Source organism: Bufo bufo, chromosome 1 (genome assembly GCF_905171765.1).
Source record: "Bufo bufo chromosome 1, aBufBuf1.1, whole genome shotgun sequence".
In the NCBI taxonomy this organism is placed as follows: Eukaryota; Metazoa; Chordata; class Amphibia; order Anura; family Bufonidae; genus Bufo; species Bufo bufo.
Window position 1 is genome coordinate 620007096 of NC_053389.1, and position 144179 is coordinate 620151274.

General features: G+C 44.9%; 3 protein-coding genes across 4 annotated transcripts in view; 1 reads left to right on the forward strand and 2 right to left on the reverse strand.

Annotated features, from left to right (window-relative positions):
* Positions 1 to 14758: 14758 nt before the first annotated feature.
* On the forward strand, positions 14759 to 31600 carry PPIB (peptidylprolyl isomerase B). Its single transcript, XM_040413772.1, has 5 exons — positions 14759 to 14957; positions 23789 to 23902; positions 25919 to 26012; positions 29202 to 29386; positions 31179 to 31600. The coding sequence occupies exons 1-5, from the start codon at positions 14823 to 14825 to the stop codon at positions 31299 to 31301; spliced, it is 651 nt and encodes a 216-aa protein (XP_040269706.1). The 5' UTR covers positions 14759 to 14822; the 3' UTR covers positions 31302 to 31600.
* Positions 31601 to 36938: 5338 nt separating this feature from the next.
* On the reverse strand, positions 36939 to 87438 carry SNX22 (sorting nexin 22). Of its 2 annotated transcripts, none has more exons than XM_040413774.1 (7): positions 87222 to 87438; positions 71437 to 71520; positions 68945 to 69049; positions 53038 to 53132; positions 42375 to 42407; positions 39188 to 39255; positions 36939 to 37477 (listed from the first exon to the last, which is right to left on the reverse strand). In XM_040413774.1, the coding sequence occupies exons 1-7, from the start codon at positions 87282 to 87284 to the stop codon at positions 37365 to 37367; spliced, it is 561 nt and encodes a 186-aa protein (XP_040269708.1). In that variant the 5' UTR covers positions 87285 to 87438; the 3' UTR covers positions 36939 to 37364. The 2 variants fall into 2 exon arrangements, with proteins under 2 accessions (XP_040269708.1, XP_040269707.1); XM_040413773.1 differs by having other exon boundaries at positions 42375 to 42410.
* Positions 87439 to 124403: 36965 nt separating this feature from the next.
* The window catches only part of SNX1 (sorting nexin 1), an 80157-nt gene continuing 60381 nt past the window's right edge, over positions 124404 to 144179 (reverse strand). Inside the window, 3 exon segments of the mRNA XM_040413775.1 lie at positions 124404 to 124903; positions 128029 to 128100; positions 128899 to 128979. Of these exon segments, the coding sequence (XP_040269709.1) occupies positions 124853 to 124903; positions 128029 to 128100; positions 128899 to 128979 (204 nt within the window). The 3' untranslated portion in view covers positions 124404 to 124852.

The window sequence follows — 144179 nt, forward strand, 5'->3', positions numbered from 1 at the left end:
TTAGGCGTTGGGTCTTTGGGGTGAACCAGTTGTTGCCTCAGTGTGTTGCTGGGTTTAAAGCAGATAGGGATGTGATGTTTATTAAAAATCCTTTTGAGTTTTTCAGACACCCCAGCTACATATGGGATAACCATATTCTTGCATCTGTCATGCTTCTCGCCCTCATTGGTAGACTTGGTGCTCTTTCTTCTCCTTCCTTCTGTTTTGACAAAGGCCCAAACTGGATACCCACAAGTTTTAAGTGCCCCTCTGAGGTGTTTGAATTCCTTCACCTTGGCCTCTGTGCTGGTGGGGATTTTATTCTGCCCGGTGGTGTAGAGTCTGGATGACTCCCAGTTTGTGGTCTAGAGGATGGTGGCTCTATTGTCTGCCACATACAATGCTGTCTTGACACCTTTTTCTGGGAGGTCATTATCACCTACTGACTCCAATTAGGATAATGGATTCAACACCTTTGACCCCATGTTGGGTATAATTACCAGATGTTGATTCAGTTACATATTTATTCCCAGAGAATTCTTGTACAGTCAGTCAGAATTGAGAAAGCTTGTTGGAAGAACGAGTGAAACGTTTTCAAGAAATCTACAGTAAGTCCAGTTGCCTTGATTTATTCTTTACAGATATACCATGACCTGGATAAATGAGAACCTTCACAGACATACAGTAAGAGTCCCAATTTTATTTAAAAAATCCATTGTATCCCTCGTGTAAGACGGCAAAGATAGAATGAACGGTCCCAATACCCGATCAATGTATATCCCGGAATTCTGAATAAATGAATCGACCCCTGATACAATAGGGCCACCTTTAAGGGGGGTAGTGCCTTTATGGATCTTTGGTAACCCATAGAATGTCGCAATTTGTGGTGTAGCAGGAAGAATAAAATTATATTCTGTCTCATTGATTACTTTTTTCTCTACTTTTAAGAATCTGTTTCAATTCAGTTAGGTAGATGGTAGTCGGGTCAACCTGATTAATATGGTAACCCTCCTGGTCTCAGAGGATATCTAAACACATCCTTTGGTATTTCTCATGATTCATCACCACCAGATTGCCACCCTTGTCTGATGGTTTGATTATAATCAACTCATCTCTCTCCAGAGCCTTGAGAGCTTCTGCATTCGAATACTCCCCCAACTCTGCCTAACTACTTTCCCCTATGTTGTATACCATATTTATGTTCTTCGTCACTGACTGGGATATGTATTTGTATGCATATGACCTGATTGATGGGTCTTTTTAGAGGATCATAATAAATATCGACATTTTAGGGTCTTTTTTTTATTTTGTTTAGTGTCGTTTAAATAATAGAACCCATGTTTATCTGGTTATAGAATCACTTTGGTTGTTCTTTATAAACTAATATAAAACATGGCTAGTTTTCTTACTGGCACTGTGTTGACGGAAGCCTTAATTAACGAAGCAAAAGACATCTTTTCTGAGAAAGAGATCCCTAATTTGACCACCTCTGTTACTTGTAAGCTTGCTTTTAAAGATCTTTACACTGGTTATAAGGAAAACATCAAGTCGTGGTGGTAAGTCAAGTCCTTGGAGAGCTATTTGGAATATAAAATAGTGCCAAAAGGCTTGCGGATTCCCATAGTCTCTGCTCCACGTATCTGCTCCCCACCTTTAAAACAACAGTGGGAGGAGGAGCTAACACGTAGCTCATTAAATTTGAGAATTCTCTTGAAAAAGAAAAACACCTCTTTGAGAAGACATCTCTAAAACTCAAGGAACTCATTGAGATTGCCCTAAAATTTAAAACCAACTGTGACGAATACTGTACCCCTCATGCCCCGACTGACTCCGGACGTCAACTACGTCAAGCTCACGAGATATGGTATGGTCACTGGTTACCAAGGCGTGACGTTACACCCTCCTAAAGGAGCGGGTAAGGTCAGTCTTGGTACAGTTTTCACAGACTCCTCCTGTCCACACGGGCACAGAAAGGCAACATGCTGAGAGAGCCTTTTCAGCGCCCCAGTTCTCAGCCCGGGAAGACTGCCACCAATTTCTTGTTTGATATAGGGCCAGTCCACTAACGGGATTATATAGGGTAAGAAACCAACCCGCGGTAGCGTATATCTAGGCCGAAACACAGATGTGGGGATTTGTGATCGAGATACAAGACAGCACAAGATTAAGTTATATATTTAATCGCCTTAAGGGCTCACTAGAAATAACACTATACACACAAGGAATATATACCGTGGTCTGAGATTACAAATACAGGTGGTATGGTACAAACAGGGTTAAGCAGAACAAAAGTCAGTTTACCATATGGATGAGTCATTTTGGGTTGTGATGAGTTCTTAGCTGTATTCACATGGAGGGCAGTGATGTCAGCAGGTTGCAGGTCCCTCTAAACACATGGCACGATGTGACTCTCCTTCAGAGAAAAGATACGCCCGCTTGCTGGCACAAGCCTTTTAAACTGTAGCCGGCCCCTCCTCTTCCTGCCTCTGGAAAGGGTCCCCCCCCCTCCCTGCTGATCCTGGCAGCTCAATGACCCACAGAACCCTTTAGGGTTCATAGCTCCAGAACAGAAGGTCACAGGGAGATAGTTCTGGGACCAACAGACCTGCCTAGGTTCCTGCTACAAGTAGAGTCCAAGCATGGTACCGTTATTTAGTTTCTGTGGGGAGATATGTATATCTCCCTTCCCTGGCATCCCACCACCAAACCATGACCACGGGCCTGTTCATCGTGGCCACAGGGACACAAATATGTATCCGGTTTATGCATGTAATGCACCGGAAATTCCAACCTGTCTGATAATCTAAGTGAAGTGGTGAATGGCTTAGACCTCATGCTGAGAGATTCTTCCTGTCACTTCAGCTTGGTTCCTGGCTGACTGTATGGAAGTGGGAAAAGTTGTAAACACTGGTGGACTGCTAGAGGTCCTCTGCCATCTGCTGGCTTTGAAGCAGGGCCCCCATGTGGAGCTCACTACCTCTGCTACCTTTCAGCTGATGGCTGGTGTGGGGACATGGCTGACGGTAAATATTAATCCATATTCCTCACACCGACTCAGAATTTAACAAGCACGAATCAGCGTTGCAGATGTCGGTTGAGAGATCCCAGAATCTCATTAAGGAACGCAAGCATAGACAGTTTGTGATGGACCTTGGTGAATTTAGGGAAAATAAAGCAAATCTGTTTGAAAGAAGAGGTGGGGCTCCATCTGTATCGGAAGTCTCATGGTCTGACACAGATTTTTCTGACTCAGACACTGAACAGGCATCAAACAAGGGTGGTTACAATAAGGGAGAAGATGGTGAAGATGGGGCAGAGAGACGGGAAATCCAAAGGGAGGAAGCCATCAGGGCACCTCCTCATCCTCCTCCTCATCTACTCCCTTGGGCAACATCAATCCACCGACCTCCCCTTTTTTAGTACAGAACCAGATACCATATTATTTGCGAGATTGGAACAGGGGCAGTGACAATAGAGCACCAGTGACGACTTACAAGTCACAAATATTTCTTCACGGGTCTTCAATGAAACTGAAATACAAGTATTGTGGTGGGTCTCTCCTTTTGTACCCACCACGGAATTCAGATTATTTATGTGGGTAAAAGATTTAAATCTCTTCTGTAGAAAACTTAAGTGGCACACATTTTTTAGAAATACCAACAGACAATCTTGTGATAAATTGGGGATCAATGAGTGTGACTTCCCAGATCTACAGGTACAGTCAGGTCCATAAATATTGGAACATCGACACAATTCTAAGATTTTGGGCTCTATACACCACCACGATGGATTTAAAAATGATGTGCTTTAACTGCAGACTGTCAGCTTTAATTTGAGGGTATTTACATCCAAATCATGTGAATGGTTTAGGAATTACAACAGTTTGCATATGTGTCTCCCACTTGTTAAGGGACCAAAAGTAATGGGACAGAGTAATAATCATAAATCAAACTTTCACTTTTTAATACTTGGTTGCAAATCCTTTTCAGTCAATTACAGCCTGAAGTCTGGAACGCATAGACATCACCAGACGCTGGGTTTCATCCCTGGTGATGCTCTGCCAGGCCTCTACTGCAACGGTCTTCAGATCCTGCTTGTTCTTGGGGCATTTTACCTTCAATTTTGTCTTCAGCAAGTGAAATGCATGCTCAATCGGATTCAGGTCAGGTGATTAAATTGGCCATTGCATAACATTCCATTTCTTTCCCTTAAAAAACTCTTTGGTTGCTTTTGCCCAAAACACTTCAGAATTCATCCTGCTGAGAATACAAGAGAACCAGTTCCATTGGCAGCCATACATGCCCACGCCATGACACTACCACCACCATGCTTCACTGATGAGGTGGTATGCTTAGGATTATGAGCAGTTCCTTTCCTTCTCCATACTCTTCTATTCCCATCACTCTGGTACAAGTTGATCTTGGTCTCATCTGTCCATAGGATGTTGTTCCAGAATTCTGAAGGCCTTTTTAGATGTCGTTTGGCAAACTCTAATCTGGCCTTCTGAGGCTCACCAATGGTTTACATCTTGTGGTGAACCCTCTGTTTTCACTCTGGAAAAGTCTTCTCTTGATTGTTGACTTTGACAAACATACACCTACCTCCTGGAGAGTGTTCTTGATCTGGCCAACTGTTGTGAAGGGTGTTCTCTTCACCAGGGAAATAATTCTTTGGTCATCCACCACAGTTGTTTTCCGTAGTCTTCCGGGTCTTTTGGTGTTGCTGAGCTCACAGGTGGGTTCCTTATTTTTAGGAATGTTCCAAACTGTTGTTTTGGCCACGCCTAATGTTTTTGCTATCTCTCTGATGGGTTTGTTTTGTTTTTTTAGCCTAATGATGGCTTGCTTCACTGATAGTGACAGCTCTTTGGATCTCATCTTGAGAGTTGACAGCAACAGATTCCAAATGCAAATAGCAGACTTGAAATGAACTCTGGACCTTTTATCTGCTCATTGTAATTGGGATAATGAGGGAATAACACACACCTTGGTCATGGAATAGCTGAAAAGCCAATTGTCCCATTACTTTTGGTCCCTTAACAAGTGGGAGGCACATATGCAAACTGTTGTAATTTCTACACCGTTCACCTGATTTGGATGTAAATACCCTCAAATTAAAGCTGACAGTCTGCAGTTAAAGCACATCTTGTTCGTTTCATTTCAAATCCATTGTGGTAGTGTATAGAGCCAAAAATGTTAGAATTGTGTTGATGTCCCAATATTTATGGACCTGACTGTATTTATGGATCTTTGGGAAGAGGGCACACTGATTTGTGTCTCAAAAGCACCAAAATGCCACCTGTTTTCAACTATGAATATATTGACATATTCTTGCAATTGGTTACCTCTGATCTGGAGAACCTTGAGATCAGACGTCCCTTCCAGTATAATTTATCTAGGGAGGAGGCAGAAGCTCTGGAGAGAGATGAGTCAATTATAATCAAACCATCGGACAAGGGTAGCAATCTGGTGGTGATGAATCATGAGAAATACCAAAGGATGTGTTTAGATATCCTCTGAGACCAGGAGGGTTATCGTATTCATCAGGTTGACCCGACTACCATCTACCTAACTGAATTGAAACAGATTCTTAAAAGTGGAGTAGAGAAAAAAGTAATCAATGAGACAGAATATAATTTTATTCTTCCTGCTACACCACAAATTGCGACATTCTATGGGTTACCAAAGATCCATAAAGGCACTACCCCCCTTAAAGGTTGCCCTATTGTATCAGGGGTCGATTCATTGATTCAGAATTCCGGGATATACATTGATCGGGTATTGAGACCGTTCATTCTATCTTTGCCGTATCGAGGGATACAATGGATTTTTTAAATAAAATTGGGACTCTTACTGTAGATCCCAGTTGTATACTTGCGAGTATTGACGTAGAGTCACTCTACAGCCCCAGTCACTAAAGACCTTTATTTTTGAAGCGGCATGACGTTGGGTGCCGCGCTCCTCCTCTGGCTGCCCTCTCCTCTCTCCCCCACCTCGCTCCCGGATGTGTGTTTCCGCAGGAACGCCGATACTAGACCGGACTGGCCCTGGCTAATCGAGCCCAGATGGGATCGATGGGATCGTGACTGACCTAGTGCAACCTCCTGATGTGACTTGCCTGATGGGATTTGCCACCGGCCACTTCGACTTGCCGCGACCTGCCTGCCTGCCGTCTGTTGTCCGTCCTGGGCGATTTTCTGCTGCTGCTGGATGCGGTTTGTTGCCTGCCGTTTTGCTCTCCCGCCGGCTGCCTGCTGCTGACATGTGGTGCCTGCCTTTGATCCGCTGCCTACCCGCGGCCCGCTCAATGGTATTTGCTCTGTCCCTTGTTCGCTGCCGGCTGTGACCCGCCTCATCGTTGCCTCTGATCGGTGCTGTCCCTGTGTTCTGCCTGCATGTGGTCTGCTGCCTGTGAGGTATTGGGGGCGCTGGAGCTGGTGAGCCTGCTGGGTTTCTGAGTCGCGGTGTCCGTGGGTGGAGTGGAGAGCCTGGGTTTGGTGTCTGGCGGGTGAATTCGGTGCTGCCTCTCATTTATTAACACACTAACATCCTTTGGGAGACGGCAGTGGTTTGGTGCTGTTTGCGGGGGGGGGGGGGGGCGGTGTGAGGTCGGGGGGTACTATACTTTCCGGAATTCTGTGGCCCTTGTTGGATTCCTGTCGGACCCCTACCAGCTGTATGCCTCGTTGTGGTCATTGGAGTTGGGTCCTGAGGACTTAAGAACTTAAGGAACTTAAGGAACGGTACCCCCCCCCTCTTCTTTACAGATGAAGCAGCAAGGCCCAGGATGACCCTTTTCTATGGATAGATGTTAGGTCTCCCTCTATCTACTTATTTGGATGGTCCGTCTTGGATGGATTGCCCCTGTGAAAATTGCAGTCGTCAGGGGGGAACTTATTTGGGCGCTCTATAGCGGGATGACGGAAAAGAGATAGTTATTTAGTGCTCCTGCTACACCTTCATGTATATGATCCCTATAGAATGATTATTAGCTATATTATGTTTGTTAGTGGCTATGTACTTATTTCTGCCCTAGGTGATGACTGTTATACAATTACCTGTAACCGCTTATAACTTTATAATTAGGGGATGTAACTATCTTTCTAGTCTGTAACTATTTTGCGGGTAGGGGTGTGTATCTTCCTGGTATCCGCTCTTTTGTGGGGATATATATTTCTGTAAATTACTTTCTCCTGCCTATGACTATTTGATACTATCAATAACCGGCATTTTGTGGGGCTGAGTTTGGTCTAGAGTTGGGGCGGTGAACTGTCTGTATAACTGTAGTTTATTTATTTAGATTAAAATGCCGCCAAAATTTCGTAAATCGGGAGGAGTGACCTCCCCAAAAGGAGGATCAGGGGGGAGTCCACAGGCCCGGTTAGATAAATTTCTGAAGTCACCACCACTTAAAACCAGAGGAGGTGTACATAGATCTGCTTCTCAGATTGAGACAGGATTAGAGAATACGGATCAGTTAGAACGGGGTTTTACCAAAGGGCAGTTCCTCCCAGATTGAAGGTTTTGATAGCATTAATAAAAAAACTCCAGGATATACTGGGAGTAGTAAACGCTACTAACACTTCGGTGGCAGAGTTGACTTCTTCACTTGCAGTAGTCCAAGGTGATGTTACCATAATAAGAGATGAAATGTCGAAGTTGAGACTAAGGGTGAAGGAATTGGAGTCTGCAGTCAACTCTGTCACCTTAGAGACTGGTCTATTAAAGAACAGACTAAAAGAGGTAGATGAAGACCGCGCTTGGTTAAGGGAAAAAGTGGCAGAGTTGGAGGATAGGTCTCGTAGATATAACCTGCGGTTAGTAGGGTTTCCAGAAAGGGCAGAACAAGATAACCAGCCGAATTTCATTCAGAAGTGGTTGGTAGAAAGTCTGGGACCAGACTATGATGTATCTACCTTCTGTGTGGAAAGAGCCCATAGAATCCCCTTTAAAAAACCTCCTCCAGGGGCCCCTCCCAGGGCAATCCTGGCAAAATTTGTTTGCTCAAAGGATCGGGATTGGGTCCTTAGACGCAAAAGAGAAGTAGAAATATAAATTTAACGGTAATCTGATATCAATTTTTCCCGATTTCTCGCGAGAGACCCAAAATAAAAGAAGATCTTTTTTTGATGTGAAAAAAAGATTGATTGCAGCTAAGATTACCTATTCAATGTTATATCCCGCTAAATTGAGAGTGGTATACAATGATTCTGTGCGGTTTTTCTCCACACAGTCGGAAGTGGTGCAATGGTTGGATTTAAAGGGCCTATGAAAAATACGGAAGGTGGGTGAGGAGGGAAGTTAATGAGGGGAGGTGGCAGGGGGGAGGTTTGGTGGTAGGAGAGAGGTTGATGGGTATTGTGAAATGCCCTGTCAACCATGTAGGGGTTTGTTTTGGGGGTGGGTTTAAGGGAGGGATTGGCTGCCGTCGGTCGCTGTTCAGATATGCGTGCCTCTCCGTTAAGGAAGGGGGGTTAGAAACTCTGTTTATTCATAGGATATGCCGTGTAACATTCTTTTTTGGAATGTGAGAGGGCTGGGAGACAGGGTGAAGAGGACGGTGGTATTTGATCTCGTGGTCCGCCATCTGCCAGCGATTGTGGTACTATTAGAGACCCATTCTACATTAGATAGGGTTTATATACTGAAAAGGAGATGGGCCTCTCTTGAGTACCACGCTTGCTACTCGTCTTATGCAAGAGGGGTTAGCGTATATATTCATCATGGGATGGAGTATCAGCCGCTAGATAACCTGATAGATAAAGAAGGTAGATTTGTATTTCTCCACGGGTATTGGAAAGGGCAGGAGGTCATATTGGCTTTTATTTATATTCCCCCACCATTTAATGCAACGGTATTTTCACAGTTAGTCCAATTTATATCCACAAAAAATCAATGTGCGCTATTAGTGGCAGGTGACTTTAATGCGGTACCGGATCCTGAGCTGGATCGGTTCTCGTCGTTCTCCGGGCGCGGCCGCGCGGGATCCCCCTTGACTGCTGTATGCCAGGAGCTGGCGCTGGTAGATATCTGGCGGCACCTCTATGGCAATAAAAAAATCTTTTCATGTTTTAGCCAGTCATTCGGGTCTATGTCCCGTATAGATCTGGCATTTGCAAGTCGGGATCTGTGCGGTCGCGTCCTGAGAATGAGGTATGAACCTCATGGAATCTCGGATCACTCCCCAGTTCTTGTTATATTTTCGGAGGCCCCGAATACAGGTAGAATCTTTAAACTGAACCCGCACTGGTTGGATGTGATAGGGGAGCAAGCTAGAATAGAGCAGGATATTCAGGAATTTTGGGACTTTAATGTAGGATCGGCACATATTCACTATGTGTGGGATGCTTTGAAAGCCCATATAAGGGGCTTATACTTTAGTAAAATTAACAGGTTTAGAACGGAAGTACGGCGCAGGGAACAACAATTGATAGACTTAATAAGGAGTTTACGCACCGCATTAATTGACTCTTATACGGAGCAATCCATTAATCAGTTAAAAGAGGCCAACTTACAGCTTAAGACGCTCCTATATAAAAAAGCACAACATAAGCTCCTATTTCAAGGCCAGAATCGTTTTTGCGAATCTGGTAAAACGGGCAGGTTCTTGGCTCGTCTGGTGGCCAACCAGAGAGAGTCTACCAGTATAAGAGAAATTAGGAACTTACAGGGTGTTGGGGTGAGCTCTGCAGTGGAAATAAGGGAGGAGTTTGCGAGATATTACTCCGCCCTTTATAAATCTGAGTCTACGCTTAGTCGTATCGATATGGATCAATATCTTCAAAGATTAGAGCTCCCCCAGTTATGTTCTCAAGATAGAGAGCTTTTGGACTCCCCCATTCTTTTAGAGGAACTTCAGGCGACCCTATCCTCTTTAAAATATGAATCAGCCCCTGGCTCAGATGGATTGCCGCTTGATTTATATAGGTATCATGCTAAAGTACTTTTGCCGATCCTGCTTTCAGTCCTGAATGAGTCCCGTGCATGCTACTCTTTACCTCCATCATTTAGAGAGGCAGTGATTATCTTGGTCTTAAAAAGGAGAAGGATCCGAGTGATATGGGGTCATATAGACCCATATCACTTTTAAATACGGACTACAAGATTTTCGCTAAAAATTTTGGCCAATCGTCTAAAGAAGGTTATAGCGAGTTTGGTACACCCCAATCAGACGGGCTTTATCCCGGGACGGCAAATACAGATGAGTCTATATAGGGTTTATCTGAATTTGTCTGTTGGGGGCAGTATAGACCACTCCATTCTGTCTTTAGACATTGTGGGCTACAATGTCCCATTTTGGCCTTGGGAATGCGTTCCTGGAAATGACTCAAATGTTATATGCACAGCCAGTTGCATCTATTAGTGTCAATGGTATTAGCTCTTCCCCTGTCATGATGCGGAGAGGGATGAGACAGGGCTGTCCCCTGTCTCCTCTCCTCTTCGCTCTTTTTATTGAACCATTGGCTTCCAGGATTCGCTTAGATAACTGTATAGATGGTTTTGGGGTGGCGGGAGTGAGCGATAAAATAAGCTTATATGCCGATGACGTGATTCTGTTCCTGGATCAGGGATGGAAAATTCTTTCGCATGTCATAGAGGTAATAGAAGAATATGGCAAACTATCAGGTTATAGAATTAATTGGTCAAAGTCATCGCTCCTCCCGCTGAACCGCAAAGCCTTAGATGAGGGAGGCGAGTTCGTGTTTTGGCCCCTAGGATACCTTAGATTATCTGGGGGTTAAGATAGGGGTCCCTATAAAATAGGTTTTATGATCTTAATCTGGCCCCGGTTCTGAATAAAGTCAGAGACAAAAATCAGCGCTTGGCGGAAATTGATATTGGCACAAACGGACCGAATAGCTTTGATTAAAATGATTATCCTACCGATAGTTTGGTTTCCGTTGTGTGCCTCCCCCATCTGGATCGATGATATCTTTTTTCATAGGTTGGAGACTATGATTAACGATCTAATTTGGGGAAGGAAGAGGGTGCGTATAAAGCAGAGGTATCTATGGTTGTCGGAGGCAGATGGTGGGCTGTCATTACCTTTTTTTCAAGGTTATATCTATGTGCACAGATTCAGCGCTGTTGTTATTCAAAAGAGAGTTTACTTTCACGATATTTGACAAAAGTTTTTGATAAACCAGTTGATAATATTTTTGCATGTTGGAGACTGGGTTTATGGGAATGAGGAGGTCCTTGTTGGTCCCGTGCTCACTGCAGAGGGTTTGGAACAGACTGAAGAAGATCCTTAAATCTTCCGGACCGTTTGTTTTTACCCCTCTGTGGGGGAACAGGGAGCTGGAGGAGTTCTTCAAAATTACAGATTTTGGTTATTGGTCACGTAATGGTATTAATAGGGTGTCTGACCTTTTCTATATGGGTCGCTTTAAATCACTTTTGGAATTTGGTTTTACCGATAGCTCACCATTAGATTTATTTATGTATTCACGTTTGAAACATATATTTGAAACCTCTAGGAATAGGGGTCTCATTTTTCTACGAGAGAATTTATTTTTTGATTTTTGTGATGCCCAGAAGTACGAAAAGGTGAAGTTATCTAGACTCTATGCGAAACTCCGAATGGCACTGGCACTGTAACGCCTTTCAAAGTACAGATAAGTGGAGCAAGAGCTGAAATTGCCCCCCACTACAGTGGTCTACCATTTATAGGAACGTGAGGAAGGCGACAGTTTCCAGTGCGCATAGGCTAATTCAATTTAAGATACTCCATAGACTGTATTATACGCCGAAAACACAGGGAAATTTTCCCCAAAATAAAGATCGTGATTGCTGCTGCTCTAAATGTGGATATGTTAATGCCAACTATGTCCATGTGCTTTGGAGCTGCAGCAAAATAAGAAGTTATTGGATGAGGTCTTCACTACCCTGCAAAAGGAGAGTTCAATGAACTACAACCCGGGAATTTTGATAGTGATCTTTGGAGATTATGGGGTCAGAAGTGGAAGTCCCGCCCAGGTTAGACGGATTTGGATGCAGGGATTGATGGTTGCTAAGGCTATATTGATAAAGTATTGGGGCTCTGTCTCCCGCCCTCAGCAAGGGAGTGGAGTTCTACCTCCAAAAAAATTAGGGTATATGAGGACATTGAAAGGAAACGGAGAGTTGCACGCAGAGCTGTATAGCTATAATAAATACTGATACTATTCCATATAATAATGAATGGAGTGGACGGCAGCCAATGGGGGGGGGGGGGGGGGTTGATATAGCTATTATTATATATTATCTTGTGGGTGTCCTTAAGATGCTGGTAGAGTTTTTCTTGTAAGGATGTCTATGATTGTCATGCTGGGCACACCGTTGAGATTGATATTGTTTTATGTATTAATATTTTGATTTGGAAAATAAAATATATATTTATAAAAAAAAAAGAAAAGAGTCACTCTACAGCACAATTCCGCATGAGAAGGGATTGGCCGCGGTGACATATTATCTGAGCATCACGGGCACACACTGTAGGGCACATTAACCATTTAATTCTGACATTATTGGAATTCATCCCTACGCATAACTTCTTATTTAATTCACGGTTCTTCCACCAGCTCAGGGGGACAGCAATGGGGAGCCTTTGTGCCCCCACTTATGCCAACCTCTTCCTGCACTGGTGGGAGGACAATATTGTGTTTCCAGACCACTACACCTGGTGGAACGAGAAGATCCTGTTCTGGACACGTTATATGGATGATATTTTCGTGATTTGGAAGGGCAGTAGGGATGAATTTATCAAATTATTTAATACTCTGAATGCCAATGAAATTGGTTTGAAGCTCACTCAGGAGATCCCGGAGGAACACTTTACCTTCCTTGATATAAGAATACACAAACAAGGCGAGAGATTAACGACCACTATCTACAGAAAGTCGACGGTCACAAATTCTATTTTACATTGAAATAGTCATCATCCTCCGGCATTGAAAAGGGGGATACCAAGGGGCCAGTATTTACGCGTTCGAAAGTGGGAAAAATCTCTATACACCTAGCCTCCCCTTAGTGGCTCGTGCATGAAAATGGGCATCTGCAGGAATTACAGCGGGTCTTCGGCTGCTTTCCACCTTTGCATTGTAAAGGCTCAGAGACGGCAACAATTGACGTGCTGCAGATTGAAACCCCGTGCACAAGGCAGTTTACACTGCAGATCTTCCCCAGTGTGTGGATGACATTTCTGAAACCTCATCTACTATAAGGGTACAGCTACACAGGATCACAGAGTAGCGGTGATCTCATACAAGTGAATGGGATCGCCGCAACAGTCACAAGAAATCCTCTGCGGAAACCCTGTGGCTGAAGCCTGGACGCTGCAGATCTGCTGCATATTTCACTAGTCCATTTATGTGCACATTTCATGTAGATGAGGTTTTTTTTATATAAATGCTGTAGATCTGCATGCAATTCTGCTGCAGACAATCTGCAGCTGTTAGGCCATGTTCACATGGAGGATTTTGACACTTTCAATTCCACCATATCAGAGACCGTGATGGTTTCTGCAGCAGTTTTTCCACTTTGAATGCTGCGGACCTGCTCTTGGTTTAGCCCTACTGAATGGAGCTAAATCGCAAGCAGATTCCCGTCGTGAATTCCCATGGTGTCCGTGCGGTAACCGTGTTATGTTTATTCTTGGCAGTGATGGTCAGTTCACAGTGTTCACCAGCGAACACATGCGGGCTGCCATCTTTAGTAAGGTAGACTCACCCGTCCGGCGATGCACCGGTAAGCCCTTACCTGTGCCGGGAGCTGGTCTGAAATCAAGTGCAGTCACCGGGAGCCGGCAGTTCTGAGAACAGCCGCTGGGGGCCTTCATCGGGCTGTTCTCGGAACTGCCTGCTCCCGGTGACTGCATTTGATTTCAGGTTTTACCTGTGCATCGCCGGACGGGTGAGTCTACCTTACTAAAGATGGCAGCCCGCATGTGTTCGCTGGCGAACACTGCGAACTGACCATCACTTATTCTTGGTACGATTTGGAAAATCACGTACAGAATTCTAGGCAACATGAATGTTTATGTAGAAGCCCATTGAAAACAATGGCAGGTGGTTTCAATGCAGATACCCGTATAGTTTTCACTGTGGAATCTGATATGAAATCCATGGCAAAAATTTGCTGTGTGAACATCGCCTTCCATTACATGTGGCCATACCCTAACTGTAGTTTACACCAGAAGCTTTGTAAATTACAGCTCAAATCTGCTCCAGCAATTTATAGCTGAAAAAACTATGATTTTCGGGCACTTCATGGTTTTGCCGGAATGTACAGAATACTAAATGCAAAGCACAGTCAGCTCTGCTGTATCAGTACAGAAACCGCGTGACGGACTCCACGACACGCCCTGCATCCTCCAGCACAGCAGCCATTACTATAGGGCGAGCTGTCTGGCATGGCCGCTTCTGATTGGCTGCTTTGGCACCAAATGATAGACTCGTAACGTGGCACATAACTCCGATATCTCAAAGGGGTGGCGGGAATGTGGTACAGTCCAAGTTTAATTCTCTCAGAAATGCTAGTGATGGATTTACCGGAACCTTAGGAAAAAGTGAATGTTAAAAAAACAAGAACGAATTCTGTCTATAATGAAGCCATTCGTTATAATGCCTCAGCCGTTAATCTGAACTCAACTAAACCTATCATTTGTGTATCGAATGACCCGCTAATCCTATTACTGAGTGGTAGAAAGCGTCACTGTCATAATTCCAGGCTTGCTAGCGCTCATTCATAGGCTGAGTTGCCACCCCTCTACTTGGCGCTCTGTGGAATGTTCCTGTCCCGGTGACGTCACGTCGCCCGGACGCCTTTTCTCCCCTTGCTCTCTGAGGCCTGTGCTCTTCTTTGATGCTTCGGCTGCTGGAGAGAAACATGAAGCTGCTCTTTGCTGCTGCCCTCATTGCGGGTTCGGTCATCTTCCTGCTCTTCCCCGGAGCCTCCGAGGCTGACGAGAAGAAGAAGGGTCCCAAGGTCACCGTAAAGGTAATGGGCGAGGACGGTGTAGACCGTACGTGTGCCTGAGCCCCGGACGTGGCAGCCCCGGGGCTGCAGAATGCTATAGAAGGGTGAGCTCCCTCCCATCTCTCCTCTCATGTGAATAGCGCTATTCATTAACATTAGCAGCGGATTCCAGTACATATAAAGAAGCCAAAGCCCACGTGAGGTTAGTGCTTGGGCAATTATCCGGAATGCACCAAACGTTCCCGATAGTTGCCTGATTTTGATTGTGGGTGAGAGCTGCACTTCCATGCAGCAATCATCTTGTTTGTATGGGGACGAACGATTGCTATTGTGTTTGCTCATTGTTTGTGGGCTGCAGATCCCTGTTCACACACAACCATCTGCTGCCCAGACATTCTTATTGTGTCACATCAAGGATGCTTCCGCTTAAAGGGAACCTGTCACCTCAAAAATGCATCTACACCCGCCAGCAGTACCTTGTAGTAGCCCGCAGCCTGTTAATAATCATATGCTTCATCCTGTTGTCCGATGCTGCGCAAGTTTAAAAAAACGCAGTTTTATTCTCCATCAGCGCTATAGTGCTGGGCAGCTTGGAGTCAAGAGGGCAGCGGCCTCCTCGCTTCAAGTCAAGGTAACCACGCCCCCCCTTGCCTGAGAGTGACAGCCTGCAGTGCGGCCACGATTCCCCAAGTCTCGCGCATTGCGCCGCTAACAGCCGCAGCAGATGGGATAGTGCATTACTACAGAGCGCACCGCGCATGCGCGAGACTTGGGGAATCGTGGCCGCACTGCAGGCTGTCACTCTCAGGCAAGAGGGGGCGGTTAGGGGCGTGGTTGCCTTGACTTGAAGCGAGGAGGCTGCTGCCCCCTTGACTCCATGCTGGCCGGCACTATAGCGCTGATGGAGAATAAAACGTTTTTTTCAAACTTGCTCTGATGCTCTCCTTTGCCCTGCGCAGGGCACGGGCTCTTTTGTTTACAATAACACACTGCCGGGCAGAAGCTTCCGCCCGGCAGTGTGTTCGGTGACGTCACCGGCTCTGATGGGCAGGCTTTAGCGCTGCCCTAGCCGTCTTACTGGGCTTCCTGGCAGCCCCATGGAGAGCCCCGATACATCACCGGATCTCCAAAAAATGCCTTTGCCCTGCACGATTTAGCGCAGGGCAAAGGAGAGCATCAGGGCAGGAACTGCTCCGATGCTCCTGTCAGGGGGGCTGCCTGGGTGAAAATGGAGGGATGTCCTGGTTCAGCTCTGAACACAGACAACCCCTTTAGTTGACGAGCGATTGTGTGTTCATTGGGTGAGTAGTGGCATCCTTTAGGCCTATTGCACACGACCGTATGGCTTTTTCAGTGTTTTGCGATCCGTTTTTCACGGATCCGTTGTTCCGTTTTTTGTTTCCGTTGTGTTTCCGTTTCTGTTCCGTTTTTCCGTATGGCATATACAGTATACAGTAATTACATAGATAAAATTGGGCTGGGCATAACATTTTCAATAGATGGTTCAGCAAAAAACGGAACGGAAACGGAAGACATACGGATGCATTTCCGTTTGTGTTCCGTTTTTTTGCGGACCCATTGACTTAAATGGAGCCACGGACTGTGATTTGCGGGCAATAATAGGACATGTTCTATGTTAAAAACGGAACGGAAAAAACGGAAACAGAATGCATACGGAGTACATTCCGTTTTTTTTGCGGACCATTGAAATGAATGGTTTCCGTATACGGACCGCAAAAAACCGGCCAGTAAACGGGAAAAAAAAAACGTTCCGTGTGCAATAGGCCTTACACGGGGCAATTATTGGGAACTGATAACCTGCATGTGTAAAAAGCCATGAGATGACAGATGAGCTTTCTGCCCAATCATAAAGTACAGGGGCTGTTTTCACGTGGTCACTGATCTTTATGACGGCAATTGGGAATTCCTTAAAGGGTATTCCAGTTTCAGCAAAAAAGTTCTACATTTTTCTAATATACTTTGTTTGATTCCTCAAGTTTTCAAGATCTCTGCTTGCTGTGATTTAATAGATGCCTCTATTGTTTTCTAATGTGCATCAGAATCTGTCCTGACTTACTGCAATAGCTCTGTCTAAGGCTACTTTCACACTTGCGTTCGGAGGTTCCACTTGTGAGTTCCGTTTGAGGCTCTCACAAGCGGCCCCGAACGCATCCATCAGCCCCAATGCATTCTGAGTGGTTGCGATCCGCTCAGAATGCCTGTCTGGCTCTGCTTGGCCTCCATTCCGCTCAGCAGGCGGACACCCGAACGCAGCTTGCAGCGTTCGGGGTGTCTGCCTGGCTTGTGTGGAGCCAGACGGATCCGTCCAGACGTACAATGTAAGTCAATGGGACGGATCCGTTTGAAGGTTGACACAATATGGTGCAATTTCAAACTGATCCGTCCCCCATTGACTTTCAATGCAAAGTCTGGACGATCTGTCTAAGGCCTCATGCACACGACAGTATTTTTTCACTGTCCGCTAAACGGGGTTCCGTTGGTCCGTGATCCGTGACCGCTTTTTTCGTCCGTGGGTCTTCCTTGATTTTTGGAGGATCCACGGACATGGAAAAAAAACGGATCCGTCCCCCATTGACTTTCAATGTAAAGTCAGGAGTCCCTATTATACCATCGGATCGGCGTTTTCTCCGATCCAATGGTATATTTTAACTTGAAGCGTCCCCATCACCATTGGAACGCCTCTATGTTAGAATATACTGTCGGATATGAGTTAGAATATACTGTCGGATCTGAGTTTCACGATCTAACTCATATCCGACAGTAATTCTAACCACAGAGGCGTTCCCATGGTGATGGGGACGCTTCAAGTTAGAATATACTATGCACATGACTGCCCCCTGCTGCCTGGCAGCACCTGATCTCTTACAGGGGGCGGTGATCCGCACAATTAACCCCTCAGGTGCCACACCTGAGGGGGGTTAATTGTGCGTATCATAGTCCCCTGTAAGAGATCATAAGCTGCAGGCAGCAGGGGGCAGACCCCCTCCCTCCTCTATTGTATTAATTTCATTGGTGGCCAGTGTGCGGCCCCCCCCCCCCTCCCCCATTGTATTATTTTCATTGGTGGCCAGTGTGCGGCCCCTCCCTCCCTCTATTGTAGTATTTTCATTGGTGGCACAGTGTGCGGCCTTCTCCCCCCCCCCCCCCCCACGATCATTGGTGGCAGCGGAGAGTTCCGATCGGAGTCCCAGTTTAATCGCTGTGGCTCCGATCGGTAACTATGGCAACCAGGACGCTACTGCAGTCCTGGTTGCCATGGTTACTTAGCAATATTAGAAGCATCATACTTACCTGCTGCGCTGTCTGTGACCGGCCGGGAGCTCCTCCTACTGGTAAGTGACAGGTCTGTGCGGCGCATTGCTTATGGTCTGTCACTTACCATAGGAGGAGCTCCCGGCCGTCACAGACAGCGCAGCAGGTTAAGTATGAGGCTTCTAAAAATGCTAAGTAACCATGGCAAACCAGGACTGCAGTAGCGTGCTGGTTGCCATGGTTACCGATCGGAGCCCCAGCGATTAAACTGGGACTCCGATCAGAAATCTCCGCTGCCACCAATGATCGGGGGGGGGGGGGGATAGGCGGAGAGGGGAGGCGCACACTGTGCCACCAATGAAAATAATACAATAGAGGGGGTCGGGGGGGGCTGCACACTGTGCAACCAATGAAAATAATACAATAGAGGAGGGAGGGGGGGCCGCACACTGTGCCCACCAATGAAAATAATACAAGGGAGGGAGGGGGGGCCGCACTGGCCACCAATGAAATTAAAACTGGGGAGGGAGGGGGTGTGCCCCCCTGCTGCCTGGCAGCCCCTGATCTCTTATAGGGGGCTATGATATGCACAATTGACCCCTTAGGTGCAGCACCTGAGGGGTTAATGTGCGGATCGCAGCCCCCTGTAAGAGATCGGGTGCTGCCAGGCAGCAGGGGCAGTCATGTACACAGTTCGTGGTATATTTACTAGAAGCGTCCCCATCACTATGGGACGCCTCTGTGTTAGAATATACTGTCGGATATGAGTTTTCACGAAGTGAAAACTCTGCTCTGAAAAAGCTTTATGCAGACGGATCTTCGGATCCGTCTGTATGAAAGTAACCTACGGCCACGGATCACGGACGCGGATGCCAATCTTGTGTGCATCAGTGTTCTTTCACGACCATTGACTGAATGGGTCCGTGAACCGTTGTCCGTCAAAATAATAGGACGGGTCATATTTTTTTGACGGCCAAGAAACACGGATCACGGATGCGGCTGCAAAACGGTGCATTTTCCGATTTTTTTTTTTTTTTCCACGGACCCATTGAAAGTCAATGGGTCCGCGAAAAAAAGCCGAAAGCGGCACAACGGCCACGGATGCACACAACGGTCGTGTGCATGAGGCCTAACTTTCACACTTAGATTTTTTTGTGAAATATAATGCAGACGGATCCGTTCTGAACGGATCCCAACGTTTGCATTATAGGAGCGGATCCGTCTGTGCAGACACCAGACGGATCCGATCCGAACGCAAGTGTAAAAGTAGCCTAATAATGAGCTATGTCCATCATGTGACCAGGACCAATTTAACCACCTGTTAGTGACCAGCCTGTTTCGGGACTTCGTGACCAAACCGGGTTTTTTTTTTTTTTTTTACTTTTAACTTTTTAGGGTACTTTCACACTTGCGTTGTTTGATTCCGGCAGGCAGTTCCGTTGCCTGAACTGCCTGCCTGATCAGCAAACTGTATGCAAACGCATGTAATTTTTTCTGACTGATCAGGCATTTTTTCAGACTGATCAGGATCCTGAAAAATGCCTGATCAGTCAGAAAAACGCATTTCCTGGGTCATCAGGCAAAACGGATCCGGTAAATTTTTCCCTCATTTTTAAAGGTCTGCGCCGGAGATAAAACCGTAGCATGCTACGGTTTTCTCTTTTGCCTGATCAGTCAAAATGACTGAACTGACGGACATCCTGATGCATCCTGAACGGATTACTCTCCATTCAGATGCATGGGGATATGCCTGATCAGTTCTTTTTCCGGTATAGAGCCCCTGTGACGGAACTCGTGCCGGAAAAGAAAAACGCTAGTGTGAAAGTACCCTTATAAAAACTATCTATCTAAATTTATTTTATTTATTTTTTGTTTCTGTCAATGAAGACTTGATTTTTGCAGGAAAAGTAGTAGTTTTTAGTGGCCCTGTTTTAGCATACAGATGATTTACCGATTAAGGAAACGGTAGATTTCTAGTGAATGACGGTAAGCAGAGATCTTAAAAACCCGGAGATAGTATACTGTAAAAAATCTATAACTTTTCGCTGTTTAAAGATTTATTTGCTGAAACAGGAGTAGCTCTTTAACTTGAGTAACTGGAGTTTTCCATTTTACTTCTACCGGAGTCCTGTATACCAGGGTTCAGCATCCTCTGGCACGCCAGCTGTTGTGAAACGGACTCTCAGCGTGCACAGTGGCTCAGCTGTTCTTAGAACTCCCATCAAAGCGATGGCGCATGCTAGGAGTTGTAGTTTGAGTGTCAGAGCTTGCATACCCTAGTCTGTACTGAGAGAGGTTTACTACTACAACTTCAGATTAGTGGCTAAGGACAGTTTTCAATTTTGTTGGCTGTGCAAGAAAAATCTTGGCGTTGTGAAACTAGCCTTAGCGCTCCAACTGCGCTACAGTTCTGGCTTTATGTTCCGGCACAGGAATAGATACCAGATCCGGACATATGCCAGACATTGCATGCGCTCCAGGATCCCGTTGACCAGAATGAAGTCCGTCGAATGCCCCAATGTGAATACCCGACCTCCTTTATTTTTGTCCGAATCTGCAGCGGAGGCTACTGCTGCAGATGGTCACTTAGCCTACGGATGAATTCACACGTGGCAAATATGTTGCAGATGTTTCTGTTCCAGTAACCCGATTGTGTTTGCAGAAATCCATGTGCTTGCGCCAAACGGCTTCATTCAGGTGAATGGATGTTCGCAGCACAGCCTTCCTTTGAGAACCGTGAAAGGCGGATGATGTGGCGGCCACACTGCAGCTTCAGAAGCCATGCAAGATTCTTACTGAAAAAGCCGCTGAGCGATCATACCACAAAAGAAGTTTGTAAGGCTACTTTCACACTTGCAGCAGTGTGATCCGGCGGGCAGTTCTGTCGTCGGAACTGCCCGCCGGATCCGCCGATTTGGATGTGACTGAAAGCATTTGTGATGCGGCTCTGTCTTACAAATGCATTGCAAGAACGGATCCGTCTCTCCGCTTGTCATGCGGACAGACGGATCCGTCTTGTATTTTTTTTTTTCACATTTTTAACGGTCTGCGCAGGCCGGAAGGACGGATCCGGCATTCTGGTATTTTGAATGCCGGATCCGGCACTAATACATTCCTATGGGGAAAAATGCCGGATCCAGCATTCAGGCAAGTCTTACGTTTTTTTTCGCGAGATAAAACCGGAGCATGCTACGGTTTTATCTTTTGCCTGATCAGTCAAAATGACTGAACTGAAGACAACCTGATGCATCCTGAACGGATTACTCTCCATTCAGAATGCATGGGGATATGCCTAATCAGTTCTTTTCCGGTATAGAGCCCCTGTGACGGAACTCTATGCTGGAAAAGAAAAACACTAGTGTGAAGGTACCCTAAGGGCAGAGGATTCCAACAGGCAGTTCCGTCAATCTGGACGCAAACTGATGGCATTTGTCAGACGGATCCGGATCCGTCTGACAAATGCATTGAAATACCGGATCCGTCTCTCCGGTGTCATCTGGAAAAACGGATCCAGTATTAATTTTTTAATTTTTTAGCATTTTTAAAGGTCTGCACATTATACACTTCAATGTCAATTAATGCCGGATCCGACGTTCCGGCAAGTGTTCAGTATTTTTGACTGGAGAGAAAACTGCAGCATTTTTTTAGGAGCCCATTGATTTACTTTTAGTTACATTGGAGAGCCTCTGCCGTTCCGTGCAGCTTCTTTCTCAGCTCATTGGGCAGTGCATCCTTGGCATATCAGAAAACTCATCCTAGTTTATCCAGGATCACAAAAATGGGTCCATAGCTCACTGAAATGGATGGGGATGAGCTGCAATACACTACCTATAGACAACCCGTACAAGCCCTTTAATGACATGTAGTATTTTCTCCTTTAAGAGTTTTCCGAGATTTAAAGAGGACCTTTCATCAGCATCAAGTATGTAAACTGAATATACATACATGTAGAGCGGCGCCCAGGGATCCCCCTGCACTTACTATTATCCCCAGGCGCCGCTCCGTTCTCCGGTTACAGGCTCCGGTAAAGTCATAGTTAGGCTCCACCCATTTGAGCCTGCCGCGGTCTCCTTCTCCTATGCTGTAGCGCTGGCCAATCGCAGCGCTCAGCTCTTAGCCATGCTATGAGTCTGTATAGTCTGTCAGCCTCTCTGCCAGAAAACTCCTGTGGACCTGAAACTTTCTGTATGTTCACATATGCAGTAAAATTCAGCTTTTCTGTTCTGGCATAGGATAAGAAAAACGTAATCGCCAGATCAGGCATATGCAGGACCCCTCTGATGCCTGGCGGATCTCACTGACTATAATGGGTCTGTTGGGTTTCTGGTATGGATTTTTTTTTTTTTCTTTTTTTCTTCTCCTGGCTTCTATGAAAGAGGCTTCTGACATAACCTCACAGATGTGAACTCAGCCTGGGTAACTGCAATAAGTGAGCAATACCATATACCAGGGATGCTCAATACAATGCGACAGCACTCTGCAAACCAAATAAAGTACAAAAAAAGTATTCTAATGCTATGCTTATTAGGGTACTTTCAAACTTGCAGCAGAGTGATCCGGCAAGCAGTTCCGTCGCCGGAACTGCCGGCCGGATCCGGCAAAAGGTATGACCACTGAATGCAGTTTAAGACTGATCAGAATCCTGATCAGTCTTAAAAATGCATTGCAAGAACGGATCAGTTTGTCATACGGACAAACGGATCCGTTTTGATAAAAAAATAATAATAATTCAGACCGGAAGGACAGATCCGGCATTCCAGTATTTTGAAAGCCAGATCCGGCACTAATACATTAAATGCCGTATCCGGCATTCAGGCAAGTCTTCCAATTTTTATTTTTATTTTTTTGGGCCGGAGATAAAACCGTAGCATGCTGCGGTTTTATCTTTTGCCTGATCCGTAAAAAAGACTGAACTGAAGACATCCTGATGCATCCTGAACGGATTACTCTCCATTCAGAATGCATTAGGATAAAACTGATCCGTTCTTTTCCGGTATAGAGCCCCTAGGACGGAACTCTGTGCCGGAAAAGAAAAACGCTAGTGTGAAAGTACCCTTATGTTAATTAGAGATTCTTGGCAAATACATTTTGTACAAAATTATTTGGGCCCGCCTGCCACACGTCAAGGCGATCTCTGTAAGATGGTAACCTAACACTAAATACTAGGGATGTGAATGGATCCTTAGGGGAAATAAGTGCCTCCCTGAAAAGAGCACCATGTTCCATTGTGATATTATCTGAACCTTATTTGTATCCTGTTTATTTCTTTCCCCTTATCAATGCATATTATAATGTAGAAAGGTTAAGCCGAGCAGTGTGAGCATTAACACGTCCCTTTCAAATCCTAAAGGTTATGGTTGTATCAGGAGTCATGGATTAAGATAAGATGGGAGTGACCTCTGTTCATTATTCACTATATTATGATTCTAACCATTGGATAAGTTCATCTTCTCCGCCCGCTGTTCACGTGTAAGCGCCCAGTGTGCTAAATACTAGGCTGGGCCTTTATTTCCCACCTCCAGGGGATAATCTTGTAGGACTTCTGATGCTGACCTGTTTTCCTGACCTTCTCTCTAAAGGTTTTCTTTGATGTTAACATCGGAGATGATGAAGTTGGACGTATAGTGATTGGACTTTTCGGCAAAACTGTTCCCAAGACAGTGGATAACTTTGTTGCACTTGCAACTGGAGAGGTGAGTTGTGAAGCGTATCACCCCAGCTTCTAGAGCTGGATATAGAGACGTGGGATCTACGGTAACTGACTCTTTATTCATAAATGTGCTTTTCTTCAAATAAGTGTACAGTTCTAAGGGTCCAGTCACACATTCGTAGTGTATTGCGGATCCGGCACCCCCCATAGAACTGCCTATTCTTGTCCGCAATTGCGAATGAATGGGTCCATGGACGTGTGAATGGACCCTAAGACTATATGTAATGCGGGTGTCATTGGCTGCCAGTCTAAATGTTTTTCCTCTTGCAGTCGAGGTTCTAGGGCGTAAGATATTTTAACTAAAGTTAAGTGATAATGCTACACCATGATCTCTTCTCATTCTGAATGGAGAGAAATCCGTTCAGGATGCATCATGATGTCTTCAGTTCCGGAACGTTTTTTGGCCGGAGAAAATACCGCAGCATGCTGTGCTTTTTGCTCCGGCCAAAAATCCTAAACACTTGCCGCAAGGCCGGATCCGGAATTAATGCCCATTGAAAGGCATTGATCCGGCCTTAAGCTAAACGTCGTTTCGGCGCATTGCCGGATCCGACGTTTAGCTTTTTCTGAATGGTTACCATGGCTGCCAAGATGCTAAAGTCCTGGCAGCCATGGTAAAGTGTAGTGGGGAGCGGGGGAGCAGCATACTTACCGTCCGTGCGGCTCCCCGGGAGCATGGATGACGTGATCACATGGACATATGTATACTGCTCCCCCGCTCCCCACTACTATGGCAACCAGGACTTTAGTAGCGTCCTGGCTGCCATAGTAACACTGTATGCATTTTGAAGACGGATCCGTCTTCAAATGCTTTCAGTTCACTTGCGTTTTTCCGGATCCGGCGTGTAATTCCGGCAAATGGAGTACACGCCGGATCCGGACAACGCAAGTGTGAAAGGGCCCTAAGTGAGATAAACCATTATATTTCAGTATCTAAGTATTAAGCTGGCCATGATATTAAATGTGCATCAACTAACCTGCCAGTCATCTTATTTGTACGTTCAGCGGGGCCCGGAAGAACAAGAGTGGACATGTTGGATTACACTCTGCCTTCAAGAGGTAGTCTGAACACCACCATACACATTACATGGTCACTTAGTCCTGCTGAAATCAGTGACTTCTACTAACACAACCATTGTGTAAGGCCATCCTAAGAGGACAACAACTCTGATAACTGTACTGACATGTAACAAGCTGTGCGCCTGTGTCCTCATCACACCACCAGGATAGAATCTTATCAATTGGAAAAAAAAATCATGACTGCAAGCAGAGATCTTGAAAGTGGTGTGGAATTAAAACGGAGTTATTGGAAAACTGTAACTTTAAGTAGATACTTCATTATTTTCTGAATCCGATAATGAGATTGTGCTCATTTTCGTTCACCTTCTGTTTTAAGGCCCTTATACACAGCCGACTATCGACCGTTTGTTTGCCCCCAGATCATTGCCCCGTGTAAAGATGCCCAGCGATCACCTGACCAATAAGCAAACGTTATAAAACTCATTAGCAGCAGCACCTATCGAGATGGTCAATGCTTGTCTGATTATCATGAGGTGTTTCCACGAACTCATTCTCGCAGTCATTCGTTCAAACCCCTCCTCATAGAATGACATTGTCAGCAGCACCTGTCTACACGACTGCGAGAATGAGTGTTCATGGAAACGCCTCACGATAATCGGCGCTCGTTCATGCAATTCATCTAAATCGCTGGAGTTAAAGAGGTATTCCAGATATGTGAAGTTATCCCCTATCCATATGATGCTCAGTGGTGGCTGAGAACGGAGACTCCATACCCCCGTGAAGCCCACCAACATGAACAGAGCAGCTGGTCGGCAATGTGCCCAGGCATTCCATTGCTTTTTATGGAAGTTCTGGAGATTGCTAAATACGGTGGATAGGATGCGGGATAACGTCACAAAACTGAAGCTTAAAAATTAGTTTGGCGTTGCATCTTAAAACAAAATGGCATACAATCTGACGGGCTCCTTTATTCTTTCAGAAAGGGTTTGGTTATAAGGACAGCAAGTTCCACCGTGTGATCAAAGACTTCATGATTCAGGGAGGCGATTTCACAAGTGGAGATGGTACCGGAGGTCAGTAAATGAAATTTAAAAAAATGCTACAATTTTTGTTTTTCATTATATTTTTCTAAAAGGAGTGTAATGTGAGTTCGTTTATAAGAAAGCCATAAAGCATTGGTTTAACCCCTTCCCGACACATATAACGTAATAGTACATAGTGGTGGCAAGTGACTTGCTGTATTTTGACGTACTATTACGTCACAGTGATCGGCCGGGCACCGGATCGGTGCGCGCCCGATTACTGCAGGGGCTCGGCAGTCCTTGATAGCCGGGCCCCTGCTGTATCCGCCGGCAACGCTGTAAAAGCTGATGCCGGCGGATTAACCCCTTCTATGCCGCGGTCAGTGCTGATTGTGGCATAGAAGGGTTTTGTGGCGGGTAAGGGAGCCCATCGGTTCCCCGCGCTGCTGTGGCGGCAACCTGATGGGTGACAAGGCAGCACGATGCCATGCACGGGCAGCCTCAGGCTGGGTCTCCTAGGTAACCTGTTAGTGTAATACATTTACAGGCAATGCATTACAATACAGATGTGTTGTAGTGCATTGCAGAGGAGATCAGACCCTCAATAGTCCCAGAGTGGGACAGAAATAAAGTTTAAAAAAAAAAAAGGGAAAAAGTGTTTTTAATTTAAAACCCCTTTCCGCTGATTTTATAGTAAAAAATAGAAAAAACACACGTTAGGTATCGCCGCATCCGTAACGACCGGCTCTATAAATATCACGTGATCCACCTCATCCGATAAACACCATAAAAAAAAAAAAATTGTCACCTTACATCAGAAAAAGTGCAACACCAAGCGATCAAAAAGTCGTATGTTCCACAAAATGGTACCAATAAAACCGTCACCTGATCCTGCAAAAAAAATGAGCCCCTACATAAGAAAATCGCTCAAAAAAAATAAAAAAGCTATGGCTCTCAGTCTATGGAGACACTAAAACATTTTTTGGTTTAAAAAATGCTATTATTGTGTAAAACTTAAATAAGATAAAGTATACATATTAGGTATTGCCACGTACGTAACGTTCTGCTCTATAAAAATGTCACATGACCCTAACCCCTTAGGTGAATGCTGTAAAAATAAATAAATAACAACTGTGCCAAAACAACCAATTTTTGTGGTCACCTTGCCCCATAAAGTGTAATAATGAATGATCAAAAAAAATCATATGTACCCAAAAATAGTACCAATAAAAACATCAACTCTTCCTGCAAAAAAACGAGCCCCTGCACAAAACGATTGGCAGAAAAATATGGCGTTCAGAAAATGTTGACACAAAAACATAATTTTATTTTCAAAACTGCTTTATTATGTAAAACTGAAAAAGTAAACATATTTGATATCATTGTGTCCGTAACAACCTGCTCTATAAAAATAGAACATGATATGAATGTTGTAAAAAAATAAAATAAAAACTGTGCCAAAGCAGCCAAATTTTGGTTACTTTGCATCACAAAAACTTAATATAGAGCAATTAAAAATCATATGTACCCCAAAATAGTACCAATAAAACTGGCACCTTATCCCCTAGTTTCCAAAATTGGGTCACTTTTTGGGAGTTTCTACTGTAAGAGTGCATCAGGGGGGCTTCAAATGAGACATGGCATCTAAAAACCAGTCTAGCAAAAGCTGCCTTCCAAAAACCATATGGTGCTCCTTTTCTTCTAGGGCCTGCGGTGGGCCCTTACATCCGTTTACGACCACATGTGGGGTGTTTCTGTAAACTGCAGAATCAGGTTAATAAATATTGAGTTTTGTTTGGCTGTTAACACTCGATGTGTTAAAGAAAAAAATGGATTAAAATGGAAAATCTGCCAAAAAAGTGAAATTTCATCTCCATTTTACTTTAATTCTTGTGGAACACCTAAATGGTTAACAAAGATTGTAAAATCGGTTTTGAGTAACTTGAGGGGTCTAGTTTCTTCAAAGGGGGGTTTCCACTATGTAAGCCCCACAAAGTGACTTCAGACCTGAACTGGTCCTTTAAAAAGTGGGGTTTGGAAATTTTCTTAAAAATTTTAAGAATTACTTCTAAAATTCTAAGCCTTCTAACGTCCTAAAAATAAAATGACATTTACAAAATGATGCCAACATAAAGTAGACATGGGGAATGTTAAGTAATAAATATTTTATGAGGTATCACTTTCTGTTTTAAAAGCAGAGAAATAAAAATTTAGAAAATTGCCAATTTATTAAAAAATTAGTAAAATTTTTTTTTTTTTTTTTTTTTCATAAATAAAAGTGAAATATATTGACTCAAACTTATGACTGTCATGAAGTACAATGTCTGACGAGAAAAAAAATGGCTTGTATAAATAAGTGTTTCAAAGCTATTACCCCATAAAGTGACATGTCCGATTTGGAAAAAATGGCCTGGGCAGAAGGGCGAAAACTGTCCCTTCCACAAATATTAAAAATGTTTTTTTTAAATTGACAGGCAGGATTACTTTGTTTTAACTGCGTTTGTTAAATCTCGTGATATAAAAAAAAAAAAAAACATGAGACACAAAGCCACTGGTAAAAGGAGGAGTCCTCCCTACTGGATCTTTTACTGCCTTTTCTTAAACTTCCATTTTGTTGTTCCAAAATAACACGGCATGAAGCCACCTTTCAAGAAATCTGCTTAGTGAACATAACCTTTATCCCTTTAATTTTTTACCTACTATTTTTTACGTATTATTTTTTACCTTGTATCCTTTTATTGTTCTATCCACATTATATATTTTTTACATTATTTCTATGTGGTACTACATAAAGACAATTTTTATGGACTGTATACTAATGGACACAGCTTCTACTCATTGCACCTACTGAAAGGGGGCAACCATCACTAGACAATCACAGCATTGTCACACCCCCACCCCGCACAATTTTTTACTGTGCACCCCCACTGCCGCACATTGCAAATCAACATTTTTTCCTTGAGTACCCCATTTTTTAGAACCTCTAGAATTTTAGAATATCTACTTCTCAAACCCATCATTCTAAAAATAAATATATATTTTTTACCATCACCTGTGTATATTGCTTCTTTAGCACCTTGATAGATGTAGAGTGCCGGTTCTCCATTATATACCTTTATTGTTATAAACTACCCTCCTGATTGGGTGAATCAGTCCAGAACCAGAGCACCTATACATTGCAGTGATCAGGTGAGCCACCAATAACCTATCTTTATAACCTTTATCCCGTCTCTAAACTAGGAAAGAGCATTTATGGAGATAGATTCCCCGATGAAAACTTTAAGCTGAAGCACTACGGTCCATACTGGGTGAGCATGGCCAATGCCGGAAAGGACACAAATGGTTCCCAGTTTTTCATCACAACTGTTAAGACTACTTGGCTGGATGGAAGACATGTGGTATTTGGTAAAATCCTGGAAGGAGAGGTAAGATTTTGGTGCAGTAACTCATGTGCAATATTCATACATATACTGTTATATTAGAAGCCATACTCATTCAGAATTCAGTTACTCTAAATTACATTTTTCAATGGTTGTAGTCATCAGTTTAGCTCCCCCACCCTCATTTATGAGCTGAGGAACATAAATTGCTAATTAACTTTTGTATGTTTCTTCAAAATACTCTAGTTTTCCCCTACCCCTTGTGGGGATTCACTCTGGTAGGCAGGTTAGCGGACGCAGTATAGAGGCAACAACAAAGTCTTTTTTAATTAAACAGTGTTTATTCACACATTAAGTAAATGACAAAACAAAAAGTCTGCTTTAAGGAAAACAGTCACCTTGTGAGTCTGGTGTTCGTTCACACCATGCGGCAAAGAAGTAGTGCTTGGACAAAGCCGAATCCACCTGCTTTCACACCAACAAGGTAGCAGGCCTTAATCCTGGCCCAAACTCCCAGGTCCCAACACAGAGACTTGAATGGAAAATCCCAGCAGTCGTTGCTGGGATTTTCCATTCAACTACACGTGGAACCGGTCCTATCCCGCGCAGCGTGCATTTCAGCGTGTGCTGGTCGACTCATCCCCAACACAGAGACTGACAGAGCTCCACTGTCAGAGAGGAGTAATCCACTCACAGCTGACACTGCTGGCTGTTTTTTTTATAGGCCAGTCATTAAATTGTCTGGACTTGTAAAAATGCATGAAATTCATGGCTTTTCTCTAGGATATGCCCCCATTGTCTGATAGGTGCGGACCTACGAGAACGGAGCGGGGAAACTAATGGAGGGTGCACTGCGCATGCGCAGCCACCCTCCAATTAATTTCAATGGGGCCGCCAAAAATAGCCGAGCACTGGCTCGGCTATTTCCATCTGCCCCATAGAAATGAATGGGAGCAGGGGCCACGCGTGTGCGGTGCGCTCCCATTCACTTGTATGGGAGTAGCGCTTGGTGGTGGACGGACCCTGGGAAACCCGGGGTCCTCAAGCCACAGCTCTCCCCGCTCCATTCTCCTTGTAGGTGCGGGTATGCCCCCATTGTATGTGATGGGAATATCCCTTTTAAAGGAGTTCTCTGGTCTTTAATGAACATCCTTATATGTGCTGACCTATGGAGGAAAGATCTGCTCAGTACTTACCCTTCCAATTCTGCTTCGCTTGTGACCACTGGAACTGGATGCGGGCTCTTCCACTCGGGTCCTGATGGGATGTGTTCCTGAGTTTTCTAGTTCAGGTGTACACAGTATGCAGCTGAATTGAAAGACTAAGGAACACATCTGGCTGGGACCTGAATGGAAGAGCCCACATCCAGTCCCATGGAACTGGCACTGCTATGGAGGGGTAAGTACTGAGCAGACTATCTTAACCTCTATAGGACAGCACACAGGAGGCTTTTCATCAAAGCCCAGAGAACTCCTTTGAATTGATTGTCCCATTCAGACTACCTTTCCATATACTTTTCTGTTAGAGAAGCTCTGCAGCCACTCATCATGACCCATTTATGATTCCCAGTAATATCAGGCAAGCTGCAGGAGAAATGGAACACACAGGATTTCAGCTACCTACCTGTGGCAATTACCCGATCACCGTTGGATGCTCATTTAGAGAAGCGGTAGTCTAGAGGGGACAACGCCTTTGAGCATCTAGTCTCGACACTTTACCAAAGTAGTTGAAAAAGAGTGTTTCGTGCTGTGGGGGATGTCGCTCAGCCATATATTATTCATTTATTACATTTCTTGTGTGACCTTCATGTATTTACAGTCCTGTGTTCTCATTGCAGGATGTAATAAGAAAGATTGAAGCCACCAAGACAGATTCACGAGACAAGCCTCTTAAAGATGTGGTTATAGTAAACTGTGGAAAGATTGAAGTGGAGAAGCCTTTTGGAATTGCCAAAGAGTAAACCAATAACGGCTCCAGCTCTGCACCAGAAATTGTTCTATCACTGGATCAGTTGGAGCTTGAAGATACATTTAACCAGTTGCCTTTGTTCTGTGACAGGCGGAAAGCTCTTTGCCATCTATACAGGGACGTCTGTGTAGCTCAGAACTGATCTAACAGTGACCAAAACAAAATGCCGCCAAACCATGTTGGCACAGCCAGTATACTGACTTGCACATTCCATCCGTTTAATGTGTCCAAATTGGTTGGGGAAGACATGAAATGTGTACAATTCCTTGAAATAAACTGGTTTCTACAAAATGATTGTTTTTTGATTAATATTGTGTTGTATCTTGCCTCGTTGTTGGTGGGGATTCTGCAGGTGGAGAACACCTTTACAAAACTAACATTCTGTTCTTCACTGAAATCGGAGATCATTCCCAGATCTCCTCCTCCTCATCTCGAACCAGTGTAATCTGACTGAAACCACTGCCCATCGACGCATGCTATTTGTTGGGAAGAGTTCAAATTTTAATGGCTGCGTGTTGCCTCACCCTCAGGCTAGGTCTACACAACAATATTTGTCGTGCGACAATAAGGTACAACCTCACTGCAACATTTTGTTGCACCAATGTCGCACAACGATTTTTATAATGGCAGTTTATGGTGTCGCACTGGAACATGCTGCGACTGCGACGCAACAGTCGCAGAAAAATCCATCTCAAATGGATTTTCTGCGACTGTCGCAGCATGTTGCAGTGCGACACCATAGACTGCCATTATAAAAATTGTCGTGCAACAAAATGTCGTTGTGTAGACCTAGCCTCATTTAACACTTTTTTTTTTTTTTTTTTTCCCCCCCAATTGAGTCGTATTAGGCTCCATTCACACGTCCGCATCCGTTTCCGCAATTTTGCGGAACGGGTGCGGACACATTCATTATGGGGAGGGAATGGATGCGGACAGCACACAGTGTGCTATCCGCATTTGCGCAGCGCAGCCCCGATTTTCGGGTCCCGCAGCTCCGCAAAAGATAGAACATGTCCTATTCTTGTCCGCAGCTGCGGACAAGAATAGGCATTTCTATAGGGGTGCCGGGCTGGTGTATTGCGGAGCCTTAATGTAAGTCCCCCTGCTAGTTTTCAGAAGCTTTTTAACCCATTAGTGACTGTGTTTTTACAGCATTAACTAATGGGCTTTAAACCTGCTCATATGTATTTTACATCAGTGCAGGTTTAGCCTGGCACAGTTTACCTGTATCTTCTGCTAAAGTAGTAAGACTTTAAAAAAAAAAAAAAAAAAACGTTATGGGTCTTGAGATGCGACGATGCAAAAACATTTTGCCTTTTTATTGTGCAAAAGTAGTAGGATTATATACACTATTTTTGGGACCATAAGGTGCACCGCTAATCAGAAGGATAAAAATGACTTACTGTATATATCTTGATTCCACTTTCCAGTACAGTGTGGACATTGAGCGTATACAGTCTAAATGGAGTGGAGGTGAGTGCTGGCAAGTGATAGGGGACAATTAGGGGCGCTATACATACAGATGTAGCAAGCATTTTGAGACCAGCTGCATCAAGATGGTCACTTTAATGCAATTTGTATTAATATAATGTGCTTTTGTTGTGTTAAATGGGTATTCTCATCTCAGACATTGAAGGAGCGAGCACAGCGTAAGTATGGCCACCCATCATTCATCGCTATGGGAGTTCCAAAAGTAGCCGAGCACTAGCTTTATTTCTAGCAGTGAATGGAGAGGGGGCCGTGTGTGCGTGATGTGCTTTCCATTCTGTGCTCACTCTGCAATTTTCAGAACTCCTATAGATGTGAATGGAGAGCACACCATGCATGCACAATGTCCTAGAGGTGGGACCCACTCCTATCTGCCATTGATCTATCATTAGGATAGGCCATCGGTGTCTTGTCAAAATAACGGTAGCTACACCTGTACTGTGTTTCCTCACTGCCCCCCATCACCTCCACTCGGTATATGCTGTATGTATATTATTCTCCCCATCACCTTGGCTTTGTATATACTGTATAATACAGAGGCTGCACTGTACGAGGGAGTCCTCATACTGTGGAGTGAAGGACATGGGGAGAGGTTGGTGGTCTGGCTAGAATGTCCCAGTGTTGCTATGCTGTATGTAAAGTGTGAATTTCAGTGAGCAAATAGCACGCTTAAAGCCTCATTCACGTCTGTGTTTCACGGACGTCTGCTGTACATGTTCTCCACGGACAGCACACGTCCCTATTCATTTTAATGTGTGTATTCACACATCAGTGTTTTAGCACGGTCCGTGGTCCGTTTTTTTTTACCACGGATGCATGCTCTATTTTGTCTGTGTTCACGGATCCATCACGCCCATTATAGTCTATGGGTCCGTGAAAACTACGGATGCCATCCGTGTTTCACGGATCATTAATAAGATTCTTTGAAAATTTATTTTTCAGCTGTTATTGAAACACGCATGCAACACGGACAGCAAAAACGGACCCAACACGGATCTGTCACAGGAGAAAACACGGCCCGTGTTACCACTGATCCAAAACTGAGACTGAGGTCTGCATGAGGCATAAGTCTGTGTGTACGTGTGACTATTCAGCACAGTGCCTGCTGCTGTCATATTACTGCACTGCAAGGACCTTTCTCTTACCAAGCTCAGTCTCCTTCCCTACACTGGCAGCTGCCGGTATTTGGACTATGAGGGCCCATTCACACAACTGATTTGACAATCCGCCTCCAAAATCAGCAAGATGAATTATAACACTTTTTTCACTATACGAGTACGGAGCAGTTATTGGATATTGCATCCATGGTTCTGTTCCGCGGAAAAGATGGAACATGCCTATTCTTGTCCGCTCTCTATTATGATCCGCAAATTGTGGAACGCACATGGCCGGTATCCGTGTTTTGCGGATCCGCAAAGCACTACGGCCGTCTGGGCCCTTACTGAGATGCAGTATAGACCAGTAAGTAGGGGGTTAAACCAGTTTTAACTTGCATTGCCCAGGCTTATTGGTAAGTCTGGTGTTCAGAAGAAAAGATCTGAGAAAAAAATAATTAGTCGGCAAACAAACTAAATGGTCCACAACAAATTCTATGACCGTCCCCTTTACCAACCATTCACCATTACAGGAAATAAGTGTCCGTTTCACTTTCCTCAGACATGATAAATCTGAACATATGATTCATGCATTATTACTATAGATTTCTAGGAGTCCTCCCCTGCATAATGGAAACAGGACGGATCCGTTTTGCAGCCCATAGACTTCTATTATGACAGAATTTCTCGAAAGGCATTCCATCATAGAAATGCGTTATGGATTCCGTTACCACGGACCATAACGCAATTCACCTTTTACCAACAAATGAAGTGTGAGCGAATTTCATAAGCGGAAATTCGCTCATCTCTAATTATTATAGTGTTTGAAATGCTAAGGCTACAGTACAATAGTCACTGTGCATTAGTATCCTAGACTTCACATACATGGAGCCTCAACCGGCCATACCTATTAGATGTAGGTCAGCTGAACCAGCATGTGTACAGGGGGTCTGACCCCCCAGGACCCTTGCTGATTAGCTGTTTGAGAAGTCAGCAGTGCTTGCAGTAGGGCCACAGCCTTCTCTAGCTTTCCCAAGGCCGCTGCTATCATGTTTATCGGTCACATGGCCTAGGCACAGCTCAGCCCCATTGAAGTAAATGGGACTGAGCTGCAATACCAAGCAAAGCCACTATACAATGTACGGCGCTGTGCTTGGTGAGCAGAGAAAAGGCCACGTCGCTACTGCAAGCAATGGTGCTTTCTCAAACAGCTGATCGGTGGGGGTCCTGGGTATTGGTCTCCCACCAATCAGATACTGATGACCTAGGATAGAAGACCTATAAAAAACTTTTATAAAAAAAGTCTCAGAAAAAGCCCTTTAAAAATTCTAGTATGCTCCTGAATGCAGGGAATGCAAGATTAAAAAAAAAAGATGACATACCTCTTTCTCCTGTGCAGCTGGACCAGTCCTCCTGCTGCCAGCGATATCCTGAAGGTATACAGCAGGTGATCACTGTCCTAAGCATTAGACCATGTATATACCTGCAAGTCACTGCAGGAGGACTGGAACGGCGCTGCAGGAGAAAGAGGAGTATGTAATCTTTATTTTTACAGCATTCAAGGGCATTACTAGAACTTTTACTTACTAGTACTTTACTATTACTAGAACTTCTTAAATTATCCTAGACAACCCCTATAAGGGTACGGTCACATGGTCAGGTTTCTGCATGCAGTTTTGAAAACCAAAACTAGTAGTAAATTTAAAAAAAGAGAAGTGGTATCAGTCCTTTAGTGTGGCTGCACACAGTCCAGAAAATCTGCAAGTAATCTGCTCCAAAACTGCACTTTTTTTTGCGGTTTTGGTGCAGTTTTTAGTGTGTATTTCATGTGGTTTTGCCACAGGTCTCACCCTTCCATTAAAAAGGGCGACATTCGCAGCTAAAACTGCAAACATAATTGACATGCTGTGGATTTGGAAATCTGCAATGCAGGTACATTTCTGCAAAGTGTACATGAGATTTGTGTTCTCTCATACACTTTGCTGGTACTGAATTATGCTGTGGTTTTTCCACACGGAAATCTGTACAGAAAAAAACGTGCATATTCCGCAACATGGTGGTCCTACGCTGTGATTTTTCTGCACAAAATCAGCATGGAAAAACCACACATAATCCGCACCATGTGCAGGTAGCCTTAGGCCTCTTTCACTCGGGCGGGAAAATGCCAGATTTTTCCGCGCGAGTGCAAAACATTGTAATGCGTTTTGCACGCGCGTGAGAAAAATCGGCATGTTTGGTACCCAAACGCGAACTTCTTCACAGAATTTCGGGTTTGGGTTAGGTGTTCTGTAGATTGTATTATTTTCCCTTATAACATGGCTATAAGGGAAAATAATAGCATTCTTAATACAGAATGCTTAGTACAATAGGGCTGGAGGGGTTAAAAAAAATAATAATAATTTAACTCACCTTAATCCACTTGATCGCGCAGCCCGGCTTCTCTTCTGTCTTCTTCTTTGCTGTGCACAGGAATAGGACCTTTGATGACATCACTGTGCTCATCACATGGTTCATCACCATGGTGAGGGACCATGTGATTGGACCATGTGATGTGACGTCACCACAGGTCCTTAGCCGGCAGCTCAACATTACAGAAGAAGACAGAGATCCGCAACTACGTAATCAAGTGGACTCGGTGAGTTAATTTTTTTTTATTTTCAACCCCTCCATCACTATTTTACTTTGCATTCTGTATTCAGAATGCTATTATTTTCCCTTATAACCATGTTATAAGGGAAAATAATACAGATAGGGTCCCCAGCCCGATCGTCTCCTAGCAACCATGCGTGAAAATCGCACCGCATCCGCACTTGCTTGCGGATGCTTGCGATTTTCACGCGGCCCCATTCACTTCTATGGGGCCTGCGTTGCGTGAAAAACGCAGAATATAGAGCATGCTGCGATTTTCACGCAACGCACAAGTGATGCGTGAAAATCACAGCTCGTGCACAGCCCCATAGAAATGAATGGGTCCCGATTCAGTGCGGGTGCAATGTGTTCACCTCACGCATTGCACCCACGCGGAATAGTCGCCCGTGTGAAAGGGGCCTTACACTTTCTCTTCTTTTATGATCCACTCTTAATTTTGGCTTTTTAGATCTGCATCAGAAAACCTGACCCAGTGGCCGCACTCTTATAAATGTGATTCATTTGCAATAGTAAATCTACCCCAATGTGCAGACTTTCCACTGATCTCCGCCAAGGTAGAAAATAGTAGCGGTGAACCCATTTTCAATACCAACGTCATAATTGGTAATACTGCCAAGCCTCTCGGATCTTACAGGCAGTGATTCCAGGAGGCCAGGTCCAGGTTGCAGGCTCTTGTCTGAACATGGAGTGCTTGCTGTGTATCCCTAAAATACTTGGTCCATGTTGCTCATTGGAGTTCTATTCCGTTATGTTTCAGACAGGAAAAATACAGGAGACTTTACAGGTCCAAATGGAATGACTGTTGTATCTGTTTTCCGACAGTGTCATGGAACAGAATTGCTTGATGGCAACTTTTGCTTGGCAACTGGAGGAGTCTTGCGGGTCTGCTGGTATAGTCCTTGAATTACTCCTTGTAATACTATGTCCTCAAGCATATCTAGTACACAAGAAAAAGAAATACATCAAATGAGTGTATAGTGACTTGGTTTAGGCTCTTCACACTAGCATTATATCTTCTGTTTGTAACAACAATGGTGGCTATGCCAGACCAGTTCTCCAACAAACCACAGTGATATTAAAAGGGAATCTGTCACCACATACCTGCATGTAAATCCAAATGACCTTGTAGATGTGAGCTTGGCAGCTGAATCCAACGCACTTCGTCCCATACTGAGATAATTGTGTTTTTATTTTATGCAAATTAGCCTCTTGAGGGCGCCACCGTTGCACCTCAAGCTTCGCTCACTTTCCCTGCTGGCTGTGCCCTCCAGCTCTGAGTGACAGGGACAGGCAACGTAGCCGTAACCATGCCTAGCCCTCAACTCTCATGCCTGTGGGTTCACCTCAGTTAGTACAGGCCTGAAGTTTGTCCAGCAAAAGAAATCTGTACTGCGCATGCACCAATGATGAGGGTGCAGAGTGATGCCATCAGTGCATGCGCAGTACAGATTCCTCCGTCTGGGCAAGCTTCTGGCTTGTACTGCGTGTGCGCCAATCCCAGAGGCGAATGAGGATAAGCCATCTTTATATGAGTGCCAGGAAACCCTTTTAACATTTTATATTGCCAAGATATAATGGGCAGGTGGGCAGTAGCTCCATGATTCTGCACAGGGCCTAATTCACATGGGCATACTAAACCCATGTTTAAGCGGGTTTTATCCAACCCAGGGTTGGATTTATATTTTTTCACTGTCATTTTACACAGTCTTTAAACACTGCCACAATATGTGTATCTGAATGAGCCCACTGGTTTAGGTCCTTAAGGCTTTATTACACCTGCCAAGTTTTCAGCAGATGAGCGCTAACGAGTGTTCGTATGAAGGCTCGTTAGTCATCATCTTGCAGTGCAAAACTGCTGCCGATTGCTCGTTTATTGGGCAATTGTGATTTTTAAGCACAATTAAAAATCTTTGTTTGCCGGCAGCAGATTGTGCTGTCTAATGATGATCTGCCACTGGCAAACCACTAGACATCATGAGGACGAGCAATAGCATAATTATCGCTTCTCCCCATGCTGCGGAGGAGATCACTGCATGCAAGAGCGACACAGAAAGAAAATGTATTTAAATATTTCTTAGTTTTAGTGGTAATATCAGACAAAATAGGATCAAAAGAGATTTGGGGAAGAATTACTGGGATATTATTTGTTTAGGTGCATTTTCTATGTATAGTAATTGTCCCTTTAAAGGGGTATTCCCATCTCAGACCATTTCTAAAACTAGGCCTAACATGAGGCCGGCAAAGTGGTGGCCGCCGGTGCCGGGTCCGGCCACCACCAAGCCTTTATATTGGTCCGCTGAAAATTTTCAGAATCCCCATAGAAATGAATAGAAGTACACCACGCTTGCGCGGCCACCGCTTCCATCAATTTCTATGGGCCGAAGGAAATAGCCGAGCCAGGCCCTCTGGGGCTTTACCGGCTCCGTTTACTAGATAGGTGCGGGTCTCAGAGGTGGGCATGTCCTAGCGATATACCCCCATTGTCTGAGAGGGCACAACCCCTTTAAAGTACACGAAACACAGGCAGTAAAATTAAGATGGCTTTATTGTCCATTAAACATGATGTGAAATTAGAACAAAAGGGAAGAAAAAGGTCCATTCTGCTAAATTACTATTTGGAACAGAATGGTGCTGGTACATGTCTTACCTGTATCTGGAGGAAAAATATACAGGTCCTTGTAAAATCCTATTACCGCCTTATGTGCCAATTGTGAACTGCAGGAGAAATCAGGAGAAAAATGTAATTATGTTGCCAAATGCCGCATTATGGCTGGGTACAGACGCGCAGCTGCGATGCAGTTACGGTTTCTTTTTTTTTTTCCTTAGCCAAAAACAGAAATGTATCCAAACAGTGTAAAAGTAAGAATTATACTCTGCGGTAGTTGGCAAAAAGGAAAAAAGTACAGTAACTGTACATATCCTGACTGTCATGACACAATAAATATGCATGAATGGCAAATGAACGCAGAGGCCACCGGTTGTCTGCAGACATCATTGCTGCAGGACCAGAGCAGACCAGACATGTCATCTGACAGTTATAACCAGATAGTAACATACATCCTTTTTTTTTCTATGTTTTTATTTTCTGATTGAAGATTTTTAAATTCTATTTCCTGAACATTATTATGGGGGCGACAGTCTTGCCTGAACTGTTCTTAACAGCATTTACACAGCATTAAGAAAATTGCTCTACGGCAGCCCCATGGGCCATAGAAACAATGGTCAGGAGGGGACCCTATTGACTTCTATGGGAGAGTCTTCTAGGCATGTTCTGTGCAGAGGTCATTGTACAAGGAAAGAATAGATAACATGTGACAATCACCTATTGTAAATGGAGGATCCAGTCTTATCTATTAGGAATATGTTACACATAAAACCGTGATTTAAACAATAGGTCATTTTCTGTAAAGCAGCGTTCTATGACGATTAAAGACAAATGGGAGATATATATATATATATATATATATTGGGGTAATAACTGAAGACCAGTGGCAGGAAGTTCTTTATAATATCCCTCATATTAGTATCAGTCAGCAAAACACATTGACCATCACAAGGTTATCTAGTACATAGGGCGTATTTCACTCCTGTTTTTTTTAGTTAAAATGGGATACCGCTCTTAGGATCTATATAATAGATGCCAGGCACCAAGTGCAGGATTGATCCATCTAATGTGGAATTGCCCCCAATTAAGGCTACTTTCTCCCTAGCGTTTTTGCTGGATCCGTCATGGATCAGCAAAAACGCTTCCGTCATGATAATACAACCGTCTGCATCAGTTATGAACAGATCCGGTTGTATTATCTCTAAAATAGCCAAGAAGGATCTGTCTCTAAAACCATTATAAGTCAATGGGGGACGGATCCGTTTTCTATTGTGTCAGAGAAAACTGACCCCTCCCCATTGACTTTACATTGTGAGTCATGCCAAATCCGTCCTCCTCCGCACCACATCGCGGACAGAAAACTGCTGCTTGCAGCGTTATTCTGTCCGCAATGGGGACGCAGCCAAACGGAATGCTTTCTGGTTCATTCCGTTTTGTTCAGTTCAGTTTTGTCCCCATTGACAATGAATGGGGACAAAACAAAAGCGTTTTCCCCCCCGTTATTGAGATCCTATGACGGATCTCAATAACAGAAAGGGAAAGTGCAGATGTGAAAGTAGCCTAAAACAACATTGGACAGAAGTGCTAGATCTTCTAGATAAAGTCTATGCAACTAAACTACAAAGAGTTCTATTATTGTGTATTCTTGGGGTAGTGTCGGAAAATCATCGTTTAGCTATTCTCCAGGTATTATATTTGGCCTGCAAGCTAATTGCATTCTATTGGAAATCCCAGTCAGCACCTACTCTGGTAGAATATATTGCTAAAATAAACCTACACCTACTCCTAGAAAAATTGGTATTTTCAAAACGTTCCTGTGGCAAATCAGTTTGTTCAAATGACATGTATAACCACTAGATGGGGCATTGGTATAGCAGACAATCATGGATCGTGCATTACAGAGCAGAGTAATTATAGTATAAGGATGGGTCATCAATATCAGATTGGTGGGGGGTCTGACTCCTGGTACCCCCGCTGATCGGCTTTTTGAAGGGGTTGCAGTGCTTGTGTCGGCGCTGCTACCTCTTCAAAAGTACCTGTGCGCAGGGGCGTAGCTATAGGGGAAGCAGGGGAAGCTGCAGCTTTCGGGCCCTGACCCAGAAGGGGCCCATCCAGGAGGAGGAGGACTAAAAGATTTTGTCAGGGCCCCCTCAACAGTATTACACAATGAAATTATATACAGTGACAGTATAGACAGTGTAGAAAACGGATGGAACAGCTGCCGGGCCTGGTCTGAGAGAGCGATCTTTACTAGCCACAGGAATGGGGGCGGCAGGAAAGGAAGGGGTTGCAAAAAAATTACTGGGGGAGGGGGGCCCCGTTCAAAAATTTGCTGTGGGACCCAGTCATTTCTAGCTACGCCACTGCCTGTGCGCCATCTTTTTTGCAGCAATGTTATTACAACTGCTCTTCCAGTTCACGTGAATAGGATGGAGTTGTAATTACACTGCGCTGCTGCTAAAAAGTAGACGACGCACAGGTAAACCTTCAAGAGGAAGCAGAGCTGGTACAAGGGCCACAACCCCTTCAAACAGCTGATCAGCGGGGGCAACGGGTGTTAGACCCCCAACATTGATATTAATAACCTATACTGAGGATAGTTCATCAAACCATCCATCCTCAGCACCACAAATTAAGAGAGATTTTCGTAAATTAGTGCAAACAAATACAGTAGTCTTGTGATTAAGGCTAACAGAAGGAGATTTATCTTCTGCCTAGGACATTTTTAGGTCATAAAAAAGTCACAAACCCAGCTTTTGCAACTTTTTAAACACCACTTTGACAAACATTTGGCGTTTCTATGCCACCCTCGCCACTATCCAAAAATGGGGAGGGGCTTGGCCAGCAGGCCGGACACCTTTATCTACTTTTGTGCCACTTTATACCAATTTCTGTTTAGGCACACGGACTGCCAGAGGATGTGCCTAATTTATAACAAGATTTGCGTCTTGCCATAAATTGGGCACCTCTGCTAGCAGCATGGGAAATGCTGGTCTTGGTAAATCTGCCCCACGTGTACATATACTAGATCAGTGATGGCTAACCTCTGGCACCCCAGATGTGGTGAAACTACAACTTCCCAGCATGCTCCATTCATTTCTATGGAGTTCTGAGAGCAGCCAAGCAAGTTTTACATCTAAGGGGTTTTAACATAACAAATACGAGTTCCTGACGTCAAGGACCATAACTTGGAAAAACTGGTGAAGCATAATACAAAAGAAGACTTTACCTGTTTTCTCCTGAAGAGGTGTCTGCCAAGAATCTGCTGGAAAGAAAAGTTGTAACAGTCTTATGGTTCTCAGTACATGCACAATTTTTAGTCCTTGTGAGAAAATCTATTTATTTATGGCAATTTTGTCATCATAACCTAAATATGTAAAAAATAAAATAAAATCAGAATACCGATTTACAATATAGTGCATTATATCATACCCAACGCCATGTATCATACTGCAGAAAACACAGTATCTGAACTAGGCAGCCACAATAGTAATTTGTTCGTACCTGGTGACGCCATATGCTGCCATCTGCCCATTAGACCATTAGTTGCAATCATGTAACGATTACAGATCCTGGGAAACGTTTACTTTTCCACAAGATGAGCATGGGCAAACACTTGTAAAGCATTCAATATGACAGAAACCTCCATATCAGAGGGCGGAGCCTGACTGCCGACCGAGTCAGTCGCATGTAGGAGAGCTCTCCTCCTTGCAATCCTGCAACCTGGCTAAAACTGCAGTCTTAGGGCTCTTTCACACTTGCGTTGTTCTTTTCCGGCATAGAGTTCCGTCGTCGGGGCTCTATGCCGGAAAAATCCTGATCAGGATTATCCCAATGCATTCTGAGTGGAGAGAAATCCGTTCAGGATGCATCAGGATGTCTTCAGTTCAGGACCGGAACGTTTTTTGGCCGGAGAAAATACCGCAGCATGCTGCGCTTTTTGCTCCGGCCAAAAATCCTGAACACTTGCCGCAAAGCCGGATCCGGAATTAATGCCCATTGAAAGGCATTTACGGATCCGGCGGACACTTCCGGCAAATGGAGTACACGACGAATCCGGACAACTCAAGTGTGAAAGAGCCCTAACTCAGCGCAGAATGGGCAAAATCAGCAGAAGCATACCCAAAGACAAGTCTGATTCCAGCAAACCGGACCGCAGTGTCTCCAACATGGAGAAATTTCTAAACAAGAAGTCCTCCGCTATCGCGCCTGCTGCCCCCAAGATTTGCGCCGCAAGATCACGAGGACTGGACACAAGACTCTGAAGAAGCGGACGGCTCCACCTCGGACCCGGTTGAGCTCTGCCCCGATTGCTAGGCAATTTCTGCAACAGGCTTTAACTTCGGCCCTAACTCCGGTCCTGCATGACCTCAAGGAGATAAAGGCGGACGTTAAACATATAGGGCACCGCGTAGAGACTCTTGAAAGTAACCAAGCGGCCATACTAAACTACGTCCGGGTCGCCAGCGAAAACACTGCAGCCTACGTAGACTCTCTAGATGCAGCCTACGCACTTATAGAGGATCAAGAGAACCGTAGTAGGAGAAAAAATCTCCGCATACGCGGTCTCCCCAAAAGTGTTCTCTATGAGGCCCTACTGGAAACTGCCGGCGCCATCTTGACTGTCCTCCTAGGTGCCACCAGAGCAGCTGAGATAAGCATCGAACGCATCCATCGGGCACTGAGGCCGAGACCGAAAGACGCAGAGAACCCGAGAGACGTGGTATGTGGCCTATTAAAATATGTAGACACAGCAGCATTGATGCAGGCCGCAAGAAGCCAGAAAGAGATCACTTTTGCAGTAGCCAAAATCTCCATTTACCAAGATCTGGCACCCTCCACAATAAACAAGCGAAGGGCCTTGCGACCTCTTACGAACTACCTACGCCACATCAAGATCCCCTATAAGTGGCTCTTCCCCTTTGGCCTAACCTTTGCGGTTGGGGGACAAAGATGTATTATCCGCTTACCATCGGATCTGCAGGCGGCGTGGGAGCTCCTTCAAACTGCCCCGCTGGACATCCCCTCGTGGCTACCTTCTGCTGGAGTCGGCGTCCCGCTGCCGGACTTTCCGGAGGCACAGATGTGGACAAAGGCTCCACCGAGGAAACGGAATGTTCACAAGCCGAGGGAAGCTTGACTGGCTGATTCACCTACGGGTCTCACCCAAGTGACTTGGACTGCGTCATTACTTTGCGGCGGCACCCTCTCAGAGGACTATTTCACTCAGCCTCGCTCATGCCGAGCACACAAGTATCAGTGAACTATTGCTAACTATCGTTATTTCCCCATTCTTGGACTTCAGCAGATCCGAAGGGGGTCCTCCATTTCATGTTGGGCCCTCAACGCGATCTAACCTCTAGTTTGATGGACCTCAATCTAGCTGTGGACAATAGGGTGGCAGGTATGCAGGGAGCGCTGGTTAACCACACCGATGAACCAGACGCGCACCGACCCCTTGACCCACACCAGGAGTATCTCAGCGCAGACCTGGTGCATGCGCTACACTAGATGGTCTCCTGCGCCCGCTCCGTCGCATCTAATTGAACTGCTGCGGCGTTGCTGGCATAGGATCCACCCCTTCAGAATCTCTGTTAACCTATCTCATGTTATGTTAGAAGTTGTTTATGTTGATTACCTTCTTTTGTGGTCGATGACACTGGCTAATAATCCCCATGTACCGGGCCCCCCGCATATCACACATGCTGCCCCAAATTAAGTGTACCTCCTTCAATGTAAGGGGCTTCAATACCCCGCTCTCTCAAGTTATACGTCTCCTTAAGAAATACCATACAGACCATACATTTTAGAGTGTCAAACATCCCCACCCTCCAGAAATCCTACTTCCAAAATTGGTTCCTCAGTGTATTCGGGAAAGCCAAAAGAGGGGTGGGAATAGCAATATCTAAATGTGTCCCCTTCAAATTGACGACTAGGCAGACCGACCCTGAGGGCCGGTTCATCTTTGTGAAAGGTGTCATGGGCACACAAACAGTTACTCTGACCAGTCTGTACAGCCCCAATAGAGGCCAAAAACAATGGATCAGGAACACCCTACAAAAGCTTTGGACGTTTGCGGAGGATATATGGCTGCTAGGTGGGGACCTTAATGTCACCCTAAACCCTCACACTGATACAGCTGACGGCACTTCACAGCTGACCCAGTCGGCGTTGGGATGCATAAATAACTACCTTTCTGAGGCCAACTTACTAGACACCTGGCGACTGGTACACCCGGACGGACGCGACTACACCTTTTTTTCAGCCTCTCACAACACATACAACTGACTGGATTATATTTTCATCTCCAGCAACTTCATAGACATGGTAGAAAGCTCCAACATTGAACCCATAACGGTTTCAGACCACGCCCCAGTCTCAACAGTTTTACATTTTTTAAGCCTACCCACCCAATATAAACATTGGCGACTGAACGAAACGCTGTTAGATAGGTCTGAGGATGTCAAATCTCTAGAACAGAAGCTGGCTTGGTTCTTCTCTGAAAACTCAACACCAGGAATGTCACTCACAACACTTTGGGAGGCACCTTGGCAGTAAAGTTAAAAAAGATCGACAACAAATACTGCATTCCCTCCTTAAAAAGATTGCAGACAAAGAATCCATCCATAAACGTTCTAAAACCCTAGATGCTCAATTAGAATTGACCCAATTAAGATCTCAACTAAAGGATCATCTTAATATCTGTCACGTGAAGGCCTACCAATACTCCCAGTTTCGATTTTATTCGCATGGAGATAAAGGAACAAAGCTCATGTCCTCCCTCATTAAACAGAGAAAAGACTCTATGTACATCCTGAGCATAAAATCGCGGCGGGGAGACACACTACATAAAACTGCCTACATAGCCACTGAGTTTCAGAGATTCTACCAACAGATTTATGGACTGGCTGATCATGACACCCCTACAGATCCCTCGCTGGAAATAGCGATGGATCAATTCCTGGAACATTTAAACCTCCCCCAAATTACGGCTCAAGAGGGTGAATCCCTTCTAACACCAGTCACAGAGCCTGAAATTAAGAAAATACTGAACTCAATGCCGCTGGGCAAAAGTCCAGGCCCGGGCGGCTTCCCAGTGGGCTATTACAAAAAGTTCTCAAATCTCCTGACTCCCCACCTAGCTTCCTGGTGCAATGCACTCCTCACTGGCTCACACTTCCACAAATAGTCACTAGAGGCCACTGTCACCATCCTCCCCAAGCCCGGGAAGGACCCTACCCTTTGTGGTAGCTACAGGCCAATATCACTTTTAAATGTAGATATTAAAATCTGGGCCAAGCTGTTAGCCACACGCCTAAGCCTTCTGCTACCCAAGATCATTCATCCAGGCTTTGTGCCTGGAAGGGAGGGTAACCACAATTCCTGCAGGGTCGTCACGGCAATGCCATGGTCTATAAAGCAACGTCTCCCCCTGACATTCCTTAGTGTAGATGCGGAGAAGGCCTTTGACCGGGTGAATTGGGACTTTATGAAGAAAAACTTAAACAGATTTGGCATACCGGAGCGGTTTCAGGAGGCGGTCATGACGCTAGAATAAGAGTCAATGGCACTTTGTTCCTATCTTTCCCCATACGTAACGGGACGCGTCAGGGCTGCCCCCTGTCTCCAGCCCTCTACATTCTGGTAATGGAAACTCTTCTCCAGGCAATCAGAGACCACCCCGTCATACGGGGAGTACGAGCCAATAACGACTCCATTGAATACACAAATGTAGCATATGCAGATGATCTGCTGATAATGGTCTCCAACCCAGTCGAGGCCTTCCCGCATCTTTTATCCCTATTTCAGCAGTATGGTAAAGTGTCAAATTATAAAGTAAAGTAAATTACTCGAAGTCAGAAGCTATGAATATAACAGCCCCTCAGACATCTATAGCCGCCCTCAAGTCATCTACTCCATTTCAGTGGCAGACTTCGTCCATATCCTACTTTACCCGACACGCAAATATACTACCAGGCCATTCACCTGATGAGATGGTTACAATTACATGCTCCCTGTTACCGTACCATGGGCACAGATTTAGAAATCCTGCAACTCTCCCAACCACAAAGGGCGGCCTTGTGGGGCTTGACATCCACTTCTCTCCACTCACACGTGCTGCTGAAAGGCACCAGTTTAGTCATCAAACACCTTAACAGAGATCATGGGCTACTACCCAACCCATCTACCAAGATGCCGGCAGACCTAGCCCCGTACTTGATCAGACCTAAAGTGGTGCAGATGCCCCCAATTTGGAACCTGCTTCGAGAATACTCGACGGCAGAATTTGTCAGAGGAGCCACAGGTGAATACCCAAAACAACACCCCCTCAGCCAGGTCTGGGACAACTCCAACTTTTTAGACCTTATAGAACTGAGGTCCGTCAGTAAGGTCCTGATATCTCAAAATATCCTCACTGCTGCCCTAACGTGGTTTGAGAAGCTGTTAACGCCTACCACGCCCCAACGTACATTGATCTCACTGCTTTATCTAGTACTAAACACTCCTCAATTCCGAGGGACCCCACAATATATACAGACATGGGCCACGGAGTTGAACACAACTTTCATTGAAACAGACATACTTCACATTCATTCCCACTCACATGGATTCTCTCGCTGTGTGAAAGTACAGGAGCACTCATATAAGGTACTCACACAGTGGTATCGCCCGCCCAAACTTAGTGATAATGACAAATGCTGGAGATGTAAAGATGACAGAGGCACACTACTCCATATTCTTTGGACCTGTCCCAAAATAAAACCATACTGGGACAAGATATCGCTGGCCATTAATACAGCATTAGGTACTAACTTACCATTATCCCCAGAATTGGTACTCTTGTGGCTCCCCACAAAAGCCCTGTCCCCCTCAAAAGGCAGCCTAGCGACACACCTGATCCAGGCAGCTCATCTGCTCATCCCCCAACGATGGCTCAGTACAGAACCTCCAACATTTTCCCAATGGGTGGCTAAAGTAGACTGCCAGACTGCCTGCACGGCCTAGAAGAATTAGCCAGCTGGGAAACCAGAACACACGAAAAACACAAGAGGCTATGGACCCCATGGCTGACTTTTAGACAATCGGTTCAAACTTAACATCCTCCTGACCCGGACACGAGACACAAGACACTTGACGCCCCTACGTCCCCTCTACCACTAGGAAACAGATCCGCACATCATTTAGATTGACGGACTTAGACCCCCCACATGCTCATGATTGGTATGACAGACCATCTCATCGACCATTGTTGTCCAGTTAAAAGGACACGTTTTCCTTTACCCCCCCTTTATTGACCTTTTGTTTATTTATGAGATGTCACAAACATTATGCACTACCGATAATTACTGGATGACAACATTTAACTGCTTTATTGTCATAGCTATGTATATCGAATATATACTTTTGAACTTGCTTTTACACCTACAAGATTTCATGTGTATCTCAATACCTTTTTGTCATCTTAATAAAAAGAAATTTGACAAGAAACCTCCATATCAATGCAGCTTTACGGTATGTTTATACAGTATGTGGCAGAAATTTCTGTGACTAAGGTTTTTTTTTTATCTTCAATTGTACTATTGATTTATGGAAGGTTGATTATAATTGGACTTACACTTTAACCCCTTAGGGTACTTTCACACTAGCGTTTTTCTTTTCCGGTATTGAGTTCCGTCACAGGAGCTCAATACTGGAAAAAAACTGATCAGTTTTATCCTAATGCATTCTGAATGGAGAACAATCTGTTCAGGATGCTTCAGTTCAGTCGCTCTTACGTTTTATGGACGGAGAAAATACCTCAGCATGCTACAGTTTTCTCTCCGGCCCAAAATACTAAACACTTGCCGGAATGCCGGATCTGGCATTAATTTACATTGAAGTGTATTAGTGCCGGATACGGCATTAAGTGTTCCGGCAAAAAGGATCCGGCTTTCCGGTCTACGGATGCGACGGAACTGCCTGCCGGAATCCTCTGCCACAAGTGTGAAAGTACCCTTAAGTAATAGGCCCATTTTCTTTTTTTTCTCCACATGTTATAATAACCCTAAACTTTAAAATTTTTCCATTCAGCCATATGAGGGCTCACTGTTTGCGGGAGAAGTTACATTTTTTAATGGCAGCATTTCATTTATCACGTCTTGTATGGAAAACAGGAAAAAAATTATTTGTGGGGTGAAATTGAAAATAACCCACAATTACGACAAGGTTTTTTGGGTTTGATATTATGGCTCTCGCTGTGTGCTAAAAATGTCATGACGTCCATATTTTGAGGCTCAATACAATTATGGTGATATATTGTTTTACCACTTAAAAAAAAAAAAAAAAACACCTTTAAAAAGATTTAAATTTACTTTGCTTCGCTATTTCTGACAGCCATAACTTTCCTATTTTTCCGTCTACAGAGCTATATGAGGGCTTGTTTTTTTTCCAGGATAAACTGTAGTTTTTATTGGTACCATTTTTTGGGGGTACATACAACTTTTTGATTAAGGTGACCAAAAAAATTGCAAATCACATGTTTGTTTGTTTGTTTTTTGTTACGGCATACACTGCACAGGAAAAATATTTTTATAGTTTAAAAGTTTTGACATTTTCAGACACGGCGATACCGGTTATGTATTTTTTTTATTGTTTACATGTTTTTATATGCAAAATTGATAAAGAGGAGTGATTCGGAAGGCAGCGGGAGCCACATCCCTCTGCCTAAACTCACAGATGCCGTGATCACTACTGAATGTGGCATCTGAGGAGTTAAATGACCGGTTTCGCCGATCACTGTCATTGTGGCCTAGTGCTTGCTGTATTATACAGCACAGCAGCCCGCTCCATACATTCCCTCAGTCACTATGATGTACAGGTACATCATGGTGGCTGAAGGGGTTAAGAGATTTTCACTTTTAAAGCAACACTAAACATTCCTCCCTAATCTTCTCTTCTACTTTGATCCTATGTTACATAGTTACATAGTTGATACTGTTGAAAAAAGACATAAGTCAATCAAGTTCAACCAAGGGATAGGTGGGGACGCGAATCCCAGAAGGAAGCGAGACTCAGATTTCTACACTTTTTCATAAGCATTAATGTTTTTTACTTTTAAGAATTCATCTAAACCCTTTTTAAAACTGTCCACTGTTCCTGCTGTGGACGTCCTAAGGAAGTCTATTCCACAGCTTCACCGTTCTTACAGTAAAGAAGCTTTGACGCTTCTGGAGACTGAACTTTTTCATCTCCAGTCGGAGGCAGTGCCCCCTTGTCTTTTGAGCACATTTTACATGGAACAGCTTTTCACCATATTTTTTGTATGGCCCATTTATAGATTTGTATAGGTTAATCATGTCCCCCCTTAGACGTCTCTTCTCAAGACTAAATAAATTTAATTATTTTAATCTTTCTTCATAACTAAGACCCTCCATGCCCCTTATCAGTTTAGTCGCTCTCCTCTGTACTTTTTCCAGCTGTAGAGCATCCTTTTTATGGACTGGTGCCCAGAACGGACCTGCATATTCCAGATGAGGCCGCACCAACACTTTGTAAAGTGGTAATATTACATCCCTGCCCCGCGAGTCCATGCCTCGTTTAATGCGTGACAATATCCTGGTGGCCTTAGAAGCAGCTGATTGACATTGTATTCTGTTATTTAATCTACTATCTACAAGGACACCCAAATCCTTCTCTATAAGTGACTCTCCCAGTGTTACATCCTCTAGGACATATGAAGCACAGAGATTATTACTACCAAGATGCATAATTTACATTTATCCACATTGAACCTCATTTGCCAAGTCGATGCCCAATCACTTAGAGTGTTCAAATCAACTTGTATTTTATGGACATCTTCCATAGACTACCCAGTACTACACAGCTTAGTGTCATCTGCAAAAATAGATATGGTGCTATTAATCCTGTCCTCGATATCATTAGTAGATAAATTAAATAGAGGGCCCAGCACTGAACCTTGGGGTACACCACTTATAACCTGGGACCATTCTGAATAGGAATCATTGACCACAACTCTCTGGACACAGTCCTTCAGCCAGTTTTCAATCCAATTACAAAACTATACTTTCCAAGTCTATAGACCTTACTTTACCTATTATTGTTTCCTATTAGCATTAAAAATAATAAATATGTAAAGAAATCTCAATGTGTCCCAGGAGCTCAACTTTGTTGCTCATCTTCCCCATTATACGGTGTCTGGCTGCAAGACAACTGGCTGAGGCAGAAGCCTCTTCTCACTGCTAAGCCCAACTCAACTGTTCCTCATCCACAAATGGAAAGGATCAGCATAAAATGAATTATCTATAGACTGGAGAACAGAGTAGGTGAAATTATCTTCTGTTTACTTCTATCATTCATTTCTAGGTTTAGTATCCCTTTAATATTCAGTGACTTCAGTGACTTATCATCTGTCATATTTAAAAGTAGCTTGTCACCTACAAAAAGATTGGGGACTTCTGGTGTAGACAAACGCGATAAATGAAAACAAAAAACTGTAAACTCAATAGGTGGGATAATGAATAACGGATACACTAGTAGATTAGCATGTAACAGCCAGTCAGTCTAGGGTCTCCTGAATGCGGCTTACCATATATCGGTAGCTTCAGTAGCTATTGTGCGCCAATGACAGCAGACATGTCCCAACATAACTGAAACTTGACACTACGTTCCAAACAATATGAAAGGCAGCTGAGAACAGGCTAAGAACTTGGTCACTGGTACCGATCAGGATCATATAAAAGTCACTTAACACTAAGGGCAGTCGTACACATTCAATAGCTGTCGGCCAAATGATCATTCGCCTTACAGCTATTTCTCCCAACTCCCTCTCCGCTCCCCCATACACATACATGTTCCGAACGTGTATGTGTATTCAAAGGGGAGAGAGAAGAAAGCCGCTGCCAGACACTTCAATGGTGGCTTATCTCATAGGAGAACAAAACGATGGTGTAAAAATGATTCATTTCGCCAGTCAGGCGCTCCCCTTACACTTTAAACTGTTCTCAGTGGGTTCAGACGACAATACTCTAATGTGTATGGGGCCCTTAAAGGGGTTGTCCGCGTTCAGAGCTGAACCCGGACATATCCCCTTCTTTACCCAGGCAGCACCTCTGCCCGCCCTCCCAGGACAAGGGCTTTTTCAGCAGATCCAGTGACGTCCCGGGTCTCATTATTTTTACACTGCTAGGTGGAGGCTTCCGCCTAGCAGTGTTCCTAGTGACATCATTGGCACTAATGGGCAGGCTTTAGCGCTGCCCTAGACAGCCATATGAATGTGTGTGGCAGTGCATAGAATGCAGGCAACTGGACCACTGTTATCTATGCTGAAGTAATATTTGTCATTGTAATTCTGCCTGTGATGATAACAAGATGGCTACTGAAAAGTTACCTGTACACAACAGGAAATTATGACCTATAATTAGGCCTGGTGGCCAGTGTGAAAATTCCATGATTGTAGACATTTAGGTCATTTTCTGATGACACATTCCTTTTACACCGCCACATCAGCGATGCCTTCACCCATTGAATGAGCATTTGTCTTACACCAGGAGATCAGCAGCACCTTTACATTGGCCAACCACCAGGGGCAACAGTGCTGGTTTGGCAGTGCTTCACCTTCAACCTTTTCCCAGCACAGCAGCGACCTCTTGCCACCTGGCTATGCAGGGAGCTGCATCATGGCACGGTACCAGGCGCTCCCTGCACATCAGATGATGCTGCTGTGTAGGAAGATCCCATTTCTTACATTTCAGTTGTCCTTCCTTTCTATGGACAACTTCTCCAATTTTCTTTTGCATTGTCAATTAAATATTCTTTAGTGCGGGTTGATCTATCTAGTCATCAGGTCTCTACCACAGGTTAGAACAACAAATAGTACAATTGCATATACTCACTCCAAGCTGCAGTTCTTTTTGCTTTGTGGAAAATGTTTCACTTTTAGAAAATCTAACAACTCCTTGGGAACTTCTTTGTTGAACCACAAAACCCCCTAAAATAAAATACAGATGAAAACTTCAGCTCCGATCCTCAAGGTGTCCCAAATTTACAGTACATGCAGATGAGAGCTTTCATGATTGACTACTGGAAAAAAATGCAACTTACATGTTCCTTATAACATGCCTCCTATAATTAACTGCAGAGTGTATCTCCTTATAGAGGCTGTGCAGGAATAGGGGAAGGGGTAGCAGGTAAGTAAGGTCCCCCACTTGGCTGGACCTGTAGAGTGAAGCTTCTGGGTGCTGGCTTCCCGCTCCTTGTCCTCCAGGCCTGTGATGCTTTGCTGGCTTCCCTCAATGGAAACATCCAGTTTGATGCCGCCTGCAGCCAATCACTGGCCGCTGCAGTGACAAGATCCCCTTTCATCATGTGACCATTCAGCTGGTCTCCACCAAGGCCAGTGATTGGCTGCAGGCAGTGTCAAACCAGATGTTTTCAACGAGAGAGCCTAACAAAACATCATCGGCCAAGAGGAGAAGAAGCGGGAAGCCGGTAATTAAGCTTCCAAGTGGGGGTGTATATCGCTTAGGCTATTTTCACATATGCGTTTTGGCATTCTGAATTTGAGATCCAGCAGAGGATCTCAATACCGGAAAAAAAACTGTTTCGTTTTGCCCCTATGCATTCTGAATGGAAAGATATCCGTTCAGGATACATCAGGATGTCTTCCGTTCCGTCAGCATTCTGTTTTGTGACCAGACACAAAGCCACTGCAAGCTGGATCGAAATAGAACAAACCGGATCAGTCGCTAAAAACAACGCAAGTCAACGGTGACCAATCTGTCACCCATTGACAGATCCAGTTTGTTCCATTTTGATTTCACACAACTGCATCCTAATGGAACAGATGCATCCTGATGTGCAAAATTAAAATGGAACGTCTTCCCGATCTCAAAACCTGAAACTAAAAGGCAGATGTGAAAGTAACCTAACAAAGAACTTTCTCTGTCCCTGATGGTTACAACAGGACCATATCTACAGCCAGGCTTCTGCTATGGATCAAGTGGGCCTGTGCAATCATCCTGAGGCTGGAGCCTCTAGGTAGGGCAATCTATGACATTCATTTAGGTCACCGAGTCTAATGTTACAGTGACTGGAATGGACTTTTGCAATATCTTAAAACGTTCCATGTGCCTTGTAAAGAGGGTTTGTACTTTGTACACAGAAGAGGTACAAATCTTTTCTTTATACCTTTTTCTTGGTTTATTTTAATACTTGCTAACAAATAATAACTGATGCAAAACAGTAACCAAGTGTGAAAGGGACCAAAGAGCATTGAAAGGGTTTTACATACAAGGTCTAGCTGTTTTCAGTTTATACATACATGCCAGTCACTACAATGAAGCCTTTCAGTCCTAGGGACGCAATGGTTTCTTGCTAGCGTATGGAAGCAATTTAAAGAGGACCTGTCCCCTCTCCTGACAAGTCTGTTTTAGTAACGACTTGCATCCCCCTTGTAGCAACCTTTTTGGAGCATCTACTTTAATTACTCTGTGCTGTACTATTCCTATTCCTGCTAGAAAGAATTTAGGAATGACTTGCAGTCTGCAAAACAAGGTCTATATCGGTGAGTCCAGTTGGGGGGGGGGGGGGGGGGGGGGGGTTGTCCCTGCACAGTCTGACACTATCCATTCAGTGCTACCAGACTGTGCACGAACACACCCCCCCCCCCCCAACTGATTACACCCATCTGGACCCTCACTGCAAACTGCTAGTAATTCTAGCAGGAATAATAAAAGAATGTTTCAGACGCAATTTCCCAAGGGTGTACGGATATTTGATTCTCCCGCTGTGGTTAAACAGTTATTAAAGGCTTCTTCCACTAAGGGCCTTATATCTTTGCTATATAGACATATTATTGATATCTCCTCCTCTTCTGCTACCATTAAGGCAAGGGTCCAATGGGAAAAGGATCTTGGAGCGTTGTCTCAGGAGCAATGGACAGATATTCTGGACCTTACTCCCTCTCTGACGGTTAGTGAATCCCAGCGACTATCACAACTGTACCTTATACATCGAGTACATAGAACCCCACAATTTCTTTTCAGAATTGGAGTGCGTTCAGATTCAAAGTGTCCCAGATGTGGGGAAGAGGATGCGACATTGCTCCATATGATTTGGAACTGTTCACGATTGCGATCCTACTGGGAGGATGTCAGACGTATTATAACGATGGCAACTCAGATACGTCTACCCGATGACCCTAGTGTTTGTATACTGGGGATACTGGACTCTCCGGGACTGGGAGACAGGAACTCCCTATGTATTTATAGACTCCTGTTCCAGGCAAGGGTGCTAATAGCTAAAACACTGGATACGAGAGGCTCTGCCCACAAAACAAGAGTTTATTAATAGGATGAATATAATTTTGAGATTAGAAAAGGGAGTATATGCTAAACGAAAATGTCCAACTAAGTTTCTATCTTTATGGCAGGGGTGGGTTGAGTCTGCGCAACTGGCTTCTCAGGCGTTAGTTCAAGATTGTATACGGGGACAAATGTCTTTCTTACACTCCCTCTCCAGGGGAACCATATAGTTACCGTATAATGTTTGAAAGGCTGGGCTATTGTAGCTAGGCAGAACTGTTTTGGTGCCCAATTGTATGACTATTCTTAAATTTACAGACAGGGATGTCTCTCTGCTCAAGTTGGGATGGGGGGGAACTTAAGGGTGTTATTGTGTTACTTCATATAAGTTACAATATTCAATTACTTAAATGCTGTAATATTCATATGAATCATGATATCCCATAATTGTCATGGGTGTCTGCGTACACCAATATCTTTGTAAGTTGATGTACTTATGTCCGACTATACAAAAAACTACGGACTCCTTGATGATATTCATATGATAATGTTTATTTCAATAAAAAATAAACTGATTTAAAAAAAGGAATAATAAAAGAATGGCACATTATAGAGCCATAAGAATAGTGGCTCCAGAATTGTTATTACATGGGAAGTGACTAAAACAGACGTACCAGGAAAGGTTAGGCTAGTTGATTTGCCGGAAGCTCGAACATTCCCGAGAATTACCGAAATATGCAGAGAATCGGCCGGAAGAAAACCTGATTCGTGCAACTAGCCTTACAGGCCCTCTTTAAGGGCTAAAACTCAAAGATTACATGAAGGGAGGAAATATATACATTAAAGCAACATACAGGACACAGCCTGATAGTTCGCCAGCTTCCCTCTATTACACCCTTTAAAACTTAACCTTTATTTAATTATATAAAATGAAACGAAAGCAGAAGAAATAAATAAGTTAAAACCTGCGTCAGGGGCCACTTGTTTGATAGCCTCACTGTATATTATCCAGTAGGTTACAGGCTACTACTTGTGCCGCCTCACTACCTAACTCGAGCTCACATACTTATTTCATCCAACAACTAGGCTCCGTGCAACAGTAGGACGTGTTGTTATTAAAATGGCAATTGATAAACTACTGCCTGCCCGACATGTTTCGCTGCACTAGCAACGTCCTCAGGGGCCTGCATACAAAGGCCAATCTTGCTATAAAGGGTTACTCCTGACCCTCATTTTTATTAGATAAGGTGGCAAGTCTCTACCCATAGTCAGGTTTCATATATAAAGTCTACCACTTTGACACATAGGTGTATATGAATTTGCTGCTCTACAATATTCTGTACTTTCAGGCTGGCTGCACACTATACATCCTGTACATGAATATGTTTTTATATAATTTCAGTCCAAGGCCTGTAATACTAAGAGGCACAAAATCACTTTGAGATAGCAAATCTGATTAGAAGTATCTATAAGGCCCCTTGCAGACGAGCGTTCCTCGCGCAGCGAGTCCGCAACGCAGCACCTGGCCTGACCTCCCATCGATGCCGGGAGTCACATAGCATTATATTGATTTATGATGATATGTAACCCTCACAGTTCTGGAATGTATTGGATAACACTGGCAGCATTATGTGTATTGATGATCTAATGGGGGGATGGATAAAAAATGTGTTTAGATCTTTGTAATTGATTGGAAACTGTGATGTAAGCCCACCACACCACCAATTTTCGCAATTAAAGGGAACCTGTCATCAACTTTATGCTGACCTCTGAGTGACAGATTTCAGCGGTGTGTCACTCATGAGCTAAAAGTTAGTGGTTCCTGAGAACCAGCATCATAATCATTGCAGCCCAGGCCTGGAAAAGAGTCACGGCCACCTGAGAAGAGTCCTGGTTATTATAATCTCCTGCTCTCTCACCTGTCTGCTGATGATTGGCAGTTCTCTCCTAGAGAGAAAGGGAGAAAACTAGGTAGAAGCCTGTCAGTCATCAGCAGCAGGTGGGCAGGAGAGCAGGAATCCATGAATAACCAGGACTCTTCTCACGTGGCCATGACTCTTTTCCAGGCCTAGTCTGCAATGATTGTGATGTTGGTTCTCGGCAACCACTTACTTTTTACTTATAAATGACAGACCGCTGAAATCAACTTCCCTGTCTTTACCTTATGCTGCCATTAGTATGGGCCGCACAAAGTTGATGACAGGTTCCCTTTAAATGCCTCTATATTCTGCTCAGACCCATTAGATTCAGGTAACTTCTATTACTGGAAGTCAGACACAGCAGCATAAGGACACACTGAATGGACTAGCTCATGTTTTGAGTGTTGTATCAGATTTCAAAGAACAGAAATCTCTGAGCAGTGCCAGGGGCTTAAGCTCTCAGTAACCTGCTTTGGGTCTATAAAACAGTTCTGGTCCAAGATCAGACTCCACCTGTGTGTTCTCATGACCATTTTCTCTGGAGTTCCCCTTTAGCCAGTTCTAGAGCAGGTCGCTTACGCCCCTTCCTGACCAAACACATCCTTGTTCTAATTACTATATTAGTATATGTGGCTTTTGGTTTTGGTTAGTTATTTAACCCCTTAAGGACCTAGGACGTACCGGTACGCCCTATTTCCCGAGTCCTTAAGGACCTAGGACGTACCGGTACGCCCTATTTCCCGAGTCCTTAAGGACCGAGGACGTACCAGTACGTCCTGACTTAAAATCGGAACTCCGGCGCCGCAGGGGTTAATCGGAACGGGATTTCGGCTGAAATCATTCAGCCGGCATCCCGTAACAATGCAGGGGGGGGTCATTTGACCCCCCCGTATCGGCGATCGCAGAAAACCGCAGGTCAATTCAGACCTGCGGTTTTCTGCGTTTCCGGTCCATTCGGGTGTCCTGTGACCCGATGAACCGGAAAAAGACTGCGATCGGTGGCGTAATTATACACCACCTATCGCAGTCCGAGGATTTGGAGAGGCGGTGCTGGCCCTGGTGCTGAATGCCGCTGTCCAGGGTGCTGATTGGTGCAGGGGAGAGAGGCGCGAGATTCAAACTTCCTGCGCTCCTCTCTCCCCTCCTCTTCCTGTCCAGCACCCTGACCGTGCAGCACCGTCCAGAACGAGCTCCTGTGTCCCCCTAATCGGCATCCATCACCCTCCTGCACCCATCGCCACCCAGGTAGGTTAGGGTCAGTGAGGGAGAGGCACCGTTAGGCAGGGAAAGAAGGGAAAAGTAAGTTAGAAAAAAAAAAAAAAAAGTACTTTTATTCCAAACTTCCAAACTTCCATCTAACCCTAACCCAGACCCCTCCTGCCACTTGCCCCCCCACCCACCCCCCACCAGCCACTTCCCCCCCCCCCCCACCTGCCTCCCCCCCCCCACCCACCCCCCACCAGCACCCCCCACCCCCCACTCACCACCACTTTTTTTTTTCTGCGTGCGCTGACTGGCCGGCACTTTTTAGCGTCCGTCCACTGTTAGCGCATCGCCCGCCCCACCACCCCACCGACCGCTGATCAGCGTTGTACCGCTGATCAGCAAGTTTTAACTTTTTTTTTTTCTAACACTTGCCCATTTTTTTGCCTGGACTTTTTAGTACGCGAACACCCGTTGCCCCCACACACACGCACATATAATAAAGTTTGCCACACACGCACACCTACACGCACACACACCCATGGCCCACCGGATGTTCTCGGCCGAGGAGGCATACGCCCAGATTGCCTCCGACTCTGAGAGCCCCAGTGAGGATGAGGATAACCCCACATTCCTTTTGTCATCCGCATCCTCCTCATCATCATCTGATGACGATGAGCCACCAAGGCGGCGGAGACGCCGCCAGGCGGAGCCAGGGGCCCCACATGCTAGGGATCCTGTGGCCCACCCTAGTACGAGCCGCCCTGGGGTTCGTACTGGTTTCCCGGCCCACCAAATAAGTCCACCGGAGCCCCCTGCCGATGAACTTAGCTGGTGTCCCCCAGTGGACTTTGAGCCTGAGATTCCGGATTTTGCTGGCAATCCTGGAATCCAGATTCCCACAGTGGGGTTTACTGAAATAGACTATTTTAGTTTTTTTTTCAGTAACTCACTGGTGAATCTGATGGTGGAGCAGACGAATCTGTACGCCCAACAGTTCGTCGCTCAAAACCCAGGCTCAGTTTTGGCTAGACCCGGTGGCTGGACGCCGGTCAGTGCAGCCGAAATGAGGACATTTTGGGGCCTCGTGCTGCATATGGGTCTAGTCCAAAAACCCAGTGTCAGGCAATACTGGAGTGGGGACATACTCTACCAGACCCCACTGTACAGTATGGTCATGACACGTCACCGGTTTGAGGCCATCCGGAAATGTCTGCATTATTCCGATAATGCAGCATGTCCCCCCCGAAGTGATCCTGCCTATGACCGGCTGTATAAGATACGGCCGGTCATCGATCACTTTGGGGCCACATTTCAGCAGGCCTACGTACCTGGAAGGGAGGTCGCGGTTGATGAGTCTCTCGTTGCGTTCAAGGGGAGACTCAGTTTCCGCCAATACATTCCCACAAAGCGGGCGAGGTATGGCGTGAAGCTATACAAAATTTGTGAGAGTGCCTCAGGGTACACTTACAAATTTCGTGTGTACGAGGGGCGAGATTCCCGTATTGAACCCCCAGAATGTCCCCCCACTCTGGGTGTTAGCGGGAAACTCGTGTGGGACCTTATGTACCCACTGCTGGATAATGGTTACCACTTGTACGTGGATAACTTTTATACCAGCATTCCCTTGTTCAGGTCCCTTGCCGCCAGATCCACGTTCGCTTGTGGGACCGTGCGGAAAAATCAACGCGGCCTCCCTGCCTACCCCCTCCAGGTACCTATCCCCAGGGGTGAGACCCGTGCCCTTACCAGTGGAAACCTGTTGCTGGTCAGGTATAAGGACAAGAGGGATGTCCTTATGCTGTCCACAATCCACGGTAACGGCACCACCCCTGTCCCTGTGCGAGGTACCGCGGCAACGGTCCTCAAGCCCGATTGTATCGTCGACTACAATCGGTATATGGGAGGAGTTGATCTCTCTGATCAAGTCCTCACGCCATATAACGCCATGCGCAAAACCCGGGCATGGTACAAAAAAGTTGCGGTCTACTTGGTACAGGTTGCCATGTACAACTCTTTTGTACTATCCCGAAGCGCTGGCAGCACAGGGACATTCCTCCAGTTCTATGAGGCAGTCCTCAAAGACCTGATCTTTTCGGACCGGGAAAGAGCAGGCCGGAGTACCTCGGGAATTGGAGGCGCCCGGATCGTCCCTGGCCAACACTTTCCAGGTGTGGTCCCCCATACTGGAAAGAAGGGACGAACCCAAAAAAAGTGCAGAGTGTGTCACAAGAGGGGGATACGGAAGGACACCACTACTCAATGTGACACTTGCCCCGATCATCCGGGCCTCTGCATTATCAATTGCTTCAGGGAGTATCACACTTCCATGGAGTACTAAATTTTTATAATCCTCAACAGTCCACTAGAGAACATAAAACACTATGGCTCTCAGACTTTGGAGACACGGAAACAATTTTTCTTTCCCCAAAAAATATTAGTTTTAGAGCAGGCATCCTCAAACTGCGGCCCTCCAGATGTTGTAAAACTATAACTCCCAGCATGCCCAGACAACCTACAGCCATCAGCAGGGCATGGTGGGAATTGTAGTTTTACAATATCTGGAGGGCCGCAGTTTTAGGATGCCTGCTTAGTGTCTCCAAAGTCTGAGAGCCATACATATTGGGCATCGTCGCGTGCGTAAAAGTCGTCGCTATAAAAATAACTTTTGACCAAACGCCTCGGATGAACGGTGTTAAAAATATAAAATAAAAACTGTGCCAAAACACCAATTTTTGGGCAAAATTTCAATTTGAATCCATTTTGCCGGTAATAAAGCAAGGGTTAACAGCCAAACAAAACTAAATATTTATTGCCCCGATTCTGTAGTTTGCAGAAACACCCCATATGTGGTCGTAAATGGCTATATAGCCGCACGGCAGGGCATAGAACGAAGGGAACTCCATATGGTTTCTGGAAGGCAGATTTTGATGGACAGTTTTTTTTTTGACACCATGTCCCATTAGAAGCCCCCCCTGATGTAGCCTAGACTAGAAACTCCAAAAAAGTGACCCCATCTAAGAAACTACACCCCTCAAGGTATTCAAAAGTTACTTTACAAACTATGTTAACCCTTTAGGTGTTCCACAAAACCAAATAGTGAATGTAGAAACAATTTTAGAATTACATTTTTTTGTTACATTGCCTCAAAAAAGACTAATATAGAGCAACCAAAAATCAAATTTACCCCAAAAATAGTCCCAAAACAACAACCACCTTATCCCGTAGTTTCCTAGATGGGGTCACTTTTATGGAGTTTCTACTCTAGGGGTGCATCAGGGGGCTTGAAAGGGTACATGGTGTCAATAAACCAGTCCAGCAAAATCTGCCTTCCAAAAATGACGTTCCCCTTCTTCTATGTCCTGCCGTTTAGCCAAATAGTAGTTTACGACCACATATGGGGTGTTTTTGCAAACTACAGAATCAGGGCAACCCATTTTGAGTGTTGTTTGGCAGTTAACCCTTGTTTTACTCCTGGAAAAAATTGATTATATTGGAAAATTTTCCAAAAAATAGAAATTTCAAAATTGTTTCTCCATCTGCCATTAACTCTTGTGGAACACCTAAAGGGTTAACAAAGTTTGTAAACCCAGTTTTGAATACCTTGAGGGGTGTACTTTCTTAGATGGAGTCACTTTTTTGAAATTTCTATTCTAGGGGTGCAACAGGGGGCTTCAAATGGGACATGGTATAAACAAAACCAGTCCTGCCAAATCTGCCTTCCAAAACCCATATGGTGTTCCCCTCCTTCTATGTGCTACCGTTCGGCCAAACAGTAGTTTACGACCACATATGGGGTGTTTTTGCAAACTACAGAATCAGGGCAACCCATTTTGAGTGTTGTTTGGCAGTTAACCCTTGTTTTACTCCTGGAAAAAATTGATTATATTGGAAAATTTTCCAAAAAATAGAAATTTCAAAATTGTTTCTCCATCTGCCATTAACTCTTGTGGAACACCTAAAGGGTTAACAAAGTTTGTAAACCCAGTTTTGAATACCTTGAGGGGTGTACTTTCTTAGATGGAGTCACTTTTTTGAAATTTCTATTCTAGGGGTGCAACAGGGGGCTTCAAATGGGACATGGTATAAACAAAACCAGTCCTGCCAAATCTGCCTTCCAAAACCCATATGGTGTTCCCCTCCTTCTATGTGCTACCGTTCGGCCAAACAGTAGTTTACGACCACATATGGGGTGTTTTTGCAAACTACAGAATCAGGGCAACCCATTTTGAGTGTTGTTTGGCAGTTAACCCTTGTTTTACTCCTGGAAAAAATTGATTATATTGGAAAATTTTCCAAAAAATAGAAATTTCAAAATTGTTTCTCCATCTGCCATTAACTCTTGTGGAACACCTAAAGGGTTAACAAAGTTTGTAAACCCAGTTTTGAATACCTTGAGGGGTGTACTTTCTTAGATGGAGTCACTTTTTTGAAATTTCTATTCTAGGGGTGCAACAGGGGGCTTCAAATGGGACATGGTATAAACAAAACCAGTCCTGCCAAATCTGCCTTCCAAAACCCATATGGTGTTCCCCTCCTTCTATGTGCTACCGTTCGGCCAAACAGTAGTTTACGACCACATATGGGGTGTTTTTGCAAACTACAGAATCAGGGCAACCCATTTTGAGTGTTGTTTGGCAGTTAACCCTTGTTTTACTCCTGGAAAAAATTGATTATATTGGAAAATTTTCCAAAAAATAGAAATTTCAAAATTGTTTCTCCATCTGCCATTAACTCTTGTGGAACACCTAAAGGGTTAACAAAGTTTGTAAACCCAGTTTTGAATACCTTGAGGGGTGTACTTTCTTAGATGGAGTCACTTTTTTGAAATTTCTATTCTAGGGGTGCAACAGGGGGCTTCAAATGGGACATGGTATAAACAAAACCAGTCCTGCCAAATCTGCCTTCCAAAACCCATATGGTGTTCCCCTCCTTCTATGTGCTACCGTTCGGCCAAACAGTAGTTTACGACCACATATGGGGTGTTTTTGCAAACTACAGAATCAGGGCAACCCATTTTGAGTGTTGTTTGGCAGTTAACCCTTGTTTTACTCCTGGAAAAAATTGATTATATTGGAAAATTTTCCAAAAAATAGAAATTTCAAAATTGTTTCTCCATCTGCCATTAACTCTTGTGGAACACCTAAAGGGTTAACAAAGTTTGTAAACCCAGTTTTGAATACCTTGAGGGGTGTACTTTCTTAGATGGAGTCACTTTTTTGAAATTTCTATTCTAGGGGTGCAACAGGGGGCTTCAAATGGGACATGGTATAAACAAAACCAGTCCTGCCAAATCTGCCTTCCAAAACCCATATGGTGTTCCCCTCCTTCTATGTGCTACCGTTCGGCCAAACAGTAGTTTACGACCACATATGGGGTGTTTTTGCAAACTACAGAATCAGGGCAACCCATTTTGAGTGTTGTTTGGCAGTTAACCCTTGTTTTACTCCTGGAAAAAATTGATTATATTGGAAAATTTTCCAAAAAATAGAAATTTCAAAATTGTTTCTCCATCTGCCATTAACTCTTGTGGAACACCTAAAGGGTTAACAAAGTTTGTAAACCCAGTTTTGAATACCTTGAGGGGTGTACTTTCTTAGATGGAGTCACTTTTTTGAAATTTCTATTCTAGGGGTGCAACAGGGGGCTTCAAATGGGACATGGTATAAACAAAACCAGTCCTGCCAAATCTGCCTTCCAAAACCCATATGGTGTTCCCCTCCTTCTATGTGCTACCGTTCGGCCAAACAGTAGTTTACGACCACATATGGGGTGTTTTTGCAAACTACAGAATCAGGGCAACCCATTTTGAGTGTTGTTTGGCAGTTAACCCTTGTTTTACTCCTGGAAAAAATTGATTATATTGGAAAATTTTCCAAAAAATATAAATTTCAAAATTGTTTCTCCATCTGCCATTAACTCTTGTGGAACACCTAAAGGGTTAACAAAGTTTGAAAAAACAGTTTTGAATACCTTGAGGGGTGTAGTTTCTAGAATGGGGTCATTTTTGGGAGGTTTCTATTATCTAAGCCTCACAATATGACTTCAAACCTGAACTGGTCCATAAAAAGTGGGATTTTGAAGATTTCTGAAAATTTCAAAATTTGCTTCTAAACTTCTAAGCCTTGTAACATCCCCAAAAAATAAAATATCATTCCCAAAACAATTCAAGCATGAAGTAGACATATGGGGAATGTAAAGTCATCACAATTTTTGGGGGTATTACTATGTATTACAGAGGTAGAGAAACTGAAAATTTGAAATTTGCTAATTTTTCAAAATTTACGGTAAAAATTGTATTTTTTTATGCAAAAAAATTAACTTTTTTGACCCAATTTTAGCAGTGTCATGAAGTACAATATGTGACGAAAAAACAATCTCAGAACGGCCTGGGTAAGTCAAAGCGTTTTAAAGTTATGAGCACTTAAAGTGACACTGGTCAGATTTGCAAAAAATGGCCTGGTCCTTAAGGTGAAAATGAGCCTGGTCCTTAAGGTGAAAATGAGCCCGGTCCTTAAGGGGTTAAATAATTTAGCATTTTTTGCGTTTTCAGTAATATTTATGCCTTTTTTGTTTTCTATTTAGTATAATCTGGAAACGTTTAAAATCAAACTTTTCAATTGTGTCCCCTTTCTTAAAGGCTTTCCTTTAAGTACAGTTATTTTTTTCCTAATTACTTCCAATCAGAAAAAAACCCTATCTGTATTCTCTTTTAAAGCATATTGATTTCCTACAGGAGGGTCGCCTGCTTGAAGACTCCATCTATTAGGCATCATGCACATGACCATTCCGTTTTTTTGCGGTTCGCACATTGCGGATCTGCAAAACACTGAAGCCGCCCCCGTGTGCCTTCCACAATTTGCGGAACGGAACAGGCGGCCCATTGTAGAAATGCCTATTCTTGGCCGCAAAACGGACAAGAATAGGACATGTTATATTTTTTTTTGCTGGGCCACGGAACGGAGCAACGGATTTGGACAGCACATGGAGTGCTGTCCACATCTTTTGCGGCCCCATTGAAGTGAATGGGTCTGCACCAGAGCCGCAAAAACTGCGGCTTGGATGCGGAGCAGAACAACGGTCGTGTGCATGAGGACTTACCCTGAGACACCAAATATCAGTGTCTCCTGCACAGGCAGTGCAGGGAGCCATTCATTTGAGAAGCCGATATGTAATACTACATTCTCCCTGCAGCAATCAATGCAAAGGAAATGTATGGCTGGCTGCAACCTTTCCTGGCAATCCATGAAAGTTTCAGAAGCTGTACCTACAACAATCAGCTGGCTTCAATACAAAAAGGGTTTGCTTTTACGAAACAACCCTTCTAACTTTCCAATAGGAGTTAAGTTTTACCTTTCTATATATGCTGTGATAGCAGCTTTAAAAAACTATGAAATGTAAAGAGATAGGGCCATCACACAATGCCGTCCTATCGACCAGAAACAAATTGGGTTTGGGAAAACAAGATATTCTTAACCCTACAGAGCTACAATTTTCTTAGGAAAGAAACTTACTAGTGGGTACCCATTCCCTAAATGGACTGCTTGTACAGGGAGCATTGAAGGGGTTATCCAAGAGTATAAAAAGCTTGCCCATATGCTGGGCCCCTCACATTGAAAATATTTACCTGCCTCCCCGCTCCGCTCCTGGTACCCGCACCGCCGTTGCTGCTGCTTCTCCCTGTGCGCGGATGAAAACATCCGGTGTCGGGGGTGGGGGAGCAGCCAATGGCAGGCGGGGACAGGGACGAGCCTCCCTAGCGTCACCTGTGATGTTAGGGAAGCTCATCCCTGCCTGCTCCTCCCCCCAACACCGAATGTTTTCATCCCCGCACGGGGAGAAGTAGCCGCTGGCACCCCGCCAATCAGCTGTTGAAGAGGTTGCGGCTTTTCTCTTGGATTGGCCAGAACTGTTCCCATGGGGGCATCAGGGAGTGCCTTGGACTACCAGATGCACAGAATACATCAGGTAGTTGGAGATGCGGTGCGACCATGCTGGAGGACAGAAGTGAAGCCTGGGAATTGGCAGATCTGCAGCTGAAAAGATAAAAAGGAGGGCACCAGGTAAATGTTCTTTTCATTCCCCAGTTATATGGAGACTGTCAACTGCAGAATTAGTATCAAAAAGGCAAACTGCCATGTATGGTAGGTGCCCCTTAACGTAACTATACTTTTCTTATTAATATTTGGTCCTCTGATCCTGAGATATGTGTATTGGGGCAGGATTACTCCGTTTGGTGCAGGAAAGCTCTGCTAGTAACACAGCCCAGCGCCTTACCACCTCGTTTGATTCACAGTCTTTGATTTCAAAGCTGGTAGCGATGATGCAGGAGAAGCCAGGGGCACTAAACAGAGCGACCCTGCCCACTGTGTACTGAAAAACCTTATCTGCATTTTTTGCATTTCTTACTTGCATTTCTCAAGATTAAAAGACCGGATTTTTACAAGAAAGGTATGGTTACATTGCTAGTCCGAGCAGTGACGCAGGTGTGAGATTGGCAAGGCTGGCTGAGATGTCACGTGTCGGGGGAAGTGTCCTCAGCTTCAGTACAGCCCATTGCAGGTGTAGAACCCTGCTTGATGAGACTAATCGATTCACTCATCTCTAGTCTCTAATTTATTCTGCGGGCCTTGTACAATATTAAAGAAAATATTCTGGTGTTCTTACATTTAATATGTCATGTTATGCCATGCATGTAACCTCGTGCTATAATAGTATTTAACTGAAATAATTTCTGTTATTTCCCAGCAGTGAGCGGTGGTTTGTGAATTCCAAACATTTCAGTTCCCTTCATGTACTAGCTTCTTCCACATCTGCTAAGACAGAACTTCATGAATCACTTTCTATACCTTTTCGTCACAGTTTTGTGTTACACAATGAAATGCCGATTTACTCTGTTAGCACCCAATACAAGGATTAGGCAAGTGATTGTCATACCTCATATTAAACTCAACACTCAGGGACCTCAGGGTCCACAGTATTTTCTCATCTAAAGGACCCTTTACACGGGCAGAGAAAGCGGTGTAAAGGTGCCGCCAATTACCCGATAAAAGAATGAAACACTCGTTCATCGGGTAATTTAATCGTTTGTGTAGGAACCTAAATCGTCGTTTGTCGGCAACAGATCTTGCCATCTAAACACGCTCTGCTGCCAGCAAACAACCACTCTGCATGGGAAAGAGTGATGGCATTAGCGATCCCTCCTCCCCATACTGTGGAGGAGATTGCTGCTAAATTTTCCAGCCTAAAGGGACCTTAAAGTCCTTTTACACAGACTGGAAATAAGGCCAATCGTTCCTGATAAATGGCATGTGTAAAAGGTACCAGCAATCACCCAATCGGGTAGTCATATCTTTCAGCTGGCACCAAAAATAATCGTTCCTGTGCAGCAGATCATGCTGTGTAAATATGGATCCACTGCGCAGGAACAATGATTTTCTATGTGGATAACAGATTGCTGTAGTGATCGCATGTCCCGATACAGCGGAGGTGATTGCTGTATGTAAATGCAGTCCTCATCTCTGCTGACAATCAGGCTATTATTGGGAACATTTGGCTCATTCTCGCTAATTGCTTGATATTAGCTTGGTGTAAATGGACCTGTGGTTTATCATTTCACTCACCACCTATTCTGTGACATGTATTACATTTATTTAAAGGCTATGTACACCTTTGGACGCACTTTTTGTTCATGATTGCATTTTACTCATTTTTGGCTAAAAATTGTTTTTTCAGTTGGCCTTTATTAAAAATATTGAGCCATTCTGACACAAAGGGTTAACAGTTTTTCTAGCTGTGTGACTGGTACTTTCAGTTTGTGGTCATCTAACAAACCTTATCTCTAGACTACTTAGAGGTCATAAACATTTAAGCCACATTGTTATCAGTAAGATAAGAACTGAGCTATAATGAGTGCTTATAATGTCAGAGAGCAGAGATACGGAGCCCATCAGCTCTCCAACTGACAGAAAATGCACAGGCTGCTGCTACAGCATCTCAGCTCTGTACAGAAAAACAACTCTGTATTTTTAATAAAAACCAATTGAAAAAATGATTTTTAGCTCAAAATATGTATGTATTTATAATAAAAAAAATGCCCCCAAAGGTGTGAATATGCTTTCATATATTTCTGGTGTTTGAATCTGGTCAGAGATATAACATTTGTGCTTACAAATCCTGCTGATTTTGCCTCAAATAGGGAAACACATTCTCACACAACAGATTCCAGAGATCCAATTTAATTCATTTACAGCATTCTCACAATTACCAGTTCAGTCCCCCCAAAATATCTGTTCCCCTCTGAATAAAAGCCAGACCAGAAAAAATGGTGTATTGTGCAATAGTAATGAATTTGTGACTAAGAGATACTTTCTTACTTGGATATATGCTTCTAGCCCTTGCCGCCTTTGCTCTTGGACCTTGGACATCCAGTTTGGAACCCGTTTGGGTGGAAAATCTGGAACCTTGCATTTCTTCTTGAGCTGTGGAGATGCAAAGAATTTCACCCACTTGACATGACAAATGATATGGCTACAAACTTTTACTTGCAGACAGCTAAAAATACTATGAAGCTCAGTAACCATGTAAACTTGTAAGTACCTCTGTTTGCTTGCCTTGGAACCTGCAGAACCTATTGAGAATCTCCTCATGGTTAACTGCAATTTAGAACTTTCTTTACAAGAACCGTAAATATTCTTTGAAATTAGACATTTGTTTAGAGTGCTTAGAAAATCCTGCAATACACATGACATTGTGACCTAGAAAGATGGTTCCTGCAGGCACTGGCAGAAGGGGATGGCCGCAAGTAGGTGTGTGCATGTGTGTGAATAACAAATCTGAGTGAACGGTCAGTAACCATATATAATGTACATATAATGTTCTGTTTTTAAGTACTTTATTTGATCAGCTGGATATCTTATATGTTCTACTGACAATCTTTGATTTGGCTGACTTAGGGTAGGTTCGGTTAGGAGCCTCCATTGCAGATACTGTCAATTTGCTGCAAAAAAGAGCAGGCTTATTTTTCTGGTAAAATGCCAGACACCATGACAGAACCCATTATAATCAGGTAATGGTCAGCCGGCACTCTGTTCAAGAGGCGTGGTGCACGCGTCCGAGATAACAATCCCGCATATATTAGAAGAAAAGACCGGCACTCACAATGTCTTCTGCGAATTCGATCTTTTAATCGTCACAGTTCTGTGACGATTAGTTCTGTGACGATTAAAAGATTGAATTCGCAGAAGACATAGTGAGTGCCGGTCTTTTCTTCTAATAGAACCCATTATAAGTCATATCAGAAAAAAAATTCTTAAGATGTGAACCCAGCTTTAGATTGTTGGCATTGCTCTTCTTTTTGTCTGTTTTGTTATAAAGCTGCAAAAATAAAACTCATAAACACACCTCTCTTGTCAACTCTCAGGATGAGATCCAAAGAGCTGTCACCATCAGTGAAGCAAGCCATCATTAGGCTGAAAAAAACAAAACAAACCCATCAAAAAGAGATAGCAAAAACATTTAGTGTAGCCAAAAAAACTGTTTGGAACATTCTTAAAAAGAAGGAACACACCGGTGAGAGCTCAGCAACACCAAAAGACCCGGAAGACCACGGAAAACAACTGTGGTGGATGACCGAAGAATTTTTTCCCTGGTGAAGAAAACACCCTTCACAACTGACAGTTGGCCAGATCAAGAATACTCTCCAGGAGGTAGGAGTATGTGTGTCAAAGTCAACAATCAAGAGAAGACTTCACCAGAGTGAATACAGAGGGTTCACCACAAGATGTAAACCATTGGTGAGCCACAAAAACAGGAAAGTCAGATTAAAGTTTGTCAAATGACATCTAAAAAAGCCTTCACAGTTCTGGAACAACATCCTATCGACAGATGAGACCAAGATCAACTTGTACCAGAGTGATGGGAAGAGAAGAGTATGGAGAAGGAAAGGAACTGCTCATGATCCTAAGCATACCACCTCATCAGTGAAGCATAGTGGTGGTAGTGTCATGGTGTGGGCATGTATGGCTGCCAATGGAACTGGTTCTCTTGTATTTATTGATGATGTGACTGCTGACAAAAGCAGCAGGATGAATTCTGAAGTGTTTCGGGCAATATTATCTGCTCATATTCAGCCAAATGCTTCAGAACTCATTGGACGGCGCTTCACAGTGCAGATGGACAATGACCCAAAGCATACTGAAAAAGCAACCAAAGAGTTTTTTAAGGGAAAGAAATGGAATGTTATGCAATGGCCAAGTCAATCACCTGACCTGAATCCGATTGAGCATGCATTTAACTTGCTGAAGACAAAACTGAAGGGAAAATGCCCCAAGAACAAGCAGGAACTGAAGACAGTTGCAGTAGAGGCTAGGCAGAGCATCACCAGGGATGAAACCCAGCGTCTGGTGATGTCTATGCGTTCCAGACTTCATGCTGTAATTGACTGCAAAGGATTTGCAACCAGGTATTAAAAAGTGAAAGTTTGATTTATAATTATTATTCTGTCCCATTATTTTTGGTCCCTTAACAAGTGGGAGGCACATATGCAAACTGTTTTAATTCCTACACCGTTCACCTAATTTGGATGTAAATACCCTCAAATTAAAGCTGACAGTCTGCAGTTAAAGCACATCTTGTTAGTTTCATTTCAAATCCATTGTGGTGGTGTATAGAGCCAAAAATGTTAGAATTGTGTTGACGTCACAATATTTATGGACCTGACTGTATATGGTCTATGTAATATGCCACTGGGTAATTAGCTACAATTTTAAGGATTCTTTTAATGATACCTCCTTACTCAGTTCTAGACCTGAAAGTGCAATTTGATGAACAAATCTGAAAGATGGAACAGAAAAAAAACACAACTTACCAGTTTATGGAGTGTATGGAATTCACTATATCGTCGGTCAAGTGTATGACGACGGCCATTGTATAAAACATCTAATTTGAAGACCTAAAAAAGAAAAATTCAATTTTAATCAAAATTGCAAGAATGCATGATGAAAGTGCAAATAAAATATGTGAACAAAGAATTGAGCACACATTGCTATTGTCTAGACGAGGGATGCTCAACCGGTGGCCCTCCAGCTGTTGCAAAACTACAACTCCCAGCATGCCCTAATAGCTGTAGGCTGTCCAGGCATGCTGGGAGTTGTAGTTTTGCAACAGCTGGAGGGCCGCAGGTTGGGCATCCCTGGTAGACCAGTACTGGTGCCAAATGTATATTAGGAATATATGCTAGATCCCTGTGTACTATATCACTGTCGTTTGGAACGCTATATTACTGTTAAAAAATACTTTATTAATTAAACACAAGGGAAGGGAAGGGGAACTACCTATATTAAAATACTAGGACACCATCTAACCAGTGTTCGGTCGATGATTAGGACCTATGGAGCCGCCAATAGCGGTACACGCGGCTATAGATGGGGTCACTAGAAGTGCCGCAACTAGTGCTGTACTGCAGGCTGGATCATGAGGCCATGGGGCCGTGCTGGATCCAATCCACCAGAAGTAGGCACTGTGGCGCGGTCAAAGTGCTCTGAACCACTACCAGCTAATAGTGCCCTAAACTAAAGTTAAAATGGACTAATCCATTGATAAACATCTGCCTGCAGAAGCCGACCTCAATGAGAACCATCCGTTCAGGGTGAATCAGATGTCTGAGTGTCGGCTCTGCAGGCACGAATCAAGGGACACTAGGCTAAGCTGGGTGGAACAGAAGGCTTGATTGCAATTGCTCATCAGCTGCAGAGGGCTGAGAACCGCAGACCTCAACTGCAGTGTGAGCACAAAACAAGCAGTATGATCATTGATTTATCACCACACCACGCTCGACGCGTTTCACCATACTCGGCTCGTCAGGAGCATAAAACTGTGGTTATGTGGACAAATGGTCAGAGCTGCTAAGCCTCCGTGACAGAGGCTGCAGCTGTCAATACGAGGTGGTCTGCGGTTCTCAGCCCTCGGCAGCTGATGAGCAATTGCAATCAAGCCTTCTGTTCCACCCAGCTTAGCCTAGTGTCCCTTGATTCGTGCCTGCAGAGCCGACACTCAGACATCTGATTCACCCTGAACGGATGGTTCTCATTGAGGTCGGCTTCTGCAGGCAGATGTTTATCAATGGATTAGTCCATTTTAACTTTAGTTTAGGGCACTATTAGCTGGTAGTGGTTCAGAGCACTTTGACCGCGCCACAGTGCATACTTCTGGTGGATTGGATCCAGCACGGCCCCATGGCCTCATGATCCAGCCTGCAGTACAGCACTAGTTGCGGCACTTCTAGTGACCCCATCTATAGCCGCGTGTACCGCTATTGGCGGCTCCATAGGTCCTAATCATCGACCGAACACTGGTTAGATGGTGTCCTAGTATTTTAATATAGGTAGTTCCCCTTCCCTTCCCTTGTGTTTAATTAATAAAGTATTAGTTTTAACAGTAATATAGCGTTCCAAACGACAGTGATATAATTTTGATAGGTGGAACGTATACCTTATACCAGTTGTATCAGTGAGATCCCTGTGTACCTAGCAAAATCACTTCTAGATGCCAGAGAAACAGCAGATGATTCCTCACAAACCACATATAACTAGTTGTTTTTGGCAGGGCCTTTCTGTTGTTAAAGGGGTTCTCCGGGAATTAAGACAATGAAAATACTTAAATATTATTTTATTATAAATATCTTCCAAAATACCTTTCATTAGTTATAATGGCTCTTTTTGTCTAGGGAGCAATCATTAGGAGAAATAAAATGGCTGCCAAGTAGAGCAGAGAGGAGGATGAGGCAGCTCTTTAGATCAGTGTTGTGAAGTAACTTGACCTGCTATGCGAGTAGGACAGGTTTTGTGTGTACTAATAGGAGGACGGCCATTATATTGCCCCTAATGATTAATTTAATAACTAATGAAAATTATTTGGGAATATATTTATAATAAAGTAATATATAAGTATTTTCAGTAATTTTATTTTCTTAATTCCCTTTAAGATAGATGAAAGTAATTTCAATTTCCTGGTCAACAATGGTCCTCCAAAGTCAGATGATGGATGAAACAAGATTGAACATGTTGGACTTTAACATGTCCCATCCATTATATCCCATGGGAGATAAGCCACTGCCAGAAGGTTCAGTTTAGTAGCCCATTCCTCTTTCCTCATGCTATAGCAGATCTGGGTGAAAAGGCTATTAGTCAACAGCTATCTCATGTGCATGGCCAGCTTTATGTATATGGTCGACAGTCTGCAGAAAATAAACTCATTGGAAGGGCTATTAAAAATTAACCTTTAACTTATCCTTTTATTGGTATGCAATAAAAAGCTCTGATTTGTGACGCACTACCTGCATTGAAGATATAAAGTGTTAAAAGGCTGCTTTATATGGTATCACCCTTTCACTTTTCCCTGAATCCTAGAAACTGTTCTTTTAATACAGTCCCTTAAAAAAATATTCATACCCCTTGAACTTTTCCACATTTTTTCATGTTACATCAACAAACTAAAACATTTTATTGGGATTTTATGGGATAGACCAACACAAAGTAGCATGTATGTGTGAAGTGAAAAGAAAATACCGTACAGGGTTTTTAAAAAAATAAAAATCTGGAAAGTGCTCCTTCCATTTGTATTCAGCCCCTTGTGCCAATACTTTGTAGCGTCTACTTTCGCTACAGTTACACCTGCAAGTCTTTTGGGGTGTGTCTCAACCAGCTTTGCACATCTAGAGGCTGAAACTTTTGTCCATTCTTCTTTGCAAAATAGCTCAAGATCAGTAGATTGGATGGAGAGTGTCTGTGAACAGCAATTTTCAAGTCTTGCCACAAATTCTCAATGGGATTTAGGTCTGGACTTTGACTGGGCCATTGTAACACATGATTATGCTTTGATCTAAACCATTCCATTATAGCTCTGTCTGCATGTTTAGGGTCGTTGTCCTGCTGGAAGGTGAACCTCTGTCCCAGTCTCAAATCTTTTGCAGCCTCTAAGAGTTTCTCTTCCAGGATTGACCTGTATTTAGCACCATCTTCCCATCAACTCTGACCAGCTTCCCTGTCCCTGCTGAAGAAAAGCATCCCCACACCATGATGCTGTCACCATGTTTCACAGTGGGGATTTGCAGGATTAGTTTTCTGCCACATGTAGCGTTTTATATTTAAGCCAAAAAGTTCAAATTTGGTCTTATCTGCCTATCACATTAAATCCCAATAAAAAACATTTAAGTTTGTGGGTGTAACGTGGAAAAGTTCAAGGGGTATGAAACATTTTTTTCAAGGCACTGTATGTGCTGTATACATCTATGTCACTGCTGGAGCCTGCAAACACAAACGGGGAGAGAGGGGGTTAAGTGGTCAGTATATGTTCTTTTACTATTTAAGTGAATTTGCATATATTAAAAACTATATGCAAACTGATGTATTTATTTCAACAATTCACAAATATATATTTACCCAAATGTATGATTGGAGAGAAATTCAGGAAACTAGGGAGAGCACTCATTGGGAAATCACATTCCCTATAACGTTTCTTAACAGATAACAGTCTACTTGTAAAAGTAGGATTCGTATTATATAGGTGAATATATACAGTGCCTTGCAAAAGTATTCACCTCCCTTGACTTTATTCGTGTTTTGGGGCCTCACAACCTGGAATTAACATGGATTGTTTGAGGATTTGCATCATTTAATTTACAGAACATGCCCACAACTTTGAAGATGTTTTTTTTTTTATTATTGTGAAGCAAACAACAAATAGGACAAAATAACAGAAAAAGTCAATGTGCAGAACTATTCACCCCCCTAAAGTCAATACTTTGTAGAGCCACCTTTTGCGGCAATCACAGTTTCAAGTCGCTTTGGATAAGTCTCTATGAGCTTGCCACATCTTACCACTGGGATCTTTGCCCATTCCTCCTTGCAAAACTGCTCCAGCTCCTTCAAGTTGGATGGTTTGCGCTTGTGAACAGCAATCTTTAAGTCTGACCACAGATTGGATAGAGATCTGGGCTTTGACTAGGTCATTCCAACACATTTACATGTTTCCCCCTAAACCACTCAAGTGTTGCTTTAGCAGTGTGTTTGGGGTCATTGTCCTGCTGGAAGGTGAACCTCCGTCCTAGCCTCAGATCACACCCAGAGTGGTACAGGTTTTGCTCAAGAATACCCTTGCATTTAGCACCATCCATCTTTCCCTCAACTCTGACCAGTTTCCCAGTCCCGGCTGCTGAAAAACATCCCCACAGCATGATGGTGCCACCACCTTGTTTCACTGTGGGGATGGTGTTCTTTAGGTGATGTGATGTGTTGGGTTTGCACCAGACATAGCGTTTTCTTTGATGGCCGAAAAGTTCAATTTTAGTCTCATCAGACCAGAGCACCTTCCTCCATACATTTTGGGAGTCTCCCACATGCCTTTTCACAAACTCACAACGTGCCTTTTTGTTTTTAGCTGAAAGTAATGGCTTTCTTCTGGCCACTCAGCCATAAAGCCCAATTCTATGGAGCGTACGGCTTATTGTGGTCCTATGTAGATACTCCAGTCTCTGCTGTGGAACTCTGTAGCTCCTCCAGGGTTAGCTTAGGTCTCTGTGCTGCCTCTCTGATTAATGACCTCCTTGCCCGGTCCGTGAGTTTTGGTGGGCAGCTGTCTTTTGGCAGGTTTGCTGTTGTGCCATGTTCTTTCCATTTGGTTATGATAGATTTCATGGTGCTCCTGAGGATCATGAAAGATTTGGATATTTTTTTATAACCTAACCCTGACTTGTACTTCTCAACAACATTGTCCCTTACTTGTTTGGAGAGTTCCTTGGTCTTCATGCAGTGTTTGGTTAGTGACGCCTCTTGCTTATGTGTTGCAGCCTCTGGGGCCTTTCAAAAAAGGTGTGTATATGTAATGACAGATCATGTGACACAGATTGCACACAGGTGGACATCATGTCACTAATTATGTGACTTCTGAAGGTAATTGGTTGCACCAGAGCTTTCTATGGGCTTCCTAACAAAGGGGTGAATACATACGCACATGCCAATTTTCTGTTTTCAATTCCTAAACAATAGTTTTATTTATATATTTTTCCCATTTCACTTCACCAACTTAGACTATTGTCTTCTGATCCATCACATAAAATTCAGATTAACAAAACATTGAACTTAAGACTGTAATGTAACAAAATACGAAAAAAGTCAAGGGGGGGGAATACTTTTGCAAGGCACTGTATATATATATATATATATATATATATATATATATATATATATACACACACACACACACGTTCAACAAACATGAAGCTTATATGGTTATATTATGTTGTAAAATTCTAAAGTCGATATTATACGGATATGACGTGTTCTAGGGTATAACATAGTACATAAGGCCGAAAAAAGACATCTGTCCATCCAGTTCAGCCTGTTATCCTGCAAGTTGATCCAGTGAAAGGCAAAAAAAAAACCTGTGAGCTAGAAGCCAATTTTCCCCAAGCTGGGTAATTATGTATCTAGCAAAACATGTCCTTTCCTGTTTTAACCTTTGACATTTGATCTAAGGTCAGATCATGTGATAGACCTGAATGCAGATCCTCTTGCTCTCTGAACAAAAATATGCCCCACACCTAAATCCCGTACAACACAGCACAAATAATTTTTGAAAAGAGACTTCTCAAATCTTGGTCAGAAGAAAATGGAAAACTCAACATCTAATCAGAATTGACATAAGTGGTCTACTTAGGTGGTCTCCAAGGCTTAAAGAGGTTATCCGGGAATTTATATTGATGACTTATCTTCTGGATAGGCCTCCTTGGCCATGTGCTGTCGCTGTACATCGGTCACATGATAAAGTTGCAACTCAATCCCATTCAAGTCAATGCGGCAGAGCTGCAATACCAAGCACTGCCACTATACAATGTATGCCGCTGTGCTTGGATAGCTGCCAGGAGCTGGCTGCGCTCCTTGAAACAGCTGATCGAGGATAGTGCTGGGACTCTGACCCACGCCGATCAATTCCTGGAAGTAAGAGAAACACTCACCAACTTGAATTACTACTATAAACTGTATATAGGGGTCCTGATCTAAATTCAGAATATACATATATATCTTGTGGTTGGTGAGGATTCAATGATCATCTGTTTGAAGAGGCAGTGGTGATCTGGCGAGCGCTGTGGTTTCTTCCTAGGCCAGTAACGTCACAATTATTGGCCTATTTGCAGCTCAGTCCCATTCAAGCGAATGCAAACATAATTTGTATTGTTGCATCTGCAACAACTTGATCAATTAAATTATCCTATTATTTAAACCACATGAGCCAGAAGTGTTGTTTTTTTGTCATCTTTCATATGAAAAAAATGAAATAAAAAATTATCAGAAGGTCACATGTATTATATGTATCCCAAAATGCTATACATAACTATAGCTTTTATGGAGAATTTGTTTTTAAAGTTATGGGCGACAGAATACAGTGCCACAAAGAAATTATTTTAAGAAAAAAAAGCTCTTTCATTATTTCAAAAAAGTAAAATAACAAAAACTATATAAATTTGATATCTGCATAATCATACTAACCGCAAAGTATTATTTCCACTACGCAGTGAACACCATTAAAAAAAAAAAATAATAAAAAAAAAAAAATCTTTCCACGGAGCCCTCCCATGGAAGTGAATGGGGACGGAGGAGCTGTAATTAAACTGCTCACCACTGCAATGTCGATGGCAAGCAGATAAACAGAGAAGAGATGGCAGCGCTCTTTCGAGCTCTGCGTTCTCTCCAAACAGCTGATCGGCAGGGCTGCTGCGAGTCAGCCTCCCGCTATCCTGAGGATAGGTCATCAATATAAAAAAGCGGACTACCCCTTTAATGAAAACCTGATCCAAGGTGCTCTGGACCTCAGACTTTCCGAATGCACTCGACTTTGTCTGTATTGTGGTATTCAAACCACGGATCTGCAAAGTACGAATACCTTCTGTGTACATTCCACTTTTTCTCAGTCCCATCACTAAAAATGGTGGGACAAGAATAGGACATGTTCCATGTACCATTTGCAAAAAATGAAGATCGGATGCGGATGCAAAATAAGTTTGTGAGCATGAGCTCTTATTAGGGGAAATATAACATGCAAGAGCAGAGTGAAGGTATTATCAGACTTAATAACTAGTATATTCTCCAAAGGATCCTAGACATTGAAAGCTGAAATAAGACGGTGACAGCTCCTAGCCTGTTACTAAACTGGTTTTGTTAAATTTACCCTAAGTGTTCAGGCAACAGAAAAAAAAAAAATGAATACTGCCTAAAGGAATATGTAAAATGGCAGATAGTTCAAACAGTCACTTGATTACATGCAGAATTTTACATAACTAAGCACACTGCCAAGTCAGCAATATTGCGTCTTAGAACAGAGCAACAATGTGCATGTGACACCTTGCGGCTGGTAACCTGATCTGAACACGGGAAGTACACTATCTACATAGCAAAATGTTTTCACAAATACATTGCAAGACCCAGCCCTTCACAAATAGAAAAACCTCAAAAGAAACAGTCAGGTACAGAAATCCAGGGCAGATATGAATACATCAGTCCTATGTAGTATACAGAAGACTGAATGGGACACTTTAGCAACAGAGCTTAAGGAAAATATGCGTCACTATGTTCTTATTACTATTATTAGTGTAGCATTAGAAATATAAAAAGGTGTTTGAGCACCTTTGTCGATTGGACCTGATAGCTCTTATACCGCACTCTGGCCTCGCCCACTTACCAGGCTGCACCCTCTCACACATACAGTGGATATAAAAAGTCTACACACCCCTGTTAAAATGTCAGGTTTCTGTGCTGTAAAAAAATGAGACAAAGATAAATCATTTCAGAACTTTTTCCATCTTTAATGTGACCTATAAACTGTACAACTCAATTGAAAAACAAACTGAAATCTTTTAGGTAGAGGGAAGAAAAAATATAAAAATAAAATAATATGGTTGCATAAGTGTGCACATCCTTAAACTAATACTTTGTTGAAGCACCTTTTGATTTTATTACAGCACTCAGTCTTTTTGGGTATGAGTCTATCAGCATGGCACATTTTAACTTGGCAAGACTTGCCCACTCTTCTTTGCAAAAACACTCCAAATCTGTCAGATTGCGAGGGCATTTCCTGGGCACAGCCCTCTTTAGATCACCCCACAGATTTTCAATTGGATTCAGGTCTGGGCTCTGGCTGGGCCATTCCAAAACTTTAATCTTCTTCTGGTGAAGCCATTCCTTTGTTGATTTAGATGTATGCTTTGGGTCGTTGTCATGCTGAAAGATGAAGTTCCTCTACATGTTCAGCTTTCTAGCAGAAGCCTGAAGGTTTTGTGCCAATATTGACTGGTATTTGGAACTGTTCATAATTCCCTCTAGCTTAACTAATGCCCCAGTTCCAGCTGAAGAAAAACAGTCCCTTGGCATGATGCTGCCACCACCCTGCTTCACTGTGGGTATGGTGTTCTTTTGGTGATGTGCAGTGTTGTTTTTGCGCCAAACATATCTTTTGGAATTATGGTCAAAAAGTTCAACCTTGGTTTCATCAGACCATAACACCTTTTCCCACATGCTTTTGGGAGACTTCAGATGTGTTTTTTGCAAAACGTAGCCTGGCTTAGATGTTTTTCTTCGTAAGAAAAGGCTTTCGTCTTGCCACTCTACCCCATAGCCCAGACATTTGAAGAATTCAGGAGATTGTTGTCACATGTACCACACAGCCAGTACTTGCCAGATATTCCTGCAGCTCCTTTAATGTTGCTGTAGGCCTCTTGGTAGCCTCCCAGACCAGTTTTCTTCTCGTCTTTTCATCAATTTTGGAGGGACGTCCAGTTCTTGGTAATGTCACTGTTGTGCCATATTTTCTCCACTTGATGATGACTGTCTTGGCTGTGTTCAATGGTATATCTAATGCCTTGGAAATTCTTTTGTACCCTTCTCCTGACTGATACCTTTTAACAATGAGATCCCTCTGATGCTTTTGAAGCTCTCTGTGGACCATGGCTTTTGATGTGGGATGAGACTAAGAAAATTTCAGGAAAGACCAACTAGAGCAGCTGAACTTTATTTGGGGTTAATTAGAGGCACTTTAAATGATGGCAGGTGTATGCTGACTCCTGTTTAACATGATTTTGAATGTGATTGCTTAATTCTGAACACATCTACATCCCCAGTTATAAGAGGTTGTGCACACTTATGCAACCACATTATTTTAGTTTGTTTTTGTTTTCTTTCCTCCAACTAAAATATTTCAGTTTGTTTTTCAATTGAGTGGTACAGTTTATAGATCACATTAAAGGTGGAAAAAGTGCTGAAATGATTTATCTTTGTCTCATTTTTTTACAGCACAGAAACCTGACATTTTAACAGGGGTGTGTAGACTTTTGATATCCACTGTATGTGTGAGAGGGTGCAGCCTGGTAAGTGGCCGAGGCCAGAGTGCGGTATAAGAGCTATCAGGTCCAATCGACAAAGGAGAAGTGGGTCATACCTTGGGAATCACCATACCACATAGTTCATGGCAGATCATTTGGAGCAGAGCCGCACAATCCTCAATCTGTACGACATACCGTGAAACTCAACATACACTGCCAATGTACTGGTACCACACCCCAGCTCTCCTCCACAGTCTTAATCCCTCTATACCGTCCACTTGCTGGTGTTGTGGTGGGGTGCCAGGTACCCTACATTACATATTTTGGGATTATCCCAGCATTACCCCATTTTGGCATGAGGTGCAAGCCATCGCCAAGTCCCTCTTCTCAATTTGTATTTCATTGGACCCCCTGTTAAATATGCCACCCTTGGCTTTAGGGAGGTTTACCTCCAGGCAATTTCATTTCACTCATTGCTAAATTTTGGAAACAGACCCCCCTTCCCCCCGAACAGATTGTGTGAAATGCATTCCCTGCAGTCCGACGGCCTCTCCTAATAACTCCATTGACACATTGCAGGCTATTTGGGAAGCATGGGACCTTTTGCATTGAGGCGGATTTGTAATCATATGCTTTTCCCTTCCTAGATCCAAGAATGACTTGTCCCCTCCCCTCCTTCCTTTTTCTCTGACCCCTTGTCTATGTGTCTTTGTGATTAAGTTTGTTTTTATTTTTGCATTTGTTTGTCTCTTATGGCAACTTGAAGATTGCTAGGATCACACCTGATGTATATCGTGTCCTGGGCTTCACCTCAGTTTATAGCATAAACCCTCCATTTGATTGCCAAATGCACCTCTACCGTACAGCATTGTATCTTTGCAGGTTATTTTTATGTGCCTTTTGTTCTAGTCCAGAGCCATTGATCTTTAGCTCGTCTTGTTTTTTCTTTATACTATAAAAAACTTTTCAAGAAAAATTCACAGTTAAAAAAAATAAATAAAAAAAATCTAAAAAAGTGTTTCACCGGGGTAAACATTCCGGCAGTGAATGCCAACATGAGTCACTGTGCTTGGCATCTCTGTGATTTCCCGTCTGGTTACAATGGTCAATCTCCTGGGAGTGAAAGCTGGTAACATGAAAGTAATCGGGATGACACATGAGCTCGCTGGCTGGGGGGCACTGCTAGCAGGTTATCCCAACAAAAGGAGAAGAAAAGTCTGCCATGAGAAAATAAGCAAGAACACTGGATCTTTAATGGTCTCTCAGGCAGCTGAGGACAGAATTCGGATCTTGACAAATACACGTCCCCCAGTTGTTCTCCTTTGTCAAGTTGGAAGTTTTTCCATGAATCTCTTCTCTGGCAGATTCCCAAAAGAGACAACTGGAAATGGCTGATATCTCGTCTTCTATAGAGGTTTTCCCCCAGGAGAGGTAGAGCAAATACACTGTGGAAAGCATTATGTGGACTTGTAAATGTGCCATCACACATGGCTGAAAAAATGCCATAAAGTAATCAGCATGTTATCCTAGGGGGTTGAAAGGTGTTAAAGGGGTTGTCTCCCTTCAGCAGATGGCATTTATAATGTAGAAAAAGTTAAAGGCATTATCCATCCCCTATAATGACCCCCCAATGTTCAGGCCCCTCGTATACATTATACTTACCTGCTCCCCGGCACCTGCATCCCTCTGTATCCCTGCACGGCCACTGCTGCATCTCCCCGTTGATCAGATCAAAACATCCGGTGTCAGGGAGGAGCAGCCAATAACAGGCCATGACGGGGTGATGCCAAGGAGGCTCTTCCCTGTCGCAGTATGCTACTGGCTGCTCCCCCCGTCGCGGGATATTTTGATCCGTGTGATGGGAAGATGCAGCGGCGGCTGTGTAGGGATCCTTAGTGATGCGGATGCCTGGGAGCAGGTATGTAAAGTATACGAGGTGCCCAGGCATTGGGGAGGTCATTATAGGGGTTGGATAACCCCTTTAATACAAGGCACTTACTATTGTTCTGTGAGTGTCCATATTGCCTCTTTGCTGGTTGGATTCATTTTTCCATAGGAAAAGGCGCCAGCCCCTCTGGTGGCTGGAAGTATGCATAGGTCGGCGCTTTTTCCTATCCTGTGCAAGCACGGCCACCACTGCTGGATTACAAGGTGGTCAGAACCCTTGGATACAATCAGTGTATAATGTGATGGAAAGATAAATCATAATGAATGCCATTTCCTGAAGCGAGACAACCCCTTTAATCAGGGACGATGAGGAAGCAGTGCCTGTAATGTGGTCCAGCCCTCTATTCTAAAGCACATAAAGCTGCGTGATCCAGTCGCCTGCACATATATGAAGTGGGACCAGGCTCTGAGGAATACTGTAGAAGAGGGGTAGGCAGAGAAAGGCCTTCCTAATAAGATGTATTAGAGCGAAGGCAGCTGAACCCCGTACACATGAACGTCTGCCACAGCCGATTTGTCGGGATTGGCAGACCATCTCGTGTGTATGAGGACCTACCAATTCTCTGTAACGTCAAGCATGTTAGATTTCAGCATGCCAAACCCTTGTGTTCTCTGAGAGTCTATCAGTGGCTCACTCCCCTCTGACAACACATGCATGCTAGGCCAAGTGTGCATGTGTATAGTGGAATCCGGAGTAACAGCTGTCTAAAGTGTAAGGGTCTTAAATAGTCTTTCCTTCATCTTGAGGCATAGATTACATTTCACCCTATTCACCCTGTATCTAAATACCCTGGGTAGGGCAGAGTAGCTTGTTGGCGACCACCCTACCTGGACCCTCCTTGATTGGGGGTTTAAAAACAGCTTTGAAGATGTAAACCTTTTATTTTCCGATACTCAACCTTTTTGGAATTAGCTTTGATATATTTGCATTTCTGGCTCTCTGTGACTCATTAAAGGGGTTCTGCACTATCCTCTGGATAGATCATCAGCATCTGATCGGCGGGGGTCCGACACCTGGGACCCCCGCCGATCAGCTGTTAGAGAAGGCAGCGGCGCTCTAGCAGCGCCGCGGCCTTCTCACTGTTTACCGCAGGCCCAGTGACGTCACGACTAGTATCACTGGCCTGGGCGGGGCTAAGCTCTGTTCACTGGAATGGATGGAGCTTACCCCGCCCAGGCCAGTTGATACTACTCGTGACGTCACTGGGCCTGCGGTAAACAGTGGCGCCGCTGCCTTCTCTAACAGCCGATCGGCAGGGGTCCCGGGTGTCGGACCCCCGCCGATCAGAAGCTGATGATCTATCCAGAGGATAGATCATCAGTTTAAACAAAGTGCAGAACCCCTTTAACCTTTTACAGGATGTCCAATTTAAGCATAATGGGGGCTGGGATGAGGCCCTGTTTAGAAGCCCCTTCCCTATCGAACATTTGCACGTGTCCGCTTGGAGCCCCTTAGGCTTCATTCACATCTCCGTTTCGGAGATCTGGCTGCCTGATCCGGCAAAAATGCTGGCTGTCGGCTGGACAAAAAAACATTGCATGCCACATTTTTTGTCCGGCTGAAACCCGAATCACCGCTGGACCACACTGCAGTCAATGGGGATCCAGTGGTGAAGCAGGGGATCCGACAGTGCTGGATCTTTTCAGATCCAGCAGGCTGCTCTGTGCCACATCTCAGAACGGAGATGTGAACAAAGCCGAACGCAGCAATGATCATTTGTATGAATGTTCATTCCAGAACATTGGCCCATGTAAATGGAGATGCCCCCCATCCGCATCTGTTCACTATGGATCAGCGGTGGAAGCAGAACCTCATTGCATCTTCTGTGTGCCACTCAGACCCATCCAAGGACCTGTAGAAGATCTGCTAACTAAGGCTCCAGAAAGAGTAGATCCTGTGCTGAAACCTTTGGTTCCCTGCTGTAAATTTATAAAGATTCATTCCAACTCAATTCAGTGACAGAACTGCTCTCTGCAGGGTCGAAATGGGGTTCTTTGTGCCCACCAGAGGAAATTATGCCCGAACACCAGATCATCAATACAGTCTCATAGATTTTACTTCAAAGAAATAGGTCCCAGTAGCCAGTTATTGGCTCTAAAAGATTTTTATTTATTTTTTTGTAACTCCTGGACCTTTGGAGTCCATTATGGTACCAGGGCCCGGGCCCAGCAGAGGACCCTCTAGGACTCTGGCACTGGCTATCTGGTAGAAAACAAAAGCCACAATCACAGCTGCAAAGTTGCAGTTTTGGGAAGGTTTTCCCTTCATCTAGGGTGGTGGATTACAACTCTCAGCAGAATATCCCCTCCCCCACTTAAAGAGGACCCATCACCGCTCCTGACAGGCCTGTAGTAATAGCTTCATGCATTCCCCGTGTAATAACAATTCTGGGGCATCTATTCTTCAGGCTCTATGTTGTGCCATCCCTTTAGGCCTCTTTCACACGAGCGTGACGGATTGGCTCCGGATGCGTTCAGTGAAACTCGCACCATTTTTATAGCAAGTTCAGTCAGTTTTGTCTGAGCGGGTGCAATGCGTTTTGATGCGTTTTTCACGCGCATGATAAAAAACGGAATGTTTACAAACAACATCTCTTAGCAACCATCAGTGAAAAACGCATTGTATCTGGACTTGTTTCCGGATGTAATGCGTCACTGAAGCCCCATTCACTTCTATGGGGCCAGGGCTGCGTGAAAAACACAGACTATAGAACATGGGGGGGATGGTCCCTGCACTGTCTGAAAATGGCAGCACTGATTGGATAGAAGGAGTCTGTACAGGTACACCCCCCCAACTGGTTACTACCCCTGTGTACCCTTACTGCAGACTGCTAGCAATTCATTCATAACTTCTAGTAGAAATAATAAAGGAAGAGCACAACATACAGCCATGAGAATAGATGTATTACATGGGGAATGCATGAAACTATTAAAACAAGCCTGTCAGGAGCGGTGAAAGGTCCTCTTTCATTTTAGGGTACTTTCACACTAGCGTTATTCTTTTCCGGCATAGAGTTCAGTCCTAGGGGCTCTATACCGGAAAAGAACTGATCAGGCATATCCCCATGCATTCTGAATGGAGAGCAATCCGATCAGGATACATCAGGACGTCTTCAGTTCAGTCTTTTTGCCTTTTCAGGACGGAGATAATACGGTAGCATGCTGCGGTTTTATCTCATTCCGGAACACTTGTCAGAATGCCGGATCCGGCATTTTTTCCCATTGACATGCATTAATGCCAGATCCAGCCCCGAGTGTTCCTGCAAAACGGATCCGGCATTGCGGTCTGCGCATGCTCAGACCGCAAAAAAATTGAAAAATAAATACATTTTCCCGATGACACCGGAGAGACGGATCCGGCACTTCAATGCATTTGTCATACGGATCAGGACAAATGCCGGCAGTTTGCATGCGTTTTGACAGATCCGGCGAAGGAACTTCCTGCCGGAATCCTCTTCCACAAGTGTGAAAGTACCCTAAGACGTCAGAACACAGCACCGAATATGAAAGGAACTGACTAAACCATATTGTGCAATGTGACGGATCAAAGTCTAGACTCTCAGCCAGTGTAAGTACATAGCTGGGTACCGTGACGTAACGAACACTCAGGAAAACTGTCAGACATGCCAAACCACCGTACAGACCCTGTGTGCCAAACACAATGAGGCTGACTGTGGGCATGGCTGTAATCTCTGGGGTGTAAATTATTAGAGGCGCCCAACCTTCTAAGGAAATTTTTTGTCAATTTTTAACATTTTGATTGGCAATAGTGCCATGCTGCTGGCAAGAGTCCTGCTCCACCAGGGCACCGTAAATGTACTGGGTAGAGGTCTGTAATAGACCAGACAGTCTGATGTATTAATATGGAACAGTGACAAATGCCAGGGGGTGTATACAGCAGTGCCAGGGGGTGTATACAGCAGTGCCAGGGGGTGCATACAGCAGTGCCAGGGGGTGCATACAGCAGTGCCAGGGGGTGCATACAGCAGTGCCAGGGGGTGTATACAGCAGTGCCAGGGGGTGCATACAGCAGTGCCAGGGGGTGCATACAGCAGTGCCAGGGGGTATATACAGCAGTGCCAGGGGGTATATGCAGCAGTGTCAGGGGGTGTATACAGCAGTGCCAGGGGGTGCATACAGCAGTGCCAGGGGGTATATGCAGCAGTGTCAGGGGGTATATACAGGCAGCAGTGCCAGGCTAGGTGGAACAGCTACAAGGTCCTTTGTACTAAGCAACACAAAGCAAAGCCCGAGCCAGTGATCGCCTGGACGTGCCCGGCTCCTGTCCCTGGTATTCCACTGATGGGCGCCGCTCAGTGGCACAGGCTGGCACCTACCGTGTGGGTCTTGTCCGACTTGTACACCTGGTGTCCCACTGACGGAATATACACTTCCAGCATTCTCCAGCATTGGCTCCGTGTATGACACAAGGTGCCCGGCTCAGGCTCTCGGGACTGTTCAGACTTTAGGTACCCAGGCAGTCTGCGGCTCCGGAGTGCCCAGGGCTACACACAACATCTGATGTCTTTAGGCCACCCCACCCCCATCTGTGCCTTCACGGTGTCCTCTTCAGCTGTTAGAAACTTAGTAACGCTACACTCCGGCGCCGCCCCCTCTCCATTCATCTACCTCGGGGGGCGTGTCCACCAGCGCTATTCACACTGGCTGCACCGCCCCCTCTCCGTTCATCTACCTCGGGGGGCGTGTCCTCCAGCGCTATTCACACTGGCTGCGCCGCCCCCTCTCCATTCATCTACCTCGGGGGGCGTGTCCTCCAGCCGCCCTGCTGCTTTCATAAGCGGCTTCTCTAGTCACAACACATGCACGGCGAGAGAAGAGCGCGGCATTTCCGCGTCCTTCATTTGCGGTGCGATTATTTCAGGCTCAGTCTTGTGTCGGCTTTGAATAGAACAGCTGGCCGTCCATTACACTCCTAGGTTTACCTGTCTGCATAATGTCCCATACTGAGAAAACCGCGAGGTTCACACAGGACAATTCACACTGACACTGCATTCACTGCGCACCACAAGCCTAGAGGAAGGTCGCATGTGAAAAAACCGGCACTTAAAAACGGATACCCTGTCAGCATTTAATGGCCAATTTGTATCCATTTTCTGGCCCTCAGTCATTTTGCATCTGTTATTAAGGCCTCATGCACACGTCAGTGTCTGTTTTGCAGTCCGCAAATTGTGGATACGCAAAACACTGATGGCGGCTGTGTGAGGTCCGTATTTTGTGGATCGTCCATCCCTCAATAGAACTGTCACGTGATACGAACAAGAATAGGACATCATGTTCTATTTTTCTTTGTGGGGCCACAGAACGGAACTACGGATGTGAACATCTTTTGCGGCCCCATTGAAGTGAATGGCTCCGAATCCAACCTGCAAAAAATGCGACTCGGATGAGGACCCAATACACGGTCATGTGCAGGAGGCCTAATGGTTAAAAACAGCCAGTAAAAACAGATGTAGTTCATTTACTTTTTTTTAAACTCAACCCCTGCAGTGCCTTCAGTATTCATAATGCCCCCCATAGTGCCCCTTGGACATCCCCTCCCTAGTGTTCCAGTATATATAATGCCCCCAGATAGTGCCAAAGTATATATAATGCCTCTACCCCTGGTAGTGCCGACAGATCCTTTAAAGGGAACCTGTCACCTGGATTTTGGGAATAGAGCTGAGGACATGGGTTGCTACATGGCCGCTAGCACATCCGCAATACCCAGTCCCCATAGCTCTGTGTGCTTTTATTGTGTAAAAAAAACGATTTGATACATATGCAAATTAACCTGAGATGAATTAGAGCTTTAAAATATGACTCTTCTCTGGTCACACAAGTAAGATATGCAGGGCTTTTTTTCTCAGAGAAAAGGTGGTGGAACTCACCCCCCCTCCCCTGGCCACGCCCCTACCCAACCCTAGGACCGCCCCCCCCCCTACCCGCCCCTAAGACCGCCCCCTACCCACCCCTAGGACCGCCCCCTCTACCCAACCCTAGGACCGCAAGTAAAATTTGGGGGGGGGGGGGGGGGGGGGCTATAAAAGTCCAGCCCAGCAAAGAAACCCCCCAGATGGGGATGGCACTGGATCTGGGGATGGCACTGTTAATGGGGGGATCTGAGGATGGCACTGTTATGGGGTGGAGGATCTGGGGATGGCATCCACAGATCCCTCATCCTATAACAGTGCCATCCACAGACCCCCCCACCCCATAACAGTGCCATCCACAGACCCCCCACCCCATAACAGTGCCATCCACAGACCCCCCCCCCCACCCCATAACAGTGCCATCCACACACCCCCCCACACCCCATAACAGTGCCATCCACAGACCCCCACCCCATAACAGTGCCATCCACAAACCCCCCCACCCCATAACAGTGCCATCCACAAACCCCCCCACCCCATAACAGTGCCATCCACAGACCCCCCCACCCCATAACAGTGCCATCCAGAGACCCCCCCACCCCATAACAGTGCCATCCACAGACACCTCCACCCCATAACAGTGCCATCCAGAGACCCCCCCCCACCCCATAACAGTGCCATCCACAAACCCCCCCACCCCATAACAGTGCCATCCACAGACACCCCCACCCCATAACAGTGCCATCCACAGACACCCCCACCCCATAACAGTGCCATCCACAGACCCCCCACCCCATAACAGTGCCATCTACAGACCCTCCCACCCCATAACAGTGCCATCCAGAGACACCCCCACCCCATAACAGTGCCATCCACAGACCCCCCCACCCCATAACAGTGCCATCCATAGACCCCCCCCCCCACCCCATAACAGTGCCATTCACAGACCCCCCCACCCCATAACAGTGCCATCCACAGACCCCCCCACACCCCATAACAGTGCCATCCACAGACCCCCACCCCATAACAGTGCCATCCACAAACCCCCCCACCCCATAACAGTGCCATCCACAGACCCCCCCACCCCATAACAGTGCCATCCAGAGACCCCCCCACCCCATAACAGTGCCATCCACAGACACCTCCACCCCATAACAGTGCCATCCAGAGACCCCCCCCACCCCATAACAGTGCCATCCACAAACCCCCCCACCCCATAACAGTGCCATCCACAGACACCCCCACCCCATAACAGTGCCATCCACAGACACCCCCACCCCATAACAGTGCCATCCACAGACCCCCCACCCCATAACAGTGCCATCTACAGACCCTCCCACCCCATAACAGTGCCATCCAGAGACACCCCCACCCCATAACAGTGCCATCCACAGACCCCCCCACCCCATAACAGTGCCATCCATAGCCCCCCCCCCCACCCCATAACAGTGCCATTCACAGACCCCCCCACCCCATAACAGTGCCATCCATATACCCCCCCCCCCCACCCCATAACAGTGTCATCCACAGACCCCCCATTGCCGCTCCAGTACAGTTATACAATGTGTAATGAAATGAATAATGATTCCTGCTGCCCCTCAGTAGTATAACATTCAATGTATTTGTACTCACAGCCGGCTACTGACATCGTAATCCAGGCCAGCCGGGCAGAGCAGCGGCAGCGTCACTGACTGACGTCACGTGAGTGCGCCGCCTACTTTATGAATGAAGCAGGCGGCCCAGGCAGGTGACGTCAGTCAGTGACGCTGCCGCTCGTCTACCCGGCCGGCCTGGATTACGATGTCAGTAGCCGGCTGTGAGTACAAATACATTGAATGTTATACTACTGAGGGGCAGCAGGAATCATTATTCATTTAATTAAACATTGTATAAGTCTCTACTGGAGCTGCAGGGCCGGAGCACAGTGAACGCACCGGCCCCCAGCTCCTCCTCCCAGTCCCTCCCCGCTGATACATCGCAGCTTGCGATGTCAAAAGGTGGCGGAACGCCGTTCCGATGCGTTCCGCCAGAAAAAAAGCCCTGAAGATATGACTCTTTTATGTTAATTTGCATATGTATCAAATCGGGGTTTTTTATACAATAAAAGCACACAGAGCTATGGGGACTGGGTATTGCGGATGTGCTAGCGGCCATCTAGCAACCCATGTCCTCAGCTCTATTCCCAAAATCCAGGTGACAGGTTCCCTTTAAGATAAATAAAATACTTGCACTGGAGGCAGCAGGACCCGATGCTCCCAGGGTCGTGATGTCACATGATGTGACGTCACAATGCTTGGGGCGCCAGGTCCTGCTGGCTCCAGCGCGGAGAAAGTGTTCCCTCCAAGTGGATTAGGTATTTTTATTTTATTTTATATTTTAACCTCTGAAAGACCCTTTTATTAACATAGTGTACCCATTTTTAATGTCTGTTAGACGGGTGCACTCCTGTCCCATTGATTTCAATGGGGTCTGTCTGGCTGTGAAAAAACGGCCAAAAATAATAGGACAATAATAACAGCCGTTAAAAAATGGCCACATGAAGATCCCTGGAAAGCACTACTCCATAAAAAGATCCCATGAATTCCTACACACTCAAGACGATTAAGAAGCTTCTTCTTTCTTCCTAGTACGTCCTTGGTCTGTGTCCCCTGTATTGTCAGCTCGTTCTTCAGATCCTTCTACCCGACTTTTAATCAGTTGTCCCTGGAGGAAAGGTCGTACATTACCTTATTATATAGGAACGAGGCAATAATGACGAATATGTATTTTATTTTTCTTGTATAGACCTCAGTTATCCATACAACAATGCTTATGCTGTAACCCTGTGTTATGCATTCAAAAATCTCAATAAAAACTGTGAAAAAAATTAATTGGCCATGTGAATAGCCCCATAGACCGCAATGGTTCCGAAAACGGCTGTGTGACGGCTGTTTTTCATTGTCATGTGCATGAGCCCTTAGTCAGCTGGATTTTTGTTTTCTTGTTCGTTCACACCATGCGGCAAAGAAGTAGTCCTTGGACAAAGCAGAATCCACCTGCTTTCACACCAACAAGGTAGCAGGCCTTAATCCATGCCCAAACTGCCAGGTCCCAACACAGAGACTGACAGAGCTCCACTGTCAGAGAGGAGTAATCCAAACCACCTGACAGTGCTGCCTGTGTTTTATAGCCCAAAACCAAGACCCGGCCTGGAAAGTGGGGAGTAGTCGCCCACCCAGCACTGTGCCTACTCCCCGTAGAGCCGCCCCGGATCAGCTATACAGCCATACTAAAATAGTAAAGTGTCAATCAGCATTAGCTGCTGCTGACACCTGAAAATACCGGCTCTTACTTCACCGAGGCCAGGAACCTCGGTGACACATACCTTCCGTCAACGACGGACCCCTGTGCCTTCCTACACCGGGCATAAACTGGTTTGTGCTATTCATGCTGGAAACTGGCGGGGTCCCCGACAGATCCTATTATAGTCAATAGGGTCCAGCAGTGTCTGGAAGGCTGTTCCTCTGCCGGATACCTTACCGTAGGTGTGCAACTAGCCTTATCTTCTCTCCGAGGCTTCATAGCTTCTGGTCCCCGGTTGTAAACTTCATGCATACATAGATGGGGTCCCATGCACCACTGGCCTCAGCAATGACATGTCCCCAAGCTGGAACCTGACAACCACTATGAACTTCCTCTTCATGATCAGGCAATTATTGGGAACATTTGGTTAGTTTCCAGTAATTGTCGGTGCATCAGTCTGTGCAATAGGGCCTTTACCAGGGCACCAAAATACCCTGTCCCTGCCCTGGGCTGGAGGCTGTTTATGCCTTTTAATAGTAAATGGATTTGTTTTGACAAGAAGTTCCTTTTAGGTCACCAATCTGATATTAACCGAGTCCAGTAATGAACATCCCATTGGCTTGGAATACTTACCATAACATTAACATACCAGGCTGCAGGAAGTCTGTGTGGGAGTAAAATTCCCTGAAACGAACAGTAGAATATTTTTACTGAGATGAACTTGGCAGGGATCTTCTTAAGGAGCGGTGTACATGGTGTTCTTCATTTATATATTACAAGACATCAAAAGTCCATCACATGACAGTTATTGCTTTGCGGCCTACAAATTGCGGATCTGCAAAACACGGATACCGGCCGTGTGCATTCCGCATTTTGTGGAACAGAACGGCTGGTCCCTAATAGAACAGTCCTATCCTCATCCATAATGTGGACAATAATAGGACATGTTCTATTGTTTTGCAGAACAGCCAAAACACAGAATGCACATGGAGTCATTTCCGTTTTTTTGCATTGAAGTGAATGGTTTCACATACAGGCCGCAAAAAAAAAAAGGCCCGCACCTACAACGAGAACGGAGCGGGGAAATGAATGGAGGGCGCACTGTGCATGCGCAGCCGCCCTCCATTCATTTCAATGGGGCCACACAAAAAAAGCTGAGCGCTGGCTCGGCTGTTTCCGTCTGCCCCATAGAAATGAATGGGAGCAGGGGCGCGGTGCACTCCCATTCACTTGTATGGGAGCAGCACTTGGTGGTGGACGGACCCCGGGAAAGCTTTCTAATGCAAGTCACACTTGACATCTATAACAGCTAATAGCTGGCGTAGACTTTAGATTCTGGTGCACACAACTGCAGAGACGCTCCAAAATTATTAAGAGGCGTTCCACATTTTATAAATATGGCACAAATTACAGCAATGCTGACTCCTGCAAAACTGACTTCCCCTATGCGGCATGTTAAGGGTGCCTTCACATGTGGCAGATTTTGTTACAGAGATTTCTGTAACTGAAAATCATATCCTTCTATCAGATGAATGGAACTGATTTTCAGTCACATAAATTTCTGCAAAAAAATGTTTCCTCTTTTAAGGCATCCTAAGGCCTCGTTTATGTTTCTGTGAAGGATCCGCGCTTGTTTTTTGCCCTCCATGTGTAATCCGTATTCCGCTATCCAGATATCCCTTTATCTCTGACCACAGAAACTCCAAGCCGCTGAAGAAGGTCCCTATGGACAGAAACGTCCGGCTCATATATGGATAGTGGTTACGCAGCATTTACTTTCCTATAAACTGGATCATGAACCTCTTATTGTGAAAATCACTAAATAAAATTACCTTGAAATTGCAAAGAATATCCCGTGTGCCGCATATTTATACTATAATCCCCTAAAAATATTACCATACCGCATATAAAGTAAAAGTATACTTTATTAATATATCAGATTAAAATAAATTCATACAAAGACCCCCAGACGAAGGTTCGCCGAAACACGCGTCGGGGCTGGCGTCATCCCGGAGGAAGCACAATATGGGCAATGGTCTGACTTTATTGTGGTTTTGATATAGTTTTTTTGCACTTGCACTTTATATGTCTTTTATGTGGATAACTCAACGCAGTCAATACCTTTGTGTCTTCCTCCTGTGTCTTTTCTGCACCTGTTCTCATAGGCGTGCGCAGCCTATTGCATTAGGGTGTGCACCCTAAAGCACAAGCGCGCGCGCGTGCGTGTGTGTGTGTGTGTGTGTGTGTGTGTGTGTGTGTGTATATATCTATATATATATATATATATATATATATATATATACACTGCTCAAAAAAATAAAGGGAACACTTAAACAACACAATGTAACTCCAAGTCAATCACACTTCTGTGAAATCAAACTGTCCACTTAGGAAGCAACACTGAGTGACAATCAATTTCACATGCTGTTGTGCAAATGGGATAGACAACAGGTGAAAATTATAGGCAATTAGCAAGACCCCCCCAATAATTGAGTGGTTCTGCAGGTGGTGCCCACAGACCACATCTCAGTTCCTATGCTTCCTGGCTGATGTTTTGGTCACTTTTGAATGCTGGCGGTGCTTTCACTCTAGTGGTAGCATGAGACGAAGTCTACAACCCACACAAGTGGCTCAGGTTGTGCAGCTTATCCAGGATGGCACATCAATGCGAGCTGTGGCAAGAAGGTTTGCTGTGTCTGTCAGCGTAGTGTCCAGAGCATGAAGGCGCTACCAGGAGACAGGCCAGTACATCAGGAGACGTGGAGGAGGCCGTAGGAGGGCAGCAACCCAGCAGCAGGACCGCTACCTCCGCCTTTGTGCAAGGAGGAACAGGAGGAGCACTGCCAGAGCCCTGCAAAATGACCTCCAGCAGGCCACAAATGTGCATGTGTCTGCTCAAACGGTCAGAAACAGACTCCATGAGGGTGATATGAGGGCCCGACGTCCACAGGTGGGAGTTGTGCTTACAGCCCAACACCGTGCAGGACGTTTGGCATTTGCCAGAGAACACCAAGATTGGCAAATTCGCCACTGGCACCCTGTGCTCTTCACAGATGAAAGCAGGTTCACACTGAGCACATGTGACAGACGTGACAGAGTCTGAAGACGCCATGGAGAACGTTCTGCTGCCTGCAACATCCTCCAGCATGACCGGTTTGGCATTGGGTCAGTAATGGTGTGGGGTGGCATTTCTTTGGAGGGTCGCACAGCCCTCCATGTGCTCGCCAGAGGTAGCCTGACTGCCATTAGGTACCGAGATGAGATCCTCAGACCCCTTGTGTCTGGTGCGGTTGGCCCTGGGTTCCTCCTAATGCAAGACAATGCTAGACCTCATGTGGCTGAAGTGTGTCAGCAGTTCCTGCAAGACAAAGGCATTGATGCTATGGACTGGCCCGCCCGTTCCCCAGACCTGAATCCAATTGAGCACATCTGGGACATCATGTCTCGCTTTATCCACCAACGTTGCACCACAGACGTTGCACCACTGACTGTCCAGGAGTTGGCAGATGCTTTAGTCCAGGTCTGGGAGGAGATCCCTCAGGAGACCGTCCGCCACCTCATCAGGAGCATGCATTGTAGGGAGGTCATACAGGCACGGGGAGGCCACACACTACTGAGCCTCATTTTGACTTGTTTAAGGACATTACATCAAAGTTGGATCAGCCTGTAGTGTGTTTTTCCACTTTAATTTTGAGTGTGACTCCAAATCCAGACCTCCATGGGTTTAAAAATTAGATTTCCATTTTTTTTGGTGTGATTTTTTTTGTCAGCACATTCAACTATGTAAAGAGCAAAGTATTTCAGAAGAATATTTAATTAATTCAGATCTAGGATGTGTTATTTTTGTGTTCCCTTTATTTTTTTGAGCAGTGTATATATATATATATATATATATATATATATATATATATATATATATATGCCTTTATGCCATTAGCCCTCATTATCAGCCATTATGCCTCATTAGCCCTCATTATGCCTCTCATTAGCCCCAATTATGCCTCTAATTAGCCCCCATTATGTCTCATTAGTCCCCATCATCAGCCCTTATGCCTCATTAACCCCCATTATCAGCCCTTATGCCTCATTAGCCCCCATTATGCCTCTCATTAAACCCCATTATGCCTCATTATCCCCTATTATGCCTCTCATTAGCCCCCATATGCCTCATTAGCCCCCACTATGCCTCTCATTAGACTCCATTATGCCGCCAGCAGCCTCATTTTTTATAAACTAAAAACACACTTACCTCTCTGCTCCTGGACGCCGCCTGCGATCCTCTTCCTCCTTCTGTCGGCTGTGCTCTGAACTGGCGCGCACAGCGTGACGTCACAAAGCGCCTCACACTGTGCGCAGCCCTGAACAGCCGAGGACCAGGAAGCGGTAAGTACATAGCGTTCACCGCTTCCTGGTCCTCCGGTACTAATGAGCGCTTCCAAAATGGAAGCGCTTCAGTAGTATTTGCCGGCCAGCAGGCTTGATTAGGGTGTGCCCAGGCACACCCAGCACACCCCGTGCGCACGCCTATGCCTGTTCTTCGTATGAATTTATTTTAATCTGATATATTAATAAAGTATACTTTTACCTTATATGCGGTCTGGTAATATTTTTAGGGGATTATAATTGGTAGCTACCATAGGCATAATTACTCCTCTTTTTTTTGTACTATATGATGATTAGATACATGAGTATTGTGTTGTATATTTATACTATAATCCGTATTCCACCGACACTGCTCAGCTGAAAATTATTTTCCGGAGCATCTCCTACAACTCCCAAGATGCCCCCTTGCTTGGCTGTTCTCAGAACTCCATAGAAATGAATGGAGCATGCTGGGAGTCGTAGTTTCACCACAGCTCCAGTGCCGGAGGTTAGCCATCACTGTGCCCTACACCATCTGTGTTTTGTCAGTGGTTTTTCATGGGCCCATAGACTTCAATGAGTGTGTTTGGTCCGCATCACAGACTAAAGTAGTGCATGTCTCTGTGGAAACTGATTTTCAGTCGTGGAATTTTCCGCCACAAAATCTACCATGTGTGAAGCCACCTTTAGGGCCTTAATGGAGCTTGCAGAAATCCATGTGCTTGCTGCCCCATTTAAATGGAACCGATTTTCAGTCGCAGAATTTTCTGCCACAAAATCTGCCATGTGTGAAGGCACCCTTAGGGCTCATGCGCACGACTGTACTTTTCTTCTGTTTCCATTCCATTTTTTTACAGGTCTGTATGCGGAACCATTCATTTCAATGGGGCTTGAAAAAAAAAACGGAAATGATTCGGTTTGTTTTGGTCTGCATCCGAGCCGCAGTTTTTGCGGCTCGGATGCGGACCCATTCACTTCAATAAGGCCACAAAAGATGCGGACAGCACTCCGTGTGCTGTCCGCATCCGTTGCTCTGTTCCGTGGCCCCGCAAAAAAAAAAAATAACCTGTCCTATTCTTGTCTTTTCATTCGAAAATCTGCCCCAGTGTTTTTGTTTTTTTATATTTGGAAGAAAATATAGACCGACAATATGAGAAGACATTGGGGTTATGTGCGAATCATAATGAAGTGGGAAAACGCTTCCCAGTTTATGAGTTAGCTTTGATTTGCAGAGCTGGAACCTTTTCTTGCATTTGTTTTTTAGGTATGGACCATAATATTTTGATATTTGCCTTTTAGCTGGTAAACATAAAACTCCATGTATCCCATGTCCATCCTACGGTACATGTAAGATGTTATGCTGCAGAAGGGCTGAATAACACGTATTACTGTATTTCGTAACTGCAGTATCGCGGGCACCCACACATAGTGGTTTCATTTTTCCAAGCTCCCCTTCATGTTTGTGCCAGAGCTGGTAATTGGGGGTGAGACGCACACACTGTGCTCTCTGTCCGTTAGCCGAGATGTGACAGACAAGAATAAGGCACTACTGTTTACTTACGTCCGGCAGTGGAGTGGGTCAGGAAGGGAACTGCTGTTACTGGCACACAGACACTGAACACTTGTCTGCAGGTGTGTGGCTGCAAGTTTTTCTGTTTCTGTATATTATTTATATTAAATGCACTTCATGAGTCCTAATTTTCTATAATATTGATTAATACTGGTCTACATCATCCACTGGAACGTCTAAGGGTCCATTCACACGATCATATCCATGTGGATCTGCAAAACACGGATACTTGCGTTTGCGTCCTGCATTTTGCGGCCCCGCCCTATGTTAGAAATGTCTTGTCCGAACCAAAAATACGGTTGTATGAATGGACCCTATACATCAACATACTCTTTTTTTTTTCTTTTATATCGATGCTTTCATCCGATGAACGAATGTTTGCTCGTTCATTGGGTGATCAGTGGCAACTTTAGGGTATGACCACAAGGCGCGGTTGTCTCGCAGTCAGCTACCCTCGCCTCGGCCTAACTAATCACAGCCCTGGAGAACTATGCGACCAAATGCCAGATCATTTGACGACTGAACTGAACCAAAAATGTTTCGCATATGTGTAAAGGCTGGACGAGGTAGCTGCTTTGCAAATACTTGGTGTACAGATGCTCCTGCTCTTTCTGTTCACGAAGACGTGTCTTAAGAAAACTGCACGTCAGGATACAGCCTCATTTTTTTTTTCTCCCTGCATTGCAAGATCAACATTTTTTTTGTTTTCTGTTCACATAGCTGTATGGGGGCATATTTTTTTTACGAGAAAAGTTGTATTTTTTTTATGGCACCGTTTGATTTGCCATAGCTTGTATTGGAAAATGGAAAAAAATCTTTGTTTAGTGAAATTGTAAAAATTGGCAAACCTGCCAAGTTTTTATGAGTTTTAGGCCTCTTTCACACGGGCGTGTGCGCCCCGTGGTCGCGCTGTGGCCCGCAAAATGCGGGCCGCAATGCACGAGCACAGTCCGTGGGGCAGCCGCAGTGGATCGCGGACCCATTCACTTGAATGGGTCCGCGATCCGGCCGTTCCGCAAAAAGATAGGACATGTTTTATCTTTTTGCGGAACGGAAGTATGGGACGAAACCCCACGGAAGCACTCCGTAGTGCTTTCGTAGGGTTCCGTTCCGTGCTTCCGTTCCGCATATCCGGATTTGCGGACCCATTGAAGTGAATGAGTCCGCATCCGTGATGTGGAATGCCCACGGAACGGCACCCGAGTATTGCGGGTCCGCAATACGGCAACGGGGCACACACGCCTGTGTGAAAGAGGCCTTATATTTATACCATTCACTGTGTGCTAAAAATGACATCACAACCTTATTCTGTAGGTCAGTATGATTACAGTGATACCAAATTTATAGTTTCTTAAAAAAGAAAAATGTTGAAAGAACTGCACTGCCATATTCTGAAATCCATAACTTCTTTTAAAATATTTAAGAGAGTTTGAGGAAATATGATTTTTTTTTACTCAACCTCATCAACCCTATCAGGCTATATGCCTGGTTGTATAAGGTTGATCCTGGTGACAGAGCCTCTTTAATCCATTTTACTATAGTACAGGGGCGTTGCTAGGGTCTCAAAAGATCCTGGGCCCAAGCCCCAATGAATATGGCCCCATTATCTAAGTCGACCCTCCCCCTGCACAGCACATTGTACTGTATTTGCTATAAAGCTATACAGCAGCACCTACCTCTCACATCCAGGGCTTTCCAGGTGATGTCTCCTCTGATGTAGATCTTCGGTCATCATCTTCTCCATTCGGTCCGGACAACTTCTTTCAGCCGCCCCTTGTCTCTGCAGAGTGTGACACATCTTAGCTTCCTCACATTTCTATCATCATCCCATGTAAATAACATCACGCCCTCAACATGCAATCCCATGTAAACATCACCCTGTCAACATTCAGTCCCATGTAAATAACCACACCCTCCCACAGCCGCCATCAACATACAGTCCAATGTAAATAACAATCACTTCCTCCCACAGCCGCCTTCAACATACAGTCCCATGTAAACATCACCCTCTCAACATTCAGTCCCATGTAAATAACCACACCCTCCTACAGCCGCCATCAACATACAGTCCCATGTAAATAACAATCACTTCCTCCCACAGCCGCCTTCAACATACAGTCCCATGTAAACATCACCCCCTCCCACAGCACCATGTAAATAACATCACCCCCCCCAACATTCAGTCCCATGTAAATAACATCCCTCCCTTCAGCCCTAACATACAGTCCCAGTTGAATAACCACAACTCCCAGCATTACTCTGCCTCTCATACTGAGAATCTATCCCTTCACTTAGGCTACTTTCACACTTGCGTTGTTAATTCCGGTATTGAGATTCAGCAGAGGATCTCAACATAGGAATCAAACCTTATCCATTTTGATTACACATCAGCATGTATCCATTCCGTTAGGATGCGGTTGTGTATAATTAAAACAGAAAAAAATGATCCGTCACTGAAAATATTGAAAGTCAATGGGTGACGGATCCGTTTTTTTAGGCTCCATTGTTTTTAGTGACCGATCCGTTTTTTCACGTTTTTATTACCGGACACAAAAACACTGTGTCTGGTCACAAAACGGAATGCTGCCAGAACAGAAGACATCCTGATGCATCCTGAACGGATCTCTTTCCATTCAAAATTCATGGGGACTAAATGGAAACTTTTTTTTTTCCGGTATCGAGATATGGCAGAGGAAAGCAACAACGCAAGTGTGAAAGTAGCCTGACCTCTGACACACACCTCACCACAGCTTCAAATTATACTCTTGAAAAATGAAAGCTGTGCTGGGATTGGTTGCTGTGAAAGCTGGGCTGTGATTGGTTGCTATGAAAGCTGTGCTGTGATTAGTTGCTATGGGCAACAAAGTCAATTTACTTTTAGAAAGCTTTTATGAATCGGCCCCTTTGGATATACAGGGAGTGCAGAATTATTAGGCAAATGAGTATTTTGACCACATCATCCTCTTTATGCATGTTGTCTTACTCCAAGCTGTATAGGCTCGAAAGCCTACTACCAATTAAGCATATTAGGTGATGTGCATCTCTGTAATGAGAAGGGGTGTGGTCTAATGACATCAACACCCTATATCAGGTGTGCATAATTATTAGGCAACTTCCTTTCCTTTGGCAAAATGGGTCAAAAGAAGGACTTGACAGGCTCAGAAAAGTCAAAAATAGTGAGATATCTTGCAGAGGGATGCAGCACTCTTAAAATTGCAAAGCTTCTGAAGCGTGATCATCGAACAATCAAGCGTTTCATTCAAAATAGTCAACAGGGTCGCAAGAAGCGTGTGGAAAAACCAAGGCGCAAAATAACTGCCCATGAACTGAGAAAAGTCAAGCGTGCAGCTGCCAAGATGCCACTTGCCACCAGTTTGGCCATATTTCAGAGCTGCAACATCACTGGAGTGCCCAAAAGCACAAGGTGTGCAATACTCAGAGACATGGCCAAGCTAAGAAAGGCTGAAAGACGACCACCACTGAACAAGACACACAAGCTGAAACGTCAAGACTGGGCCAAGAAATATCTCAAGACTGATTTTTCTAAGGTTTTATGGACTGATGAAATGAGAGTGAGTCTTGATGGGCCAGATGGATGGGCCCGTGGCTGGATTGGTAAAGGGCAGAGAGCTCCAGTCCGACTCAGACGCCAGCAAGGTGGAGGTGGAGTACTGGTTTGGGCTGGTATCATCAAAGATGAGCTTGTGGGGCCTTTTCGGGTTGAGGATGGAGTCAAGCTCAACTCCCAGTCCTACTGCCAGTTTCTGGAAGACACCTTCTTCAAGCAGTGGTACAGGAAGAAGTCTGCATCCTTCAAGAAAAACATGATTTTCATGCAGGACAATGCTCCATCACACGCGTCCAAGTACTCCACAGCGTGGCTGGCAAGAAAGGGTATAAAAGAAGAAAATCTAATGACATGGCCTCCTTGTTCACCTGATCTGAACCCCATTGAGAACCTGTGGTCCATCATCAAATGTGAGATTTACAAGGAGGGAAAACAGTACACCTCTCTGAACAGTGTCTGGTTGGCTGTGGTTGCTGCTGCACGCAATGTTGATGGTGAACAGATCAAAACACTGAAAAGATTAGGGACTATATGTCCAGTTTACTAGGTCCAACTCTGACCGTCGGACAGAAAGAGGAATTGGAAGGCGAAATAACAGAGATAGAGATCCATAGATCTATTAAGGAATTGGTAGTCGGCAAGAGCCCAGGGCCAGATGGCTTCACGCCTCGCTTTTATAAGAACTTTTTGAACGAGATCTCTTCCCCCTGTGCTAGAATGTGTAACTCCTTGGCGAAGGGCTCGTCTTTCCCTCCTCAGGCTTTAATGGCCCACATTTGTGTTATCCCGAAACCCGGGAAAGATCCGTTAGTCTGTGGCAATTACCGCCCTATCTCTCTGATCAACGTGGATGTGAAGATCTATGCAAAAATATTGGCAGATCGAATGAAGCCCTTCATTCCATCTTTGATCCATGTGGACCAAGCGGGCTTTGTTCCTGGGAGGGAAACGCGAGATAACACCATCCGGACCATGGCTATTATCGACCATGCTAGCAAGGGGGGATCTCCTCTCTGTCTCTTGTCGATCGACGCAGAGAAGGCGTTCGACCGAGTGGATTGGTCCTTCCTATCTGAATCCCTAAAGGCGTTTGGTTTTGGCCCCAACATGATAGACAGGATCTTAGCTTTGTACCGAGATCCTAGCGCCCAGGTCCGAGTTAACGGCTCACTATCAACTCCCTTCCGTATCCATAATGGAACCAGACAAGGTTGTCCACTTTCCCCTCTGTTATACATTATGGTTATGGAATTTTTAGCTAGAGCTCTACGGGCAAATGACTCCATCCGGGGCCTAAGTACGGGTGATTTAGAGTCCAAGATTGCTATTTATGCAGATGACCTCCTGATTTTCTGCACAGATCCGCTAGTTGGCTTCCCTAACATTCTAAAGGAATTCGCGGTCTTTGGTGACCTCAGTAATTTTAAAGTTAATCTCCATAAGTCCGAGGTCCTCAATATCTCTCTGCCCCAGGTACTGATCAGTAACCTACAGTCCGCTTTTCCCTTTCGCTGGGCTCGTGGACACATATCTTATCTAGGCACGATCATTCCCTCCGACTTGTCCAGCCTTTTTTCTCTGAATTTTGCTCCCCTTATCGAGGAGGTCCGTAGGGACTTGAAAGACTGGAAGGGGTTGCCACTATCCTGGTTTGGTAGGATTCACACACTTAAAATGAACATTCTCCCTCGTGTATTATACCTTTTCCGCACCATACCAATACCCCTCTCGAACACCTTTTTCAGGACTCTGAGATCATTGATCCTTAAATTTATCTGGGCTGGGTCCTCCCCTAGATTGGGGATGAGATTCTTAACGCGCAACAGGGTGAGGGGAGGAGTGGGGGTTCCGGATTTACCAAATTACCATAAAGCAGCAATCCTTTCCTACATCTTAGATTGGTTCCATAATGGGCGCTCTAAAAGGTGGGTCCAATTCGAGAAGCAGGTGGTAGGGTTCCCATCCCAAAATCTACTCTGGATTTCTAAAGCCAGGAGACCCTCGCGACTCCCCTTACTGACATTGGGTATATTGAAAGTTTGGGACAGAATTGCAATTCCCTTGGGTCTTACTCAGTTCCCCAGCCCTCTAACTCCCCTTTTTAATAATCCTGACTTCCCTTTGGGCCTAGGTTGTATGTCCTTTTTGGGGTTAGACCGCGCGGACAATCCTACGGTTTCTAGGGTCTGGGTGAGGGGATCCCTTCAGCCAATATCATCCTTCCCGGGCGGGTCAGCTAGGGGGGGCTTGGCTTAAATACATTAGTCTGAGAGATTTTTTAACTTCACTTGGCCCCAATAACACTTTATCCAGAGATCTTTTACCATTTGAGGCGCTTTGCACCCAAACATCCCCACCTACACATCTGGTGTCTCTGATCTATGGGCTGCTCCAGGGGAGAGATGATGCCATATCTGACCTTCCCTTTGTGAAGGCTTGGGAACGTGACTTGGGGAAATCTTTTCCTACTGACATATGGGAGAAGGCATTTGAGATATCCTTTAAATCATCTATAAGCAGTAGTCTTCAGGAGAAGAATTTTAAAATTATGTCCAGATGGTACAGGACTCCGGTCCTGCTGCACTCTTTTTTCCCTTCTTGTCCTAGTTCCTGTTGGCGATGTGGCCAGGAGGAGGGTAACATGTCTCATATCTGGTGGTCCTGCAACAAAATCACTCCATTTTGGGAGGCTATTAATGATCTATACGACATGGTTTGTGGCAGTTCCTCCAGATGGACTCTAGAAGGCGCTCTGCTTTCTATGTTCTCTAGCACTATATCTACCCTGAAAAAGGGTCTTTTGAGGTTCTTTGTTCAGGCTGCACGTCTGGTTATCCCTAGATTTTGGAAATCCACGCGCGCCCCTCTCCCTGGGGACTGGCTCTCCACTTTTGAAAAAATATATAGAATGGAGGAACTTTGGGCGGAAGACATGGGCAATACTAATAAGTTCCTGAAAATCTGGACTCCTTGGATTCTATTTAAGGGTTCTCCTGATTTTATCACGTGGCTGAACAGGGGGTCGTCAGTCCCCAGGGAGATTGCACATCCCATTGGATCTTAACTCACATGTATTTGGCACGCCTTAACAAATTATATTTTACACAGTCCTTTCTACCTCGACTTGTCAGTTCAGGGATTCCCCCCCCCCCCCCCCCTGTTTTCCCTTCTGTGTCCTGTCTTGTTTGTCTAAATTTGTTATGTATCCTATGTAGGAGCTCTTGATACCTCTTTCCCGCAACTGGGTCTTTAAGATGCTTTTATTCTGATGTTGGGATCATATGTTATTTCTTTGCTCATATTCATGTTCACATGGTATTTGCATACTTTTACTGTGACCATCTTCCTGTATGATGATATTCTATTTGGTCCTGATTTATGTTCGGGCTATCCTTAAATGTAATGTGATTATTTTGGCTCTTGATAATAAAAGTATTTGAACAGATCAAAACACTGACAGAATCCATGGATGGCAGGCTTTTGAGTGTCCTTGCAAAGAAAGGTGGCTATATTGGTCACTGATTTGTTTTTGTTTTGTTTTTGAATGTCAGAAATGTATATTTGTGAATGTTGAAATGTTATATTGGTTTCACTGGTAAAAATAAATAATTGAAATGGGTATATATTTGTTTTTTGTTAAGTTGCCTAATAATTATGCACAGTAATAGTCACCTGCACACACAGATATCCCCCTAAAATAGCTAAAACTAAAAACAAACTCAAAACTACTTCCAAAAATATTCAGCTTTGATATTAATGAGTTTTTTGGGTACATTGAGAACATGGTTGTTGTTCAATAATAAAATTAATCCTCAAAAATACAACTTGCCTAATAATTCTGCACTCCCTGTAGATTAGTTTACACCTGTACACAAAGGGTCAGAAGATGGCAAGACTGCAGCAAGAAAAAGCGTTTCGCATGTGGGAATCGGCGAGAACGAGGTCTGTTGTGGCAGTACAGTGGAATTTTCTGTATGAATTTAACAAATGTGCTCCGCACCAAAACTGCCTTTCGCGTTGCGTGAAGCAATTTGAAACCACTGGCTTCTTATGTCATGGGAAGAAAAGTCCAGGCCACCCTATTTACTGGAAGAGACATTGAACGGAAGTCCAGCCCTGTAAGAGCATAGTCCTAGAAAGTCAACCAGGCTGACTTGTATGGAACTAGAAGTACCACGAACCATGGTATGGCGTATCTTACGAAAACGACTACGTTGTAAACCATACAGATTACAAATTCTTCAGGAGCTGAAACTGGACATTAAAACTAATGCTGTGACTTTTGCATAGACCTGCGGGGCTTTGTAAAAGACTGTTTATCGTTTCAGATTAATAGTCCAATGCTTACGAGAAGGCCATGGTTGTTGAGATTTTAAGGGCGACACACTGATGGCGCTGCCGCACAGTGCAGCTGGGATGCCATTGTGGTGCCCTACCAGCCAGTTTAGCTGCCTCGCCCTCATGATGCCGTTCTTGGAGGCAAAATCAGAAGTGGATTAAAAAAATAATTAGTAGTATTACCAGCAATTTTTGTTATAAAAAAAATGCCTCAGAAACCACTTGCGTTTTTTTTCCATACCACATACATTTTTTTGGGCTGCTTTGTGTTGGCATGCTGCCTTTTTTTAAAAAAAAAAAGGTCAGAGACCCCAAAAAGCCACCTAATAAAAACAAAACAAAAACACCAGTAGCAAAATAACACGTATCTCCGGCATTTCATATTCCCCCATAGACGTTCAGCTAAAATTTGGAGCTACATCTTCACCGCAAAAATTGCAGGTGCGGAAAGCGTGTGTGCTTTCCGCATCCGTATGTCAATTCCGCAAAAAGAAAGGACATGTCCTATACTTGGCCGCAAATGTGGACCACAGACCCATTGAAGTCAATGGGTCTGCATAAAATGCAGCTGCAACATGGACAGAATCCGTATTTTGCAGATCCACAATTTGCAGACAGTCATGTGCGCGAGGCCTTACTAGTACACAAGCCATGTCCTCCTATGTTGGGGGAATTATCTTTTTACTTTTTTTTCCTGTGCATAATCCATGGTGGGATGTCTGACGCTTGTTTCTGACTCAAACCTCTCACCACAGGCCAGTCACAGGGTCAGTTGCTTCAGAGCTCCTGATTCAGCCAGATCAAGTCATAAGCTCTTACTGCTGCATCAGCACAGACTGAACATGGCAGGACCAAAGCTCAAGTTCAAAGCAGACAAAGTAAGCAGTTTATATAGAGTGGTAGGAGTTCTGGGAGCAGAGAGTGGAGGAAACCGGATGGTGAAAAATTCTCACAATTTATCTAACAGAATGGAACAAAACTACACTGCTCAAAAAAATAAAGGGAACAAAAATAACACATCCTAGATCTGAATTAATTAAATATTCTTCTGAAATACTTTGTTCTTTACATAGTTGAATGTGCTGACAACAAAATCACACAAAAATAAAAAAATGGAAATCCAATTTTTCAACCCATGGAGGTCTGGATTTGGAGTCACACTCAAAATTAAAGTGGAAAAACACACTACAGTCTGATCCAACTTTGATGTAATGTCCTTAAAACAAGTCAAAATGAGGCTCAGTAATGTGTGTGGCTTCCACGTGCCTGTATGACCTCCCTACAACGCCTGTGCATGCTCCTAATGAGGTGACGGACGGTCTCCTGAGGGATCTCCTCCCAGACCTGGACTAAAGCATCTGCCAACTCCTGGACAGTCTGTGGTGCAACGTGACGTTGGTGGATAGAGCGAGACATGATGTCCCAGATGTGCTCAATTGGATTCAGGTCTGGGGAATGGGCGGGCCAGTCCATAGCATCAATGCCTTCGTCTTGCAGGAACTGCTGACACACTCCAGCCACATGAGGTCTAGCATGGTCTTGCATTAGGAGGAACCCAGGGCCAACCTCACCAGCATATGGTCTCACAAGGGGTCTGAGGATCTCATCTCGGTACTTAATGGCAGTCAGGCTACCTCTGGCGAGCACATGGAGGGCTGTGCGGCCCTCCAAAGAAATGCCACCCCACACCATTACTGACCCAATGCCAAACCGGTCATGCTGGAGGATGTTGCAGGCAGCAGAACGTTCTCCGCGGCGTCTCAAGACTCTGTCACGTCTGTCACATGTGCTCAGTGTGAACCTGCTTTCATCTGTGAAGAGCACAGGGCGCCAGTGGCGAATTTGCCAATCTTGGTGTTCTCTGGCAAATGCCAAACGTCCTGCACGGTGTTGGGCTGTAAGCACAACCTCCACCTGTGGACGACGGACCCTCATGTAATCTGTTTCTGACCGTTTGAGCAGAAACATGCACATTTGTGGCCTGCTGGAGGTAATTTTGCAGGGCTCTGGCAGTGCTCCTCCTGTTCCTTCTTGCACAAAGGCGGAGGTAGCAGTCCTGCTGCTGGGTTGTTGCGCTCCTACGGCCTCCTCCACGTCTCCTGATGTACTGGCCTGTCTCCCTGTAGCGCCTCCATGCTCTGGACACTACGCTGACAGACACAGCAAACCTTCTTGCCACAGCTCGCATTGATGTGCCATCCTGGATAAGCTGCACTACCTGAGCCACTTGTGTGGGTTGTAGACTCCGTCTCATGCTACCACTAGAGTGAAAGCACCGCCAGCATTCAAAAGTGACCAAAACATCAGCCAGGAAGCATAGGAACTGAGAAGTGGTCTGTGGTAACCACCTGCAGAACCACTCATTTATTGGGGTGTCTTGCTAATTGCCTATAAATTCCACCTGTTGTCTATCCCATTTGCACAACAGCATGTGAAATTGATTGTCACTCAGTGTTGCTTTCTAAGTGGACAGTTTGATTTCACAGAAGTGGGATTGACTTGGAGTTACATTGTGTTGTTTAAGTGTTCCCTTTATTTTTTTGAGCAGTGTATAATACAAACACAGAACACCGTAAATAGGACTCAAAATATGGAAAACTAACAGAGTTGCCCAAAATTATAGAAAATGGGTGCATCAGGAAATGATATAAAATAATAAAAGAAGCGTTTCTTACATGTTGAATTCTCTACTCCTCATTGGCTGCATCATCACGTTGTGAACACGACCATTGCGAACAACCGCTGACCGCAGCTTTCTAATGATCTTTCTATGGAATTTAACAAAGCCCGTACAGAGGCAGTGTTAAAAAAAAAAGGTTGTTTGGGTCTGCATCCGTGGTTCCGTTCCGTTCCGCGGCCCCGCTAAAAAAAAATATAACATGTCCTATTCTTGTCCGCGCTTTGCGGACAAGAATAGGCATTTACATTGCCAGCGCCCGTTCCGTTCCGCAAATTGCGGAAGGCAACACGGACGGCCTCCGTTTTTTGCGGGTCTGCAGACCGCAAAAAAAAAACGGCACGCTCGTGTGCATGAGGCCTAAGCCAACCAATAGTTGTTATAAAGTAGGTGAAGAGTGTCTTTCCCTGCACCTGATTTATCATCCAGACCAAGGGCTCGTTCACACGACTGTGCCGTTTTTTACAGTCCGCAAATTGCAAATCCGCAAAACACAGATGGCGCCCGTGTGCCGTCCGCAATTTGCGGAACAGAACAGGAGGCCTATTATAGAAATGCCTATTCTTGTCCGCAAAACGGACTCCTAATTTTTGCGGGACCACGGAACAGAGCAACGGATGCAGACAGCACACAGAGTGCTGTTCGCATCTTTTGCGGACCCATTGAAATTAATGGTTCCATATATACGGACCGTATACGGAACGCAGAATACGTTCGTGTGAACGAGCCCTAAGCAATATAGATCTGGTGTAGGTCTCGATAACTTGTCAGTATTACTAAATCTGACCCAGTGGGGTAGATTTATCAAAACTGGTGTAAAGGAATCTGATTGGCTTCTATGAGAAACTAAGCCGATTTTCCACCTTTTTATTTTTTCAGAGCTCCTCTGGAAAATGAAAGGTGGAATATGATTGGTTGTTAGGGGCAACTAAGCCAGTTTTTCTTTACACTAGATTTGATAAATCTACCCCACTAGGTCAGATTTACTAATCCTGAAGATGGTGTAATCTTAGACAGGCTATGTCCCCCTGTATGTTTTATCATTAGCATTTTCTTCATGGCGTATTTACCCTATCAAGAAGGTGTGATCTAAATGCCTGAACTTCATTTTGATAGAAGTCAGAACAAACAAAAAGGCACCTAATGAACAAAGATGCAAAAAAGCACTTGTGTGTCCTGCACTTCATATTTCCCATTGACCAGGGGCGTACATAGAAATCATTGGGCCCCATAGCAAGAATCTGAATTGGGCCCCCTAATTCCACCCACTACCCATCCCACCACCTGCCCTTTTTTGTTTCTTTTTTTTAACAGTGCAGACATTTTCAGCCACGGCAATACCTAATACGATTATTTTTATTGTTTATATATTTTTATATGTAAAATTGGGGTGATTTAAACGTTTAATATGTTTTTTTTAATTTTTTCACTTTTTTTTTACTATTAATTGATCGTGGGACTTGAGGGAGTTAAATTACTAGGGGGCGGTTGCACTGTCCTGAGTCCTCTGAATAATAATGAGCCTTATAGAATAGTGTTCCCCAACCCTGCTGCCCTCTTCCCCCACTAACCATCCCCCCATGACACAGTCCTCTAAATTAGCAATTCAACTGCAGAGTTCATTGGGGGAGGGGGGCTGGAGCACACTGTCCTCCTGAGTCCTCTATATAATAACCCTTATAGAACAGTGCCGCCCCCCCCCCCCCCCCCCCCCAACCCTGCAGGAACTCTTCTTGCTGCTGCTGTTGCCCTTTTCCCACAATACCCATCCCCCACCACACCCCATTAACTTTTTTAAACGTAGAGTCTGTCACTGCTGTGAGTGTACAACTTACTTTGTCCTTGGTGGCACACAACAGGCCAGGGGCATGCCAGCGATGCTGGTGGGAGTTGGGACTTGGGTCTCAGTGGAACTGGTGACCGTGGCAGCTGCAGCTCGTGACGTGAGCACGGTAAGCACAAGACTGCCGTCCTGCCCTTCCGCCCGCCTGCACAGTTCTGCTCCGATCTGCTGCTGTCTTCTGAGCCTGCGACTCGCACACTGGCCAATCAGCAGCAGGAGCTTTGCACCACTAAATGCTGATTGGCCTGTGCAGTGCGAGTGCCCAGCAAACAGAGGAGAATGAGCGGCATTGCGGTATGTCACTAGCTGGGTCGGGGGGGGGGGGGGGCGGAGCAGAGGGAAAGCAGGTCCCGCCCAAGCTTCAGATAGGGACTCAGGACGGAAGACTGTGGCAATGATGAATACAATACTACAGACATAGGGGCGGAGCCTTCCATGCACTCCGGGCCCCTCCTTGCCACGGGCCCCATAGCAGCCGCGTGGGCTGCCTATATTGGCGGTACGCCACTGCCATTGACTGTGAGCTAACATCTACAGATGGCGTTTTTTACTGGCAAAATACACAATATTGTTATAAAACCGCCACTAAGGCCTCTTGCACATGAACGTTGTGTGCCCGTATTGCGGCCCGTGTGCACTCCGCATCACGGATGTGGACCCAGTCACTTGAATGGGTTTGCAATCACGGAGATGTGGAATGGAAAGCACAGATCAGAACCCCACGGAAGCACTACGGACAGATGTTGCCGTGCATTAGGGACAGCAAATTGCATGAGGCCTAAGGCCTCTTTCACACTACCCGTATGTCTATTCAGTGTTTTGCGGTCTGTTTTTCACGGATCCTGTTGTTCCGTTTTTTTTGCCGACCCATTGACTTGAATGGAGCATGGAACGCTATTTGCGGGCAATAATAGGACATGTTCTATCTTTCAACGGAACGGAAAATGGAAACGGAATGCATACGGAGTACATTTAGTTTTTTTGTGGAACCATTGAAATGAATGGTACCGTATATGGACCGTATACGGAACGCAAAAAACGGCCCGCAAAACGGAAAAAAAACCTGTAGCGTGAAAGAGGTGTGTTGCACGGCCGAGAGGGGTCTGTGGTAACCCGGCCGGGATTCCTGCTGACAGCAGGAGCGCACGGCGTCATTGGATGCTATGACGCCGTACCCTTCATGCCGCCGCTTGCACTATAGTAATACACTCGTATAGATCATACCAGTGATTACTGTAGTGCGGCATGAAGCGCATGGCGTCATAGCAACCAATGACGCCATGCGCTCCTGCTGTCAGCAGGAATCCCCGCCGGGTTACCACGGACCGCTCTCGGCCATGTGCATGAGGCCTAAGGCTGTGAAAGCACCTTAAAGGAGTTCTCCAGCAGCTTACCATACATTTCACGGAAAGGGCAATCTTTCTAACTGGTAGTTTTAGAACTTGAGCCACAGTCATTAAATATAAAAGTAATGTAATTCAATCTTCATACAATTCAACAGTACAACCTTTGGTGTCCACTATGTAGCCTTGCAACGCACATGCTATATTACCTAACAAAAAGAACTGCATTTGAAGTAAGGTGTATTCCTCTTGGCCATTTGCTGCATGTTTGGTTTGTATCATGGATGAAAGCAGTGCATGTCTCCGTTCTTTTCCCACTGACCCAACACATTAAACTCAGGGCTAGTTCACACAAACGTGTGCAGCCCGTTGCCGTATTGCAGACCGCATTTGCAGATCCGCAATACACGGGCACCAATCCGTGTGCATTACGCATCACGGATGCGGACCCATTCACTTCAATGGGCCCGCAAATCCGGAGGCACGGAACGGAACACTACTGAAGCACTACGCAGTGCTTTCTGGGGTTCCGTTCCATGCCTCCGCACCGCAAAAAGATAGAACGCGCTCTATCTTTTTGCGGAACGGAGGAAAGCGGACCCATTCAAGTGAATAAGTCCACGATCCCCATGCGGCTGGACCACAGGTCGGTGCCCGTGCATTGCAGGACCGCAATTTGCGGTCCACAGCACAGGCTTCACGCGGTCGTGTGAACGAGCCCTCAATGGAACGGTGTTGCTGTCCGTGATTCAGTGTCGTGTGAAGGAAGACTAAATGCAGGGGAATGCCATTAGCACTGCACACCACTTGTCTGGTGCACGGGGATGATAAATGTCCTCTATACGGTCTAGATGGAGATAGAATTATCGTTAGAAGAACAGCCATGAAATATCAGCACTGCACAGGAATTTTTGCAATGTTGAGAATAATTTTCCACACTGAAATGCAATCTTATTCCAGACAGTTATTTCAGCAGGACTGATAACATACGTCAGTCCCATACATACTCCCATTGCCTTGAAGGGGTTTTCCAGCAGACCCTTGAGGCCATTCTCACTGCCGCTTTTATTAAAACAAACAAAAAGCTTATTTTTAAAACGGAGGGAATTGGTACAGGAAGTGTGCAACACATTGTAAACCTTTAATCACAAAACGACTTCTTTTTGTGCAGCCTATTATTCTGATCTGTAAGACTTGTGGTAGCCTTCAAAGTCGGACTTCAGTATTTGGACCGTCAGGAGGAAACGGTCTTTTCTTGAAGGAGGAACAGAAAGTAGCTGTTTCCTGCTAGTCCTCAGTCAGGCCCACTTGCATGTGCTCTACAAGATCATCTGCTGATCCAGGCAAAACTCTATTTATTGTGCACTTGTGCGTCTATGAATAATTCCTACCACATATAGACTGAAAGGTTACAGAGAACACAAAAATGCTGTCACTGCACATATATGTATATGTCTAAATATCTCTTGGTAAATAGAGACTTTCCAGGATATTGTTCTACGGTGTTCAAATAACAACCTTTATGCACAAACAACTGAATTCACTTGATGAAAGAAAAAACATTTACCTTATTGCAGAACCTAAACCTTCTATAGTTGGCCATACACAAGACCAAAGGTTGGCTGGAATAGCCAATTTTGCCCATTTCGGCCAAAAACCTGAAAGAACTATCATTCACAACGACTGAAAGCAGACCTGTGTGCTTATAATGTAATTGGTCACAATGGAAAATTTTAGCAGTTTTTGGCTGACACTGCATGTTTGGACACATTTAGCTGATTATGTCATAATCATTTGCATTGTGTTCAAGGACCCCAAAAAATGACTCCCTGGTCAGCAGTTTAAGGTCTGGCATGTAGCTGGTGGGATCGTTTGTACAAATGATTTCACAGCGATCATTGTGGCTAGGGGTATAGGCAACTTATGGCCGATCTTGGTTGTCACACAAAAAAATATTCTACATTTTTCAAACCTTGCACCTGTATCTGAATACTTTTGTAATTGCATGTAATTCAAAACTTAGATTTCACTGAATAAATCAGTGACTATACTAGCTTGTATAGCGCCACCTGCTGTTTGTTCTTTTTCTAATTTCTCTGTCCTACTCACTGAGATGGAAGCACATGCTCCCGTTCCATCTTTCAACTGCCATCAGCAGAGCACAGAAAAGGACATGCCTCCTAAGCTACCTGTTGATATAAAACTAGCAGAGCAATAATGGGGAGGTCTCTGAATCCATGTGAGGTACGGGGCTGGTTCGAAGTTTGTTAGGGCTCATGCACACAAATTTATTTTTTTCCGCATCCAAACTGCATTTGGGCGTTGGTCAGATGAGGACCCATTTCACTTGAACAGGGCGCCAAAAGATGCGGACAGCACACCGTGTGCTGTCCACAACCTTATGTCCATTTCCGTTGTACCAGCAAAAAAATAGAACATGTCCTATTCTTGTCTGTTTTACAGACATGGACAGGACTGTTCTATAGAGGCCAGGATGTTCCATTCTGCCAAATGCGTAAGCACACAGCAGACAGTGTTTTGCGGATACACAATTTGGTTACAGTCGTGTGCATGAACTATATGATATCTGATTAAAAATGTTTATATTAATCATCGGATATTCCATATAAAAAGAGCCATGCTCAGCTCCAAATAGTTATTTTTTTGTTTTGATCATGGTACCACTAGCGTCCTATGTAAAAGTCTAACTTTAGTGGTGTATTTTGCACTATGCTGCACCCCCCAAACCTTTTACACTAACAATATACCGGTTTTAGCACTAAAATACACTCACCTAAAGAATTATTAGGAACACCATACTAATAGGGTGTTGGACCCCCTTTTGCCTTCAGAACTGCCCTAATTCTACGTGGCATTGATTCCACAAGGTGCTGATAGCATTCTTTAGAAATGTTGGCCCATATTGATAGGATAGCATCTTGCAGTTGATGGAGATTTGAGGGATGCACATCCAGGGCACGAAGCTCCCGTTCCACCACATCCCAAAGATGCTCTATTGGGTTGAGATCTGGTGACTGTGGGGCCATTTTAGTACAGTGAACTCATTGTCATGTTCAAGAAACCAATTTGAAATGATTCGAGCTTTGTGACATGGTGCATTATCCTGCTGGAAGTAGCCATCAGAGGATGGATACATGTTCTCATTCTGTTTACGCTAAATTCGGACTCTACCAGTTTGAATTGTCTCAACAGAAATCGAGACTCATCAGACCAGGCAAACATTTTCCAGTCTTCAACAGTCCATTTTGGTTAGCTCGTGCAAAGTGCAGCCTCTTTTTCCTATTTGTAGTGGAGATGAGTGGTACCCGGTGGGGTCTTCTGCTGTTGTAGCCCATCCGCCTCAAGGTTGTGCGTGTTGTGGCTTCACAAATGCTTTGCTGCATACCTTGGTTGGAACGAGTGGTTATTTCAGTCAACGTTGCTCCTCTATCAGCTTGAATCAGTAGGGCCCATTTCTCCTTCTGACCCTCTAGCATCCACAAGGCATTTTTGCCCACAGGACTGCCGCATACTGGATGTTTTTTCCCTTTTCACACCATTCTTTGTAAACCCTAGAATTGGTTGTGTGTGAAAATCCCAGTAACTGAGCAGATTGTGAAATACTCAGAGCGGCCCGTCTGGCACCAACCAACCATGCCACGCTCAAAAATTGCTTAAATCACCTTTCTTTCCCATTCTGACATTCAGTTTGGAGTTCAGGAGATTGTCTTGACCAGGGCCACCCCCCTAAATGCATTGAAGCAACTGCCATGTGATTGGTTGACTAGATAATTGCATTAATGAGAAGTAGAACAGGTGTTCCTAATAATTCTTTAGGTGAGTGTATATATACAGTGGATATAAAAGTCTACACACCCCTGTTAAAATGTCAGGTTTCTGTGATGTAAAAAAAATGAGGACAAAGAAATCATTTCAGAACTTTTTCCACCTTTAATGTGAACCTATAAAACTGTACCACTCAATTGAAAAACAAAACTGAAATCTTTTAGGTGGATGGAAGAAAAAAACAAAAACTAAAATAATGCGGTTGCATAAGTGTGCACACCTCTTATAACTGCAGATGTAGCTGTGTTCAGAATTAAGCAATCATATTCAAAATCATGTTAAATAGGAGTCAGCATACACCTGCCATCATTTAGGCTAGGTCTACACGACGACATTTGTTGCGCGACAATTTTTATAATGGCTATGTCTATGGTGTCGCACTGCAACATTCTGCGACTGGGACGCGACAGTTGCAGAAAATCCATTAGAGATGGATTTTTCTGCTACTGTCGCGTCGGTCGCAGCATGTCGCATGTTGCAGTGCGACACCATAAACTGCCATTATAAAAATTGTCGCGCGACATTGGTGCAACAAAATGTCGCACGACAAATGTTGCAGTGTAGTCGTGCCCTATCTGTCGCGCGACAAATGTTGTCGTGTAGACCTAGCCTTAAAGTGCCTCTGATTAACCCCAAATAAAGTTCAGCTGCTCTAGTTGGTCTTTCCTGAAATTTTCTTAGTCGCATCCCATAGCAAAAGCCATGGTCCACAGAGAGCTCCCAAAGCATCAGAGGGATCTAATTGTTAAAAGGTATCAGGAGAAGGGTACAAAAGAATTTCCAAGGCATTAGATATACCATGGAACACAGTGAAGACAGTCATCATCAAGTGGAGAAAATATGGCACAACAGTGACATACAAGAACTGGACGTCCCTCCAAAATTGATTAAAAAGACGAAAAGAAAAACTGGTCTGGGAGGCAACCAGAGGCCTACAGCCAACATTAAAGGAGCTGCAGGAACATCTGGTAAGTACTGGCTGTGTGGTACATGTGACAACAATCTCCCATATTCTTCATATGTCTGGGCTATGGGGTAGAGTGGCAAGACGAAAGCCTTTTCTTACGCAGAAAAACATCCAAGCCAGGCTACGTTTTGCCAAAACACATCTGAAGTCTCCAAAAGCATGTCGGAAAAGAAGTTATGGTCTGATGAAACCAAGGATTGAACTTTTTGGCCCATAATTCCAAAAGATATATGTTTGCGCAAAAACAACAAAGCACACCAAAATAACACCATACCCACAGTGAAGCATGGTGTGGCAGCATCACGCCAAGGGGCTGTTTTTCTTCAGCTGGAACTGGGGCCTTAGTTAAACTAGAGGGAATTAGGAACAGTTCTAAATACCAGTCAATATTGGCACAGAACCTTCAGGCTTCTGCTAGAAAGCTGAACATGAAGAGGAACTTCATTTTTCAGCATGACAACGACCCAAAGCATACATCCAAATCAACAAAGGAATGGCTTCACCAGAAGAAGATTCAAGTTTTGGAATGGCCCAGACCTGAATCCGATTGAAAATCTGTGGGGTGATCTGAAGAGGGCTGTGCCCAGGAGATGCCCTCGCAATCTGCCAGATTTGGAGTGTTTTTGCAAAGAAGAGTGGGCAAATCTTGCCAAGTCAAAATGTGCCATGCTGATAGACTCACACCCAAAAAGACTGAGTGCTGTAATAAAATCAAAAGGTGCTTCAACAAAGTATTAGTTTAAAGGGCTTCTGTCACCCCACTAAAGTGATTTTTTTTTTTGGGCTAGTTAAATTAGTTATATAGCGATATATTAAAATATAATAGTGTCCTTACTTTGATCCAGCAGTTTAGTCAAAAAACGAAGTTTTATCTATGCAAATCCGGTCTCTACCAGCAAGTAGGGCGTCTACTTGCTGGTAGCTGCTGCAGAAATCCGCCCCCTCCTCTTGTTGATTGACAGGGCCAGCCGGGATCTCCTCCTCCGGCCAGCCCTGTCGGCATTTCAAAAATCGCGCCCCGTGTTGAATCTGCGCAGGCGCTCTGAGATGAGGAGGCTCGTCTCCTCAGAGCTCCCTCAGTGCGCCTGCGCCGATGACATCATCGAATAGAAGACGTCATCGGCGCAGGCGCACTGAGGGAGTTCAGAGGAGACGAGCCTCCTCATCTCAGAGCGCCTTGCGCAGATTCAACACGGGCGCGCGATTTTTGAAATGCTGACAGGGCTGGCCGGAGGAGGAGATCCCGGCTGGCCCTGTCAATCAACAAGAGGAGGGGCGGATTCTCTGCAGCAGCTATCACCAGCAAGTAGACGCCTACTTGCTGGTAGAGACCGGATTTGCATATGATAAAACTTCAAAGTAAGGAACACTATCATATTTTAATATAACGCTATATAACTAATTTAACTAGCCCAAAAAAAAAAAATCACTTTAGAGGGTGACAGAAACCCTTTAAGGGTTTGTGCACACTTATGCAACTATATTATTTTAGTTTTATAACATTTTTTTTCCCTCTACCTAAAAGATTTCAGTTTGTTTTTCAATTGAGTTGTACAGTTTATAGGGCACATTAAAAGGTGGAAAAAGTTCTGAAATGATTTATCTTTGTCTCATTTTTTTACAGCACAGAAACCTGACATTTTAACAGGGGTGTGTAGACTTTTTATATCCACTGTGTATTATTATATATATATATATATATATATATATATATATATATATATATATATATATATAAATATATTAATATACAACAAATTTCTCACCTACCATTTTATCTATAACTGTAGTAATGTATAAATATAAATCACAGCAATAATGTTTTGCATGTAGTAGCCTGGTTTTTATTCAGAGATATTCAGTGCAAGAGACAATCAACATGTACGTGTAAATGTTTTCGGCTCGCAGGCCTTCATCAGACACTATGCCGCGTTTGGGTACAAGGATTAAAGTAGTGGATATGGTAGAAGTGAAGGCGCCCCAACCCAAGTAAATAGGTGTAAAGACACCTATTGCTGTGATTTTAATTTATATTGAAGACGGGGTGGGAACCCTATACACAGCACAAAGCAAGGAGTGCGACAAAGGTGGTTAATATACTGCAGTAAATGTAGTCAGACTATGCACAATTTTATATTATTTACCAGCTACTGTGTTAAAGGCCTTCACCATTCCTTTACATTATTCAGGGTGTTCTATGACGTTGCTGTCAATATCTTTTCGCCTCTACAGAAGAGCACTGATGCAAGACGAAACTCCCCCCCCCCCACCTAACCGATCCAGAAAGAAAACACTGAGAAGTTGACTGGAGTAGCAATAACTAGTCTAACCACCATTTTGACATTTTTGCATATGGGGAAGGGGGGGGGGGGGGGGAGATCAATCCCCTCCTCTTTTTTGAACATTTGAATGGGATTTGGGAGGAGTTAAAATTCACATTGACATATAGTCGGGACATCGTATCTTTTCTTGATACGGTGGTGAGGAGACATGAAGATGGATATCTTCACACAGATCTCTATGGGAAGTCGAGTGATTGAAAATGTAAAATGCTATTCCTGAGAGTATTAAAAAAAAAAAAAAAAAAAAAAAAAAAAGCAATACCGAAATCCCAATTCATGAGGGTCAAGAGGATAGTGATAGACCCCCAGTTACAACAAGAGAGGCATATGGGGGCTAATGAGGCATATGGGGCTAATAAGAGTCATAATGGGGCTAATAAGAGGCATAATGTGGGCTAATGAGGCATATGGGAGCTAATTAGGCATATGGGGGCTAATGAGGCATATGGGGGCTAATAAGAGGCATAATGTGGGCTAATGAGGCATAAGGGCTGATATGGGGGCTAATGAGGCATGGGGGCTGATATGGGGGTGATAAGAGGCATAATGGGGGCTAATGAGGCAAAAGGGCTTATAATGGAGGCTAATGAGGCATAAGGGCTGATATGGGGGCTAATGAGAGGCATGGGGGCTGATATGGGAGTGATGAGAGGCATAATGAGGGCTAATGAGAGGCATAATGTGTCATCCACAGATGCCCCCATAACAGTACGCCTGCGCACTGACGAGAGACAGAAAGAAGGGGAAAGAATCCGCGGAAGCAAGCAGAGGACGGCACAGCAGACGACTGAATAGCTTATTTTGTAAGTAAGGCTACTTTCACACTAGCGTTGTTTTAATCCGGCGTTCAATTCCAACACCGGAACTGCCCGCCGGATCCGGAAAAACGTGTGAAAACAGATTACATTTGAATCCTGATCAGGATTTTGATCACAATGAAAAAATGCATTGGAAAAAAACGGATCCGGCATTTATGGACTTTAACTTTTTTTTCACCTTTTTTCGGGTTTAACATGCAAAAGCCGGATCCGGTTTGACTGAACACTCAGCGCCGGATCCGGCGTTAATGCAAGTCAATGGAAAAAGACCGGATCCGGCGTTCAGTCAAAGTGTTCAGGATTTTTGGCCGGAGGTAAAAATACAACATGCTACGGTTTTCTGAAAAGCCTGGTCAAAAGACTGAACTGAAGACATCCTGATGCGTCCTGAACGGATTACTCTCCGTTCAGAATGCATTAGGATAAAACTGATCAGTTCTTTTCCGGATTTCCCCTAGGACGGAACTCAGCGCCGGAAAAGAAAAACGCTAGTGTGAAAGTACCCTAATTGTTTTATTATAAATGTATCCCTGCATACCGCAATTCTCTCGTATTTTGTAATCTTACTTATATATACTTGTTTTTGCCCCCCCATTTTTGACTGTGGTATCTTTGTGCCCCCTATATATTGTTCCTAGAGTCGCACACTGCTTGGGGAAGTTAGGGGAGGAGCACTCTTGGGCACTTTGAAAAGCAAAGCCCGCAAAGCTGGTCAGTTGAAAGTCATTCCCATAGGAATTAAAGTTTGTTTTCCAAACATTCAAATAACTCACAAATGACATACCGATATGTCTGGAATTCTGTTCACATGTTTTGGTGGATATTGCTGTTACTTTTATTAGGAAAAGTTACTGACAGATTCCCTTTAAACCATCTTGCTCATTGCAACAAGACTCCAGCTTAACCCGTTCAAGACAGTCCCCCCCCCCCCCCCCCCCCCCCCCCCCCCCCCCCCCCCCCCCCCCCCCCCCCCCCCCCCCCCCCCCCCCCCCCCCCCCCCCTCCTCAGCCATAACTTTTTAAATTTTTCTACTCACATAGCTGTATGAGGGCTTGTTTTTTGCGGACAAGTTGTACTTTCGAGTGGCATCACTTACAGTTGCATACAATGTAGTGGGAAAAATATTCCAAATGGGATAGAATAATAAAAAAACTGACAAAAAAACAAAAACAGACCTACAATTCTGCAACAGTTTTATGGCTTTTGTTTTTACAGCATTTCCTATGTTACCTTCATTCTCCGGGTCAGTACGATTGCAACAGTACCACATATGTATAGTTTTGTGTTTTAATGCTGAAAAAAAATAAAACAAATGTTCTTGCATTGCAAAGACCCTCATAATTTTTTTTTTTTTTATGTGTACGGAGCTGTGTGAGGGCTCATTTTTTGAAGGGCAATCTTTTTTTTTTTTTTTGGGGGTGGTATGTCTTTATGATTACTTTTTATTAAATTTTCTTGTGGGAAATGGAAGTGCCAAAAAACTGTGAATCAGCCATTTTGCCACGTTTCGCCGTATAGAATATTTTTATATTTTATTAGAACAGGCATTTTAGCATGTGGTGATGCCCTTATTGTTATTTTTTAAAATTGTTTATGTATTTTAATTTTTGGGAAAAGGGGAGTGATTTAAATTTTAATATTTAAAAAAAAAATGTTTTTTATTTTGTTTACACTTTTTAATAGTTCCCATACGGAACTATAACAAACAGTCATTAGATTGCTTTTCTCATAGACCCCAATGCATTAAAGGGGTTATCCAATTCTAAAAATGCCCCCCCCCCCCCCAATGTCCGGGCCCCTCCTATAGATCATACTTACCCTGCTCCCCAGATCCGCGTCACTCTGGATCCCTGCACGGCAGCCGCTGCATCTCCACCACTTTGCGGTGTTCCCTTTAGGAGATAGGTGGTGGTCCTAGCGATATGCCCCCATTGTCTGAGACAACCCCTTTAAGACGGACATTTTAGACACCAGTCTTAATAAGTCCTATACCTGGCAGTGGATCCGCCGGAGTTATGAAGAGGCGCAGGGTTCGTAGCTGTGTTACATTTAGACCATTTTCTACACCTAAACCAGGCGTAGAAAATGATGGAGATGGACCTACTGACCCATTCACTTTCCCACCCAATTTTTTTTTAGACCTAGCAGTCAGGAAGGAGTTACAGGGCATCTGTCAGCAGGATGTACCCTATTAAACCTGCCATTATACCTGGTAGGGCTGATCCTGCTGATTAAAAACATACCTTTCTTCACCTGATCTGTTGCTGTGTTCAGGAGAAATAAGCGTTTTAAAAAGTATACAAATTGGAGCTTAAGTGCACAGCGGACGGGCCCTGGCCACTCATCACACATTGCATTTAGACATCTAAGGCAGGGAGCAGCCTGCCAGAGATGTCTGGATCCGGCACTGCCAAATGCTGCCTGACACCCACCAGTCTCATTCACTATAATAGGGATCGGCGGGGATCTGGCTGCAACCCGGCTAACATGCAGAGATTTGACTGGACGAAAACCTGCACGCAGTAGTTTTTGTCGGCCGACTTTCTGCATATTTTCCGGGTTGCGCCCGGATCTCCGCCAGTCCCCATTATAGGCAGACAGTACAAGCACAAGAGGTGCAGGTTACGGTCATGTCCAAAGGCCCACGTGCCAGTTGACAAACAGCAGCCTTAGAAGTGCACTTATGTGATGCTGTGTATGATTACTGTGCAGTTATGTAATGAAACAACAAGTATATGTGAAGGGGGGTTAAAGGTAAAGAACCTGTTAACATGAAAATGCTGTCCAATCATGTTATAGAACAAGTGGAGCTGAGAAGGTTCATAGTTTTGTGGGAAAAGATTCAGTATAACTAACTTATTGACTAAAATGTATGTTTTCTTTCTAGACTTACGAGTCAAAGGGCGGAGTCTACAACTGTCAATCATTGAGTAGGACCACCCACTGGACTCCTAAGGCCAAAAGAAGCACAGATTTAAATCATTAAAGGGGTTGTATCATTTCAAGCATTGGTAGCATATCGCTAAGATATGCCACCAATGTCTGACAGCTGTGAGCCGCCCTCCATTGAATAGAAATGAATAGAAACTGCATTGCGTCCACTTCTATTGGGCTGACCGAAAATAGCCAAGCATATTTTCGGTCACTACCATAGAAATTAATTGAGGCCGGCCACGCATGCTCTCCTTTAGTGCTCTTGCACACGACCGTATGCCCTCCGAGACATACGGTCCGTGAGCGGGCCCATATGTCCCGGAGCAGCATTGATCATGCGCATAGGAGCACACAGCATCATGGATTACAATGATGCTGTGCACGTTGATAAAAATCATATGAGTGCAGGACAATAGTCCCAAGTGGCGGCCCGACGTGCACAGCATCATTTTAATCTATGATGCTGTGTGCTCCCATGTGCATGATCAATGCCGCTCCGGGATATATGGCCCGCATGTCTCGAAGGGCATACAGTTGTGTGCAAGGGACCTTACTTTGTGGGCAGCCTCGCTCTCCTTTATTTTGTGGGCTCCATTCTAGAGATAGGTGCAGGTCCCAGAGGTGGGACACGCACATATCTGACACTGGTGGTATATCCTAGCAATAAGCCACAAATGTCTATATGGGAATACCCCTTTAATAAGTTTGTCCTCATTGTATTTGTTTAGTTTTTCATTACACCACACAACAAAAATAAAAACTTTTCGTCTGCTACTAGGCAAAAAAATAAAAAACTGCCATTTTTTTCATCTCTTCCACTACCCAATAATTTTTTTTATAAAAAGTGATCAAAAAGTCAGACACACTTCAAATTGAAAAGAACAGATCGTCCCGCAAAAAATGAGCCCTCACACAGCCCCGTACACACAACTACAAAAAAGTTATAGGGGTCAGAATATGGTTATAAAAAATGTTTCAGTATTAAAACGCAAGAAAAATCATACAAGTGTGGTATCCTTGTAACCGAACTGACCTGGAGAATGAAGATAACAGGTCAATTTTACCACATAGTGTACAGTGAAAAATGGTGCCATTAGAAAGTACAACTTGTCCCGCAAAAAATAATAAAGGCTATGTGAATGGAAAAATAAAAAAGTTAGGACTATGGGAAGGCGGGGAGTGAAAAACGAAAAAAAGCAAAAATTGAAAATCTAGACGTGTCAGGCAAATTCCGAGTTCATATTTGGAATCAGCGTGCTCATTTTAGTATAAATCACATGTTTTTCTCTCAGTAGCAAAATCATTGTTGCGAGGTGTTATGTTTATACAGAGTCCTGGAATTAAAGGGCTACAGGTAAAGTTACAAGTCATACTGATTCTTTTCTCCCAATCTGCTCAGCTCCCCCTGCTCTATAATAACATGCTGACCACAGATCAGACTGAACATGACAGGATCCCTTTAAGAACACACAACCCCATGCATATATAGAACCATGTGAGATTCAAAGGCGTTGCAAGGCACCCCCTTAGTTTCATGTGTCATGTGATGCTTCCATTTCTACACCCCGCCACCCTAAACACATGGGAATACACAAGGACATTTTCATTATTTTATTGAATAACTGTGTGGTTCTTGGAGAATAGAAACACTCCATTCTTTGTGTCTGTGTCACAGCCAAAAAAATATATATTAATAAACCCTCCCAAGATATTCCCACTAGTTTAAATGTTTTTATTCTTTTTTCCTTTTTTTCACAGAAAGCCCTAAATTATGAATTTGTATAGTTAATAAGAAAATATATGTGGAAGTTAAATGAAAAATATACACAAGAAATGTTAACAGATGAAGGCGTGTCCTTAAGTGCTGGGATGTAACTGTCCTCATCTAGGATAACTCGTGCCTGTCAGACCAGTCTGCAGTAATAGCGAATGTCTTCTGGCTGACGAGGCAGCGAGAGGAAATGCTGAATACGTGTCCGTACATGAGGCACTAGGCTGGTAAAGTAAAGGTCCATCAACGCTCTGCACAGCAATGCGTAACAGACCTGACTCAGCACAGATGGAATTAGCTGATGGCATCCAGTAGATGTAGAAGCAAATTGAGATTGTGATTCTAGGGTCTCTAAAAGGCAAGAGGTAATTATATAATTTTTAAAAATGGCAAAGGAAACGTAGCATAGTTCGGGCTGTAATTCTGTTCCACGGCAGTTAGGATATAACCTTTGCTTCTGGTAGAAATGCCTCCCAGTACTTGGCGAGCTAGAACAATAGAGAAGAATGTAAGATTATGTGGACTGGCAAAACAAAACCAAAAAGTAGGTATGATGCAGTAGGTGTCACACACATGGCATCAACATAATAATAAGGGATCTTGTAATTAAGGCAGGAGGTGGAATAAACTAACCACAACCTAAGGACTCATGCAAACGGCCGTTGCGTGCATTGGGGACCGCAATTGGCGGTCCCCAATATACGGGTAACTTCTGTGCGTATTCCGCAGACATGCAGAGGCACAGAGAGAAACCACCTTGCGGATTGAGGGACCCATTCAAGTGATTCATTCAAGCTGTTTGCAGGCCGCAATACGGGTACGGCCGGGCAATGGCCATGTGCATAAGCCCTAAGGCTGGATTTTATCACCTGCTGTTCATCTGCAAACCATGGCTGATTAATTAGACACTGGCAGCTCCAAGCACTTCCACGCGTAATCTGAGGAAATCTCGGACTGCACCATGGGCACAGGATAGTCAGAACTGGACATGGACCAAGTAAAAACTGAAATGTGTATGACCCCCCATTGATGGGGTCTGTGTGCTGTCCGAATCTAGTCTGTGCAGACTCTTGAGAGCACATGGATGATAAAAAAATAAAATAAATCAACAATGAAGAAGAATGCGGTATCAACTTGTTTCCAGTTCTGCTTTCTGTATCATTAGGTAACCTGTTTTTTTCTATAGTTACAATTTCCACATCCTGATGCTTATATAGCACCAACATTTTCTACAGTGCAGTACAAAGATTACAATTACATTGGTCCCTAATAAGACTCACACTCTAATTTCCATGTCACTTTAAGGGTAAATGCACATGTTCAGGATTTACCGGTATGTGCAGACAATCCGCACTGAAATCCGCAGGTGTTCACAGGGAAATCTGTGCGGCAAATCCGCATCAATTGATGTGGATTTGCGTTCGGTTTTGCATGCGGATTTACATTTTTCAACCCATGGAGGTCTGGATTTGGAGTCACACTCAAAATTAAAGTGGAAAAACACACTACAGGCTGATCCAACTTGGATGTAATGTCCTTAAAACAAGTCAAAATGAGGCTCAGTAGTGTGTGTGGCCTCCACTTGCCTGTATGACCTCCCTACAACGCCTGTGCATGCTCCTGATGAGGTGGCGAACAGTCTCCAGACCTGGACTAAAGCATCTGCCAACTCCTGGACAGTCTGTGGTGCAACAAGACGGTGGATAGAGCGAGACATGATGTCCCAGATGTGCTCAATTGGATTCAGGTCTGGGGAACGGGCGGGCCAGTCCATAGCATCAATGCCTTCGTCTTGCAGGAACTGCTGACACACTCCAGCCACATGAGGTCTAGCATTGTCTTGCATTAGGAGGAACCCAGGGCCAACCGCACCAGCATATGGTCTCACAAGTAGTGTTGAGCGAACTTCTGTTTTAAGTTCGGCGTCTAAAGTTCGGCTTCCGGTTAGCGGAGAATCCCGATATGGATTCCGAATTCCGTTGTGGTCCGTGGTAGCGGAATCAATAATGGCCGATTATTGATTCCGCTACCACGGACCACAACGGAATTCGGAATCCATATTGGGATTCTCCACTAACCGGAAGCCGAACTTTAGACGCCGAACTTAAAACAGAAGTTCGCTCAACACTTCTCACAAGGAGTCTGAGGATCTCATCTTGGTACCTAATGGCAGTCAGGCTACCTCTGGCGAGCACATGGAGGACTGTGCGGCCCTCCAAAGAAATGCCACCCCACACCATTACTGACTCAATGCCAAACCGGTCATGCTGGAGGATGTTGCAGGCAGCAGAACGTTCTCCACGCCGTCTCAAGACTCTGTCACGTCTGTCACATGTGCTCAGTGTGAACCTGCTTTCATCTGTAAAGAGCAGAGGGCGCCAGTGGCGAATTTGCCAATCTTGGTGTTCTCTGGCAAATGCCAAACGTCCTGCACGGTGTTGGGCTGTAAGCACAACCCCCACCTGTGGACGTCGGGCCCTCATATCACCCTCATGGAGTCTGTTTCTGACCGTTTGAGCAGACACATGCACATTTGTGGCCTGCAGGAGGTCATTTTGCAGGGCTCTGGCAGTGCTCCTCCTGTTCCTCCTTGCACAAAAGCGGAGGTAGCGGTCCTGCTGCTGGGTTGTTGCCCTCCTACGGCCGCCTCCACGTCTCCTGATGTACTGGCCTGTCTCCTGGTAGCGCCTCCATGCTCTGGACACTACGCTGACAGACACAGCAAACCTTCTTACCACAGCTCGCATTGATGTGCCATCCTGGATAAGCTGCACTACCTGAGCCAGTGTGGGTTGTAGACTCCGTCTCATGCTACGACTAGAGTGAAAGCACCGCCAGCATTCAAAAGTGACCAAAACATCAGCCAGGAAGCATAGGAACTAAGAAGTGGTCTGTGGACACCACCTGCAGAACCACTCCTTTATTGGGGGTTACTTGTTAATTGCCTATAATTTCCACCTGTTGTCTATCCCATTTGCACAACAGCATGTGAAATTGATTGTCACTCAGTGTTGCTTCCTAAGTGGACAGTTTGATTTCACAGAAGTGTGATTGACTTGGAGTTACATTGTGTTGTTTAAGTGTTCCCTTTATTTTTTTTGAGCAGTGTATATTAGTATTCATACAGAATCACATAGCAGTCTAAGGCTACTTTCACACTAGCGTTAATATTTTCCGGTATTAAGATCAGTCATAGGGTCTCAATACCGGGAAAAAATGCTTGTTTTGTCCCCATTCATTGTCAATGGGGGTCAAAACGTAACTGAACAGAACGGAATGCTCCAAAATGCATTCTGTTCCGTTCTCATACCAGAGAGAAAAGCGCAGCATACTGCGATTTGCTTTACGTTCTTGGATGCGGAATAGAAAACGGATCCGTCCTCCATTGACTTTAAATGGAGTTCATGACGGATCCGTCTTGGGTATGTTAAAGATAATACAACCGGATCCGTTCATAACGGATGCAGATGGTTGTATTATCAGTAACAAACGTTTTTTCTGAACCCTGCCGGATACAGCAAAAACGCTAATGTGAAAGTAGCTAAGTGCAATACAATAGTATTATACCATAGTGTAATTAGTACAATATAGTAAAGTATGAGGCAGGACTTACTTTGTGCTGTGAATTCAAGAGTGTTTCCAAGTATTTCACTATGTGACTTTTAAAATCCTTGGATTTCTCTTTCTAGAAAATGAATAAACAGGTTAATTGCATGGTCTCTACTTCTTCTTTGCTTTAGGTTTAAAGACTCCAGCTTTTAGTGCTTAAATCAGCGAGATATCAAAAAGTTTTGATCAATGAGGGTCAGAGTGTTGAGACCTTGCCAATCGCTGGAACGAGGAGAGAGAAGCACTCGCATATCATGCTCTCTCTCCCAGAGTCCCCGCTGCAGGAAACAAAGCGAGACAGACTCCATAGAGAAGCGAGACGGACTCAATAAGTTTTCTGCAAACTCAGTAACCCTTTAATCTATCGATATGACAATTTTATCTGCTGGGAAAACCTTTGATGCTTGTACCACAGAAATTGTAAATCAAGGACACTATCCTCTAAAATTTGTTATAAAAATAAGTATTCTACGTACCCCAATACAAATTCTGCAAAAAAATTCTTCTCATTTCAGTGGGCAAGAATTTGGCATGGCTAATATTTGTTTATTTTTGCAAAACATAAGTAAGAAAGAAGATACACCACATGGCAGAAAACCGTGATTTAAAAAGGAAGCTATAAAAATATACAAGCGTCTTCACTGCACGACTGTGGAGCTACCTTTCCTCCTCCAGTATACAGGACTCCAGCATAAATGACAATTTTGCGGTTGTTTATTGAGCAGAAGTAGGAGTCACCAAGAAATGCATTAAATATTCATTGCATCAGCTTATACGTCAGGGGCCGATTTGTGTCATGTAGTGTGTTACAGACTGCAGTGACACATCATCCTTCGTATGATGCACAGGTATGTGTCGTTTTACCAATATGTACCTCAAATCTTGTGACTTCCTTTCGAACAGTCACAGAAATCCTTTCAAAATCCCTCTCGTACTGTGTGACCCTGGACTCCCACTAAGAGAAAACAGAATATAGACATCTGTTATTCAGCACAATTTTTACACCATTTCTAATACAATGAACTTTTAAACAGAGCATTTGTTTTATCAGTTCAGATTGTCCTAGATGACAAGACTGTAAATTGCTTGTGTACGGATATAAAAAGTGATCAGCAGCACACAACCCAAGCCGAGGGAAGCATCCTCTGAAATATAACAAAAATGTACACCAGCATTCAACCTTCTGCACTATGTTAGGCTACTTTCACACTAGCGTTCGGGGATCCGCTTGTGAGTTCCGTTTGAAGGGGCTCACAAGCGGCCCCGAACGGATCCGTCCAGCCCTAATGCATTCTGAATGGATGCGGATCCGCTCAGAATGCATCAGTCTGGCTCCGTTTGTCCTCCGCTCCGCTCAGCAGGCGGACACCTGAACGCAGCTTGCAGCGTTCAGGTGTCCGCCTGGCCGTGCGGAGGCAAACGGATCCGTCCAGACTTACAATGGAAGTCAATGGGGACGGATCCGTTTGAAGTTGACACAGTATGGCTCAATTTTCAAACGGATCCGTCTCCCATTGACTTTCTATGATCCGTTTGCATTATCATGAAAAAAAAAAAAAAAAAATTTTTTTTAATTTATTTTTTGTTCATGGTAATGCAAACGGATCCGTTCTGAACGGATCTAAACGTTTGCATTATAGGTGCGGATCCGTCTGGGCACATACCAGACGGATCCGACCTAAACGCAGGTGTGAAAGTAGCCTAAGGCAGATAATTCAGTTCTGAGGGTATTTGGACTCCTCCAGCATAGCTGAGATCTGTGACCAGAACCTTGTCTTTACAAGACTCCATTGCAGTGGATACTAATGAAGCTGCACTGGATAGGAGATGGCGGAGGGGCACTCTTCCAGCATATAGACTTTTACTAAAGAAACTATTTAACAGGTGTTCATCGGGATTTGAACCTCAGACCTTAACTACTAGTAAGTTATAACATGTGTAGTTTCCTGTCAATTGATGCTGAAAATTGCAAAACCAGAACACCTCTAAGTGCAGACTCCATCATTCAGAGCCCCAAATGATCCAGTAGAAGAGGACACTGCAGCGCTCCAATCCCCTAAAGTGGAACTTTTACTACACACCAGATTGGAGTGCTGTGGTTACCTCTTATAATGTGCGCTGGATATACCCATCACCACTCCCGCCAAGTCTGTTGTAATAAATACGTGTATTCTTCAAGAAATAATTCTGCAGTGTTTTTTTTAGAATTGGGTGTTAACAGGTGGGGTGTGTGTCCTGCACAGTCTGATACTAACCAGTGTTAGGCTACTTTCACATCTGCACTTTCCCTTTCCGCTATTGAGATCCGTCATAGGATCTCAATAGCGGGGGGGGGAAACTTCCATTTTGTGCCCATTCATTGTCAATGGGGACAAAACTTAACTGAACGAAACAGAGTGCACCAGAATGCATTCCATTCCGTTTGGTTGCGTCCCCATCGCGGACAAAATAACACTGCAAGCAGCGTGATCTCCACGATGTGGTGCGGAGCAAGACGGATCCGTCCTGACACACAACGCAAGTCAATGGTGGCAGATTCGTTTTCTCAGACACAAAAGAAAATGGATCTGCCCCCCATTGACGGACAATGGTTTTAGAGACGGATCCATCTTGGCTATTTTAGAGATAATACGACCGGATCCGTTCAGAACGGATGCAGACTGTTGTATTATTATGACGGAAGCTTTTTTTTTTGCTGATCCATGACGGATCCAGCAAAAACACTGGTGTGAAAGTAGCCTTTAAAGTTCGAGACTTCAAGCGCACTGACAAGAGGAATGGCAACACCCAGCCAGAATAATAGGAACCGTTCAACACAGAGTAAAGATGCTCCAGGCTTGTTATTTCACGAGGCACGCAAGTATTTACTAAAACATAGACGTCATGAGTGGTCATTCCAGGCCTCATCACACATCTTCTGCAGCTGCATCCACAAGCATTAATGTCTCACTGATGCAGGCTCCAACCTGCTCTGGTGTTTTAGGAATAAAAAAAGTAGTAAATGAAAGTGATTAGTGTGCGTGCATCCAGATCTTCAGGACCAGGACCCCTATATTCTAGAGATGGGTGTGGGTCTCAGTGATTGGGACTTTTATGGCCCATCCTAAGGATATAGCTTACATGTCTAAAATGGGAATACTCTTAACGGGAACATGTCATCAGAAAATGACCTATTGTCACTAAGCCTAATAGGTGCCACATCACTTTACTGCTGTCATCTGCTTATCTATACACAGAGGTGATATCTTTACAGGGAGGATTAGAGTGACACAAGACAGGATCCTCCATTTACAATAGGTGATTGTCAAGTCTTATCTATTCTTTCCTTGTACAATGACCTCTGCACAGAACATGCCTAGAAGACTCTCCCATAGAATTCAATAGGGTCCCCTCCTGACCATTGTGTCTACCGATCATGGGACTGCCGTAAAGCAATTTTCTTAACGCTGTTAAAGGGGTTATCCAGTCCCTATAATGACCCCCAGAATGCCTGGGCCCCTCCTCTAGAGCATACATACCTGCTTCCTGGCACCTGTGTCCCTCTGGATCTGTGCACGACCGCCGCTGCATCTCCTCGTCGTTCGGATCAACATATCCGGCAATGGGGGGGATGCAGCCAATACCAGGCTGGTCGCAGTCGCGGCCTGCTATTGGTTGCAACCCAACCCCCCCCCACCACACACACACACACACACACACACACACACACACATTGCCAGATGTTTTGATCCGCGCAATAGGGTGATACAGTGGTGGCCGTGCAGGGATCCAGAGGGACGTGGGTGCCAGGAAGCAGTTAAGCATGCTCCAGAAGAGGCACCCGGGCATTCTGGGGGTCATCATAGGGATTGGATAACCCCCTTTAAGAAGAGCTCAGGCAAAATGGCCTCCCCCACAATCATGTTCAGAAAATAGAACAAAAAAAATCTGTAATTAGAAAATAAAAGGAGATGTGTTTTCATCTGGTTTTAACTGGCAGATAAAATTTTGGTGACACATTTCCTTTAACAATGGTTTTAAAGTGAAATATGATATTAAGAATATAGATTTCATTTTTACTTTATATTTAACTATTACAATAAAAAAAAAAAAGGAGATTTTTGTGAAACTCACCTGTAAAATCTTTTTCTCGTCTTTTCCATTGGGGGACACAGACCATGGGTATAGCTTAGAGATATTAGTAGGAGGGACACTATGCAAATGAAAGAGCTCCTCCTCCTCGGGCTATACCCCCCGACTCCACCAGGAGGAACTCAGGCGTTGCACAAGCAGTAGGAGAAGGAGCAAGAAAAAAATTATGGAAACCATCGGACCAAGCCATAAGGTCCAACCATAAACAGAAACTGAACTGAAGACCCCTCCTGCAACAGACAGAATGGGTGGGAGCTGTGTCCCCCAATGGAAAAGACGAGAAAAAGATTTTACAGGTGAGTTTCACAAAAATCTCCTTTTCTCGTACTTTTTTCCATTGGGGGACACAGACCATGGGACGTCCTAAAGCAGTCCATGGGGTGGGAAAAAAACTCAGCACCGCCAGGAGGAACGTTCAACGGTCAAACAGGAACCACAGCCTGCAACCCTGCGGCCAAAGACCGCATCAGCCGAAGCCAGTGATGCAACTGATAAACTTCGTAAAGGTATGTAAGGACGACCAGGTGGCCGCCTTACACAGCTGAGACGCAGAGGCACGATTGCGTCTTGCCTAGGAAGCCCCCCACCGCCCTAGTGGAGTGAGCGGTAATCCTAGCCGGGGGAACTCTACCACAAGCGCGATAACCCGCGGAAATAGCAGAGCAGATCCAGAGCGTCATGAACGGCGGACGGAAGCAGTAGCCGCGAGATACACCTTCAGGGCCCGTACGACATCCAGGGAATGCAGTTCCTTGGGTTAGCCGGAGAAGGGCAAAAGGAAGGCAGGACAAGATCCTCATTAAGGTGGAAGGGAGAGACCACCTTGGGAAAAAAGGAGGGGACCGGACGGAGCACAACCTTATCCTGGTGGAAAACCAGAAAAGGCTCCTGACAGGAAAAAGCGGCCAGCTCCGACACCAGTCTGATTTAAAAGCTTGTGATGGGATTTGAACTCACAGCTTCTGCATAATAGCCCAGAACTTTAATCACTACGCTATGTAGCTGTATTAGAAGTTATGGCCACAAGGAAGACCACTTTCCAGGTGAGAACAGTCAGAGAGACCTCCCTCAAAGGCTCGAAGGGGGCGACTGCAGAGCGCGCAGGACCAAATTGAGATCCCAAGGAGACAAAGGGGGAACATACGGGGAAACCGAATGTGCCACCCCCTGAAGAAAGGTCTTCACAGGACCCATAAGAGCAAGGGACCTCTGCAAAAAGACGGCCAGCGCCAAAACCTGACCTTACAGGAACTAAGCGACAGTCCCTGCTCAAGCCCAGACTGAAGAAAAGACAGTACCATCGGGATGGAAAAGCGAAGGGGAGGGAACCCCGAACTCACAAAAGGACAGGAAGGCCTTCCAGGTACGATAGTAAATCCGGGAGGAAGAAGACTTCCTCGCTCTGATCGTGGTCCTAATCACTGAATCCGAGAACCCCCTCTTCTTCAGGATGGCGGTTTCAACAGCCACGCCGTTAAACGAAGAGACCGTAAATTCTGGTGGAAGAGCGGGCCCTGAGACAGTAGGTCCTGTCTGTCGGGTAGAGGCCATGGGGCGTCCGCCAGCATCCGAGCCACGTCCGAAAACCACGCGCGGCGAGGCCACCCTGGGGCGATGAGAACGGTCGGGATCACTTCCGCCTCGATCTTGCGTAGAACCTTTGGTAGGAGAGGAAAAAATAGGGGAGGCTGAAGTCCTGCCACGGAGACACCTGCACGTCCATCCGTACGCCTTCGGATCTCGGGCGCGAGCCAGGACACTGGGAGCTTGTTGTTGAACCTGGACGCCATTAAGTCCACATCCGGACGGCCCCATCTGTGGCAGATTTCTTCGAACACTTCTGGATGCAGAGACCACTCGCCTGGATCCACCTTGTTGCGGCTTAGAAAGTCCGCTGTCCAGTTGTCCACTCCTGGAATGTAAACTGCTGACAACACTGGAACGTGCGTCTCCGCCCACGTCAGAATTCTCGTCACCTCCTGCATCACCATCCGGCTGCGGGTCCCGCCCTGATGGTTGATGTAGGCCATGGCCGTGGCATTGTCCGATTGAATCCTCACTGGGAGGCCCGCAAGGAGAGGGGTCCAATGGGAGAGAGAGAGAGAGAGCGGAAAATCACCCTCAGTTCCAGAATGTTGATTGGAAGGCGAGACTCTGCCGCCGACCAAATCCCTTGAACCGTGCGAGACTGGAGAACGCCGCCCCAACCCAGGAGGCCGGCATCGGTGGTGACGACCGTCCAGGAAAAAGGAGAAAGGATCTCCCCGACCTCAGGTTCAATGGGGATAGCCACCAACGGAGAGCTGCCCGAACCCGCTGAGACAAGCGGATGCGATCGTCTAGACCCCGAGAGGTTTTTGTCCCAGAGGGAAAGGATCTCCTGTTGTAACAAGCGAGTGTGAAACTGGGCATATGAACGGCTTCGAAAGAGGCCACCATAAGACCCAGGACCCGCATGCATTCCCGTATGGAGAGGAACTGGGATCACAGTAGATTCGACACTGCCCCCTGGATCTGGGAGGACTTGGAGGGTGGCAGGAACACTCTGGCGGACAAGGTGTCCAAAAACCATTCCCAGGAAGGGGAGCTTCTGGGATGGGAGCAGAGAGGACTTTGGAAAATTGATTATCCAGCCGAACTGTTCCAGAGTCTGAACAGTGATCCGGACGCTGTCCTCGGCCTGCGGAAGCGAGGGGGCTTTTATCAGGATATCGTCCAGATAGGGCAGCAAAGGAATGCCCCTGGTACGAAGAAGCGCCATGATCGGTGCCAGGATCTTGGTAAAGACCCGAGGGGCGGTTGCCAACCCGAAAGGAAGGGCGACAAACAGAGTGACGAGCCCCAATGGCGAAGCGCAGGAATCGTTGGTGAGATTCTGCGATCGGAACATGCAGATAAGCGCCATGGATGTCCACGGACGCGGGAACTCCCCTGGAAGAAAATAAAAAATAACGGAGCGGAGGGAGAAAAAAACGTTCCGGTGGTCTGGACGCGAACTCTATCTTGTAACCAGACGTTACAATCTCTAGAGCCCATGCGTCCTGAACATGAGTCCAAATCTGCTGATAAGAAAGCAGGCGGCCCCCCACCACGAGGGGTGGGGGCGCCACTTCATGCAGAAGATTGCTTGGGAGCGGAAGGGCGGGTCGACTGTGTCCTCGGGCGCCAGGTAGGCTGGGGTTTGAAAGAGGGCTGCTTGCGGGAGTCCTGTGACCCTCCTGCAGAGGAAGCAGGTGACGACTTGTTCGCAGAGAAGCGGCGAAAGGACTGGTACCGAGAACCGGAAGTCCTCGCCCGAAAGGGTGCTTAGCCCTAGCCTGGGGAAGGTGAGTGCTTTTGCCCCTAGTAGCGGCAGAGATGAACTCATCCCGTTGAGCCCCAAAAAGTCTGGAACCCTCAAAGGGGAGGTACGCAAGGGAACGCTTGGAGGAAGCGTCAGCATCCCATACTTCAACCAGACCTCCCTGCGTTGAATGACCGAGAGGGCGAAACGCGGGCAAAAAAGGGACCAATGTCCATGGAAGCCTCACAGAGGAATTTGGAGGCCTGAGACATCTGGAGAATCAAATCCAGCGTGTCCGCCGACGCACCTTGGTCCGCCAGGTCCTGGTGATGGCGCTGCAGCCACATTGAGAGAGCTCTGGCCACCCATGCCGAGGCAAAGGCAGGTCGCAGGGACATGCCCGCCAGTGAGAATATGGATTTTGCCAGAGAATCTAGGCGCCTGTCCACAGCGTCCTGCAGAGAGGAGCGTCAGGACAGGGAGGGCCGTGTTTTTGGCCAACCTGGCTACCGGGGGGTCCACCCTAGGGGGAGAAGACCACTTCTCCACGCTGTCCGCCGGGAAAGGATAGAGAGTATCCATGCATTTTGTGGCGGAAAACTTCTGATTAGGACGGGTCCATGCCCTGGCTATGACGGCGGAAAATTCCTCATGGACCGGAAAGACAGCAGCCTCCGGTTTTTTGGGAGGAAAAAGGGCAAACTCCCTCCTAGTGGAAGGAGGAGAATCCCCTTGGAGATTAAAGGTGTCACGGACAGCCGCTACTAGATCAGCCACCATGGTGGAGAGCTTTGGCGGAAGGTCCCGCTCCGTGACCTCGTCCAAGCCGGACAATTCCCTTTCAGACCTGCGCTCCCTAAGGGGGGGGGGGAGTCTGAGCAAGCTTCTAGCCGAGGGTGAGAAGCGGAGTCATCCGAGGAGGGATGCGGTCGCTCACGCTGCCTCTTAGTAGTCAGGCGTCCTCTGCAGGAACCACTGTGAGGGGACGGAGTGGTTGGCGCCGCAGGATTGGAAACGGACATACGTTCTATGAAAGACATGGCTGCCTTGGCGAACAGGGCCAAATCAGCGGCCGCGCTGGACATGGCAGATGCCCAAGCGGGGGCCGCAGGCTCCGCAGTGACCGGGGGGGGGGGGGGGGGGGGGCTGGACTGGGCAAGAGAAGGGGGAGAAAGGTGATTCTGTCCAGAGGCAGGGCAGGAGGCACAGGCACCAGTGACCGAAAGTGGGAGCAGACACTCCAACAGGACCCCATTGGGGTCTGAGAAGAGGTCTTACCGGACTTAGTCTTAGGCATGATGGTCTCTTCACAAAAGTGACTGGAATCAGTACAGAGAGAAAAAATCCTACCGCTCAGGCATCCAGAGAGGAGCGGGGGAGCAGCCGTTCAGTGTGAGAAGCTTCTCAGCAGCAGCAGGAAGGAGCTGGAGTTCCGATTAGGCTCCGCCCCCCGGCCGCGATTAGGAGCGGGAAAAGAGCTCACTGTGTAAAGAAGGGAAAGAAAATGGCCCCCGGCGCCGCTCAGCGTGGAAAAAACTAAAGTAAGGCGTCCCCAGCAAGGGGGATGGCAAGCCCAGAGAAGCGGAGACCGGAGGGGGAAGTGCTCAGAGACATGATATGCCGGCAGAGAAGGAGCAGGGACATCCAGAGACGCCTGACCAGTTAAGTGCCTCCATGACCCTTGCGCCCCAGACAGAACAACAATGCCACCTAGATCCCCATTCACCCAGGAGGCCCATAGGTCTCAGAGCAGAGAGGTAGGGAGGGAGGAGGGAGGGGGAGACACAGAGGACATGGCTGCCTTGCAGCTTCATACTTATCTGCTCCTGCAGATCTTCTCCCTCGACTCCAGGACCAGCAGGGATGCACCTCTTCAGACATCTGACTCCTTCTCAGGAGTGCAGTGCTCTGGTGGAGGGTGGCAGCAGGTGACCCAGGAGCTGGTGGGATGCCGGAGCTGACAGGTCGAGCCCGGATCCACTTGCCTTCTTGGGGGGATAATGGAGGCAGCCTGGCAACGTCCAACAAACGGCGGCGGGCACTCCATGGGGGACCAGGAAGGCGCAATGCCGACCTGCGTCCCCAGCTGGAAGGAAAATAACAAAAGGGAGACGAATGAAAGTGTCAACCTCCTTCACCAGACACTAAGCAAAGACTGAGTTCCTCCTGGTGGAGTCGGGGGGTACAGCCCGAGGAGGAGGAGCTCTTTCATTTGCATAGTGTCCCTCCTACTAATATCTCTAAGCTATACCCCATGGTCTGTGTCCCCCAATGGAAAAAAGTACGAGAAAAAACTTTTCACCATGCCATAATCTATACTACTGCATTGTAACAATGCACCCATGGCATGTCCATGCATTTCAATGACCTGTTGGCTAAATATTCGTCCTTAAATTACGCTCCATGGAGTTGGAAGAATTAAATTAAACACATAATATGCCTTCCTTGAAGTGCATGACGTTGATACGAGTATCCTCCTCCTTTGGGAAACACTAAAGGCATATCTAAGGGGATGTCTTAAATCATCGATCTCTTATATTAAGAGGGACACCAGGAGAAAAGAGGACTCCCTTAACTCTAGTGTTAGGGAAGCTGAAGCTAGGTACCTGGCAGACCCATCGGAGACACATAGGCAGGACTGGTTGTTGAAAGGTAGGATGTATTTAGTCCATCTGCATGAAAAAAGTGACCGTAAACTATTCTTTTATAAACAGCAGGCCTTTGAGATGGGTGATAAGGCAGGGAGACTATTAGCTCAAATAGTACATAAAAATACCTCTGCCCCGCCAGTTCTGCGTATTCAGGCCATGGACGGGGAGGTCAAAGAATCTGTCCCGGATATGGTAGCATGTTTTGCTGACTTCTATCGAGAGTTATATCAGACACGAGTGTCATACTCAGAGATGGAACTTGAGAATTACTTAGATGGAATATCTTGCCCATCACTCTCATTGGAGGACAGCAACCTAATGGAGGAAGATATTACTCTGGAAGAGATACAAAATGCAATTGCTGGTCTGTCGAATGGGAAGTCCCCGGGCCCAGATGGGTTGCCACTGGAGGTATACTCCAAGTATGTTGACGTCCTTGGGCCCCAATTGAGAGAGATGTTCAAAGAAGCGTGGCGTATTGGTAGGCTCCCAGACTCCCTATATGAAGCATCCATAGTAGTGATTCTTAAACCTGACAAGGACCCGTTGGATTGTTCCTCCTATCGGCCAATATCTTTGCTAAACCTGGATTACAAAATCCTCGCGAAGGTTTTGGCCAATAGGTTAAACAAAATAGTGCCTAGCATAATCCATTGCGATCAGACTGGGTTCATACCGGGAAGATCAACTTCTAGTAATATCCGTAGGGCACAAATTATAGCCCAAATTGGGACCTGTCAAGGAAGACAGTGGGCGATGGCCTCATTAGATACGGCCAAGGCCTTAGATTCTCTAGAGTGGCCATACCTGCTGAGAGTGTTGGGGAGATTTGGCTTTGGCCCTAGATTCCTACAATGGGTCCGGGTACTATACAAAAATCCGAAGGCTAGTATCTCGATTAATGGTACGGCCTCCTCCTACTTCCCTCTACAGAGGGGTACGAGGCAGGGTTGTCCTCTCTCTCCCCTTTTGTTCGCAATTGCCATAGAGCACTTAGCTCTGCGCATTCGCCAAGATTCGATATTCAGAGGAGTCGGGCTGGGGGGGAGAGAGGACAGAGTAGGCCTATATGCAGATGACCTCATATTATACATGAGTGATATGGACACTTCCTTACCACAAGCGATCACGATCATAGAGCAATTTAGTCATTTTTCAGGATTGCATATTAACTGGGCTAAGTCTGCCTTGATGCCGCTGTGGCAATCTGATTGGCCCGAAGTCTACCACAACCTCAGAGTAGTGGACCACTTTAAATACCTGGGGATAGTCATTACCAGAGTGCCGGGAGACTCCTACTCCAGAAATGTTGCCCCTCTAGAAGCCATATTCACTGAGAAGTTCAAGGTGTGGAAGACCCTCCCTCTGTCTGTCATGGGCAGGATCAATCTAATCAAAATGGTCCTACTGCCTAAGGGACTATACATACTGGAACATGCTTGCACCCCAATACCACGGAATCTCTTGGACCGCCTACACTCCTTAATGATTCAATTCATTTGGGGTAGGGCCAGACACAAACTCGCTATGAATACATTACAGAGGTCTAGAGTGCAGGGGGGGGGGGCGTCGCTACCAAATTTCCACTTGTACTTTTTGGCAGGACAAATAAGATCCTTAGCTAGTTGGGTTAATGGTGAGCCCCTGCAGAATATGGAATATTATTTGCAACAGCACCTGGGCTTATCTAACTTGTGGCCTGTACTAGAGAGGGTAGGCTCCTTGTCGAGGCATTTGCTACCAGTTCATAGGTTGGCACAGCAGGTTTGGAGGGACGCTAAATTGAGACAATTTCAGGATTGGGCCGACACCATGCCTTTATGGGATAACCCTTTGTTCCCCCATTTGCAAGGGATAGAAGGAACACATACATGGGCAGTGTCCGGGATTGTACTCTTGCGAGATTTATATAGTGAAGGTGTCCTACGCTCCTTCTCTCAAATTCAAGAACGTTTTGGAATAGCACGTACCCAATTCTTCAAATATCTGCAGATTAGGCACGCCTTTCAGGAACAGTTTGGGGATGGTAATAGGGCCATTTCTTCTTATCCCCTTATCGGAGTTATTAAATCACAGGGACCCAGAGGTATGGTGTCTGTGTTATATACTCATCTTTTGGAGAACCACATGTCAGCACAACCCATATTAGCTGAGGCCAGATGGAGAGGGAACATTTCACATCTCTCAGCAGAGGATTGGTCAGAGGCGTTAGAAGCAGTCACTAAGGTATCTCCTTCGATTAACAATAGATTGATCCAGTTATTTATGCTACATCGCAGCTATTTAACCCCCACTAGGTTACACAGGATGGGAAGGATCCCCCAATCCAATTGCTTAAGATGTGCACATAATAATGCAGACTTCTGGCATATGATGTGGGAGTGCGAGTACATCAAGTCATATTGGCAAGCGATATTGGGGGTACTCTCATCACTGGGCTTAGGTCCTATCCCACTTTGCCCCAAGGTATGTCTCCTAGGGATCCTGGATGATGATAGCTGGACCCACTATAATAAGATATTTTTAAGCGAATCTCTATTTTTAGCCCACAAAGTTATTGCTCTCAAATGGATGGCGGATGATTTACCGACTCTGGGGATATGGAAGAGGCTAGTTAATCAAGTGATTCCTTTTGAGAAGGTGTTATATGTCAATAGAAAGTGCCCTGATAAATTCCAGAAGGTGTGGGGTCTATGGTGTGAGTCACATCTAACGACTTCGGAGAGGTCAGCGGTTTCTTTAGGCCCTTGATAGGACTAACACATGCCGAGTCTTGCACTCCACCTTGTACAACTCAGTTTATTGTATTAAATGCCGTGTCTTCTCTCCATCGAATTGTTTATCTATGTACCACCACCACTCAGCGTGATCTGACCTGTAATATGTCTTTGTATTTTGCCCATAAGACTGTACCATGTATATGCCTTGTTACTCTTTTTCAATAAAACGAGTTTAAAAAAAAAAAACACATAATATGCCTGTCAGCACTAGTGTAAGGAGTCCGTTACAACTTTACCACCTTTTAAGGATTTAAAGTGCGTTTAGCCTGGAGGAATTGCAGGGTCCGAGAGATTTTAGGAGATGTAATTACATACCTCATGAAAATATCTTTTACTCTGGTTTAGGCTACATTTGAATGAGCTACTAAAATTGTCCAAGTACAGTCGTGGGCAAAAGTTTTGAGAATTACATAAATATTGGAAATTGGAAAAGTTGCTGCTTAAGTTTTTATAATAGCAATTTGCATATACTCCAGAATGTTATGAAGAGTGATCAGATGAATTGCATAGTCGTTCTTTGCAATGAAAATTAACTTAATCCCCAAAAAACCTTTCCACTGCATTTCATTGCTGTCATTAAAGGACCTGCTGAGATCATTTCAGTAATAGTCTTGTTAACTCAGGTGAGAATGTTGACGAGCACAAGGCTGGAGATCATTATGTCAGGCTGATTGGGTTAAAATGGCAGACTTGACATGTTAAAAGGAGGGTGATGCTTGAAATCATTGTTCTTCCATTGTTAACCATGGTGACCTGCAAAGAAACGCGTGCAGCCATCATTGCGTTGCATAAAAATGGCTTCACAGGCAAGGATATTGTGGCTACTAAGATTGCACCTCAATCAACAATTTATAGGATCATCAAGAACTTCAAGGAAAGAGGTTCAATTCTTGTTAAGAAGGCTTCAGGGCGTCCAAGAAAGTCCAGCAAGTGCCAGGATTGTCTCCTAAAGAGGATTCAGCTGCGGGATCGGAGTGCCACCAGTGCAGAGCTTGCTGAGGAATAGCAGCAGGCAGGTGTGAGCGCATCTGCACGCACAGTGAGGCGAAGACTTTTGGAAGATGGCCTGGTGTCAAGAAGGACAGCAAAGAAGCCACTTCTCTCCAAAAAAAAAATCAGGGACAGATTGATCTTCTGCAGAAAGTATGGTGAATAGACTGCTGAGGACTGGGGCAAAGTCATATTCTCCGATGAAGCCTCTATCCGATTGTTTGGGGCATCTGGAAAAAGGCTTTTCCGGAGAAGAAAAAGGTGAGCGCTACCATCAGTCCTGTGTCATGCTAACAGTAAAGCTTCCTGAGACCATTCATGTGTGGGGTTGCTTCTCATCCAAGGGAGTGGTCTCACTCACAATTTTGCCCAAAAACACAGCCATGAATAAAGAATGGTACCAAAACACCCTCCAACAGCAACTTCTTCCAACAATACAACAACAGTTTGGTGAAGAACAATGCATTTTCCAGCACGATGGAGCACCGTGCCATAAGGCAAAAGTGATAACCAAGTGGCTCGGGGACCAAAATTTTGACATTTTGGGTCCATGGCCAGGAATTCCCCAGATCTTAATCCCATTGAGAACTTGTGGTCAATCCTCAAGAGGCGGGTGGACAACAAAAACCCACTAATTCTGCAAACTCCAAGAAGTGATATGAAAGAAATGGGTTGCTAGCAGTCAGAAATTGGCCCAGAAGTTGATTGAGAGCATGCCCAGTCGAATGCAGAGGTCCTGAAAAAGAAGTGGCCAACACTGCAAATACTGACTCTTTGCATAAATGTCATGTAATTGTCGATAAAAGCCTTTGAAACGTATGAAGTGCGTGTAATTATATTTCACTACATCACAGAAAAAACAACTGAAACAAAGATCTAAAAGCAGTTTAGCAGCAAACTTGTGAAAACTAATCTTTAGTGTCATTCTCAAAACTTTTGGCCAACGACTGTACTTTCCATATCTGAAATCTCTTGGTCTCTGGACTGTAGCACTGGGGCTATAAACCTGCTTTCAGTCACTTTAGGCTACTTTCACACTAGCGTTTCTTTTTCCCGTATTGAGATCCGTCATAGGGTCTCAATACCGGAAAAAAATGATCCAGTTTTGTCCCTATTCATTGTCAAACGTAAATCTGAACAGAACGGAATGCTCCAAAATGCATTCTGTTCCGTTCTCATACCGGAGAGCAAAACGCAGCGTGGTGCGTTTGCTTTCCATCCTGGGATGCGGAGCAAGACGGATCCACCATGACCACAATGCAAGTCAATGGGGACGGAGCTGTTTAACCACCTCAGCCCCCAGTGCTTAAACACCCTAGAAAGACCAGGCCACTTTTTACACTTCTGACCTACACTACTTTCACCGTTTATTGCTCGGTCATGCAACTTACCACCCCAAATGAATTTTACCCTCCTTTTTCTTCTCACTAATTGAGCTTTCATTTGGTGGTATTTCATTGATGCTGACATTTTTACTTTTTTTGTTATTAATCGAAATTTAACGATTTTTTTTGCCAAAAAAATGACATTTTTCACTTTCAGTTGTAAAAATTTTGCAAAAAAAAACGAGATCCATATAGAAATTTTGCTCTAATTTATAGTTCTACATGTCTTTGATAAAAAAAATGTTTGGGTAAAAAAAAATGGTTTGGGTAAAAGTTATAGCGTTTACAAACTATGGTACAAAAATGTGAATTTCCACTTTTTGAAGCAGCTCTGACTTTCTGAGCACCTGTCATGTTTCCTGAGGTTCTACAATGGCCAGACAGTACAAACACCCCACAATGACCCCATTTCGGAAAGTACACACCCTAAGGTATTCGCTGATGGGCTAGTGAGTTCATAGAACTTTTTATTTTTTGTCACAAGTTAGCGGAAAATGATGATTTTTTTTTTTTTTTTTCTTACAAAGTCTCATATTCCACTAACTTGTGACAAAAATAAAAACTTATATGAACTCACTATGCCCCATCACGAAATACCCTTGGGGTGTCTTCTTTCCAAAATGGGGTCACTTGTGGGGTAGTTATACTGCCCTGGCATTTTCCAGGGGCCCTAATGTGTGGTAGGAGTTTGAAATCAAATTCTGTAAAAAATGACCTGTGAAATCCGAAAGGTGCTCTTTGGAATATGGGCCCCTTGCCCCACCTAGGCTGCAAAATAAGTGTCACACATCTGGTATCTCCGTCCTCAAGCGAGAGGTGGGGAATGTGTTTTGGGGTGTCTTTTTACATATACCCATGCTGGGTGAGATAAATATCTTGGTCAAATGCCAACTTTGTATAAAAAAATGGGAAAGTTGTCTTTTGCCAAGATATTT

Excerpts from the sequence above, each read along its gene's own strand:
- PPIB (XM_040413772.1), top strand. The coding sequence starts at position 14,823 with ATGCTTCGGCTGCTGGAGAGAAACATGAAGCTGCTCTTTGCTGCTGCC. Across the intron at positions 23,903-25,918 it reads TTGCACTTGCAACTGGAGAG|AAAGGGTTTGGTTATAAGGA; the intron begins GTGAGTTGTGAA and ends TTATTCTTTCAG. Across the intron at positions 26,013-29,201 it reads AAGTGGAGATGGTACCGGAG|GAAAGAGCATTTATGGAGAT; the intron begins GTCAGTAAATGA and ends TCTCTAAACTAG.
- SNX22 (XM_040413773.1), bottom strand. The coding sequence starts at position 87,284 with ATGCTGGAAGTGTATATTCCGTCAGTGGGACACCAGGTGTACAAGTCG. Across the intron at positions 69,050-71,436 it reads TCCATACACTCCATAAACTG|CTCAAGAAGAAATGCAAGGT; the intron begins GTAAGTTGTGTT and ends GCATCTCCACAG. Across the intron at positions 37,478-39,187 it reads TATTTTTCCTCCAGATACAG|ATATGCTTGAGGACATAGTA; the intron begins GTAAGACATGTA and ends CTTGTGTACTAG.